Below are 144179 nucleotides of genomic sequence, written 5' to 3'. Positions count from 1 at the left end.
AAAGAAGGAAGGAAGGAAGGAAGGAAGGAAGGAAGGAAGGAAGGAAGGAAGGAAGGAAGGAAGGAAGGGACAATGGGAAAGGGAAGGAAGGAGGAAGAGACAAAGGGAGGTGAAGGAAAGGTAGGAAAGAATGAAGGAAGGGACAATGGGAAAGAGGGAAGGAAGGAGGAAGGGACAAAGGGAGGTGAAGGAAAGGAAGGAAAGAAGGAAGGAAGGGACAATGGGAGGGAAGAAAGGCAGGCACCGGCCCAGTCGCATCCCCCTCCACCAGAGACCCACGGATTCCTCCCCACAGGCATCCTGCAACCTGAGTGATCAGCTGGCCATGTCCCCCCCACTATTGATCACATGACCCTGGGACACTGTGAACGTGATAAGTATGAATCAGTTGCCAAGCAATCCGAATGTAAATCACAAGACCCTGGGGATGCTGCAAGAGTCATAAGTGTGAAAAATGGTCATAATTCGCTTGTAACTTCAAACAGTCACAAAGTGAATTGTTGTAAGTCGAGGATTACCTGTACTTTCTCATTTTTTCCTCTTTTTTTGGTCAAGTTTTTGATACCTTGCTGGGCAAGTGTTGGTACTTGGATATTGCCTTATCCGAAAAGTGGTACAATGGATGAAAAGGTTGAAAAGCCCTGAAATAGAGCCGTCGGCTTAGCCAAGGCTCTGGTGCCAAGCGCTGCCCACCTCCTCCTGGTTGAGGCGGGGAAGGGGAAAGGAGGAGGAAGAGGAGACGCTGCAGCTTTTGACCATAGGTTAGGCAGGTTAAGAGAAGCCAACCTGATAACGGAGGGTGGGTGGACTCCCACATGCTATTAACTTTGTTAGCAAATGGGAGGGTCAGGGGGTTGATCAAAGTTGCTTCATTTATTCATTCATTTATTGCACAATAAAATTATTTGAAACCAACATTTTGTGCTATTCTAATGCACAACTGCACAAATATGCATGTAATCTCTGAGGAGGCTATCACATCTGGGCTACAAAAAATTGATTAAAGCATTCGTGTTTGCTGATATTTATTTCCTTTAAACTGGTTTGATTCTTCCATTTATTGTTTAAAATGGTTTAATACTTCCATTTATTTCCTTTTATTCTCTTAAAACTAGTTTGAATCTTCCATTTGTTGCCATTTATTCTCTTAAAACTGATTTAATTGTTTTGTTTATTTCTGATCCACGAAACCTATAACCTCCATGCCATTTCTCACTCTTCTTATTCCTTTCTGCTTTGCTTTTTATTCCCTCTCTTTCATATACTTTCTTTTATCCTCACTGAAAGAAAATCCCTCCAGGTCCCCACTATAATCTATAGTTCAAATAAAAGCAGCCTGTTCTTATTTATTATTTACTAACTTTCTGTAAATTTTGGTCCCACATTTAAAGGCAGGGTAAACATGCATTAAAATATATGCAGCAGCGGCACAGCATTAATGATGGCTGAGACTGTCTTTCTTGCCACGCCCATTTGGTGGCCACGTCCACTTGGCCATGCCCACTTGATGGCCACACCCACTTGGCCATACCCCCAGCACCCGGCGATGTAGAAACGAAAATAATTTTATGGTTGGGGGTCACCACAACATGAGGAACTGTATTATGGGGTCGTGGCATTAGAAAGGTTGAGAACCACTGACCTAGTTGTTCAGAGAGACAAAAAATACAAAGGGGAAACAGCAGAAACCTCTGCTGAAATGTTTTTGATCTTGACCATTGGACAAGTTATATTAAGCCAGAATTTTTTAAACCAGGTACAGCAGCTTAGTTTGTACATCATACTAAATGCATCTAACTAAGTCAAAATGAATGAGTTTGCATATCACAGAAATTAAAAGCAAGCAATATGTGTTAGATGTGGGATGTGCCAATGACAATCATTGATGCTGAAGACTCAAACAGTAACTAGTTTTATTTTAAAATTCTTGCAATCCTAAGTAAAGTTCAGTGGATATAAATAGCATTGAAATGATTTATATTTCAGATTGGAGTAAAAGGAACAATGACAAAAATTAAACCAGGGATGGGCAAATGTCAGTAAACAGACCAAATATAGTACCAGGTAGGAAATATATCAAAAGATGTAAGCGATTTCTGACAATCTAACCCCTTTAAATTTATGGGCTATAGTTTCCTTGCAATGCTCATTGCTTAGTGTGCACGTTGTAAGATACTAATTCTTGAATTAAGTAATTGATCTTGCCTAATTATACTATGATTTTGATGTGCCTTTATAACTTTATAGTAATACTAATCTAATCAATTTATATCACATATTAAAATAAAATAAAATAGATACCAATATTTATGTTATTTGGTTTAACCTTGACAAATATATTTGGTACTCTGAAGTTCTTTTCTCTCCATACTATACTATTGTGGAAAGAAAAGTCTTCATCCTGGTTCATCCAAGCCAGGGATAAATAAACAACATGGCGACTGCTTTGGGAAGATGTTTGCAGTTTACTGAAGAGCCAGACTGAAAGATGGTTCTGGCAGGAAGGAGGAGAGAAATCAAGGGCTGAGCACATGTGGAGTAGGTTTTTATACCCTCTGAAAGCCTTTTGTTTGGAATAGTTTCCTATTCCTGTGGCATGAACTTTAAACTGAGTCTGAGTGTGCTTTTCTGGGCCTTGGTATCTGTGGTTTAATCCTATTATGTCCCAAAAGTCATATCCTGCTTCCCTGGGGCTGGGCTAATGACTCTTAGAGTTTGGGTGAGGTATGCAGATTTTAGGTCTTTGTTTTCTTGAGTTTCTGGCTCCAACTTTCCTGATGGTTTTACATCTGCATTTGTATAGGGCTAGCTCCTGCTTGAGGTAGAGAGACCTGGGGGCAGGGTTGACTTCCTTTTAATATTTCCTTCTGTAAGGGGCTGACTTCCCACAATCACGGCTTTGTGCCTTAAGTGTGAGAATGACACACTTACTGGCACAAGATTAAAATTGATCTGGTCAGGGAGACTTGATAAACAAGCTTTAAACTGTTAAGCCAAAAAATAAGGCACTAATGGAGGCAAGCAGGAAAAAAAATCCCTTCAGTGGCTCCTAAAAGGGGAGCCTCTAACCCATAAAGTTCTAAAAGTCAGGGCAAACAAATTTGTTAGGTAGAAAAGAAATTTATAGTGTCCAATATTCTGTACCAATCATTTTCAAATATTGGATGTTACTTTTAGCCTCCAGTCAGGTTTGCACATCCCTCCCAAAATTCTTCACAGCCATAGTTTTACTCAGTACATAATCACTGGCTGCCCATTTTCAAGGGTTGTTTCCTGCCTTAGCTCTTAGTTCAGTGCATCCAGGTAGTAATGTCCAATTAAGGTTAGCCAGTATGCCAGGCTATTAATCTTTTTCTTAAATTGCACATAATGAGCTCTAGGAATCCCAATCTGAGTCCACCACTGCAAGATATTCAGGGCTGAGGTTTGGAGATCTGTTTCCTGCTACTTCCTTAGTCAGGGCATATGAATTGCAAATCACCTGAGGGGGCCTGGTTCCCTCCCCCTTGGAATTTGTTGGAAGTTGTTCCTACAAAGTTTTAATGACACAGGGCAAGAATCAGGCTTTAACTTAACTGAAGATAGGTGAAAGAGACTCAGTGTGATTATGAATGGTGTGTGTGTGTGTGTGTGTGTGTGTGTGTGTGTGTGTGCAGCTACTAATACAAAACAGATAATACAAACATTCTGGATAAATTTTCCCTCCCACCAGATAGAAGTCCAAAGTGTTCAGTACTTGCTGTGCCGACTATTCCCAAATGTCATTTCTCCATGAATACATTCAACTGGCTTGTTACAATACAAATGGGGCAAGAAAGAAAACTTTATAATGACTTTCCACCCTCCCCCCATAGTCTTCCTAACACACTCCAGGACACCTTCCTTCTGCAGCTCTCACAGGCATCTGGGGGAATGGTAGGATTTGGGAAGATATTCCACTCCAGTTGCATGGTGGCTTTTTAATGAATGGCTGGATTCAAAACCCAATTCCATGGCTCAAATGGATGGAGGCAGCATCTGGATCAGTGTGCTCTGCTTCCAAAGGTTGGGGGGTCATCTATGCAGGGCTGAAAAATATAAGAACAAGATTCTGCCCCCCCTCCTGGATGGACTCTCCCAGGAAAGGCAAACAAAAGGTAGGGAGAACAAAGGACAAGAAAAGGAGATGTACATGAGGGTAGTAGTTTGCAGGCAGAGTTTGAAAAGGCATTAATATTGCAGTGGTTAAAGAAACAGATAGGCAGACAAATGAGGACAATAACAGATGAGGACAAGAAAAACCTGGATTCTGGTAAGAGAACATACATGAAATGTTTCACTTCTGAACTTGAGCATTTGTAACATGTTAAAGATAAGCACTTGCAACTTGAAAAAAAATGCTAAGCGGCTGGAGAATGCTGAAAGGTCCAGATAATTTTAAAAGCCTAATATTTTAAGGTGTGCAACTTTCCAGGGGCAGGAGAATCTACCTTTAACATTTATTCTAAAATAGACCACATTATTTTAGAGATTGAAAAATGCTTATATGTTTCAGAAAAAGCTTCATAGTAGTTTCACCAATTAGTGATAGGATAAGAAAAGTAACAAGAAAATTATTTCCCCACACAAGCAGACTTGAACTTCAAAAGGCTTTTGTAGATAGACACACATTTTTTTTCAGGAAAAGGATAGACAGATAAAGCTCATTTAGAACACAAACCCATTTACAACACATTGCAGAATGATTTCCAGAGCTTGGGGCAGGAACCCAGCAGGCAGGACACCTCCTCACCCCAAAGAGAAAACACCTTGGCAAATACAGGAAGAACCCAATACAAACTAGTCTGACTCAGCGGCAGCCTGAGGCTAAATAAACAAACACTTAACACACACTGGCTATAAGGCAGGGCTTTTCAACCTTTTCACCGATTGTACCACTTTTAGGATATGGCAATATTTGAGTACCACCTAGCAAGGTATCAAAAACTTGATGACCAAAAAAAACAAAACCTGTTCAAAGTTGCAATTGCACTGAAATGACTTACGACTATTTTTCACACTTATGACCCTTGCAGCATGCCCAGGGTCATGTGATTTATGTTTGCATGCTTGGCAGCTGATTCATATTTATGATGGTTACAGTGTCCCAGGGTCATGTGATCCCCTTTTGCAACCTTTTGACAAGCAAAGTCAATGGCAGGGCTGCTGGTGGCCAAATGCTAAGGCGGGACTTCCCTCCCTCCCTCCTTCCCTGCTGTTGAGTCCGTTGCGAAATGGTAAGACACGAGAAGCAGTTGTAGTTCTCAGGAAACCTTTATTCTTCAGTTCAGCTTACATTGGAATATGGCGGCAAAAGCCCACAACTCGCAGCCTCCTTTTATAGGACTTTCCCGGGTCAATGTGTTACTTTTCGCGCGCCAGCACTTGCGCATGGGCACAAGCACTGGCGACAGCCTGTCTGGTCCCGGGCATCTTGCACCTGCTCGGGACTGCCTGCAACTCCCCGAGCCTGCTTGCAAGGCTCAGGACATAACACCCCTTTCCCCCGGGCTAAAACTATGACCAATGCCAAATAATACACAACCCACTCTTAGTACAATGCTCTGCTCCCCTCCATGTCGGAGTTCCCCCGTTTCCATTGCCTCAGTGTTTCTACCCCTCTACTGGCTCTGTTTAGCCAATAGTGTTATGTAATCCTCTAAGTACTTAGGAGATTTCCTTGCTCTCTGTGACCTCCTAAGCTCTGGGTGTCTGACAGGTACCCCCTGACTGAGGGGTGATGTGTATATGTTCCCCTTGTTATGCCTTGGTGACTCCCAAGGACTGTGCTCCAATGCCTGGCCTGCTTGCTTGCCCACCGGGCTCGTCAGGCCAGGGCTTCTTCCAGTGTATGACCTGGTTGTCCCGCCTAGCTGTAGGCTCTCTGGCCCTTCTAAGTGACTGTCACTGTTGGGCGTTTCTGTAGAACCTCCTAGGTCCATCCAAGACCTGTCAGGAGGCTGTCTATTCCCTGAATCCCGTTCTGTGTCCGGGCTTGTGTGGGTTTCAGTACTGTCCCAAAACTCAGTTGTCCCCTGAGTGTAGTCAGAGGTGTTGTGGTCGGGATTTGGTTCCTCGACCACCTCCCTGTGTGTTTGCCCCCTTCTAGGGACAGGGTTGAAGTCAGGCCAACTAGGAGGAGTGTGTGCCAGCTCTCTTGCAGAGAATGGATTGTTGGGATGCTCCCGGGTATTCTCTCTGACTGGAGTACTGGGTGATGCGGGTGAGAAGTGATCATGCCCCCGGGGTGACTCCCTGGCTGGAGTAGGCATTGATGCCTGGGTTCTAGTTGGGCTCCCTGACTTCCTGTTGGGAGCAATTGCGGAATCTCGGGATGGGCTGATTGTGGCTTCCCCATTGATAATGGGCATCATTCCATGCCCCTCCCTTTGCCCAAAGGGCTCCCCCTCCCCCCTGGAAAAGACCCAGGAGTCTCAGCGGGAAGGTCCCGTCTAGGGCGAAGTTGGTCAATGTGCCGACGCAGGACACGACCGTTGTCCAGGGATACCTTGTAGGATAGAGAACCTGTGACCCTGGATATAGATGCGGGGACCCATGTATGACCAGGCCCGTAATTACGAGTCCAAACTGGGGCACCCACAAGTAGTTGCCTAGGTGCCCTGGGGTGTGAGACAGGAGGAGACAGTCTGTCCGGGTGCAACCGGTCAAGCTTGGTAGTCAGTTTGCGCCCCCAACGAAGTTCAGCTGGGCTTCTCCCTGTAGAAGTGGATGGTGTGGTGCGATAAGAAAGGAGGAAGTCAGCCAACCTGTGATGCCAGTCTCCGTAGGTGAGTTTCTTCAAGGCGTCCTTGGTGATGTGCACCATGCGTTCAGCCATACCATTGGTGGACGGGTGGAAGGGTGCAGAGGTGGCATGACGAATCATGTTAGCCTGCAAGAAAGCTTGGAATTCGGAAGAAGTGAATTGAGGGCCGTTGTCAGACACAATGACATCTGGAAGCCCGTGTGCAGCAAAAATCCCCCTCAGTACCTGAATAGTCTTTGCAGTGGTGGTGGAAGAGACAGGTACAACCTCAAGCCATTTTGAACTGTCAACGAGGACCAAGAAGAATTGACCCTGAAAGGGCCCAGCGTAGTCAATGTGCACCCTAGACCATGGAGACTGTGTTTCCTCCCATCTATGCACAGGAGCTTGGGGCATTTCAGGGCATGAGCGTTGACAAAGGTGGCAAGCATGCACCTTAGCTTCTATGTCTTTGTCTACACCTGGCCACCACAAGTGGCTGCGTGCAAGAGCCTTCATGCGTACAATGCCAGGATGACCCTCGTGGAGGGAATCTAGGACCCTAGTCCTCATTGAGGTGGGAATGACAACTCTGCTTCCCCAAAGCAGACAACCCTGAGAGGTGGACAACTCGTTCCTTTTAGACCAGAAACTCTGAAACTCAGGACTAGGAGAGTGCTCAGGCCATCCAGACAAAACCCAAGAAAGGACACGTGAAAGTGTGTGATCTGTGCCTGATTCAGCGGCTACATCCCTGGTGCTCAGGGGGGACTCAGGCAAGGCTTGAATGGAGAGAGTATTGATGGCTGGCGCGGGGTCAGCCTCTATTACCGGCAGGGGTAATCTGCTGAGGCCATCAGCATGGCCCATTTCCTTCCCAGGCTTGTGAAGTAGGGAAAAATCATATGCAGACAAGAAGATAGACCACCTGAGCATCCTGGGGGAGATGATTTGGGGAGTTTGTTTACGTGTGGTAAACAGTCCCAACAAAGGCTTATGGTCAATGAAGACCGTGAAATGCCTACCATATAAAAAATCATGGAATTTTTTAAATTCCAGCAACAACAGCTAAGGCCTCCCTGTCTATTTGAGCATAATTGCGCTCAGCTGAAGACAATGTTCTGGAGTAATATGCAACAGGAACCTGAGTTCCATCAGCCCTGAGGTGGCTCAGTACAGCACCCACCCCATAAGGGGAAGCATCACAAGCGATGCACACAGGAAGGGACTCATTGAAGTGAGCAAGTACACTGTTAGAAGTGAGCAAGGCCTTGACCTCATTGAAACTAGCCTCATGAGTTTGTGACCACTGCCATACTGCCTGTTTATCTAATAGCCTGTGAAGAGGCTCAACTACACTAGCCTTGTGTGGAAGAAAGGAATTGTAGAAATTCAGAAGGCCCAGAAAAGCTTGTAGTTCGGCCTTAGACTTTGGCCTAGGGGCTTGCATAATGGCTTTTAGTTTGGATTCAGCAGGATGAATCCCAGCAGCATCAATTTTGAACCCCAGAAACTAAGTAGAAGGCAGCCCAATTTTACATTTGTCCTTCTTGAGTTTGAGTCCCGTTTTCCTGAACCTTAAGAGGACAGCCCTTAGTCTTTCAGCTAGAATGTGTGTGGAGTCTCCTGCAATTAAGACATCATCAAAATAGGGGCAAACCCCTGGTATACCCCGTAGTGTGTTTTCCATTACGCTTTGGAAAATCCCAGGAGCGACATTTACTCCAAATTGAAGTCTCTTTACCTTGAAAGCCCCTCTATGGGTCACAATAGTCTGAGCTATAGCAGCGTCATCATCAACAGGCAACTGTTGATATGCTTGAGCTAGGTCAAGCTTTGCAAAAACGCGCCCCCCCTTGAGGGAGGCCAGGATGTGACTGACCACAGGAACAGGATAGGCATGTTGTTGCAATGCCTTATTTAGAGTGCATTTGCAATCAGTACAGATGCGAATGTCCCCATTTGCCTTAAGAGGCGTGACAATGGGGGTCTCCCATGGACTGGAGTCAACTGGTTCTAGAATTCCCTGTTGGATCAGTTTATCCAATTCAGTGTCAATTTTACTCTTTAAAGCAAAAGGGACCCTTCTTGCTTTAATTAATGGGAGTGACGGTGGGGTCTAGCTTTAAGGACACAGGAGGTCCTTTGAACGTGCCCAGCTGGGGGCTGAAAACATCTGCAAATTCTTTGCAGACTTCCTGTAGGTCGAGTGTTTGTAGGCTGTTGAGCCCTGTGACGTGTATTCCCAAGGCCTCAAACCAATCGAGTCCTATGAGACTCGTTCGTTCATCCCCTTAACACACACTCTGGAGTTTTGAAAGTCTGTTAACACAATATCAGAAGGCCTCAACTTGGCCTGAGTTCCACTACCGGAACAGATCTTCCTAAAAGTGTGCATAGAAATGATCGAAAATGCAGACCCCATGTCCAGTTCCATAGTTAATGGAAACCCTTGTAGCTTCACTTTAAGTGACAGCTTTTTCTTAATGGGCTTGTGTGTGCCTGTCCTGTAGATGCTTCTTCGCGAAGCGCAAAACCCCACCCTATTCTGGCTGGGGACCCTGGTACCTTTCAGGCGCAATTCTTCCTGAGGTTGTACCTTCTGACGGCCCAGGCACACAGCTGCAATGTGTCCTTGTTTTCCGCACGCCCGGCAGATAGCGGAGCGGAACTTGCAGTCGGCTCTCTTGTGGCGACCTCCACAACCGATGCACTTGGGGAGCGCTGAAGAGCTTCCTCTTGGTTTTCCTTCCTTTGTGGGGTGGAGACGGTCCACTTCCTCGTCCAGATCCTCCTCGGAGTTTCTTTGGACTTCTTTCTGGTGCACAGATGCAGCATCTGGACTGTTTCTGATCGGCCGCATGTTCTTGATGGCGCCGCCCGCTGCTTCTTCTGCAGTGACCTCTCTCAAGGCATCTTGGAAAGACAAGTCCTCCTTGGCGAAAAGTCTCTGTTGCAACTTTTGATGCCTTAGCCCGCATACAAACCGGTCCCTCAATCGTTCTTCGAGGTCCTTGAACTCGCAATGTTTGGTGGCTTTCCTCAATGCGGCGATGTACTCCTTGGCCAATTCTCCGGGTCATTGATCCCTCTGCTCGAAGGTGTGGCGCCACGCGATGACGGACATCTTGGGTTGGAAGTGCTCCTTCAGTAACTTCTTTAGATCTGCGTAGCTGACAAACTCTAAAGGAACAGGTGCTGCGAGGTTCTCGGCAATTTCGAATGCGTCTTGACCGCAAACGCACAGCAGGGTGGCAGCCTTCAAGCTCTCTTCCCTCACCTGGTTCACTTTGAGGTAGTTTTTCACCCTGGCTGCGTAGGACTCCCACCTCTCTGGATGTGAGACGTCGAATTCCGAAAGCCTTCCAATCTTCGCCATTTCGTATCAGGAAGGGTCTATCAGCCAGTCTACCCCCGAATGCACCCTGGATTGGCGGGTAGCTGCCGAGTCAACGCCGTTCCTGCCGCTCCGGACTCACTCGGGTAAGCTTACACCTTCTCTTCTTCGATGTAAGGCAATCCCATCCTCGTCGCCAATGTTGAGTCCGTCGCAAAATGGTAAGACACGAGAAGCAGTTGTAGTTCTCAGGAAACCTTTATTCCTCAGTTCAGCTTACATTGGAATATGGCGGCAAAAGTCCACAACTCGCAGCCTCCTTTTATAGGACTTTCCCGGGTCAATGTGTTACTTTTCGTGCGCCAGCACTTGCGCATGCGCACAAGCACTGGCGACAGCCTGTCTGGTCCCGGGCATCTTGCACCTGCCCGGGACCGCCTGCAACGCCCCGAGCCTGCTTGCAAGGCTCAGGACATAACACCTGCCTTCCTCTTTCTCATGCCCACCTCCTTCTGAAGAAAGAATTTGAAACCCCCCCCATATTTTATCTCTTCCATATATTCATCAAACAAGGAAAAGCCTCCAGAGACAGAAAAGACAAACTGCTGAGTGAACTAGCTTAAAAAGGCACATTCCCCTTTAAGAATTAGCTACTGGCTAGAAAGGAAAGTTGAGCGCAGCCGGCACTTATGGAAGAAGAAAAAATGTAAGTTTTGGCTGCCAGCTAAGACAACCTCCCCAAATGGCTCCATTAATAAGTAAAGGAATGCTACAGGCAAAATCCATTCAGGAGAAAAATACTTCGAAATCCCTTGCAGCAAAACTTACAGCTAACAATAGCAGAGCAATAGAAGCTAACATGAGACATCAGCCAAATAGAAACTGCCAAACACTCCTTAAGAACACAAAGCCCACATTGTACAAATCCTAGAAGTTCAAGTCACAAAAGCACATAAGAATCCTTCCACTCTCCATCTCCCTCCCTCGTGCCTCACCTCCAGCCATTGCTGCCTTTTTTCATTTCTCTTGGAGGGCAACCCCTCCCTCACTGCATTTCGTGCCTCTGCTGCCAGCACAGGTGGCTGTCACAGTAGTTGTAGATCAGCTCATGGCCAGCCTGCTTGAACATCATCATCATCATCATCATCTCCTCTGCACCTAGAGCTGACTCCACCTCCTCCCAAGGCTGCTTCTTTTTCTCTCTCTCCCTCTCCTGCCCAAACTGCCTCCTTTTATAGCCTCTACTGTCTCCGCCCCCTCCTCCTCCTTTTTCATGGGGGAGGGTGAGCCAGAAGTGAGCCTGGGGCCTTTGCCTGGCCTCAGCCACTCTGCAGCTCCAGAGGACTCTCTCACAGTAAGTCCTTCCCTGTGCTGGCTCTTTCCCTCCACCACTACACTTGGATAGGAAGGGCTGCATACCACCTGCCAATCATTAATATACCACAAGTGGTACACGTACCACCACCCTGCTATAAGGAATGCAGAACTGGCTAACAGTGATTAGAATTGACAGAATTAGAATAGAAACACCAAAAGGTACACAACAATAAAATAATTTAACACTGGATCCCCCCTGGAACAAAAATTAACACCTTTTAGACAGAATTGAGAAGGAAATTAACCCAACAACAGACATTGACCATAAAATCAGAAATGACAATTTTGGAAACCATGAAAGGGTATAAGAACTCATGTTTGAGGACCATTCTGTCTAGCTAGCTGGGGATTCATGCTGAATGGTCATAATGTCTGTAGCTGGTCCAATGAAACAATGTACAAAAGAAATGGTTTGCATCCATCAAAGAAAGGGACTGAGTTACTTGGCAATAAACTCACAGATTTTCGGGAGGAATATTTAAACTAAACAAGGGACAGTGAGTTAATTGATACAGAACATCCCTGTCCCCGGCAATCAAAAAATTACAGGGTTAGCAGTGCGTGTAACATAGATGTGTGTGTGGACAAGAATATCAACCTTGCTATCAAGCAAAATCAAGCTTGTAATAGCGAGTATCACACAAAGTGCACTAACTAAACAGATGGTAAGAAAATAGGGGAACTCAGGCACCACATAGATGTCAGTTATAAAGGACTCAAATGTCTATACACCAATGCACAGAGTATGAACAGTAAACAAGGTGAACTAGAAATTCAGGTAAATGAGGGCAGATATGATATAGTTGCCATTATGGAAACATGGTGGGATAAAACCCACAAATGGAACACTCAGCTAGAGGGATTTCAATTGTTTAAAAGAAACAGACCAAATAAAAGAGGAGGCGGAGTTTCTCTCTATATAAGAAATAACTACATATCTACAGAAATAGGGCACAACAATGATGAAAACTGTCTTGAATGCATTTGGGTCAATATAAAAGGGGGGAAAATGACATTGCCACAAGTGTATACTATAGGCCACCCAACCAAACAGGGGAAATAGATGAACTTTTTGTTAGTCAGCTAACTAAGATATGTAGGAAGCACTTGACATAGTAATGAGGGACTGACATCAACTGGGAGACAAACTCTGCACCAAGTGGAAGATCAAACAGATTCTTGACAAACCTAGCAGACAACTTTGTCTCCCAAAAAGTAGAGAACGGAACTAGGGGATTAGCCATATTGGATCTAATTCTCACTAACAAAGGCAAAATGATAGAAGGTGTTGAAGCCACAGGAACCTTGGAGGGGGAGTAATCATGCAATATTGGAATTCAACATTATGGAAGCACAAGCAATAGAACACAGTCAAATTAGAGTGTTGGACTTTAAGAGAGCTAATTTCAATAAACTTAGGAGGGCTTGGAAGGGATTCCATGGATGAGAATCCTCAAGGGGAAAACAAGAAGCTTGGGAATTTTTTTTAAAAAAATAACCCAGTCTAGCACAAGACCAAAACAGAAGAAAAATAATAGCTCTCAAAGGAAACCAGCATGGCTGCATAAAGAACTCTCTGATAAATTGAAAGATAAAAAGGACAAGTACTCCGAGCTTGCAAAGATGAGATGAGGAAAGCTAAGGCTCAAAATGAACTAAGGCTTGTGACCAAAGTCAAAAATAATAAAAAAGCTCTTTCAACATGTAAGAAAAAACAAAAAAGTGAAGGAAACGATTGGTCCATTAGTGAGTGAAAGTGATAGGAAGGTGACTAGCAATAGGGAGAAAGCAGAACTATTTAACTCATTTTTTGCATCTGTCTTTACACAAAGGGAAAAAATAGACCAACCTATCAAAAATAGTGCCATAAAAAATAGATTAGAAACACAAGTTAAGATAGGCAAAAAAATGGTAAGTGAGCACAGCTATCCAGGCTAGACGAGTTCAAATCATCAGGACCAGATGGATTACACTCCAAGGTTCTCAAGAAACTGGCAGATGTGATCTCAGAACCACTGAACTATATTTTTCAAAGATCCTGGAGCACTGGGGAACTACCAGAGGACTGGAAAAGAGTTGATGTAGTTCCCCTCTTCAAAAGAAAAAAGAAAAAAAATATGGGTTTGTCAAAAACAGACACATCTTACTGCATTCTTTGACCAAATGACAAAATTAGTGGACCAGAGGAATGCTGTGGATATAATTTTCTTGGACTTCAGTAAGGCATTTGATAAAGTTCGTATAGGGTTTCCTGTCTGAGCAGGGGGTTGGATTAGATCAGTGGTTCATAACCTGGCCGATATTATCCCCCAGGGGGCGATTTTGTTTTTCAGGGGGGCGAAGGAACAAAAAGGGGGAGATATGGGGGTGATGGAGCAAGAAGTTTTGGAGGACACTTTTGAGACTTTTTTGTACAGTGAATCACTGTATATCTGTCATACAAAAATATCAGATCGCTCAATATTAGTGGATTGAATTGTGTTTTTCTTTTCGGGCATTTCACTTTCTTGCAATTGAATTTTGTTTTCAGTGGTGATTACATTTAAATGTCTTGAATAAATAATAATGTAATACATGTATCACGAAGTTTGGGAATAAAGTGCCGGGTGGCACCAAATTTTTCACACAGTTGAGATATGGGGAAAAGACTGGAAATAAACTATTTGCATCAATATGTCCTGATGACAATTTTAAAGAAAACAAAAAAAAGTGTTTGCATAAATTGAAGAATTATTTCCTATGTTGTGATTGAGAGGTTATGTTGGGGGAGGGGGTGATGACAACTTCCTCATTTACTCAAGGGGGCGATTTGTTCAAAAAGGTTAAGAATCACTGGATTAGATGACCTCCAAGATCCCTTCCAACTTTATTATATATTATTAAATGCAAGAGTGAAACCTTTCTAGCAGATGAACTTAAAACATTCCCTCCTGGTAACTTTAGGCTGTTCTTAAAGGTACACAGAGAGAAAGAGGAAAAAACAAACAAACAAACAAACAAATTTTTCTTCACTCTGTTTGTTGGCCAGACAGAGTGAGGTCTTTCCTTTTTGTGGCTTATTTTAAGCAGAATTTCTAGCAGAATTTTAAAATTCTTTTCTCTTTGGATTTGAAACAGTTAACAGTCACATTTACCTCACACACAAAGACTTTGACAAACATATATACACAAAGACAAGGAAAACAGAAAAGGAAACAGAAGTCTTAGTTTTACACATCCTAGTCATTCCCACCGTAAATTTCAACTCAAGTTAGGGAAGGTTCAAATGTTAAACATACCACATGGTTGCAGAGAGAGAGAGAGAGAGAGAGAGAGAGAGAGAGAGAGAGAGAGAGAGAGAGAGAGAGAGAGAGAGAGAGAGAGAGAATGAATCAATATTTCTTATTTTCCCTTTTAAGTACCTTTATTTAGCCAAATTGGTTTCCCAGCAAAGCCCTAGCAAAGCCCATTCTTCACAAAGTTGTCTTGCTTGCTTCTTTTTCATACCATCCAGAACAGGCACTCACTTCTCATCCCACACCTCGAGCAAATCTCCAATAAGTGTCCTAATTCCAACCCTCGAACTGCAACTACCCATGTTCCCTTTCCAATGTGGGGTCCAATCTAGCTCAGTCGGATTTCTCCTAGCAGCACTTCCCACCCACTCTTAGTGACAACAACCCTGCCGCCCCATCTGTCAGTTTTGGGGCACTAAAAAATTGCCCAGAAAGACTCTGGTTTCCTACACAGAGTAATGGCCCTTCCAGTTTAGGGAACTCCCTGCCATCATTTTGCGGACCTCAAAAATAAATTGTCCAAGGAGGACCTGCCTCACAGGTACCCGGCCTCCGTTTACACACCGCCTGCAGTTTTCAGACTTAGGAGACTTTCAGACTTAGTACAGGCCCCTCCTACAGATGAGCTTTGCTTACAGGGCCTTACCAGCTAGTTGCCAAATCCAATTCTCTCATTCATTCATTCCATTCCATTTTCACACAGCCTCTCTGTTATGTCCCGAGCCTTTGCAAACGGCTCGGGCGTTTGCAGGCAGTCCCGGGCAGGTGCAAAGCTGCCCGGGACCAGACAGGCTGTCGCCAGCGCCGTGCGCATGCGCGGGTGCTGGCGCGGGAAAAGTAACCCATTTACCCGGGAGTTGCCTATATAAGAGGCTGCGAGGCGTTTGGGCGAGGCTGAAGCCATCTTCCTGTAAGCTGAACGCTGAATAAAGAAACTGAGAACTCCAGCTGCTTCTCGTGTCTGCTTTCCCGCCACGGACTCAACACTGGCGACGAAGGTGGGATGCCTTGCACTACCTGGAAAGGAAAAAGTGTAAGCTTACCCAAGGAGTCCTGAGCGGCGGAAGAGGAACGGCGTCGACTCGGCAGCTGCCCGCCAATCCGGTGCGCATTCGGGGGTAGGCTGGCTGATAGACCCGTCTCCTGAAGATCCGAAGATGGCGAAAATCGGAAGGCTTTCGGAATTCGACGTCTCACATCCAGAGCGGTGGGAGTCCTACGTATCCAGAATGGAGAACTACTTCAAGGCAAACCAAGTGAGGGAAGATAGCTTGAAGGCCGCCACCCTGCTTTGCGTTTGCGGCCAAGACGCCTTCGAAATCGCAGAAAACCTTGCAGCACCTGTTCCAGTAGAGTCTGTAAGCTACGCAGACCTGAAGAAGCTGATGAAAGAGCACTTCCACCCCAAGGTGTCCGTTATCTCATGGCGCCACACCTTCGAGCAGAGGGATCAACGGTCCGGTGAAACAGCCAAGGAATACATCGCCGCGCTACGGAAGGCCGCCAAGCCCTGCGAGTTCAAGGACCTCGAGGAACGACTGAGGGACCGATTCGTGTGCGGGTTAAGGCATCGCGAGCTACAACAGAGACTTTTCGCAAAGGAAGAATTATCCTTCCAAGACGCCTTAAGGGAAGTCACCGCAGAAGAAGCAGCAGGCGGCGCCGTCAAGACATGCGGCCGATCAGAAGCAGTGCAGAGGGTGCGTCCGTGCACCAGGAAGACGTCCGACGAAACTCCGAGGAGGATCCGGACGAAGAAGTCGACCGTCTACACCCCGCGAAGGAAGAGAACCAGAAGGGAAGCTCTTCGGCTCCGCTCAAGTGCATCGGCTGTGGAGGTCGCCACAGAAGAACCGACTGCAAGTTCCGCTCCGCTACCTGCCGGGCATGCGGCAAACAAGGGCATATTGCAGCTGTGTGTCTGAGCCGACGAAAGGCACAACCCCAAGAAGAACGCCTGAAAGGTACCAGATTCCCCAGCCAGAATAGGGTAGGGTTTTGCGCTTCGCGAAGAAGCATCTGTAGAACAGGCACACACAAGCCCATGAAGAAAAAGCTGTCACTCAACGTGAAGCTACAAGGGGTTCCATTATCTATGGAACTAGACACAGGGTCTGCCCTGTCCATCATTTCATTGCATACATTTAGGAAGATTTGTTCCAGTAGTGGGTCTAAGGCCAAGTTAAGGCCTTCTGATATTGTATTAACAGATTTTCAGAACTCAAGAGTGTGTGTTAAGGGGGAGGCCACCCTTAACGTGCAATACAAGAGTTTTGAAGGTCCACTAGACTTATTAGTAGTAGGGGGTGAACGAACGAGTCTCATAGGACTCGATTGGTTTGAGGCCCTGGGGATACACGTCACAGGACTCAACAGCTTACAAACACTCGACCTACAGGAAGTCTGCAAAGAATTTGCAGATGTTTTCAGCCCCCAGCTGGGCACATTCAAAGGACCACCTGTGTCCTTAAAGCTAGACCCCACTGTCACTCCCGTTAGGATTAAAGCAAGAAGGGTCCCTTTTGCTTTAAAAAGTAAGATAGACACTGAACTAGACAAACTAATCCAACAGGGAATCCTAGAACCTGTTGATTCCAGCCCGTGGGAGACCCCCATTGTCACGCCTCTAAAGGCAAATGGGGACATTCGCATTTGTGCTGATTACAAATGCACTCAATAAGGCATTGCAGCAACATGCCTATCCTGTTCCTGTGGTCAGTCACATCCTGGCCTCTCTCAAGGGGGGGCGTGTTTTTGCAAAGCTTGACCTAGCTCAAGCATATCAACAGCTGCCTGTTGATGATGATGCTGCCATAGCTCAGACCATTGTGACCCACAGGGGAGCCTTTAAAGTAAAAAGGCTACAGTTTGGAGTAAATGTCGCTCCTGGGATTTTCCAAAGCGTAATGGAAAACACACTACGAGGTATACCAGGGGTCTGCCCCTACTTTGACGATGTCTTGATTGCAGGAGACTCCACACACATTCTAGCTGAAAGACTTAGGGCTGTCCTGTTAAGATTCAGGGAATCAGGCCTCAAGCTCAGAAAAGACAAATGCAAGATTGGGGTGCCTTCTACTGAATTTCTGGGATTCAAAATTGATGCTGCTGGGATTCATCCTGCTGAATCCAAACTAACTGCTATTTTAGAAGCACCCAGGCCAAAGTCTAAGGCCGAACTTCAGGCCTTCCTAGGCCTCCTGAATTTCTACAATTCTTTTCTTCCACATAAAGCTAGTGTAGCTGAGCCTCTTCACAGGCTACTAGACAAACAAGCTGTGTGGCTGTGGTCACAAGCACATGAGGCTTGCTTTAAAGAAGTCAAGGCCTTGCTCACTTCTAACAGTGTTCTTGCACATTTCAACGAGTCTCTTCCTGTGTGCATCGCTTGTGATGCATCCCCCTACGGGGTTGGAGCTGTCCTGAGTCACCTCAGGTCTGATGGAACTCAGGTTCCTATTGCATACTACTCCAGAACACTGTCTTCTGCCGAGCGCAACTACGCTCAGATAGACAGGGAGGCTCTGGCTGTTGTTGCTGGAATTAAAAAATTCCACGATTTTCTATATGGCAGGCATTTCACGGTCTTCACTGACCATAAGCCTCTGCTGGGACTGTTTACCACACGTAAGCAGACTCCCCACATCATTTCCCCTAGAATGCTTAGGTGGTCTATTTTCTTGTCTGCATATGATTTTTCATTACTCCACAAGCCTGGGAAAGAAATGGGCCATGCTGATGGCCTCAGTAGATTGCCTCTGCCAGTAGTAGAAGCTGACCCCGCGCCAGCTGTCAACATTCTATCAATCCAAGCCTTGCCCGAGCTCCCTCTTAGTGCCAGGGATGTTACCGCTGAAACGGGTACAGATCACACACTTTCACGTGTTCGCTCCTGGGTCCTGTCCGGGTGGCCTGAGCACTGCCCTAGTCCTGAGTTTCAGAGTTTCTGGTCCAAAAGAAACGAACTGTCCCTTTCTCAGGGTTGTCTGCTTTGGGGAAACAGAGTTGTCATTCCCACCTCAATGAGGACTAGGGTCTTAGAATCCCTCCACGAGGGTCATCCTGGCATTGTCCGTATGAAGGCTCTTGCACGAAGCCACTTGTGGTGGCCTGCTTTAGATAAAGATATTGAGGCTAAGGTGCACGCATGCCACCTGTGCCAACGATCTCGCCCAGAGATGCCCCAAGCTCCTGTGCATAGATGGGAGGAAACACAGTCCCCATGGTCTAGGGTGCACATTGACTACGCTGGGCCCTTTCAGGGCCAGTTCTTCTTGGTCCTTGTTGACAGCCATTCAAAATGGCTTGAGGTTGTGCCTGTCTCATCCACCACCACTGCAAAGACTATTCAGGTACTGAGGGGGATTTTTGCTGCACACGGGCTGCCAGATGTCATTGTGTCCGACAACGGCCCTCAATTCACCTCCTCCGAATTCCAAGCTTTCTTACAGGCAAACCTGATTCGTCATGCCACATCTGCGCCTTTTCACCCATCCACCAACGGTATGGCTGAACGCATGGTGCGCATCGCAAAGGACGCCTTGAAGAGACTCACCTACGGGGACTGGCATCACAGGTTGGCTGACTTTCTCCTTTCTTATCGCACCACACCGTCCACTTCTACAGGGAGAAGTCCAGCTGAACTTCGTTGGGGGCGCCAACTTACTACTAGACTTGACCGGTTGCATCCGGACAGACTGCCTTCATCTACCTCACATCCTAGGGCACCTAGACAACTACTTGTGGGTGCCCCGGTTTGGGCTCGCAATTACGGGCCTGGTCATACATGGGTCCCCGCTTCTGTGTCCAGGATCACAGGTCCTCTCTCCTACGAGGTTGCCCTGGACAACGGTCGTGTCCTACGTCGGCACATCGACCAACTTCGCTCTAGGCGAGACTTTTCTGCTGAGACTCCTGGGTCTTTTCCAGGGGGGGAGGGGGACCCTTTGGAGCAAAGGGAAGGGCAAGAGCTACTGCCCATCTCCACTGAGGGAGCCACAAACGGCTCGTCCCAAGATTCCGCAATTGCTCCGAAAAGGAAGTCATGGAGCTTACCCACACAACAGGCACTCACGCCTACTCCAGCCAGGGAGTCACCCCGGGGGCATACTCACTTTCCACATACGTCACACAGCACTCCAGTCACGGAGGATACCCGGGGGCATCCCAACAAATCATTCCCCGCAAGAGAGCTGGCACACAATTCCCAAGGTTGGCCTGACCTTACCCCAAATCCTACAGGGGGTCAAACATACACAGAGCTAGTCGAGGAACCAAGTCCCGACTACAACACCCTAGCACAAATCAGGGAACACCTGAGTTTTGGGAAAGTACAGAAACCCACACGAGCCCGAACACAGAATGGGGTTCAGGGAATGGACAGCCTCCTGACAGGTCTTGGACTGACCTAGGAGGTCCTACAGAGACGCCCAGCAGCGGCTATCACTTCAAGGGGCCCGAGGGTCTACAGCTAGGCAGGTCAACCAGGTCACAAAGCAACAGAAGCCCTGGCCTGACGAGCCCGGTGGGCAAGCGAGCAGGCCAGGCATTGGGGCACAGTCCTTGGAAGACACCAGGGCACAATAGAGAGAAAAGGCTCACGCCTCCCTCCAGTCAGGGGACTTATGCCAGTAATCCAGAGCTAAGAAGGTCACAGAGAGCAAAGAAATCTCCCAAGTACCTAGAAGACTACATAACATTGCTGGCAAAGCAAAAGCCAGTAAACAGTGGGAACATTGGGGAGCAAAATGTCATATAAAATAAATGTTGTATGTTGGTAGTAGTTTTAGCCCGGGGGAAAGGGGTGTTATGTCCCGAGCCTTTGCAAACGGCTCGGGCGTTTGCAGGCAGTCCCGGGCAGGTGCAAAGCTGCCCGGGACCAGACAGGCTGTCGCCAGCGCCGTGCGCATGCGCGGGTGCTGGCGCGGGACAAGTAACCCATTTACCCGGGAGTTGCCTATATAAGAGGCTGCGAGGCATTTGGGCGAGGCTGAAGCCATCTTCCTGTAAGCTGAACGCTGAATAAAAGAAACTGAGAACTCCAGCTGCTTCTCGTGTCTGCTTTCCCGCCAAGGACGCAACACTCTCCTTTTTCCCTAACAAAAGGTCCTACACTCTGGCCAAACCCCCATGCTTTCCAGGGTCTGTTGGTTGAACAGATCCTTTCTGCGGTTAGGAAAGACCAGAAGGAGCAAAATCCAACTGTGGTTGGGAAAAAAGGGACTCCTCACTCACACACAGACATACACACATTTCCTTTTTTCCCTTGGCTTTAAACTTAAAATTTAGAAGTATACACCTTCAACTTCTTTCCAAAGCAGCCCTTGAGCTCAAATCCAAAACTCCCTTTACTACCCTGGCTCCACATGGGCAGGGCCTGGGAAACCCATCCACAGATACAAGGGGTCTGCTGCCAGCAAGATGGGGCTTACCAGTCTGTCCATTGGAGAGGTTAGCTTGGAGTCCCATCTCTGGGATGCCGAATTGTGGAAAGAAAAGTCTTCATCCTGGTTCATCCAAGTCGGGGATAAATAAACAACATGGCGACTGCTTTGGGAAGATGGTTGCTGTTTATTGAAGAGCCAGACTGAAAGATGATTCTAGCAGGAAGGAGGGGAGAAATCAAGGGCTGAGTACATGTGGAGTAGGTTTTTATACCCTCTGAAAGTCTTTTGTTTGGAATAGTTTCCTGTTCCTGTGGCATGAACTTTGAACTGAGTCTGAGTGTGCTTTTCTGGGCCTTGGTATCTGTGGTTTAATTCTATTATGTCCCAAAAGTCACATCCTGCTTCCCTGGGGCTGGGCTAATGACTCTTAGAGTTTGGGTGAGGTATGCAGATTTTAGGTCTTTGTTTCTTGAGTTTCTGGCTCCAACTTTCCTGATGGTTTTACATCTGCATTTGTATAGGGCTGGCTCCTGCTTGGGGCAGAGAGATTTGGGGGCAAGGTTGCTCTTAAAAATCCTTTTAATATTTCTTTTAATCCTTTTAATATTTCCTTCTCTGAGGGGCTGACTTCCCACAATATTATATTTGAATTCTGGGAAACAATTATATCCACATTTGGAAAATGACATATTTTGCAGTCATTGCTTTTATTACCTCTTTCTGAAGATGAAAATCATAATAATAGATTTGTTCTCATAATGAATTGTTTAGAGGATGGATGGCAGAATAAAAGTACTTAAGCTTTTTTGTTTAACAATTACTGAATGGAGCAGTAGTTCCCAACCTTTCTGGCACCAGGGATCAGCTTTTTGGAAGACAACTTTTTCACAGACCTGGGGGCGGGGGACTTTACTCAGTTGCCCAGTGCTTGCATGCCCATGATCCAGTACCAGTCTACAGCCCAGTGGTAGACAACCCCTGAAACAGAGCATATAGGTGCATATTATCTCAAGGACACAAATAAAAAATTGGAAAGAGATTGAAAATAGAGAGCGGTTACATATCAAGCCATATCAAAACCAAATAAAACAACTTATGACCTAGCATCTTGTGTAAATCCGTACTTGGGGTCTATAAACTGTATTATATGACTCAAGAGAATGTGAAAATCCAACTAATATGGCCTATTCAGCAAACCATGGCTGAAACAAACAATTCTTAGTATAATACTAAGAAACATAATTTGTAATCATATTAAGCCATAATAAATTTGTTGAAAATTTGGAGTATTCACAAGCTGGGGTGATAAGAGAAGAAACCAAAATGAAATCCAGACATACTGTGCAAAGGAAATTTTATTCTCAAGAACAAAAGGCTCTATTCTCAAGAGTAGATTACAAAGGAAATGGGGTGCAGGGATTTAGTTTTATAGAGGGATTGGTTTTTGGTGTAAACAGGGGTGTGGGGTTTGTATATGTGCTGGTTTTACTGTGTCCTTCCTGTGCAGTTTGGGATGCTTCTGCTTTAGGCTTTGATCCTGTGCAAAACCCGGAAAAGATATATAATCCTTGCCTTCAAATATGTAGATTCCATCTCTGGCATCTCCCTTTGTCCTCAGGGAATTCCTATCTCCCCATGGAGCCAGTAAACTGCCGAAAGGAGAAAGGAGTAAATCAGAGACCTTTTAATTTCTAACAATCCCCCCTGCATATATCCAATTTATTGGATCTTGTGCATCAATAAAAAGATCTCTAATAATTGTGGTAACCATTCCTTTAATTTGTGGTGGTCTGTTCTTTTGGGGTACGGGAGACATTCCTAGATCTGCCCAGGGCAGATGCATGTACATTGGACAGGGGAGCAGAAAAATACTGTTATTGCAAACCAAATTTCTTTTATTCTGTGTGAAATGAAACAAGTTCATCCTTCACAATATACATGCCCAGTCATCCGTGCATATTCCCTGGAGTTCTATTTAATGGGTTTTTGCTAAGGTCTAGCATGTATTGTAGCTACATGACATATCAACCATAAATGTACTTAACAGGTGAAAACATAGCAATAATTACAAGCATAGAGATCAGTCATTTTATCACCATTCTTATGAGGGAAGTCAGAGCCCCAGAGAAGGAAATATTAAAAAGGCAGAAAAATATATTTCCTCAAAAAGGATTTTTAAAAGCAGAAGCCAACCCTGCCCCCAAATCTCTCTATCCCAAACAGGAGGCAGCCCTATACAAATGCAAATGTAACCATCAGAAAGTTGGAGCCAGAAAACTCAAGAAGAAAAAGAGACCTAAAATCTGCATATCCCACCCAAACTCTAGGAGTCATTAGCCCCATCACCAGGGAAGCAGGATATGATAATAGGATTAAACCACAGATACCAAGGCCTAGAAAAACACACTCAGATTCAGTTCAAAGTTCATGCCACAGGAACAGGAAACTATTCCAAACAAAAGGCTAGAGAGGGTATAAAAACCTACTGCCCACATGCTCATGCCCTTCTTTCCTCTGGTCTTTCCTGCAAGAACCATCTTTCTGCCTCTTCAATAAACTGTAACCATCTTCCCAAAGCAGTCGCCATGTTGCTTATTTATTCTCGGCTTGGGTGAACCAGGATGAAGACTTTACTTCCAACACTTAGGAACACTTAAAAAGATTCTCCTTCATGTAGAACAAGCAATCTTTGAATTAATACATATAGAGTGGAAGTTCTGTATTATATTAACATATGAAAATAAATACAAACATTGGTATGTTTGATCAAATCACTTCAAAAGTGTGTTTGGGGCTTTAAGATGAAATTCTATGATCAATTTCATAGCATTTGTAATCTTGAAAACTTGGTCACAGTTCATATATATTTTAAAATAGATTTGTCCAAAGATATATTTAATTATATAGTTAGAGGCTGAATTCAGATAAGCTCATTTAGAAAATAATAGCTAAGTTCATATAATAGGGTTTTTGTTGTTGTTTTTAAAGAATGTATTAGAAGTTAAAAGGCCTGTGATCTTCCCTCCTTTCCTTTTGGCACCTCACTGACTCCATGGGGAGATAGGAATTCCCTTTGGATAAAGGGAGACACCAGAGGTCAAATTTAAATATCTGAGGGCAATCTATCTTTTCTGGATTTCACACAGGCTCAAAGCCCAAAGCAAGAACATCCCAAACTGCACAGGAAGAACACAGTGAAACCAACATGTGTACAAACCATATACCCCTGCTCACATCAAAAACCAGTCCCCCTATAAAACCAAGTCCTTGCACCCCATTTCCTCTGAAGTCTATCCTCTAGAATGTCTGGGTTTCATTTTTGATTTGTCCTCACATCAGCCCAGTTTGTGAAAAATTTAAATTATTCTTTTAACAGTTGGCACCCTGAGATAGAACACAAGGCTAATCAAAACCAGTTTAATAAGTTTGCCTTGCCGTTATCAGGCTTTTTGTCTGAAGGCTGCTGCCAGACTCTGCTCCCCTGGCAATAACAGTAAAGGGGTCCTTTGAACCAGACAGCTGTTTGAAGGAAAAGGCTTGGGGAGTACTTCCAAATTTTTATGTCTTATACTCAGGAGTGTGTGTGTGTGTGTGTGTGTGTGTGTGTGTATGAGTGAATGTATGAAGGGGAAGCTTCTTTTCCTCCCACTGTAGTTGAGGCTTGGTAAAAGTACAAGGATTTCTGAAAGGAAAAAAAAAACTTGCATGTGAGGAAGAGAGAGAGGGAGAGAGAAAGAATTCACATCTGGATAGCCACGTCCTGATCACTCAGCAAAATCCTGCTTTCATTAGAACATGGGTGTCAAACTTGCGACATCATGTGACGGCAATGGGGTAGGCATGGTTTTGACATGATGCATCCGGCCCACAGACCAGCAGTTTGACACCCCTGTATTAGAAGGAGGGGCCTTTACTCTAGTACATGGGTGTCAAACTCACCACATCATGTGATGTCGCGATATATCGTGGCTCTTTTTGCATTGCCGGCAATGGGGTGGGTGCGGTTTCGGTATGATGAAACCAGCCCGCAGTCCGGCAGTTTGACACCTTGCTAGTAACTCCCAGACATAAATTAGTTTGAAAACTGTTAGCAAGCTAAAGTGAGAAAGTGAGGCTCGGGAGGCTTAGAGAAGGTCTTGCCACAAGGTGCTGGAGGCCAAGTACCAAGGAGTCTTGCTGTGAGGTGCATGAGACTCTATAGGAGAGTCTTGCAGTGACATGAAATGGGTAAACTGTGCACACAACTATTATGTAGGGACTGGACAAATTCAGGGAAGAAGCAGTTAATCAGATATGGCTTAAATCAGACATGTCAAACACAAGACCAGAGGGCCGGTTTCATGTGGCCCACGAAGCCATCCTGGAAACAGTGAGGGAACGGCCCCTGCTGCCTTGGCCCAGGCCCAGGCCAGTCAGAATCCAATGTACAATTTTGTGGTGGCCATCTATGCTAAAATGCATTCAGTCTTAGCTCCACAAGGCCGTCCAGAAACAGCGAGGAACCAGTCCCTGCTGCGTTGGCCCCACCCCCTAGGTACATGCTGGGGAGGTGTCACCCTTTGTGAGGAATGAAGAAATGCACCATGCCTTGGCGCTTGCCCTGGTCCCATCCCCTTTTGCCAGAGACGCTCAGATCTGTCCCACTCCTACCCAGGCCCCCGCAAGCACCCTTGACGTGAACAATGTAGACTGGCCATGCCCACCCAGTAGGCTACACCCACTCCATCCAGGCCCACCCAGTAGGTTGCACCCACCCTGGCCACACCCACCCGGCCCCCCAAGGGCAATCGCAATGCTGATGCGGCCCTCAATGAAATTGAGTTTGATACCCCTGGCTTAAATGAAGATACTTTAAAAAAAGAAAAAATATCTAGTAATATGGAACTTTTTCCTCTTCTATGTATTTTGCAATCATTGAGCAATTGATATGTAAGGAAGTACGGAAGTTAAAAATGGGATGAAAATATTCTAACTTAACTAAGATCTAAGATTAAAATGACTATATATAGAGGTACTTACAACAGTTCATTTAGTGGCCGTTCAAAGTTACAACAGCACTGAAAATGGTGACTTATGACCAGTGCTTTTTTTCTTAAAAAAAAAAAAAGGTGCCAGAACTCACACGTCATACAACCCGCCTTGCCTACTCTACAAGGTTCCATCCAAAAAAGGTGGTGGAACTCCGTTCTGGGCATTCTATGAGCAAAAAAAACTCCTGCTTATGATCATTTTTCACAGTTACAATCTTTGTAGCATCACAATGATAATGTGATCAAAATTCAGATGCTTGGCAACTGGTTCATACTTATGACTATTGCTGTGTCCCAAGGTCACCTTTTGCTACCTTCTGATAAGCAAGTCAGTGGGGAACCCAGATTCACTTAGCAACCAGGTTACTAACTTATCAACTGTGGTGATTCACTTAATAAGTGTGGCAAGGAAGGTCGTAAAATGGGCAAAACTGACTTAACAAATGTCTCACTTAACAACAGAAATTTTGAATTCAATTGTGGCTGTAAGTTGAGGATTACTTGTACATACACACAGACACACAGACACACACAGACACACAGACAGACAGACACACACACACACATATGCAGGTCTTGGTGTATTCGGGTCTTTTCCCGTGTAAAATTGAGAGTATCTTGGCGACGTTTTGACGAGGTCCCACTCATCATCTTCAGGCTGGGGTCTTCAGCTTCATGCTTGTGCGAGCAAAGTATGATCGGAGCTGCCGTCTCTCTATATATATTGGTGGGGGTGTGTGGAGTGCTGGCTTAGTTGCTGTAGGTAGATTGGTTGGCTGTGTTGGAGTTATTGTTTGTGGATTGTTTGGCTGTTTCATAACATCCTGAGTAGTTGAGGTGCTGGCTGTGTGCCCATTAGTCTTTTGTGTTGTAACGACGTGGGTAATGGATTGTGTGATGACATCCTGAGATATAGTGTAGTGATATCCTGAATTCTGTGTTGCATCATCCTGGGTGGTTGGCTGTGTTGTAACAACCTGAGCTTTAGTGTTGTAGCCTCCTGAATTCTGTGATGTGATGTCCAGGGCTGAAGGCTGTGAAGTAACATACTGGGCATTGGTTTGGCTCCAAGTTTGCTGTCTAGCTCTGTGTTCATGGCGTGTGTCCGTTTGCTTTGTGTGGGGGTCGGAAGGAGGTGCAGCAACTAGTGATGTCGTCGTGCTTTGGCTTCTGGATGGTGGTTGCATTTCGTCTGAGGGAAATGGGTTTGGGCTTGGGTTTGGGTCTGGTGAAGGTGAATGGTGGTGGTGTACTGTGTTGTTCTGGATCCGGTGTCAGTTTTTGTGGCTAGGATTCATTTGTTGATTAGGGCTAGTTTCCAGATGTCTGGTAGGTGGGAGGTATCATCATGTTTATTCATGCTGTGGGGGTGTTTTTCTATTTTGATGGCTTCCATAATTATTCTCTTTTTGTGGTGTTCAGTTTTGGAGATTAGTTTGGTTCCTTCAAAATCAATTTCATGTCCTGTAGCTTTACGGTGCTGGAAGAGGGAGGAAGTTTTTTCTTCTTTTCTGACTGCGTTCTTGTGTTCTGTGATGCGTGCATTTATTCTCCTATTAGTTTGTCCAATGTATGTGGCTGGGCAGATTTTGCACGGTATTTCATAGACTCCTTGGTTTTCTAGCTGGATCGTATCTTTGGATTTTTTTAAGATGTTGCCTATTTTTTGGTCGGTGCCAAAGGCTGTCTCAATATTGTGTTTGTGGAGAATTTTGCTGATTTTATCTGTGGTGCCTTTGATTTAGGGTAGGAGGACGATGTCGTTGTACTGTTCTATGTCTCGGTTCTTGAGGGGTGTTTCCCTTTGGATTAGGTTAGTAATAGTATTTCTTTGGAATCCGTTGGAGATTAATACGTTTGTGAGAGTGTGTAATTCAGTTTTCAGGTGGTCTTTGTCGGCTAGGCATTTGGTTCTGGATATGAGGGTCTTGGTTACGGAGTTGATCTGTGCAGGGTGGTATTTTAATTTTTATTTCTTGTCCATCTTTTACAGTTATGTTTTTGGTAGTTTGGACTATAGCTTCCTTTTGCATGAAGACTGATGCAAAGAATGAGTTAAGCAGCTCTGCTTTCTCTCTACTGCCTGGTTACTTCTTTGCCATCTTCTCTCTTTAGTGGACTGACTGTTTTTTTGATTTTTTTTCTTATTTATGTGTTGAAAGATTTTTTTTATTACATTTGACTTTTTTTGTAACAATTTTTATTTTCAATTTTACAATACAAAACAATCTTACAAATACTTCAGATAAAAAATAAAACAAATTGATACACACCACATTCGGTCTTGCCCACCCATTTCCCCCCAAACCGCATCCCATCTCAAACCAACTTACTTCTTTCCCTCTTTTTCTTTACTCACCCCCTCTCCTCCTTCACCTCAACCTTCCTACTTACTTCTCACCTTCTTCTTCTCTATTACATTTGACTTTTGTTGCAAGTCTTTGTTTCTTCTGAGTCTTTGATTTTCTGACTTTGTCTTTGTAGATTTGGGCCGTATACTTATACTCTTCCTTTTTCCATTTGTTTTGTATTTGTCCTTTTTGTCTTTCAGTTTATCAGAGGAGTCTTTGTGCAACCATGCTGGGTTTTTTTCAATTTCTTGTTTCTCTTTTTCAGTGGTATTATGTTCGGTGGGCTTTTGTAATAATATTTTTCAGAGTTTCTCACACTTCTTGAGTTGTTTTCCCCTTCAGGATTTTTATCCATGGAATTTTGTTTAGGCTCTCTCTGAGTTTGTTAAAATAAACTCTTATAAAGTTTAAGGCACTGGTTAGGTTATATTCTATTGCTTGTGTTTGCATTATATTGAATTCTAATCTGATGTGGTGACTCTCGCTCAAGGCTATGGCAATTTCAAATCCCTCTCTCACATCTTCTCAATTAGTAAGGATTAGGTCCAGCTTAGCTTTTTCTCTAGTTCCCTCCTTTACCTTTTGAATGACAAAGTTCTCAGCTAAGTTTGTTAGGAATCTGTTTGATCCCCACTTGCTGCAGAATTTGTTTCCCAGTTGATATCAGGATAGTTAAAGTGTCCCATTACTACTATGATATGTTTCTTACATACATACATCTTCTGCTTGATTGGGTGTCATATAGGAATGTCACTTTTTCCCTTTTATATTGACCCATATGGATTCTAGGAGATTTTCATCCTTTGTTTTGTGTATTTCTGTAGAGATGTAGTGATTTTTTTATATATATAATGCAACTTCACTTTCTCTTTTGTTAGATCTGTTTCTTTTGAATAGTTTGTATCCTTCCATCAGTACAATCCAGCCATGAGTTTCATCCCACCAAATTTCAATAATGGCAACTTTATCATATCTGCCTTCATGTACTAGTATTTCAAGTTCATCCTATTTGTTCCCTAAACTTTGAGTGTTAATATCTAGGCATCTGAGTCCTTTATGGGATTTGGGTATATTTCTTACATCTTCTACTTTGTAACTGGGGTTTATATTCTTTCCATCACTCTCTACTTCATTATGTTTATTTTATTTCTTCTTTCTCTTTATTCTGTATCTCCTTTTGTGATTAGTTATTTAATGATTTTTGCTTGGAAAGAGGTTCTAAAGGTCATGAAGATTGCCCCCCCCCCATTTTAGTTTAAAGCCCTTTTGATAAGATGAGCCAGTCATTTTCTGAATATATTCTGTTCAGTTCTTGTGAGGTACAGTCCATTCCTTGCCCTTAGCACTTCATGTAGGTAATGTAGGCCATGGTCTAGGAAGCCAAAGTTCTGTTGACGACATCTGTTTTTAAGCCAGTGATTCATTTCTAAAATCCTTTGCTCCCTCATTGGATGTTGGCCTTTTGTTGGAAGTATAGATGAAAACACCACTTGTGCTCCTAGGTCTTTAACTTTCTTCCCTGCTGTTCATAATCTGTTATTATTGTTTTCAGATTCACTGTTGTATCATTGGTTCCCACGTGTAGGAGAAGAAAGGGGTAATAATCTATGGTGTTCTCAGTTACACTTGATTTTTGCTCCAGGAGATAACATACCTCCCTAGACTGATTGTTTGATCTGTAGACTATACAGGTAATCCCTGAGTTATGAGCATTCACTTAATGTTTGTTTAAAGTTACATGATAAGAGCCCCTAGTGCTTACGAGCAAGTCCTGAAATTACAAATATTGCAGCACTATGGCAATCATTCACCCTTACGAGCGACTGCACAGGCTTTTCAACATTCACCCTGGTTATTCCCTCCCTCTCCAACCCCACCCCGAGTCTCCCTAGGTACCAGGCCTTCAATACTCAGCATGCGAAAATCGAGATCCTTCACTTTCTTGGCTGTTCCAGGCCTTGGTGTGTTTGCAGAGAATGGAGGCCTGAAGTAACATAAGATCACATGAGATCAGTGAGGCAAGATCTCCCACTACTGATCTTACGTGTTCTCATGGTACTTTAGGCCTCTGTTTTCTGCAACACAGAATGGAACCGAAGCCAGGGAATACTTCTGCGTCCTTCCCAAGGCTGGTTAGGGACATCAGAGGCCTTTTCCAGGCTGCTGCTGCCTAGTTCTGAAGCCAAGGGGCACTTCTGTGGCCCTCTGGTGGCCCAATCTGGGTGCTAAAAGCCTTCTCCAGGCCACTGCTGCCTGGATCTGAAGCGGGGGACATTTCCACGTGCCTCTGGCAGTCCAGTCCGGGTGCTGGAGGCCTTCTCTAGGCCACTGCCTTCACCAGGCCACTGTCACTTAGAAACAGGCCACTGGAAGGCCACGGACGCATCCCCTGGCCTCAAATCCGGATGGCAACAGTCTGGAAAAGGCCTCCGACACCCTGATCCAGCCTCTGGAAGCACGCAGAAACATACCCCAGCCTCAGATCCAGGCGGCAGCAGGAATTGCAGCAGGAGATGGATCTTTTCAAGGTGAGTCTGGCACGGAGATGGAAGGGAGGGGTAAGCATGAGGTATCTTAGTGGATTGGGGAGGCCTTGGGGGCCTATTCTATCACTAGGTCCTCCATGCCCTTCCCCACCCTGAGATATCTCATGTTCACAACAGGCTATGTGCATCTTAATGAGCAAGGAAGTAATCTCATTCGAGGTATGAGATTCATTCCCATGAGTTTTCAAGTTACAAGTGGAATGGACAGGCTCCATTACACTCATAATTCGAGGACTACTTGTAGTTTCTGTTCTGTAAAAAATTGAGTCGCCTATTACCAATATTCATCTTTTTTTCCTAGGGAAGTCTGGGATACTATTCTTCCTGTCACTGGAATGCTAGGTTGTGTCTCCTTTTTAGAAACTATGGATGACTGCACTTTTATAGGTGTCTGCATATTTTCTTCCAGGGGGAGGCTATGAAAGCAATTGCTCAGTTGCAGAGAGGCTTCATTGGAGTGGGCTAAAGTAAATATTAGGGGCTTTACTCTTGGTTGTTGTTTTCTTCTAAAAGTGACATTTTTCTATCGGTCTTGCTCTTTAAGTACATATGTAGGGTCATTTTTTATAGAAGCCGTTTGTTCCCTATTGTGTTCAATTTGGGTGTATTGGTTTTCTTCATGTTCATATATGGCATCATTTTTTATTTATTTTTTTAAATTTTTATTGAGTAACAAAAAAAGAAAACATGGTAAATCAGATTTGACAAACATCTCAGTTCATATTCACAATTAATTACTAATAAAAACTCTATACAATAACATCACTCTAATCTCAATCCTAACTTATCTCATTCCAATGACTTCCATATTTTTCCCCCACCATCTATAGAATTTGTTCCAAATTTGATAAAAATCTGTTTCATCCTGATTTTTAAGTCTTTTAGTTAACCTATCTAATTCTGCGCAGTGCATAATTTTATGAATTAAGATTTCCTCACTAGGTATAGCCGTAGCTTTCCAGTTTTGAGCAAATACAATTCTTGCTGCTGTAACCACATGAGTGAATAAATACATATATTCTTTACTAACATTTTCTTCAATAATTCCTAACAACAATGTCTCAGGCTTATACTGAATGTTTTGCATACTCATTTCTGTTACCCATTCCCAAACCATACGCCAATATCCCTGTGCTTCCTTACATGACCACCAAACATGAAAAAAGTGCCCCTTTCTTTTTTACATTTCCAACATAAAGATGAGTATCCTGTGTACATTTTGGCTAATCTTGCTGGAGGGAGATGCCATCTGTAAATCATCTTATATGAATTTTCTTTATATCATGACGCCAGTGTAATTTCAATATTTCGCATCCATACCTGCTGCCATTGATCCAAATTAATGTTGTGTCCTATATCTATCGCCCATGTCACCATTGTTTCTTTAACCTGTTCTTCAAATAGCCTGTACTCCAATAGGTATTTATAAATATTCTTTATTTGTTTTTGGTGTTTTTGGACCAAGCAGAATTTTATCTAGCCCCGTATCTTGTCTATAAATACCCCATTCATGTTTATCTTTCAAATAAATCTGGAGGTAAGACCACCATTCTATCTCTATTCCTTGTTGTCTTAACTCTTGTTTAGATTTTAAAAGACCCTCTTCTCCAGCATGATTGGATGGAGAACCCACGGATGGGTTGTCTTAATCTATCTGCTCCAATTAGACTAAGTCTGAAATTTAGTACCGCCCCCTCTGTGCCAACTGCACCCCAGTTTTAGACTTAGTCTCTTTGCTCTAAGACGCGTTTTTTCTTCGCTCCTGGAGCAGAAAACGTATTCCTATTTTATTTTATTCCCTTTAGCTTAGTGCTAACCATTTTTATTAATAGATTTGATAATTTAAAAAAAAAATAGAAATTTTTTTTTCCAGTGATCATCCCAACCTGTAGCCTAGCAGGCTGACAGACTGACAAACCTCCCTTTGGGGGGGGGGGAAACTTTCCCTTTCTCCCTTTGAGAGCCTTTCAGCTTCACAATCAGCTTGAAAATTGGATTCCCAGAAGCAAGAGAAATCTCCTACCAGGAGCCGTTCCTCTGCATCAGAGGCTCCATTCTTCTAACCAGAGCCTGGAGGCCTTAGAGGCAGGGGTAAGCTTGCCAATTGACTGGGGGGCTCCGCAAGCAACGACGAGGCTCGTCAGGCCTGGAGGGAGCCTTTTCTAGGTCCCTCGGCCTCAGCAGACCGTCCCAGCAGCAGGAGAAAGTTTTTGGCACCGATCCAATTTTCAGAGCCTGGAGGCCTTACTAGGCCTCGGCCTGCCACAGCCTCTCTCAGCTCACCTAATTCCAAGGTCTGGAGGCATTATCGGCCTTGGCCAGCCTCAGCACCTCCCAGCTGACCATCCTAACACCCTCCGCTGCGCTAAGAGCTCAGGCGATTCTTCGGAACGAGGGCTCACCGCAGTTCAGGCCTCCGCTGCGCTAGGAGCCCAGGCAATTCTCAGGAACGAGGGCTCATCGCAGTTTAGGCCTCAGCCTCAAGGCCTCCTTTCTAACGGCCGTTTTTGGCGCGCAGAGCTTGCGGCCGCCATTTTGAATTACCTCCCGGCCGCCATTTTGGAACTTACAGAGGCCCAGACTGCCTGCAGGATCATTCCAGAAGGCAGTTTTCTGACAAGTTGAGACAGAGGCCTCTAGATTGATCAACCTTATCACCAGACAAGAGTGATTTGATTGGGGAGGGCCAGCTCGTTCCAGAAGGACGCAGTGCCTACCAACCCCCCATGGCCCACCCCCCTCACCGGGCCGGATCATCTCTGCTGGGCTCCCTTAGTAAGCTATAATGCCGAGGGGGGGTCGTTTTGCTAAGGTTGAGCCCAAAGCAGATTCATCATGGCAGAAAAATCTACCATTGCCGGCCAAGAGGAATCATCCTACTGAGGCAAGTGGAAAGAATAACTCCAAACGAGCCAAGTCACGCAGGGAAACCACTAATCCACAGAGGTTCCCCAGGTCAGACAGGCACAACGGGAAGGCCCATTTTTGAACCCCTTTCCTCACATTGTGCCTCAGCCCCAAGGGCCTGGTCTCCCCCCCAGGGGAATTTCCCAACTAGAATCAGCCACAAGGGCGGCCCGAGGGACAGGCTTGACTAGCCAGGATACCCTTAATTTGGGCCCTCAGGCCACATTCACCCCCACTGCAGCAGGGCTTCACCCTCCTGAGAACCAGACTCTAAACCCGGACTTCCTTCAGTCCATGATAGCCCAGGCTGTGGCTCAATTCATGACTTCCAACGCCCAACAGTCACCCCCACAATCCATGTATCATTCCCAATCTCCAGATATCATGGATGAACCTTCATCAGATCTAGAATCAACAGGGGCTGAATCATCGGGCCTGATTATGTCAGAGGACGAAGGTATCACTTCATCTGACCCCACCCCTCCTGTCGGTCTCTTTGACCATTCACTTTAATTCCCTGCTAATCAGGGCCTGCACAACTGCAAACCTCTCTCAAGAGCAGGAGGCCCCACCTGCAACATCCAAGGGTCCCCATGCCATATATACCGAGCCCTCAGTCTCTCAGAATCATATCCCCTTTTTTTCTCAATATGGTTCAAAAACATGGGAGAATTTAGGACCCCTCTCAAGTCTTGGTACTGTAGAGAAGACATTATTCAATGTTGCCCCTTCCCTGACCTCCCTATTGGAGATTCCTGAGACTGATGAACCATTGAACTCATTGTTTTCCAATGCTAACATCCTGGGGATATAGATGAGGCACTTAGGGCGGAGAATAAAATGATTGACTCCGCATTGCGTAGGTCCCATCTGGCATCAGCCTGGGCAACAAAGGCGGCAACATCCATGGCCTTCTTCGCCAGGGCTTCAGTCCTTGGGTTATGTGAGCTCCAGGACATGATCCCTCCGGACCAGCTCAGAGCTCACCAAAATCTGGGTAAGTTAGTGGCTACATCCCAGTTCCTAGCCGACGCTTCTCGGCACATGGCTAGATACACTGTCCGGACCATCGCTGCAGACATCTCAGCGCGAAGGCTCCCTTGGCCCAGGAATTGGCGAGCAGACACCAAGGCCAAGTGATGTCTGGCCTCTAAACCTTACACAAGTGGACATCTCTTTGGTAAGGCACTAGAACCATACTTAACTGAAGGTAAGGACAAACGTAAAACTCTGGTTAACTCATGTCACAGAACAATTACAGGAGACAGTCCTTTCAACCACCTCCATCCTGGGACTGGGCCCGGGCATCTCTCTATTCCTTTCAAGGATCATTCAGCATACAGAAGCAGACCACAGATCCAGGCCAAGCAGCCCCTTCGAGGCGCGGGGGGCCGTTCCTCTAAACGAGGCAAGTGATCTCACAGTCTCACCTCCCTTAGGAGGCCGGCTGGCCCTTTATTCCAGCACTTGGGCAGCCACCACTGCAGATGCCTGGTGTTAGACACCGTCACCCAAGGTCTGAGACTAGAATTTGTTCTCAACCACCTGACAAATTCTGCTCTTGCCCTATTCCAACAAGCTGGTCCAGGGCTGATCTTATGTCAGAGGCCATAGCTCATTATTACAAATACAAGCAATTGAACCAGTACCACAAGACCATGAAGGACAAAGGTTTTACTCAAACCTCTTCGTCATCCCTAAGACTTCGGGGAGCTGGATGGCAATCTTAGACTTGAAAGGTCTAAACCTTACTTGAGGTATAAGAAGTTTAAGATGCAATCACTTTAATCAGTTTTCTGTTAATTTCTACAAAAGTCATACTGTACCAACAACCCGGCTCCTCCATTTGAGTGCTGTTATAGACATGGACAATTGTACGGTCTACCTATCTCAGGACTGACGGAACTCTATTCAGACCCTTGTATGTCGGATCCAAAGGGACAGAGTAGGCACATTGGCCTCCCTATCACAGCTACTGGGGAAGACGGTCCTGCGTGCAAATTGTGCCATGGGCACACCTCCAGGCCAGAGAATTACAGTGGCCTTTCCTTCCATTTCAGAGACTTCACACCAGCACATCCCACCAGAAGGTCCGAGTTCCATGACCGGTGTTGAACTCCCTTCGATGGTGGGACTCCCCGGCGCTGTCACGGGGAGCAGAATTCAAAGAACCAGACAGGATTACCATTACCACAGACGCAAGCCTGCTTGGGTGGGGGGCACACCTCCACACGCACTGGGCTCAAGGTCGGTGGTCCAACAGGACCTAAAGAACAAGACAAACTGGCTGGAACTCAGAGCCATACATATGGCCCTAAAGAGATTCAGCGATATAGTACAGGGCCAACATGTCCTGATTTTAACCGACAGCATTACAGCCAAGGCCCATGTCAACAGACAAGGGGGGACAAGGTCCAGGCCTCTCATGCAGGAGGCCAAATTGCTGGGGTCCTGGGCGGAACTGAATCTTGCCTCCATCAGGGCGGAGCACATATCCGGAGTGACCAACCAGCAGGCGGACTCACTGAGCAGAGCAACCATGGACCATTCCGAATGGCAGCTGGATCCGAAGGTGTTCAGAGAGATCGTGGACAGGTTTGGTTCCCCAACCTTAGACCTTTTGCCTCCCCCACCAACTCACAACTTCCCAGATTCCTTTCCGGGTTCCCATCTCCATCAGCGGAGGGAACAGATGCGCTCCGCAGTCCCTGGCCCAGGGAACTGCTCTATGCCTTCCCTCCTCTGCCGCTTCTTCCTGCCACGATCAGGAAGATCCTTCGCAAACGAGCAGAGGTCATCCTGGTTGCGTCGCATTGGCCGAGACGCTCTTGGTTCGCCGACCTAATGGAGCTCTCCGCATCCCCTCCAGGGAAGGTCCCAGCAAATCGCATTTCCCTCATTCAGGGGGAACTACGCCAACCAGTCCCTCAAAGGCTCCAGTTAACCGTCTGGCACTTGAGAGGCAGGACTTAGGCCGAGACTCATATTCATTGAAAGTCATAGCTATGATTCAGCAATACAGGCGACCCTCGACGAATACAATATACGATGCCACATGGAGAGGCTCCCGTAATTGGTGTCCGGTTCAAAATTGACCTTTCGGCAGTTTCAACACCAGTTATCTTGGAGTTCCTGAGGGATGGTCTAGACAAGGGGCTTTCTACAAGCACCATCCGCAGGCAGGTAGGAACACTTGCCACAGTTATTTCCTGCGGTAATGAATTCTTAACACATCACCCTATGATACGCTCCTTCCTAAAAGGAGCTAACAATGCCAGCCCATCAACTGTACATGGATACCCCTCATGAGATCTTCATCCGGTTTTATAGGCTCTTGTTTCACACCCTTTGAACCTATTGACACTTGTTTATTCAAACAGTTATCGATGAAGGTGGCACTTCCTGTTGCTGTAACTTCAACCAGAAGGATCTCTGGACTGGCTGCTCTTCAGTGAGGAAGGACCTGTGTACTTTCCATAAGGACAGGGTAACCCTTAGGCTAGACCCCTCCTCTGTGACTAAGGTTAAGTCCTTGTATCATAGATCTCAGGAAATAGTTTTGCCAGACTTCTGTCCTAACCCATCTAATGACATAGAGGTTCAGTGGAAAAAATCGGATGTGCCCAGAGCTTTATGTTGTTATATACAGAGAACCTCATCCTTCCACAGAACAGAGGCTCTGTTTGTGTCCTATCACCCTTCATCACTAGGTCAGAGGGTGTCTTCACCCACAATACACAGGTGGATTAGAGCTTGTATTTCTCTGGCATACCAGACTCAGTCACTGCAAGATCCCAGGCATATCACGGCCCATTCCACCGGGGCACAGCTACTACAGCTGCCTGGTCTACTCAGGCCTCCGTAGAGGAAATTTGTAGAGCAGCAACATGGGCATCGCCCTCTTCCTTTGTCTGTCACTACAAGATGGATATATATGCATCTTCTATGGCTTCATTTGGCCGCAAGGTTCTAGAACATGCATTAACATCGGATGGGACCCAGGCCCAATCTAATTCCCCACCCTAGGGACACAGGGCTTTGGTATGTCCCATCCGTGGGTTCTCCATCCAATCATGCTGGAGAAAGGGGCGTTGTCTTACCTGAACGCCTTTTCTCAGCGTGATGATGGAGAATCCACTCCCTCCCATTAGGTCAGTTGGCCTGGTTCCCATATTGTTCAGACACGTCGGAGTAAAGTCTGAGTATCGCCTTAGCCTAAAACTGGGGTGCAGTTGGCACAGAGGGGGCGGTACTAAATTTCAGACTTATTCTAATTGGAGCAGATAGATTAAGACAACCCATCCGTGGATTCTCCATCATCATGCTGAGAAAAGGCGTTCAGGTAAGACAATGCCCCTTTCTGTCAAAATGTCTTTATACCTGATAACCTTATCTTTCCTGAGCAAATTGGGGTATATAGCTGCCTCCAATGGCGATAACCAAGTCGGGATCTTTGTATAATATTGAGATTTAACAGTATTCCAACTTTTAATTAACCCTTGCCGGACCTTGTGTTTTAAAAAATATTGGTAATTTCTACTTTGCCCCTTCCACATATGAGCATGCCATCCCTGCTGAAGATCATAACCGTCTAACTGAATACATCTTTGATTCTCTAAGGTTATCCAATCACTAATCCAAGACAGGGCCGCGGCCAAGTAATATAATTCCCAATCAGGGAAGCCTAAACCACCCCTTTCCTTGGCATCTTGTAAAGCCTTTAATTTAATTCTAGCCTTCTTACCAGACCATACAAATTCTAAAGTTATTTTATTCAACTCCTTAAAGAATTTCTTATCCAGGTAAATTGGAATATTCTGAAACATAAATATCAATTTGGGTAGGATATTCATTTTTACAGCAGCGATTCTCCCAAGTAATGAGAGGTGTAAATTTTTCCAACGTTCTAGATCAACTTTAATTTTTTGCATTAATTTAACATAATTATCTTCTTTGATTGATGAACAACGTGCGGAAATGACTATCCCTAAATATTTAAATTTAGAAACTACTTGTATACCTAATTTAACCTCGAGGGATCCTTTTTGTATATCATTCATATTTTTAGTGATAATCTTTGTTTTATTTTTGTTTATTTTTAAACCTGCATAATCTCCGTAAACTTCTAAAATTTCAAATAATTTCTGCCCAGAGTGTTCTGGGTCTTCCAAAATAAATGCTAGGTCATCTGCATAAGCCTGAAGTTTATATATTTCTTTCTTAATCTTAAGTCCTCTAATCTGTCCTTCTTGCCTTACTGCTCTAGTAAGAATTTCTAGAGTATAGATAAACAATAATGGCAAGAGAGGGCATCCCTGTCTAGTACCTTTCTGTATGTTAAATCTATCAGTGGCCACCCCGTTTATTATGATCTGCGCATATTGTTTAGAATATATTGCTGTTATAACATTTAAAAAAATTCCTCCAACTTCCATTAATTTTAATTGTTGTATCATAAATTACCAATTAACATTATCGAAAGCCTTCTGAGCATCCAAAACAGAAGTGCCACTTGCCGATCATTATGTGATTCATAAAATTCTAAGATATCTAAGATTGTTCTCATATTCTGTTTAATCTGTCTGTTTGGTAAGAAGCCGTTTTGATCCGGGTGTATAAAATCTATTAAATATTTTTAAATCTCTCCGCCATTATTGAAGCAAAAATTTTGTAATCCGAATTCAATAAAGATATGGGTCTATAATTTTGTATCCATGTTTTTTCCGCATCTGCTTTTGGAATTAGTGTTATATTTGCCTCTAACCAGGACTTAGGTATTTTAGCTTCGGTAAGTACAGCATTAAAGACCTCTAATAGATATTGGTTAAAAACACTCTGTAAGTCTTTGTATAGTTCAGCAGGTATTCCATCTGGGCCTGTCGCCTTATTTATTTTTTGTCTATTTATAGCCCTAATTAATTCAGACATGCTTATTTCCTCATTTAACATAGATTTTATTTCCTCCAGTATCTTTGGCAACTCTGCCTTTACTAAATATTCTATTATCTGTTCCGCGCTTCTTCCCTCATTACTCTTATATAAATTTTCATAAAATCTTTGAGCAATGCCCCTTTTTATGGTCTTCTCCCCCTGGATTTCTCCATTTTCATCAACCAAATTAATAATCCATGATTTCGCTTTCTGTTTTCTTAATTTATATGCTAGCCAGCATCCCAATTTATTTGCGTGCTCAAAATTTTTTGGGTTAGCTGCCTGTAATTTTTGTGCACATTTTTTGGATTACTCTAATTTAAGTTTGTGTTTAATTAAATCCATTTTTATTTTCAATCCTTTATTTCCAGGATCTCTCTGGAGTGATATTTCAGCCTGTTTATAGTTTGCTTCAAGCCTCATCTTATATTGCTGTTTCTCTTTATTTCTCTTAGCCGTATACGAAATAATAACCCCCCTCAAATATGCTTTAGCTGTATCCCAAAGATTCTGCAAAGATGTATCCTCATTATCATTAACTTGAAAGAAAAGATGCATCTCTTTCTCCATACTTTCTCTAAATTCTTTTTCCTTAAGAATCCCTCTTTGGAAGGTCCATCTTGGCCTATATCTTTGGCCTTTCAAGCATAAACTTATCGGGTTATGATCAGCCCAGAGACTGGGTTCTATATCTATTTCATGTATTTCTGAGGCTAATTCTTTGGTACACCATAACATATCTATTCTAGCCCAAGATCTGTGCCTGTTGGAATAGTACATATATTCCCTCTTTTCAAGATTTCTCTCTCTCCAAACATCCTATAGGCTAAAATCCATATACATCTCGAAGAAAATTTTTGGAAGCATTTTTTTTATGTCCTTTCATTGCCTCTGTGCATTTATGGTCTTTAGTTTTATCTACAATCGCATAGAAATCTCCGATTATACAGAGACCATCTCCTTCCATATCTGTTAGCCTATTGTATAGATTTTTAAAAAAGGATACCCGAGCACCATTTGGGGCATATATTACAGCAAAAATTATATTCTTTTTATTAAGCTTAACTTCGACGATCAAAACCCTGCCCTCTTTATCATTATATATTTGTTTTGAGATTATCTTCTGCTTAACATACAAAGCAACACCCCTTTTTTTTCTGATCAAGTGAAACATATAATTGACCTAATTTAGGTTGTTCTAATAGAAATTCCTGGCCAGATTTTATATGAACTTCCTGTAAAGTTATAATATCCGCATTCAATTTAAGAAGTTTATTAAAAACCTTCCTACACTTTGCTGGCACATTCAACCTTCTAATATTTGTTGACCAAATCTTATACTCCTCTCCCATTATTCAACTTTTGTCATGACTTTGCACTTCTGGTAATTCTTATTTCCTTCGCCTCAGCTAAACTTCTCCCCTGTTCCAGCCTGTCTTGACCATTTCCCACGCTTATTTCCTCCATACTCTGTTCTATCCCTCTTTTCTCCGACAATTGTTCAATGTCCCTTCTTTTTACTACCAGATCTCTTCCTTCTCCAGGATCCCTCAAATCTTCCTCTGAGGTACAGTATTGCCGATAAAAATCTTTGGCTTTCTCAACTGTGTCTAACCTGAACCTCTTCTCCTGCCAGGTCACAGTAATCCCTTCAGGTGTTAGCCACCTAAAATTTATATTACTTTGATGTAGCCTAGATGTCAGGAAGAGGTAATTTTTCTGGAGGTCTCTCATCCTCTTAGGTACCTGTTTTAATACAATAATTTGTTTCCCTCCATATTCTAACTGGTCATCACATGTTCTGTATAATAATTCATCCCTAATCTTCTTTCTTATAAATTTAACATGGACCTCTCTGGGAAGATTATGATGTCTTCCATAATTTGTCTGCACTTTATAAGTCTCATTCAATTCAGCAATCATCTCTTCTTTTTCCCTCTCTAAAGCTCCTGCTAACAACCCAGCCATCTTATCTGGGAGATCTTCTCCTCTTTCCTCAGTGATATTTTGAAACCTAAGATATTGGGACGCCTTCTCCGCTTCCAATAGTATCACCGCTGTCAATAACTCTTTATCAGCCTCCATTAAGTTTTTTCCCATCTCTTCCACTTTCTTTTCTTCATCATCCAGTCTTTGCTCCACAGCCACCAATTTCTGTTCATTTTTAACAATTTGCTGTTGAAAAACTTTGAGCCTGCCATCCATCGCCTGGATCTTCTCTCTCATTTCGCCTGTAACATTCCTAACTGCTTCCAGTTCCGTTTTGGTTTCTTCATGATTCTTCATCATGACTTCCTTAATAGCCTGCATCATTGCTTGCAATTCTTTTAGTGGGTTGGGACTTTCTTTTTGAAGCATAACATCTAATGGTCTTTGAATCATTGGACTGGAACCTTGAACTACGTTTTTCTTCCCTCCACAATCTTAACTGAGTTTGGATTACTTGCCATTTTAAATAGACTCTCCCACCACCTATTTTTCTTCCAAAATGTCTGCTTTTCACTTCCCTCTTTCCGTTCTTCCACTTTCACCCCTTTACGTTATTCCCTTTCCAGATGTTTAACCATCAACAATACCGTTGGTATATACCATCTATAAGACACTATCCATATAGTATTAAACAAATACAAGCTTTGACCAATACATCCAAATATTTACCATCAATCTTATCAGCAACGTTTCCAAGAGTTAAAAGTCTCTATAACATTCAAGTTGCATTCTATCATGGAGTTTCTATTTCTTTCCAGAGAGAAGAAAAGAAAAAAACCAAAGGGTTCCAAAGAAGAGATTGTCCCCTTTAAACCGACCAATCCACTCAGCAGACGAATCGAAGCCCGAAGACAAACAAAGTTCTTTATATAAATAAAAGTTAATTCCTATCCTTTTATGTGGTTTAAGCGCCAAGTCTTTTAATCCAAATCAGCCTGGCTCCTCCACGTCAAGCCCTTCCGGGCGTTCTTCCTGCCACTTTCACTCGCCGCTGTCTTTTCACTCCTTCAACTTCTCTCTTTCCAGGCTTCCCCTTTCCGCAATTCTCCTTTGATGCGTCTACCATAAACAAATCGTAAAGTTCTGGGGAAAACAATTTGATCAAATCCGATTTACCATTGTTCAGCTAGTCCCTCTCTTACTTTGTCCAACTGGCAGCTTTGATGGCCATTAAAGCCGTCTTCTTCCCGATCCACTCGGTACTGGGTTTATCCGCCACCCCTTGCCAGTCGTCACTGACGACAGAGCAGCAGATCGCCCACACCTTCCGATGCCCCTACAAGGCTTTTTCAGCTCAGATGAGCCCCGCGGACCTAGGACAAGCGTTTGACGGTGCCGGAGAAACCATCCACACTGCCGCCCGCTCTGACAGCTGGCTCTGCCTCCATGGCATCATTTTTTTAGAAACTATTTGCTACCTATTGTGATTTATTTTGGGGTATTTTAAGTTTGGATTTCTCACTTTGTTCATTGAGTTTCAGAGTGGCTAGAGTTGCTTCTAGACCCTTTACTTTTTCATATGATTTACATTTGATACATATATAATTTAGGTCTTCTGTGGGCATAAGCTAAAACATATGGCACACTTTGTAAGTCACTATAGTGTTAGTCTCTATCTCCATGACTTTTTTCTTTGTTTCTTTGCTTAAAAAATTAAAAATTTCTAAAAATTAAATATTCTCCCTGTTACAAAGTGTCAGTTTACAATAATTTACAAGAGTTCTTGGCCTTTTCTTCTCTGTTTTGAAAAATTCATTATCTCCCCTGTTTTGAAGTGTTTGTTCTTTTGCTTTTGTATTCCTATTCTTACTTTTAGAAAATGTGCACATCTGAATTCCTGACTTTGGACTCCTCAGAATCCTAAGAAATTTTCAATATAAATAGTCCTCAACTTACAATCATTTATTTAGTAACAATAATTACTAAATTATAGTTACTTTGTAACTAAGTTACAATAGCATTGAAAAAAGTGGCTTATGATCATTTTTCACACTTTCAATTGTTGTTCATTCACATGAGCCCATGATCAAATTTCAGATATTGGAAACTGGCATGTATTTATAATAGTTGCAGTGTCCCAGGGTCATGTGATCTCCTTTTGTGGCCTTCTGACAATCAAAATCAATGATTTACTTAACAACTCTGTTGTGATGAGAAAGGTTGTAATAGTATTTAGACTTGTATAATGCTTCACAGTGTTTTTCAGCCCTCTCTAAGCAGTTTACAGAGTCAGCATATTGCCCCCCAACAATCTGGGTCCTCATTTTATCAACCTCAGAAGGATGGAAAGCTGAGTCAGCCTTGAGCTAGTCAGGATGCTCAGCTGCTCAGAATGAACAGAAATTTTGCAACAGAAATCAAGGATGATAAAAAAAAGTTTCTTCCAATGTATTAACAACAAGAAAAAGGTCAAGGAAACTGTAGGTCCACTAAAGAGAGAAGATGGCAAGGAAATAACAGGCAACAGGGAGAAAGCAGAGCTGCTTAACTCATTCTTTGCATCAGTCTTCACACAAAAAAAATTATAGCACAACATACCAAAAAAATACTGCAAAAGACAAACTAGAAACAAAAATTAAAATAAGCAAGAAAATAGTAAGAGAATACCTATCTGACCTTGACGAATATAAATCACTGGGACCCGACAGATTACATCTCAGAGTTCTGAAGGAGCTGGCAGATGTTATCTCAGAATCATTGCACCATATCTTTCATAAATCCTGGAGCACCAGGGAAGTACCTGAGGATTGGAAAAGGGCTGATGTGGTTCCCATCTTCAAGAAAGGGAAAAAAAACAGACCCAGGAAACTACAAACCAATCAGTTTAACATCAATATCTGGGAAGATCCTAGAAAAGATAATCAAAAAACAGATCTGCGAACAACTAGAAGCAAACAAAGTTATAACTAGTAGCCAGCATGGCTTTGTTAAAAACAGATCATGCCAAACCAATCTTATTTCATTCTTTGATAAACCGACTAAACTAGTAGAACAGTGAAATTCTATGGATGTAGTATACTTAGATTTCAGTAAGGCATTTGATAAAGTAGACCACAACCTACTCCTTGGTAAGCTAGAAAAAAGTGGAATAGACAACATCACCACCAGATGGATTTGTAACTGGCTGGCAAACCATATTCAACAAGTAGTCCTCAATGGCACTATATCCACACGGAGAGAAGTATGCAGTGGGGTACCACAAGGTTCTGTCTTAGTCCCAGTATTCTTCAATATCTTCATAAATGACTTAGATGAGGGAATTGAAGGGGGACTCATCAAATTTGCAGGTAACACCAAACTGACAGGAGTAGCCAACACCCAGAAGACAAACTCAGGATTCAAAAAGATCTTGACAAACTGGAACAATGGGCCCTATATCACCATATCACAAAAAAGATGTTGAGAGTTTGGGAAAAAATTCAGAGAAGAGCAACTAAGATGATCAAAGGCCTGGAGACTAAAATATATGAAGAATGGCTGCAGGACTTGGGTTTGGTTACTCTAAAGAAAAGAAGAAATAGGGGAGACAAGATAGTAGTATTCCAGTATCTGAGGGGCTGCCACAAGGAAGAGGAGTCACATTGTTCACCAAAGCACCAGAGGGCAGGACAAGAAACAATGAAACATTGGAAACTGATTGAAGAGAGAAGCAACCAGGAATTAAGGAATAACTTCCTGACAGTGAGAACAATTAACCAGTGGAGCAGCTTGCCTCCAGAAATTGTGGGCGCTCCATCACTGGAGATTTTTAAGAAGAGGCTAGACAGTCACTTGTCTGAGATGGTACTATAGATTCTCCTGCTTGAGTAGGGGACTGGACTAGAAGACCTCCAAGGTACCTTCCAGCTCTATTCTATTCTATTCTATTCTATTCTATTGTATTCTATTCTATTCTATTCTATTCTATTCTATTCTAAAGGGTTGAACTGCTGTCAGTTGGCAGAATTAGTCTGCAATACTGCACTCTGGCCACTGCATAAGCACTGCTCTTTTGGTGCAAAACTCACTTAACTGCTGCTTAGCAATGGAAATTTTTGGCTCAATTGAGGTTATAAGTCAAGGACTACCTATAAGTCCTACTAAATTGTTTTATGTTAGGTAATTAAATTAAGGATTGCAATCTAACAAGAAATGCCTAATTTTTCTTCAGCATGAACATTGTCAGTTAGGTGCTTAATTGCTAGTTGAATATTTGGGAGGTTGTTCAAGAAGGAATAAGCTGTTTTGAGAGGGAAATATATCAGTGATGTTATGGTTCCTGTGATCTTAAAATCCTGGGCCACAGCCAATAATTCAATTAGGATAAATCCAGGAATACAGACAATTGGTGAGAACAGCAATTGGTATTCAGCAAGTAATGACCAAAAATATACATATCACATCAAAAAGGAGAACCAAAGCTCCCATCATCATCACCAAAGTGAATTGTTCTATATTTTGCCTGAATGTGACTTTCTGTTGGAAAGGACAGCAGGCACTTAGAGAATTCTGGGCTTTCCAATTCCCAATCTTTACTTTTTAAAGTTATCACAAAGATGGTTTCTGGTAAGTGGTTTACTGATAATAATGTTTTTTTATTGAGAATAGAAAGATTAGATAATAAAGTTTTGAGTTTTTAAATGGGAAGCACCTCCTATAGGAAGTTCCTTATTTGTAGAGCATAACACATAATTAGGAGATTAGATGCATCCAATGACATGGAAGTAAGGGATGTCTCTAGAACAGTGAGCAGCTGGAAGTATGTAGACAGTCATATCACTATTTTATGAATTATTCCATCTGGCTGCTGCGGGCTGACTTTAAACAAAGAACAGCAACAAGTGATCATGAAAGAAAATATTATTAGAAGGTGCTAGCCATTAGAACTAAGTGTGCTGGCATATTTAGAAAAACTAGAAATCTTTCTAGAAAAGGACAATACAAATTTCTGGCTATGTGGGAATTTCTATTGTGCTTATCAAAATCCTAAAGACTCATAATTTTCTCCATGCTGACATGTTTCTTTTACTTTAATTTTCTCTGTTTCACCCACATTTTGCATTTCCACACATTGCTGAGTATTGTATCACTGTTGCAATGAAGGTTTTTCCATTAGCAGTCTACCCTGTCTGTCAAACCAGACAGAGTAAGAACTGTGTATTTCAGCAGCATTCTCCTTGTGGTCCTGATTTTATCCAGACTGGTTTAGGAACTCCTATAGGCTATCTCAGCTACCATCATGGGCCTTGGGGCCTTCAGAGGTAAGTAATATGAGCTTGATTTGAATTGGGGGAAGGTCTTCTGAAGAATACTGGTAACAATAAGACTGCAAAGTTGGATAACACTGAGAGATATACTCACTCATCCTTTTTTTTCCTTTGTATGTTTCTTGCATTAACAATTTCTGTCTTTATCAGTATGTAAGGAGAAAAAGTGCATGTCAAACTTTTTCTGTATTGCAAGAATATAATTGTGCATTTTAAGTGTTCCCCTATTGAATTGTTTTTTAAAGCACAGGTGTTTTGTTGGAAATTGTGGTGGGAGGATTTACTTATATTTTTATTATGGTGCAAATATCTGTAGTTGGATTTATTCTGATGATCATTATTGACATTACATTTACTGAGTATATTATATTTTGATCAGTAATACAACAGAAGATTATTTGCAATATTCTAGGTTTTTTAAATATAATATCTCCATTTGTACAAAAGGTTTTACAACTTAAAAAAATAATATAGAGCTTGCTACAGTTTCAGTAGTGCTTAGTGACTATCAGAAAGAGAAAAAGAAGGGAAGAGAATATAAGAGGGATACTTGGATGCACACACACACACAAACACACACAGAGATATGCATATAATAATAATAATAATAACAATAATAAGTGATGATCAATAGTAATAATAATAATAGTAGTAGTAATAATAAAGTTGGAAGGGACCTTGGAGGTCATCGAGTCCAACCCCCTGCTCAGGCAGGAAACCCTACACCATTTTGGACAAATGGCTGTCCAGTCTCTTCTTAAAAACTTCCAGCATTGGAGCATGCACCACTTCTGGAGGCAGTATACACATACATACACACACAGATATACATACATATACATTTCCCATAATATTCTTAAGATTAGACTTTTTACAAACAAAATAATGTTAAGTTCAAATAATATCTAGGAAACAAGTGTTCAATACTATACAATCAAATACAGAAACAATGAGGCAAGAAATTAAAGAATGGGATAACTCACCATGGTCACCTGGCTGATGCCACCTGGCCATAACCAATTATCACTATCATCTTGCCATGAGACATCTTATTTTGACCAACTCATTGAAGGGACAACTTGCTAGGAGCCTGGGCGTTCCACTCCAGTTTCCAAAGCTGACTTGGCTTAAGGGAAATGAAAGCTCCTGCCAGCCTGCAGTTTTTCTGTGAAGACTTCCTCCCCTCTCTTTCCAGGCGCCCCCTGCAAGGTGGGCTAAGCGGGAGTCATTGTTCTGCCCACTTGCACATATACACTCACTCACACACACCATTCCAAGCTTGGGGACTTTTATCTGTATCAGAGTTGGGAAGCTGCCAGTTGTGCCTGGGCTTGGGAAGAAGGACCTCTTCTTCGACATGCTGCGCTGGACCCTGACAGGTCTCAGGCAGAGAGAGGGGCAAATACGGACAATGACTGGGTGGCTCAATTTGGAACAATGACTTCCATTTAGTCTGCCTTTCACAGTGAAGGGGGGGGGACACTGAAAAGTGAGATGAGGACACCTCTGGAGAAGAAGTGCAGGAGGGCTATGTGGGAGTCATTGTTGCAGGCTGGACCTTTCAGTGGGAAGAACCCTCACAGTGATGGCCATTAGAAGCAAGTTGCCCTGTCATCATCCCTGCTTGCCCCTTTCCTTACCCAGGAGCCAAGCATGAGCATGGAACAATGACTACCACTTATCCCACCTTTCACAGGGGACCACTGGAAAGCAAGGTGAGGAAACATTTTGAGAAAGAGTGCAGGCCAGCAAGAACCTTCACCTCCTTTAAGCTGGGCTGCCTTTGGAAACCTGAGTGGAGAGCCCAGGTTCTCGGCAAATTGTCCCCTCAGCATGTTGACTGGAGCTAGGTGTCCCGCTGCCAGGTGGTAGTGAGTTGTCATAGACCCAGGAAATTTATATTCTTGTTATCCAAACTCTTTAACAATTAGTAAGTGTGTTGATGCTGGAAGAAAAGTTGTGAATGTTCTAGTCTAGTGGATATAGTATTTAGTACCTGCTAAAGTAAGAACAGGATTGAGTTGGAGGCAGGAGCTAATATTTTAATTAGCAGCATGATACTCCTCAATAAGAATCCTCCTACTCCAAGTGGCAAATGATTTGCATGAACTAGATCTAATAGGCTAGATAAGATATAAGAGAAAAGGTTAAAGATCTGCATAGACGAAGCTCCTGCTTCTGAGAAAAAAAATAACAGAAAAGAAAACTCAGCCTTAGTTTTTCTGAGATCATTGATGTTTAGCAGTTTTTGATTAGCAAACGCAAGTAGTTCTCAACATGACATTGAATAATCAAGCTGTATGACTGTTATGTAATTACAGCATGAAGGAATAAGACTGCTGTCACAGTTGATCAGGATAATAACCTAGACCAATGATGGTGAATTTATGACATGTGTGTCAAAGCTGATAACTCACAACATTTTGGGTGACACACCAACATTCACCAATACTATTTTCAAAAGCACATCCCATTCTCAATGATTTTAAGAGGCTGCAGGAGAATGGGGTGTGCTCTCCAGACTCTTCAAAAATCACACAAAATGGGGCATGCTTTTGTGTGGCTTTCAGAAGCAACAGAGGCCATAGAAGAGCATTCTTTGAAGGTATTTTAAGAATGAATGCCTCGTATGTCCTAAACTCATTCTGTCTAAAAGTATGGTGCCTGAAGGATACTGCCTGAAAGATATGGTGGCAAATTCTGTGGAGCACTGGGCCATGGAAGCAATTGTGCTTTAAGCAATAGCACAAAGTGGCCTTTTTGAGTGGCAGAATAGTGCTAGGGCTGAATTTGAAGTCAGATTTCAAATTCAGGCCCAGCTTCAACACTGCTGCTGAGTGCCACTGTTCAGGGTGGCCTAGATATATGTATATGTGGGATAGAGGTAGATAATTGTTTTTGTTTTGTTGTGGGGGATGTGTGACAAACCAGCACAATCAAGTTAGGTGTTTTCCAATTTTTTGACTTGCTAAGCCACAAAGGTTCACCATTCAATAAATAAACTAACAAGTAATCTACAGCACAGTGTTCAGTCTGACTTCCTCCTTAAATTAAAAACCTATCTCCAATCAATATCTCCAAAGATAAGGAGTCTTTGGGTTACAGCATGCCATAGGCTTATGTCTGTGCAGATCAATATAAGAGAGATGTTTACCATCTCTGAGAAGAATCATTGCCTGTGCTAGACATCATTAAAGAGAATGTAGTTGTAAGGTTAAATAATAACATCACAAAGGACGAACTATTATATCCTTGGAACAGACATGCAGAATCCATCAGGAATGTTCCTATAGAAGCAACAGTAAAAGAGGTTTTGTAGCTACATACTGCAAAGAGAAATGCTGGGCAAAAACCTATTGTCCTTTTGATTTTACACCCAAACATCTTTGCTTAATAATTGTAACTCACTTGTGTGACCATTTCTGTGGGAGAAAGTCATACAAGCTTCTTGAGATCTGCCACTTTTTTTAGACAGAAATGTGGGCTTTTGACAATTTCATAAAGGGGGAAATCTACATGCAGATCTTGGGACACAAAGATGATGCGGAGGAAAAACTGTAAACTGGAAGGTGTTGGTCCTAATTTTTCAAAAGCACAGAAGTTTTGAGGAAGGGAAGAAGCGGTTTAGTTTTTTTTTTTTTCCTGTTAAACAGTCGTTACTAAAGTTTTGTTCTTGAAGATTGGCTAGGTGACTGATTTTTTCTAAATAATTATTGCGTCTAACTAGTGAAGATAACAAGAAGCACAAGAACACACCCTGCAGAGATTTTTGTTTGGCCTGTTATCCTCCTTGCTTGCCATTCAGGTACCAGAAAAACAAGGAGCAAATCTGCTTTTCTCCACATTTTTAAAAAGCTTCCTGACATTTTAAAAACTACTTTGCTGTAAGTAAATGTGCTTTTATTCTCCTTTCAAATAAATCTTGAAACTACAAATATTCCAGCACAGGGACAGGAAATCTAGGCCGAAGAAAGGACTTTAAAGAATAGACTGTATTTGGGAGAGAAAACTCATAGCTTCCCAATTATAAAATAAAGCAGTATTTTTACCCTGCATATGGGTGTAGCTGATAAAGCTGTGTAACTTGAACCAATTTGGCCCTTAGTGGGTGGGTAAAAAAAATGACTAAATTACAGCAACAGCTAAGTGTTGCATAACAGGAAAAGTAGCTAACAGAAACTAGTCAAATACAGCAGGCCCCCACACCCTTCCCTTGCTCATCTCATGAAGTTGCTTAAAACCAGATGATGTGATGCAATATGAAGATGTGAATTGTTTTTTTCTTAAACAAACTTCTAGACTACTGTTTCCCAATGTTAGCAATTTTAAGATGTGCAGAGTACAATTCACAACATTTCCAAACAATGTGAGGCTGAAGAATTCTGAGAGTTGAGGTCCTTACACCTTAAAAATTGCTAAGGTTTAGAAATACTGCTCTAATGTGTTTTCAGTTGAGGGCATTTAGTATATGAACTCAGACATCCACAGGTGTTCCCACAGGATACTTTGGGAAGCACTGTAACTTTTTTGAGATAGTACTAGCCCCAGGAATGTAGGAAGGTGAGAGCATTCTCTTTCATTTGTTAAATTAAAACACTCTAACATATATTTCTCAGGTGCAATAAGAATGCAACATTTTCAAACAACAATTTGTTAGTTTGAACATCCTTTTAAATAAATTTGAACCTCTATTGGAGAGAATTAGATTTGATTTGGAAGATGATACCTTGTTTTCTATACCAGAAACTTCTAATGATAAGAGAAAGATTAGAATTTAGATTTACAGAGGAATTAGGTTATATCTTTAACAATTAATGTAAGTATTCCCCAAAACAAAGGAATTTTTGACATTTTAAAGACATAAAGTAGACAGGAAAATTTCATACTCAACTTAATTGTTTCTTTCACTGCACATGTCAATGTTCAAATTTCCAATCCATAAAATAAGGGCAATAGCAATTACCCCATTTATTAATATATTCAGAATTATGTAAAAAAAATCCCTGATTTCTATTCTAAATAATAATTTAAGCAGCATGTTAAGAATTAAGAATCCTATTGAAATTCCTGCCAGAAAGCTGACTTTCTAAACATACCTATAAAATGAGATAGTCCCTTGTCTAATTACTTTTAATTGGCAAATAAATTCATTCATTATGATAAATGTGTTCCTAATGTTATTAATGGCTTCATGACTGATTTGCTCACATAATCTAGTTAGCTGATTTATTTATTTTATTTATATCCTGTCCTTCTATTCAGTTTTAGCAGTCAGGGGAGCTATCACTGAACCAAAAATATAAATTTAGCTTTTACAAACAATACAATTATTTAACTGAGGGAAAAAAAAACATATAAAACCTGTTCTTTTTAACGAACAGCAGATAAGTTGATAGGTATTTCAGCATTGTAAGAGAAGTTGGTCTTGCGATTGCCACAGCAGCCCTTTGAGGTAGACCAGGTCAGGAATCAGATACCACAAAGGTAATTGGAACTTTATTATTACAGAGCATAATAACAAAATATTTGACAAAGTTTCTCTTTTCTCTCTTATACCATGAGGAATCAAGGTAGAGTTTTTTCCAGGGCAGAAATTTGTTTATTGTTTCTTTTATCTCCCAAGGCTTTGGCATTTTATTTATTTATTTTTATTTGTTTTTACTCTCACTGCTTCCTTCAAAAAGGTATTAGAGATCTGGCTGTACCCTCAAATCTTGAGTTAAGAACTTAAGACTCATTTTTTGTATGATTTCTACATTGGGAGTTTTTTGAATTAGACTTTAATGTCTTTGTGCTTTGTTGATGTGGTTATAATTCTTTTACTTTCGTTACTGTTGGTATTTTGAATTGTTGTAAGTCTTGCAGTCGTATGCTGAGATATTCTTTTAAGCAAATTAATTAAAATAGCAATATAGCTTATATTTTGGTCTTGAATCACAAATAAACTTTTAACTAAAAAGATTAATTAGAAATCTAACAGTGCAAATCTAATGCAGGGCAAAGCAATTAGAGTACTAGGAGAAAAATGTCTGAAAATAAGAAATATTTTTCCCTTAAAAAGAGGACAAAATTGCTTAACATTTACATCACAACCAGGAAAGATCAGATTAATAGAACTAAAGAATGGAGTTAAATTATAAGAATGGCATTGGGACAATGGAGTAGATTTCTAGAGGGTTTTTTGTTGTTGTTGTTTTTGTTTTTTTGTTTTTACATCTAGTGCAGACAAACCTCAAGAGAATTTAATAGAAACATGATGGCAAACCTTTTAGAGTTTGAGTGCCCAAACTGCAACCCAAAACCCCATTATGCATCATCGAGTGCCGGGTGGGTGTGGCCCATTGGGTGGGCATGGCCCATTGGGTGGGGGTGGTAACGGGTGGGATTAAAACGTTCAATCAATCAATTTCAACTATGCAAGATCTCTTTTTTTCCCGTGAGAAATTAAAATGGACTGATAGAACCTGATATAGCATCTGATCAAGCAATTAACTACAAAATAATGATTACAAAATAACAAAACAATGATTACATGATAACAGTATAAGTATTAATATAAAATGGTTACTATATATAAAATAAATGCTAATGTCAAACTTAAACATACTAAAATCATAAGCACAATAAAATCCCTTCACTTACATATAAATACATATAAATATTAATCACTGTCCATCTTGAAAACATAACAGAAAGAGGAAGCATACATAGTAGAAGAGACAAGAGAGGGAAAGGGGCAAGGAGTAGTAGAAATGAAGGGAGAAAAGGAAAAAAAGGTATTGTCATCTGACTCTCTCTAGTGCAGTAGAATAAAACAAAAACCTCAAACCTCAACTTTTTACTTTTATATAATAGTATTAACTAGCCAGCATACTAAATAGTATTAACTAGACAGCATACTAAAAAGCAGAGACATCACCCTGCCAACAAAAGTGCGTATAGTCAAGGCCATGGTTTTCCCAGTTGCAATGTATGGCTGTGAAAGTTGGACCATAAGAAAGGCTGAGCGCCAAAGAATTGAGGCCTTTGAACTATGGTGCTGGAGAAGACTCCTGCGAGTCCCTTGGACTGCAGGGCGTTCAAGCCGGTCAGTCCTAGAAGAGATCAACCCCGACTGCTCTTTAGAAGGCCAGATCCTGAAGTTGAAACTCAAATACTTTGGCCGCCTAATGAGAAGGAAGGACTCATTGGAGAAGGGCCTAATGCTGGGAAAGATTGAGGGCAATAGAAGAAGGGGACGACAGAGAATGAGATGGCTGGATGGAGTCACTGAAGCAGTAGGTGTTATGTCCTGAGCCTGTGCAAGCAGGCTCGGGGCATTGCAAATGGTCCCGGGCAGGTGCAAGTTGCCCGGGACCAGACAGGCTGTCGCCAGTACTTGTGCGCATGCGCAAGTTCTGGCGCGCCAAAAATTGCAGATTGACCCGGGAATGGCCTATATAAGAGGCCAGGAGTTTTGGGCATTGCCAGTGTCTTCCAACTGTAAGCTGAACTAAGAATAAAGAAGTCTTGAGAACTACAACTGCTTCTCATGTCTTGCCATTTCGCGAAGGACGCAACACTGGCGACGAAGGTGGGATGCCTTACATCAAGCAAAAAGATGTAAGCTTACCCGAGTGAGTCCTGAGCGGCAGGAACAGCGTTGACTCAGCAGCTACCCGCCAATCCAGCGTGCATTTGGGGGTAGGCTGGCAGATAGACCCTTCCTTCTACAAAATGGCAAAAATTGGAAGGCTTTCGGAATTCGACATCTCACATCCAGAGAGGTGGGAATCCTACGTAGCCAGGGTGGAAAACTACCTCAAGGTAAATCAAGTACGGGAAGATAGTTTAAAGGCTGCCACCCTGCTGTGCGTTTGCGGTCAAGACGCATTCGAAATCGCTGAGAATCTTGCAGCACCTGTCCCTCTAGAGTCTGTCAACTATGCAGATCTAAAAAAGCTACTGAAGGAGCACTTCCAGCCCAAGATGTCCGTCATCGCGTGGCGCCACACCTTTGAGCAGAGGGATCAACGACCCGGAGAATCGGCCAAGGAGTACATCGCCATGTTGAGGAAAGCAAACGTTTAGGAAGATTTGTTCCGGTAGTGGAACTCAAGCCAAGGCTTTCTGACATTGTGTTAACAGACTTTCAAAACTCCAGAGTGTGTGTTAAGGGGGAGGCCACCCTTAACATACAGTATAAGGATTTTGAAGGTCCACTAGATCTAATAGTAGTGGGGGGTGAACGAACGAGTCTCATAGGACTCGATTGGTTTGAGGCCTTGGGAATACACGTCACAGGGCTCAATAGTCTGCAAACACTTGACCTACAAGAAGTCTGCAAAGAATTTGCAGATGTCTTCAGCCCCCAGCTGGGCACATACAAAGGACCCCCTGTGTCATTAAAATTAGACCCCACTGTCACTCCCATTAGAATTAAAGCAAGAAGGGTCCCTTTTGCTTTAAAAAGTAAAATTGACACTGAGTTGGACAAACTGATTCAGCACGGAGTTCTAGAACCTGTTGACTCCAGTCCCTGGGAAACCCCCATTGTCACGCCTCTCAAGGCAAATGGGGACATTCACATCTGTGCTGATTACAAATGCACCCTGAATAAGGCATGGCTGCAACATGCCTATCCTGTTCCTGTGGTCAGTCATATTCTGGCCTCCCTCAAGGGGGGGCGCGTTTTTGCAAAGCTTGACCTAGCTCAGGCATATCAACAGCTGCCTGTTGATGATGATGCTGCTGTAGGGCAGACCATTGTGACCCACAGAGGGGCCTTCAAGGTGAAGAGGCTACAATTTGGAGTAAATGTCGCTCCTGGAATTTTCCAAAGCGTAATGGAAAACACACTACGGGGTATACCAGGGGTTTGCCCCTATTTTGATGATGTCTTAATTGCAGGAGATTCTACACACAGTTTAGCTGAGAGATTAAGGGCTGTCCTGTTAAGGTTCAGGAAAACAGGACTCAAGCTTAAAAAGGACAAATGTAAAATTGGGGTGCCTACTACTGATTTTCTGGGATTCAAAATTGATGCTTCTGGGATTCACCCCGCTGAATCCAAACTGAAAGCTATTATGCATGCTCCCAGGCCAAAGTCTAAGGCCGAACTACAGGCTTTCTTGGGCCTTCTGAATTTCTACAATTCCTTTCTTCCACATAAGGCTAGTGTAGCTGAGCCTCTTCACAGGCTATTAGACAAACAGGCAGTGTGGCAGTGGTCACAAAAACATGAGGCAAGTTTCAATGAGGTCAAGGCCTTACTCACTTCTAACAGTGTACTCGCACATTTCAATGAATCCCTTCCTGTGTGCATCGCTTGTGATGCTTCTCCTTATGGGGTAGGAGCTGTACTAAGCCACCTCAGGGCAGATGGAACTCAGGTTTCTGTTGCATACTACTCCAGAACCTTGTCTTCTGCTGAGCGTAATTACGCTCAAATAGACAGAGAGGCCTTAGCTGTGGTTGCTGGAATTAAAAAATTCCATGATTTTTTATATGGCAGGCATTTCACGGTCTTCACTGACCATAAGCCTTTGTTGGGACTGTTTACCACACATAAGCAAACTCCCCAAATCATCTCCCCCAGAATGCTAAGATGGTCTATCTTTCTTTCTACCTATGATTTCTCCCTACTTCATAAACCTGGGAAGGAAATGGGCCATGCTGATGGCCTCAGTAGGTTACCCCTGCCGGTAATAGAAGCTGACCCTGCACCAGCTATCAATCTTCTCTCCATCAGGCCTTGCCCGAGTCCCCTTTGAATGCCAGAGATGTAGCCGCTGAATCAGGCACAGATCACACACTTTCACGTGTCCTTTCTTGGGTTTTATATGGATGGCCAGAGAGCTGTCCTGGCACTGAGTTTCAGAGTTTCTGGTCTAAAAGGAATGAGTTGTCCACCTTCCAGGGTTGTCTGCTTTGGGGAAGCAGAGTTGTCATTCCTACCTCAATGAGGACTAGGGTCTTAGGTTCCCTCCACGAGGGTCATCCTGGCATTGTACGCATGAAGGCGCTCGCGCGCAGCCACTTGTGGTGGCCTGGGTTAGATAGTGACATTGAAGCTAAGGTGCACGCATGCCACCTTTGCCAACACTCGCGCCCCGAAATACCCCAAGCCCCTGTACATAAATGGGAGGAAACACAGTCTCCATGGTCGAGGGTGCACATTGACTACGCTGGGCCCTTTCAGGGTCAATTCTTCTTGGTCCTAGTTGACAGCCATTCAAAATGGCTTGAGGTTGTACCTGTATCTTCCACCACCACTGCAAAGACTATTCAAGTACTGAGGGGGATTTTTGCTGCACACAGGCTTCCTGATGTCCTCGTGTCTGACAATGGCCCTCAATTCACTTCTTCCGAATTCCAAGCTTTCTTACAGGCTAACATGATTCGTCATGCCACCTCTGCACCTTTCCACCCGTCCACCAACGGTATGGCTGAACGCCTGGTTCGCATCACCAAGGACGCCTTGAAGAAAATTACCTACGGAGACTGGCATCACAGGTTGGCTGACTTCCTCCTTTCTTATCGCACTACACCGTCCACTTCTACGGGGAGGAGACCAGCTGAACTTCGTTGGGGGTGCAAACTGACTACCAAGCTTGACCGGTTGCATCCGGATAGACTGCCTTCTTCTTACTTATGCCCCAGGGCACCGAGACAACTCCTTGTGGGTGCCCCGGTTTGGACTTGTAATTACGGGCCTGGTCATTCATGGGTCCCCGCTTCTATATCCAGGGTCACAGGTCCTCTGTCTTACGAGGTGTCCCTGGACAACGGTCGTGTCCTGCGTTGACACATCGACCAACTTCGCCCTAGACGGACCTTCCCGCTGAGACTCCTGGGTCTTTTCCAGGGGGGAGGGGGACCCCTTTGGGCAAGGGGAAGGGCATGGGCTGCTGCCCATTATCAATGAGGAAGCCACAAATGGCTCATCTCAAGATTCTGCGAGTGCTCCAAACAGGAATTCAAGGAGCCCAACTAGATACCAGGTATCAACGCCTACTCCAGCCAGGGAGTCACCCCGGGGGCATAATCACTACTCACCCGCATCACACAGTACTCCAGTCAGGGAGGATACCTGGGAGCATCTAGTTGGCCCGACACTACCCCTGTCCCTAGAAGGAGGCAAACATACAGGGAGGTGGTCGAGGAACCAAATCCCGATTACAACACCTCTGACTTCACTCAGGGGACAACTGAGTTTTGGGACAGTACTGAAAACCCCATAAGCCTGGGGACAGAATGGGAACCAGGGGACAGACAACCTCCTGACAGGTCTTGGACGGACCTTGGAGGTTCTACAGAATCGCCCAACAGTGACAGTCACTTAGAGGGGCCAGAGAGCCTGCAGCAAGGCAGGACAACCAGGTTAAACAAAGAAAGAAGCCCTGGCCTGACGAGCCCGGTGGGCAAGCAAGCAGGCCAGGCATTGGAGCACAGTCCTTGGGAACCACCGAGGCAAAACAAGGGAGACAGGCACGCATCACCCCTCAGTCAAGGGGTACTTGGCAGGTACCCAGAAGTTAGGAGGTCACAGAGAGCCAGGAAATCTCCTAAGTATTTAGGATTTTGTAACTCTATTGGCAAAACAGAGTTAACAGAGGGAACAGAACACTTAGACTAATGGAAGCAAAAGTAATACCTGGCATTGGGTAGTATGGCACTACACTCGCAATGGGTTATTTGTTACTATGGCATGGTTAATAGTTTAAACCCAGGGGGAAGGGGTGTTATGTCCTGAGCCTGTGCAAGCAGGCTCGGGGCATTGCAAACGGTCCCGGGCAGGTGCAAGTTGCCCGGGACCAGACAGGCTGTCGCCAGTACTTGTGCGCATGCGCAAGTGCTGGCGCGCCAAAAGTTGCAGATTGACCCGGGAATGGCCTATATAAGAGGCCAGGAGTTTTGGGCATTGCCGGTGTCTTCCAACTGTAAGCTGAACTAAGAATAAAGAAGTCTTGAGAACTACAACCGCTTCTCATGTCTTGCCATTTTGCGAAGGACGCAACAGTAGGTATGAACTTAAATGGACTCCAGAAGATGGTAGAGGACAGGAAGACCTGGAGGAACATTGTCCATGGGATCGCGATGGGTCCGTCATGACTTTGCAATTAACAACAACATTAACTAGCCATTTCTATAATAACATAAATAAGATTATTAACATGTTTCTCCTTCAGAGAGTTTAGGACAGTGATGGCAAATCTTTTAGAGTTTGAGTGCCCAAACTGCAACCCAAAACCCCATTATGCATCGTCGAGTGCCGGGTGGGTGTGGCCCATTGGGTGGGCATGGCCCATTGGGTGGGGGTGGTAACGGGTGGGATTAAAAAGTTCAATCAATCAATTTCAACTATGCAAGATCTCTTTTTTTCCTGTGAGAAATTGAAATGGACTGATAGAACCTTTTTTTTTTTTGCACACAGTGGCAGAGGCCTAAAGCGAAAAGGTTTTCTAAAACCCATCTGAAGGCCTGGGACTGGGGTGACAGTGCGTGTGCCCATAGAGAGGGCTCTGAGTGCCACCACTGGTTTAGGATCTTACATAATAGCAATGCTAGATTGCCGATTCATGCTTAGACATCTTTTCATCAATGTTTTATCTTCACAAGAGGAAAAATCTTTTAACTGGGGGACAATAATGGGATACAGGTCATCTTATTTATTGATTTGTTTGGTTATTTCAAATAATCATATGCTGTTTCCCAAAAAATCATTATAAAACTAGGATAACATAAGATTAAAAAAAAGAAAATGAGAACAGTCCACAGGAATTTATTTTTATTACTTTCAGATTGTTTGATATACAATATATTGATCCAGTAAGATGTATACTGAAATGAGAAGAAAAACTTGGGGAACTTTTAAAAGTGTACTATCTCAACTTTTCCAGAGTGCAGCCAACAAGTACAAAACTCAGATATTTTGAACCATGGAAAATTCTTGTCATCCTTCTGGCCAGCACAATTGCAGCAGCAATCATCGTCGGATTCCTGACTTATTTTTCACGATATGGTAAGAAGCATCTTACTGTCAATTTATAGAGATGCTTTTTGAACAGATCTGTAATTGGTTTTATTTTATAAATAGGTAAACTCTGTTTTCTCTGATTTTATAACATAGGAATAATTTGGCATATTTTCTAAACCAATCAGATGTTCCTGCTCCCCAAATAGAACAAAATACTTTTTCCTCACACATTGAATGAAAATAGATCTTGGCTTAATCATGGAAGAAAGTGAACACTTGACTCAACAGAGACATCCTTGTTCACTTTTTTTCCTTGCTGCAGTCCTGCTTGTAAAATGTAAGATGATGGATCACATTCTGCAAATGTATTGTCCTACATCCTAGAATGTAGAGAAATCAACCTCACAGTTGTTTGAATCCACCATTTATCTTTTACATGAACTTCTGAACACATCTTGAAAGATTAAATCATGAGTTCTGGCCTAGCGTTATTTAACCTAAACTATTTTCCAGTCTTAGTGGATTTTTGACTGAACATTTTTTCAAAAATCTGATCATGCCTATCTAAATTACCGATTAAAACAATTTTATTACCTTTACTAATCACTTGAAAGAAAGTAAGTTGGAATTTCCTAAGTTTAGATGTTTTTAAATTTCTACTAAGGGGAAATATAACTTATTTATTAAATTTGTATGCCTCCCATTTTTTTACAGCTTACAATATCATAAATAACATGATGAAACGATTACAGAATTAAAACATTAAAACATCAGACATTAAAAGCATTTAGATTTTTGAAGTAGTGTTTGTAAAATGTCAAAAGCCTGGTAGTTCAGCATGCTCCTTTTAATATGAGATTCCTTTTAATATTTCCTCTGCCTTATAGGCAAAAGGACTGCTCTTCTCTGTCCTGCGTAATGTGGACTTCTGACTCCAAGGATAGGAATAGTGAAGAAAAATAAGTAACGTGGATTATTTGAGAGAACTGGTAGTATATTGGAATTGCTAATTTAACACAAATCTTACTTTTTAGGTATTAGAGATCAAAGGCTATCATATTACAAGGGCAACTTTAAAATCACGGGTTTGCAATACAGTGGTGCTTTTTCTCGTCAGACTTCAGACCAGTTTAGAGATTTAGGAAATTGGATTGAAAAACTGGTAAGTCTCTGAATTTTTACTTGTCCACATACTAGATTCATGTATGTTGGTTTCAGGTACTTCGTAGATGTAGGCTTGTAGATGTGAATTTATTGCTTTGTTTGTGATATGGAAACATGAGTAGTTGTGGATTCTTCAACATAGCAAGCCTTAACATAACAGCACTTAAAAACAATTTGGGAATCCAGCAATTTTTGGATTTCTCTGAGAATATTAATTGGAAACTGTGGATAAATTAAACCATGATGGATTAAAACTTCTGACCATACATAGGAATGTGCATTTCTGAATTCATCTAATCTGTTTAGCATATGTTTTGAAATGTCAAAGATCCTGCTAATTTCTATATAACAATATGACTGTTGTGGCAATTTCCCAAATATTTTATTGGTTAATTTAATTAATGGTTAACTTCCATTCCCCACCTCTTTGTTCCTAGTCCAATCCTATAAAATCAGTTTAATGCAAACTGATAATTATCTTTACTTCTTTATTTCTCAGAATGCTGGGAAGAGGCAGAGAATAATATCAGACAATAAGGCAAATATAGCATTCAATCAGTGGCCCACAGTTCCTGGGGTATCCTACCACCTTCATGTTAGACAAAATGAAACAAAAATAAATTGGTACTGGCTCCTATTCTACATTTTTGGTTCACAACGTGTTTATTTTTGTGATCATTTCATCATACTCATTTGAGCTGTTACTACATGGGAAGTCTACCTATTTCTTCTGTTGTTACAGGTAGTGCTTGACATGTAATTGTAATTGAGCCTGGAATTAATGTCATAAGCTGTGTTGGTCATGCCAAATTTTATGAACTTTTTTGCAGTGGTTGTTAAGTGAACTGGGGTTGTAAAGAGAATCCTTTGTCCAGGATGGGTGTTTTTTGCTGGAATTGGAAGTAAAAAAAGTAATAAATTGTGGGATTATGAGACTGTGGGATACCGCAAATTACTATAAATGCAGGCTAGCTGCCAAGTGCCCAAAATGCAATGACAGGATTATGGGGGGGGGTCCATTGAAACTTAAGAATCTAGGTCCTACGTAGCCCTGGGGAGATCCATTGTAACTTTGATGGTTACTAAGCAATCAGTTGTAAGTCAAGGACTACCTGTAATAAAAAGCCAGTAAAAAGCCTAAAGGACAACATATTGGCATTTTTCCAAAAGGGATTTCTCATAATAACTATTGTTAAAATGTCAATAAAATGACTGTTTATTACTTTATTAATAGAGGTGAGGGTAGTACTGATAGAATTGCTCTGAACTTAATTATAAATCCTTGCAACTCTTCAAGACTATATAGTAGCTCAGATAAAGAGAATAAGAGTGATGTTGAGAAGAGTTCTGTCATTTCCTCCTCCTTTTTGGTACTCATCAATTAGCTACATTTTTATTTAAAAAATCAACTGCCTTGAGACAGCGGCTCCCTGGAGAAATATTCTCAACCAAGATCCAATGAGAAAGAGGATGAAACAAGAATTCTTGACAGTAGGAAAGCTGGATACCTCAAAAGTGCAACTTTTCCAAGCATTTAAAGAAACAGCTGAGCCAGCAGCAAAGTAACTCAACTCTCAAATTCTGGCCAGGTTGTAAGATCTCAGCAGTCTGAAGCTACTTTCAAACTGATGACAATTCTCATGTGGGGGTGTTTTAAGCTGATCTTGAAGGGGCCACCTCCCATGCTTTCTGCACTGCAAATCCGTCTCTAGCTGTCTGGGAACAAATGGGCATTTCATTAATGAATTCTGTTTTAGGCATAATCTTTGTCCAGTATTGCAAGCACAGATAAACTGCTGCTGTGTGGGGTTATAATAATTGCTTGTCAAATATGGAATGCCATCCAGGATATCAATCTTGCTCTATTCTTTGTGAAGAAATATGTTGGCCACAACTTTGGCTGAACCAAGATGGAAATATGGGCTTTGACCCAGAGATTGCTGCTTGGAATACCACTGGAAAGGAGAAGCACAACTGAAACTTCCATCAGTAAACATTGGAACAGAGCAAAAATAATTATTTGGCTCCTTATCATGCCAAAGAGGTGCAGGAATGTTGGGTTTCTTGCTAGGAGGATGATTAGCCAGGCATGCCAAACAGCTCCCAGTATTAGTGGAAAATCTGGAAAATATGCTTTCAAGGTGAAGCTGAAAAATATTCTTATTGTCAAAATTAATAAAATTAGCACTTTCTGATTCTGATTAGATACTACTTATGTAAGAACCAAAGCAGGTAATATCAACTGAACAAGCAGAAATTTTTTAAAAATGCAATCAGTTAGGACTGGACAAAGCAAATAACTTTTAAAAGAGAAAAAATATGCTGCTTTGCTTTGTAATGCTATGTAGAGCAAAAAGCCTCTGAATGGTGAGTTGCTTATCCAGGCTCTTTACACAAAAAGCTCTTTTGAAAGATGTTTGGTTGGACTTATTATTTGAGAGAGCAAGAACTATTCCTGCCATTGTGATATGCTTTTCTAAAGCTGCCAGTCTGATTGATCTCTGTGTTTGTGTGTGTGTGTGTGTGTGTGTGTGTTTGTGTAGGAAATTGGAGGGCATCACAAACACATATGGAACTAAGCAAGACTAAGGAAACTGGGTGGGGGAGAGAAGAAGAATGCAACATGCTTATGTATTTAATTCTGAGTATTCAAAAAGAAAGAAATGAAGTCATATGACCTTTGTATGGAGGATTCAGTTAGTAAAGAATGTGATGGTCACATTAAATCATATATACCATAATATACAAAATAAATAAATATAAAAATATTTGCAGAAAAAAGTACCTTCAAAGTATGCAACAGAAAATCAAATTAGGTCCAAATGAACATACACTGACCACACAGAGACATACACAAACACAAACTCACTCTCTCATACACTGAATAAACAGTATTCAAAATATTGTGTTCTGCATTAGTTGTTATTATTCCCTCTCAACTCTTGAGTTGATGTTATTCCACTGAATTCCACTGAAATTCTTGCATTATCTTTGGCTTCTGAAAAGTAATATATTGTGCTCTGAGCTGCATTTTATTAGGAAATTGATATATTCTATTAAAATTACTGGCACAATGATGTGTCAACTATTATTAGCATACTAAAAGACTGGCATTTTTACATGTAAATTATTTCTGCCACTCCTTTGAATAAAGTTGTAGTTCTTGTCGTATAGTTTATGAGAGGATGTGTTGGAATTTGAAAAGGAATAAACAAAGATAATTAAAGCTATCAGGGCATGAAATGCTTTCATCAGCTTGACTATGCAGAAGTACATGTTTAAGAAACAGTATACTTGCTAGAATAATTATGTATCCATAAGTGAGGCCCCAGGCAATTCCACACCACAGCTTAAGCTGCTTGTCTCCTATGTTGCTACTACTTGTTTCTTACGTCAACTTCAGAAATTCCAGTCCATTTGGCAGTGGGCTGGCAAAGGTGCTGGGCTGCGTAAATCTGGTCTGACTTAAGATCCAATTATTCCCCTCCTACTTGTCCATTCCATTCCTGAAGGGATGATAAATTCACCGCCTCTCAGGTGGATTGACCTATCAGAGCAATGGGGGTCAAATGACCCTTTCACAGGGTCGCCTAAGACCATCAGAAAACACATATTTCCAATGGTCTTAGGAACCGAGGCACCGCTCCTCTATCTGTCTCCAGGTGGATAAAAACAACACAGAAAATGGTAAGACTTAAAGCATCAAAGGAGCAACTCCCCACCTTTCAGAGCTAGCAAGAGCCAACGACTCAGCCCGCCTTCTCCCAGCCTTTTCACCAATCAGAAGCTGCGGCCCGGACATTGGCGTCCATGACATATCTTCACAGGGAATCTGTGAAGCCGGCGGAGCTGCTCCAGATCGTGCTTGTGTACAGTTGCTCATGCCTCGGTGGAAGAGGGGAAACAGGCTGGTGGGGAGTTGAGGGGGGGTGAGGCAGGAGGAGGAAGGAGGGAGGGAGGGAGGGAAGGAAGGGTTGTTAGCTGTGGAATTAGCACGCCGGAGGGCTTTGCCATGGGGGTGGGTTCCTTTTGAAATTTGATTCCCTCCCTTTTGGAGGGAGGAATGGACATTTTATGATCTGAGGGGGGGGGTGAATCTGGTATCTGTGAATAAAAGCGCTGGCGATCATCTTTTCTTTCCGCCAGCTCGCCTTGATGCATTCAGTGCAATTGCTTTTTTAAATAGTGCTTTTGGATTGTATTTTTTTTTTAATCTTAGCTTTAAAAAAACTGGAAAGCGCATTGTTAGAGCAAGGTGCAGACTTGGTACCTCTCTCCCCCCCAGTAGCCCCCCAAATCCCCGGATATTTTTATTTTTGGTTGGCAAAATCGGATCCGCAGCTGCTAAAAATGAATAGTGGCTTGCGAGGGAGGGGGGCTGCTGTGGGCAGCAGAAGACAGGCTGGTGCATCCGTGGTGTTGTTCACTTGCTCACCTCCTTTCTGTTGACCCCCCCCCATCTAGATTGGAGTTGCTGCTTTGTGAGGGCATGAGCCAGGATGGCCATTTGTGGGGTTGGTGAAAATGTTGGAAGGAGAGAATGAAATAGCTGGAATCTGGGACAGGTGTAAAGTCGTATCCTTCTGTTTTGGGAAACTTCCATGAAAAAACATTAAGCATCCCACCCACCCAACCCCTTCTTGCTCTTCTTTCACAGCCTCCTCGCAGGCAGAGGAGGTCGTTTTCTGGGGGGGCGTGGAGGGAAAGAGGGGATGCTTCAAAAGTTTGCCCCCCCCCTCCCTTCCTCAAATAATTTGGCCTCTCTTAGCTCGTGGGGAAGGGGAGCCGCGCACTCGCGCGCTGCAAAACGAGCTCCCTCGCCAAATGCGTAATCCACTTTGGGGAAGGAGGATGGAGGGTGGAGAAGGAAGCCATCAGGTTTACTTGCAAGTAAGCATCCCAGAGGCTCCTTCTCCTTGCCGCCACCACCCTTAAACGGCTCCCTCCTGAAAAAGTTCGCTTTCTAGATATCTAACTTTCCCCGTCCTAAAAAGGGTCTTTGGTAGCGCAAGAGAAAGCGATGGAGAAGGGTTGGGGGAAAAAAACCAAACAAACCCGGGGATCCTGTTAATCAATGCGCAGCCTTAGTGGGGTAAAGGGCTGATCCTGGACTGACTCTCACCCTTACTCATGAGTAAACCCTGCGGGGTATCTGCCGGCAGGAGGGGAGCAACCCTCCGGGATCCCGACCGCCAGCTGAATCAGGCGCTTGGAGAAGCAGATCCCGGAGAGGGAATAAAAGTCGGAGCGGGTGAGGCTTTGACCCCCTCCAGTCTTCGAGGTCACCTCTCTGTCTGATTGTCCCTCTCCCCAGCTGGAGACCCTCCGGAGCAAGATGGGGTTTTGGAGGGGCATCTTGACTTTGTGGAGCTGGGCAACATTCTTTTGCCTGCAGACCCCAGAGTCAGCCCGCAGGTTTGAGTCTTCCCCTCACAAAAGTGCTTCGTTTCACAGCTTCAAACAGCCCCCAAAGTTGGCCCTGAAAGTTGGGGGCGAGGATTTTTCATCAGGGCCAAAGAGACGAACATCCCCCCTCTAAAAAAAATTGCAAGACCATCTTTCCACTCTCGGATGCAGGACTAAATATTCAGAGTGGAGTGACATTCATTCTCTCACACCCATTTGCCAAACATTTAATTCCCCCTTAACCCCCATCGTAGCTACCGCCAATCTCCAGCACACAACTGAATCAAACTGTTATTAAGGGATATTTACATTACGATTATCAGATATTTACATTACAATTCATAACAGTGGCAAAATTACTGTTATGAAGTAGTAACAAAAATAATTTTATGGTTGGGGGTCACCACAACATGAGGAACTGTATTAAAGGCTCGTAGCATTAGGAAGGTTGAGAACCACTGAACCAGAGTCTACCTTTCATTTATGGAGTTGTCCCCTCACCAATTTTGCAATCAGGAAGTGATGAGTAGCCCATATTAGCAATGACTCAATGGGAAAATACAATCTTATCCACCAAAATGTTTTTTTTTCATGGTGCAGAATAGAGGAAAATCACGAGTCCAATTTTCCATTTCTATTCCATAGATAAAAAGATTAAATCTGAAATTATCAATAATGAAATAATCTTTGGGATTGTCCATAGTAATTACTTACCATATTGTTTCCAGGGGCTCAAAGTGTCTTTTGATATGTAGATAAAGTGAGCTATTACCTTTTGTTCATGCCTTTTTCCATTTTTAAATGACTTTAATGCTTGCTGATATTTAATGAATAAACATCAAGTTATTTTATTGTTGTTGTTGGTTGACTTGTGTATATTTGCTGTGATCTGGTTATAGCAGCGGTTCTCAACCTGTGGGTTGCGGCCCCTTTGGGGGTCGAATGACCCTTTCACAGGGGTCGCCTAAGATCATCGGAAAACACATATTTCCAATGGTCTTAGGAACTGAGACACCGCTCTCTCTGTTGCAGCCTCATTCTTTTCTATCTTTTCCTTCCCACCTCACTGCAAGCTTGCAATACCCCTGAGGGCCTCACATTGCCTCCCGGAGGACTCAACTGTTCAGCGGCCAGAACTTGGAGCCACTCAGCTGTTGGTCAGGATGCCCACAGAGCTGACACCCACGCTGCCAGGTAGAACAGCACCGATCACTGGTCTTCTTTGCCGCCCCGCACATTGTCCTCGACCCCTCCCCTGCCCGTTCATGTCGAACCTGCGGGGGCTTGATAGGGAGAGAGGGAGGGAAGGAGGAAGGGACTCCTCCTCCTCTCCTAAAGTTCAAAGCATGGTCAGCTTTCCAAGGGCGCCACAATCCCAATTCATGTGTTTCTGCCGTACCTCCTTGGCACTCCCAGAAATGGGGTGGGCAGAAGAAAGCTTGGCTGGGCTAAGCAAAGAAAAGCCACAGAGCCGCGATCTAAGTCGCAGGCAAGCTGGGGAAAGGAGTGAAGAAGAGGAAGGGGATTGGGAGAGAGGAAACGCCAAGCTTGTCCTCGCCTTTCCCAAGGACCTCCTGCGCAACCTCACAGGAACACCTGGTTTCAGATTTACACTGCAAAAGTTTTTCTCGCACAGAGAGAGGAAAAACAATTGCAGAACACTTGGGAATCCCTTGCAAGGCACCATGTACCTTGGTGCTTATTTCCTAATGCCTTCCCCCCGTATTTTCTGCTCCACCCCAAATTCGCCTCCCTTCCACTCTCCTTACGCAGCCATCTATGGTCTTAATACAGCCCTCAGTCTGTCTCCCTTTCAACACCCCCTAAAATTCTTCATTCAGGCAGGCTTCCAGAATTCGGCTGGCAGGATGCAGGTAACCCCTCCCCCCTGTCCTGCTGCCTCCCATGGCACCGCGCCGCTCTGCGTCTCGTGCCTCAAGCCTCCATGGCACAGGACCGCTAGCGTAGTCCCCAATGCCCGCTGACTTGCTCCCCACCGGCGGCGACCATGCAAGCCCTGGCAACTGCTCCAGCCTAAGAAGCAGGCAGCTGGGAGGTCTGGCAAGGGAGCCTTGGATGGTTTGGCTCCCCCATCCCTTTATTTACTGATCTGCCACAAGCTCGTGCAAACAAGCTCCGAGGAGAAGCGCAGGGCCAAGGTAAAAAAAAAAATCCTGGTGAAATACTCCCGAGGGGTGGCATCTATCTGTAGTGGGAGGTGAAGGGGGCGGGCGGGTGGGTGGGTGGGGGTTGACCAGAAGGGAACCGGGTCTGATAAGGGCGAAAGTTGAGTGAGGTTTTCTCCCTCGCCACTCTCTCCGCCTCTCTTTGTGCAGCGGCGTCTCTGGCTGCTGCCTTCCCAGTCGCCGAGAAAGGGAAAAAAAAGAGCCATGAGCGAGTTCCCCTTTCTGCCTCATTGCTTAAAGTTTTTGTTTTTAAATGACTGCTCGTTCAGAACTCCTCGGGGCTTGTTTGCATGAGCTTGTGGCAGATCAGTAAATAAAGGGGTGGGAGAGCCAAACCATCCAAGGCGTTTGCACCCTGAACGTGTGGGCACTGCTTTCATGACTTGCCACCACCGCCCCCTCTCTTCCTGCCCTGCTCTAGCAACGCGCTGCTGCTGTTGGCTGAGCTGAGCTGAGCTGCGGCACCGAGCTGATCCCCACGCCTCCTGGTTGCCTGGCCGCGCTCCACTCCCAGCCGCCCTCTGCACTATGCCGGAGCCTCCCCCGCACCGCCCGGCCTGCCTCCCTCACCGTCGGAGGGCATCTGTGTGTTCTCCATACCTTACTGGACTACCATCCCCAGCAGCCCTAAAAAGCACTGTGGAAGAGTGGGGAATGCTGGGAGTTGCAGTTCATCACCATCTGGAAAAACATGACTCTCCAAAGATCAATCCTTCCTTCCTTCCTTCCTTCCTTCCTTCCTTCCTTCCTTCCTTCCTTCCTTCCTTCCTTCCTTCCTTCCTTCCTTCCCCCTTCAATCTCCTTCCTTCTCCCTCTCCTTCCTTTTCCCTTCAATCTTCCTTCCTTCCTTCCATCTCCATCCCTTCCCCTGCAATCTCTCTCTCCTTCCTTCCTTCTTTCCTTCCCCCTTCAATCTCCTTCCTTCTTCATCTCCTTCCTTCCCCCTTCAATCTCCTTCCTTCTCCATCTCCTTCCTTTCCCCTTCAATCTTCCTTCCTTCCTTCCTTCCTTCCCCTTCCCTCCCTCCCAACATTTTTGAGCAAGGAAGAGTAAGCTTCTCCAGTGAGCATTGCTATATTGTTTTTGTGATTAATCACTATGCTTTAATTATGTTCAATTCGTAACAATGAAAATACACCCTGCATATCAGATATTTACATTACGATTCATAACAGTAGCAAAATTACAGTTATGAAATAGCAATGAAAATAATTTTATGGTTGGGGGTCACCACAACATAAGGAACTGTATTAAGGGGGCATGGCATTAGAAAGGTTGAGAACCACTGGATTATAGGGTTATATGTTGAGTGGAAACTAAACTAGGAATTATCCACAGTAATTCTCCAACAGTATCTAGTAATTAAAAATAGTAGCTTTTGATAGCTTAATCCCCTGTCTTTCATTGATACTCAGGACCAGCTTTCCATATTCCAGTTTCAGTTAACTTTTTCAGACAAATATAATTATACTTTTAAAGAATGTTGAGGGGACATTGAATCTAAAGAAAGATTCCCCCTATATGGCTAATTAGCAACTTGTGAGGCAGACAATATTAGCAATTTCCACCAGATAGAAATCTAAAGAATGTAATTGTGTTAGGTTTATCAGTCTGCTAGTTCAAAATCTGCCTATGTCAAAGCAATAGATTTTAGATTTGATGTGCCACAATCAAGTGTGACAACCCTGCTAGCTGTACAGTGCAATATTATCTAAGCTTTTTAAAAAAAAAATAGTTAATAAATTAAAATTTCACAATTCAGTTATGATAGCAGCAATATTTCATGTAGTAGTTATGAAATGTCTAAATAGCTAGAGCCAGATTTATTCTAAAGGCTTCCCAAAAGTAACATCTATGATGACCTTGTGTTTTCAGTAATGGAAAGGAAATGAGGCTTTGTTAAACTCTGGACCTGGAATGTTTTGCTTAACTTGCTGGTCTACAGAGTAAGAGTACTCCAGAACTGGGAGTAATCCTAGCCACCATACACAAATGCTTGCTTGGAGCTTTACATATATGACAGGTGTTAGGTTGGTAAAGGCAGGAAAACAAATCCATCCTCTTTTTACACAATCCATCCTCTTTTTAATTCAGTACATGCATTCTGCCATTTTTATGCTGGTGAGTCATTTTCTTCTAAAGATATCTTGACTGATAGGAAAACAGCCATAGTACTTAAAGTGAGACACTTAAAAGTACAAATTTATAACATTTAAAATATGAAACCTTGTTCTTGAGATTATTGATGCTAAAATATGTCAAAAATCTAAAATGTTACTCAACAAGAATAAATCATTTTTCTATAATCTTTCTTAAAGGAGCTTCTGCAACATGTGGGCCCATTTGTACCCATGATATCTTCTTTGGCCCCCAACAAACACTGTTCTCCAACTGCTCATTTTAAATGGTTTTAAACAAATCTACTATGATTTTGAAAACAATAACAAAAGAAATCTGCCTCAATGGCATTCCTAGAGTGTTTGCAGACTTTACACAAACTCTCACATTATCCTTAGCTGTAGAACAGAGCTGTAGCTGAGATTTCTTTACAAAAATGGCAGATACCTGAATAACAACAGTTATAAACTATTTGTGTGGGGAAATCTGCTAGGAGGCTAAGTAGTGGTGGAAAGCTTTTTAAAAAATAAATAAATAAATATTGTGTAGTATTATTTTTTAAGCAAATAAAATTTATTCAATGTTCCTGTGTGTGTTTTGCATAGTTTTCACCTGCATGTGTGTGGTATTTCCTTTGGGTTTTGTTGCATTTGTGAGTGGGTAGATGGCCTATCTGCATGCATGTGCCCAAATACCAGTGTATTTGGGCAAATAAGAAATTTGATACTTGGCTATAAGACAAATGTACTAAATTTCCAGACAAAGATTGTGTGGTCCTGAACTTTGACATCCTTATGGAAATTGTCAGGGAAAATTGATATTCACAATGTCTTATCAAAATATTTCACTCTGAAAACTTTTAAAAATAATTTGAAACCTTAAGAAAGTAAAATATATGAATATGTAATTTTAACTAGATTAGACATCACTGTTGTTGTTGGAAATGTGATTAAAACACCAACAAAGTTGGATTGGTAAGATAAGAGTTTATTCTGCAGAAAAATAGAAAAGTGGTTTGCAAAGCATGGTGGATCCTGGTGAGAGACTTCAACAGGAAGTTCTAAACCCAGAGACCACACAAAAATATTCAAAATCATAACATTATATAAACTCCTATCGCGATGCCCCATCCCCTCCCCTTAGGTCCCATTTGAGAGGACTTCCAAGGGCACAATCTGTCCAATCCACCTAGCCAGAATACATCATCCCTCCCCCTCAGTTACATCATTCTGAACTTCCCTCTGCCATCCTTTTGTCTTGTTAAGTGTGTCTTCTAGCCAAGCCTCCTGGAATCTAGTGCCTACGTGCAGGGCTTGGTTAATCCTTCTATTTTTAATCAATTGTAACCATTTTATTTTTAAACTTCTCCGTTTCTCACAAATCCACCCTTTCTATTTTTTTATACTAATTTAAAAAAAAATTTTTCCTCAAATGGTTTTAAACTTTCCCGGATCTCCTCTGCATTCTCAAAGTCAAGTATTGCAGCATGTCCAGTCATCTTGTTTAACATCAGCATTTGTTCATCACTCTTATTGGTTACATTTACCATTCCCTCCACTGTGTTTTGTACGATACTTCTTATTATAGGGATCAAGCAGGGTAAGCATATTAACCCGAAAAATACAACTGCTAACATGAATAAAGCTTGTTTCCAGTTTCTAAAAATTCCTCCCAAGAACCCCTCATCATCAAGTATTCCAGTCCAGGTTTGGACGGTACATGGGCTATTTTCCTCATCCTGTTTGTTATTTCCTCAATGGCTTTCCCTTCATCTTCTATTTGCAGACAACAGTTGGTTAAATTAAATTTTCCACAGACCCCTCCTTCTTCTGCCAATAAATAATCCAAGGCTAACCTATTTTGATAAATTGCAGTCCTCATTTGGGTATTTTGTTTAGCCAACTTATTTAATGCTAGCGCTGTCTCGTTAGTGATAATCTCCAGAACTGCTTGTAACCTAATAATGCGATTCAGCATATAAATTGGAGTCCTATGTCCCCATGATCCATCCTCAGCCCAAGTGGCAGGTCCATACACCTGTATTATGTGCTCAGGTGGCCATTCATTATCCTCCCAATTTCCAATTTTTAATGATTCTTTTCTCCTAGCTCCCTTCTCCTCATATACTGCTATTCCAAGTTTTTCCCCTTGAGGAATAGGAATTAGGGGAAAAAACTAGGCTTTATATTTTCCAATATACATGAACCACACCAATTGCTAGGTAGGCTGGTATATGTAAATTTTCCACATATCCAATAAAATCCTTGCAGGGCAAACCATTCTTGGGATGCATTGTCCCAAAGCCCCTGTAAAACCATGTTATTAAAAGGATTTTGTTTGATACTGTGCATGGTTCCCCAATTCTGAGTACTTGAGTCCCCGTAAGATCTCTGGCCATTGCATACCATGGTTCCCACTTCCTCCTGGTTCTCAGAGCAATTTCTCTGAAAGCAGAAATGACCTATAATGGATGTAGTTAAAGCCCATTTTTGACTTTTCTTTGTTAATTTAGTAGTCCAAGTAGACATAATGTTAGTGTCTTGGATATTAATTTCTTTAGCTTCCCAAGGTGGTGGCTATCCTTTCAGCCAGATCTATAGATAGATTTTTGGTGAGAAAAGTGAGTCCCCAGTTATCAGGGTAATCGGCCTTTTCAAGCTCCTCATAAAAGGAGTGGAACAATTTTCTTTCTATTGGGGTCATTACCTTAACGGTGATGCGGGTACTCGGGTCCTTTCCTGGACTCTAAATTCCCAATCCATATTCCTGTGATCCTTCATCGGAATCCATAAAATGCAAACATGTAGGGGTACAATTGTCTTCTAAACAGTCAGATTGTCCAACCCCCTTGGTTAAATTAAACCAAGTGCTCTTCTCTGTCCACGCCCTAGGTGGGCCCCTACCATCAGAGTACCAATATATCTGGGAAGCTTCCTCTCTGTTGTTGGTCGTAAACGTATATCCTTTGTGTAAGGTAACTCCTCTGCCAACTCAGGCCCCCACAGGTGGTCCAGGGACTAAACTTCATGGCATAGCAGGTGTAAAGCAGATTCTACTCTCGTGATTAGCAGAGATACTGGTGTTCTGTCCTAATAATAATGATGTTAGATTCTTTCCACTTTGAGAGGTTAATATTTGAATGGTTGTTTGATATTTCACACTAGAGGGATCAATGTATGTAACCCTTCCTGTTTCATTACACAGGGAAAATCGGGTGGTATTATGAACACACGTTCCCACCACTTTCTTGCAGTTCATCTGAATATGATATGTCAGAGTTTTACTTATCTTATTACCCATTTTGGTGGTTCTAAAGCAATCATTACAATTATCAGAGTTATTTATACTTTGACCTTTGCATATGCTCCCGGACCCTACTACTCCCACTGTAATCCATATTTTAATTACTCCTGTAACCAAGGTCATATTGAGGTCTAACATTATCCCAATTCTGTCCACCCCTGGAAAAGTACTTCTTCCCTTTTACTTTTAAGACCACCATCTGTAATGGGCTGAAATTGGTACTTGGGACACCAATCTTCGATGATCACTATATTACATTCTTCTCCGCAGTCTCTGTGTATCGGTGCACAGTCTGGGCAATGGGTATAACAACAATTACACCAACATTTACAGTCACAAGACCAACACATTTAAACCCCCCCCCCTTTTTTTTCTAATGTCTCTATATTTTGCTTTTTCTTATTATCAACTTCAAAAGATCAGATTGAGGCACACTCTTCCACTCAGTTGGAACGTCCACCGGTCCTTTCACACTTGGGTGTAGTGGGTCCAGCTTTTCTCTGCCATTCGTACTGCTGTTTTGGATTTCAGCAGCACCTGGAAAGGGCCTTCCCACTTCGGAACCAGCTTTTCCTCCCTTCAACTCCAGATCAGCACCCAATCTCCAGTCTGGAATTTGTGGACTGGAAACTGCAAGGGAGGTGTTTGTTTCCTGAGAAAATCAAAATATCTGGGCAGTTTATGCACATATTACTTCCAATAGTATTCTAGAAACCACATTAGTTGTTGCATTACTACATGGTAGTAAAATCTACCTGAATGCACTGAAATGGCCTAAGGGCTGGAGGCTTCCCTCCCCCTTTTTGTTTCCTGATTGCTTGCTTATTTACCTTTTTACATATCAAGCATTTATCCACCATTTGTCTTGCTGCTGTATAAATTCCAATACATCCATAATGCTTCAGGAGCTCATCCACCAATGCCTGAACTCCCCCAGTGGCTTCCTTCATGTAACTTCTCCAATAATCCTCACACTATGGGTTTATTGATTACTTGCCTCCCATCCGGGAGAAACCATTTACCCTTCTCTCCTGGTTGCCCACCTATTTGCATTATTTCTTTTCTTCTGTTTCTGAAAACACAGGGATCTCTTTTAGTGTTTCTACAATGGGTATTAAGACATTTATGCTTTCATTTGCTGCCCTCTTGGCTTCCTCATCCACAATCCTATTTCCTACACTTTCGAAAGAATTGCCCCTCTGATGTGCATTCACATGGGTTATGGCAATTATTTTGGTCAATTTTTTTCCTTTGCTGTTAATCATTCCTCTTTCCACCCAAATTTTTTCAAAGATATGGACCACCCCAAAGGCATACTTTGAATCCATATAAACAGTTCCAGCCTTGTTTTCTAACAATTTTAGGGTCTGATTTAATGCATACAGTTCATAAGTTTGGGCTGACCAGTTCTTTGGCAGGCTACCGGATTCTACCAACTCTTTGGTGTGTCCATTTATGATTGCATACCCATTTTTCTTTAACCCATTCTCTACCCAGGAGGAGCCATCTATAAATAGTGCCTCCCTGCCTTCTACTTCCCATTTTATTCATTCATCTCTCTTTTCCCCCACTTATGGGTAAACCCCCCTTCTCCTAGCCATTTCTTTATCTGTATTTACAGACAAATTGATTAGTAAAGAGCAAACAAAGGAGCGCTTTACCAAAAACTCTGCTTGAGTTTGTTTACACACTAATCTTTATTCAAAACAACATAGCTCATTTATAATCCCCAAAATTTTCTCAACTCCTTTGTTTTAAACAAGAGTTGCATTCCAATTCCTTCTTAGGTATTTTTTTTATCAGTATGTTCTGCACACAGACATAAAAACATAAAAAAATAAAACAACAACCAGAAAAAGCAACTCCACACACACACACACAAATCTGACTTACTGAAATAGTTTTGTATCAAACTCTAGTATCAACTCTTTGCTTTTAATATAAATTTAGTCAAATTCTAATTTAATCAGATTCCATTCAGATGGAACAAATTTCTATTAAGTAGGTTAAAACATTCCTATCCACCCCTCCTTCCTCAAACCAGAATTCTAAGCAGAACAAAAAAATAAGTAAAAAGATCAAACTCCCCCTTTTCTTTCTGTCTCTCTCTCTCTCTCTCTCTCTTAAAGCAACACAGCCAGAAAAAGCAGGGTGTAGGGGATTTTGTGCCTGCAGTCAGAGTTTGAAAAGGCATTAATACACTTCTGAACACATTTGCAAAAGGGAGAGAGCAGAACTATAAAATAGGCAAGAAAATGATATAGGGTTTCCTGCCTGAGCAGGGGGCTGGACTACGTGACCTCCAAGGTCCCTTCCAACTTTATTATTCCTGCTAACTTTGGGCTGTGCTTAAGAGGAGAGGGGGGGAGTGGGGAAAGAAAAACAAACAAACAAACAAATACTTCTTTCTTCACTCTTTTTGTTGGCCAGACAAACAGAGTGAAAATATTTCCTTTGGTAGCTTCTTTTCTCTCAGGATTAGAAACAATTAACAGTCACATTTACCTCACACACAAAAACTTTAACACACATATACATACCAAGACAAGGAAAAGAGAACAAAAGAGAAAACAGAACTTTTAGTTCTACACATCCTGGTCATTCCCATCACAAATCTCAGCTGACTCGAATTAGAGAAGGCAAGAATCTTAAACATACCACGTTATTGTGTTGTGGAAAAAACCACGATACTTACATCAGAAGACAAGACCACGAAGGGTTGGAGAAAACAGGCTTTATTTGTGCACAATGGTTCAGAGCATTCGCATGACAGATTCTGAACCCTGAGTTACTCCCAGGGTGTCATTTTGATACAGCTTGCCACCCACGCTTAACCTAATAGATGATTTCTTATCTACCTTTAACACACTAAAACAGAGAAGTTTATATCTTGAGGCTACACAAGGAAAAAGGAGACGTTCACACAAACGGTTGTCTTACCACACCTCTCTACACGGGTAATATCTTACACCATCTGTGACTTTCAGTTGACACTTCTTGTAAAAATGTTTCTTCATAGAACTGCACACAGGTCATCACACTCAGCCAGTTTATAGTATTAGTTAATGCTTTCAAAACATCACCTCTGTTAATTAAAATATAATTCAAAAGTACTTTTATCATTTCTCTTAATGGCAATTTTCCATCTACCTCAATTGCACAGAAAGATAGAGAGAAAAAGAGAATCACTACCGTAAATGTCGGCGTACAAGGTGACCCGGCGTATAAGACGACCCCCGTCTTTATAGCCGGGCCGCATTCCTAGAACGTCATCTTATACGCTGGAAACTACCAGTATTTCCGGCATATAAGACGACTCGGCGTATAAGACGACCACCGTCTTTGGCGCCGATTTCAGCGCTCGCGGAAGTCGCCTTATACGCCGGCATTTACGATACTTATTTTTCTTTTAAGTACCTTTATTTAGCCAATTCCATTTTCCTAACTTTGCTTTGCTTTGCTTTGCTTACAGGACCTAACCAGCTGGTTACTCAAATCCAATTCTTTCATTCACCCATTCCATTCCATTTGCACACAGGCCTTTCCCTTTTCCCTAAAAGGTCCTGCGCTCTGGCCAAACCCCCATGCTTTCCAGGGTCTGACACTCACAGATCCTTTCTGTGGCTAGGAAAGACCAGAAAAAACAAAATCCAACTGTGATTGGGAAAAGGGTCTTCTCACTCACACAGAGACATACACACATTCCTCCCATTCCCCTTCTTTCCAAAGCAGTCCTTGAGCTCAAACTCAAAACTCCCTTTTCTACCCTGGCTACAGACACAAGCGGGTCTGCTGCCAGTAAGGTGGGTTTATGTTTCCTTTTCCTGTTTGGGGTTACTCAATTTTCTCATCCTTCCACCATAGGAAGCAGCACAAATTTACCATATCTTCTTTTGTTAAATTTAACTTATTAATCAGTTTGTTATATGGTGGTTTCCCCCAGTTTTCTAACAGTTTTCCTAATGGACTGTGGGGATCTATTTTTAGTTTTGGATTTTTCCTAACCTTTTTCACACACTTCCACCCTGGGACCCTCCTGAATTACCCATGGTTGGTTTATCACACAATTCTTTTGTCCTGACCAATCTAATGAGACCACAGTTCGCTTCACCAAGCCTCTTTCTCCTTTTACTCAGGAGTCTGCTCTCATTCCACCTTGCCAGTCTTCCAGGTCCCTCGGGATATCCACAGCTTGTGTATATCTGTTATCTCATATTAGGCTAGTACAATTCATATTGTTATCAACTAAATAAAAACATCTTTGTTACAATTATCAATAATTTTTAGCTTATACATATCTTAATTGCATTTGCACTAAATCCTTGCATGCAATCAATGTCCTGTTTTTACTTTTTTTTCAGGCTTTAATTTCCCATCAATATTCAAAATAACACTATTATTTATGATTTCCAAGTATTTTATGTTTAGATGACCAAACGTTTCCCTTATCTCAACTTCTCCCTTTTTCCCTTTTCATACCAAAGTCTTTTAGGCAATAACAAATTGTAATACCATAATTTGCACAAGATGTCACCAATGCCATTTTATAGCTTTTTAAGTCCAAAACTTATATGGTGATTTTTCAAGTCTTATTTTTTTAAGAAAAAAAAACAAAAGTCTCCAATAAGAAAAAGAACACTTTTAGTCCCCAAATTTCAAAAGATTATATATCCAATTAGATTAAAATTAATCTTATGGTTGCTCTGTTTCCCCTGGGTAGTTAGTTGCCACTTTCCTTAGAGGGTGGGGAAAAAATTCACTTCTCTCTCTCCTCACAGGGGGAAAAATACTTTGAGCAGATTTTTCAGGAAACAAAACTTAGAATCTTAAAGAAAGGGTGGACTTCCTGTTGGCGTTGCCGCACCGATGGCGGCTTTCTTTTAGCCATCCGCCCTGGGATTGCATAAAAGCCGGCAGGGACAGCAAAAATCAGCTGTTCCGCGGCTTAAAACCTCTTTCCTTGGGAGAAGAGGAAGAGGAGAGCTTCTTGGGTAAAGGTAGAGCTCCCCTGGACCCCTATAATTTTAGGGAGGTCGGAGGGTAGAGTTCCCTTGGAGCCCGAGTTTAACTCCGCATTCCAGGTCGTCTTTGTTCCGAAATTTAGGAGCAAAGCTAGATGCCGCTTCCACATTTGCTTCCTAAAGTGAGATCGTGAGTATTTAAAAGCAGACGGAGCTGACCAGGAGAAATTAGATTTGTGGTCATCTGAGACTTTAACTCCTGAAACGTATCTTCTTCAAAAATCTTTTTTCTTTGTTTGAAGAAAAGAAAGAGAAAGTGACAGAAGTTAAAGATGGTGCTCGGCTTTTTTGTTTGATTTTTAGTAACAAACTTAATAGACTATTCAATATCTAAGGCAAGAACTTTCTTCTCTGTTTTGGGGATTGTATTTTCTTTTTTCTTTTTCTTTCTGGACTTTATATTATAAGACTGTGAACTTTATATTATAAGACTGTGAATTTTATATTATGGGACTGAATTTTATAGAAATGGCTTCAAAACGATTTGTGTCTTCAGTTCCTAAAGCCTCTATCTCCTCTCTGATGACACAGCCTGCATCTCAAACTAAGCCAAAATCACCCCCTCCTTCTCCTCCACCTGCGTTTTCACTTAAAGATTTACAAGATGCTTTAAAAAAAACTGCTTTAGATATTAAAGAAGAGGTGGCTGATCTTTTGGACGTTAAAATGGCTTCAGAGAGGGCTGCAAGAATAAGGAAAAGAATAAGGAAATGAGGGATGATATTGTGTTTGCTTTTCAAGGTCTTGTGGTGCACATTGAGAGGATTGATGACAGACTGGATGAAGTCTCGGAAAAAGCAGAGAAATTGGAAAGTAGAGTTGATGATGTTGAGAATAAGATAGAGATGACACAGGATGAATTACTTATTTCATATTATAGGGACATGGAAGTAGTGCTGCGTATTAGAGGTTTGAAAGAAAATCCGCAAGAAGATTTAAGAGAGTTAGTGGTTAAAGATATTGCTTTTAATTTGGGATCTCAATATGGGAAAGTTTCTGGTTTTAAAGTAAATAACAATAAGACTAAGATATTATCTAAGAATATGACTGAGAAGGAAAATGAAACTTTAGTTAGACTTACAGGTTTTCAGATAGTGAAGAAGGTTAAATATTTGGGAGTATTTATAACTACTTCTAATGGAAAATTATATAAGAATAATTATGAAGTATTATGGACAAAAGTACAAAAGGATTTAAACGATTGGAAAAAATTGCAATTGTCATTGTTGGGAGAATTTCAGCTGTTAAAATGAATGTTCTACCAAAGTTTCTTTTTTTGTTTCAAATGATACCCATTTTAAAAAAGATGCTAACTTGGATGAGTGGCAGAAGGGTATCAATAAATTTATATGGGCTGGAAAGAAACCAAGGGTGAAGTTTAAGATTTTGCAAGATGCTCGAGAAAGAGGGGGGCTTAAAGCATCTAATTTGAAATTATATTATGATGCAGTGCATTAACTTTGTTAAGTGATTGGCTTAATTTAACAAACAAAAATATTCTCTTTCTTGAAGGGTGGGATTTACTATATGGTTGGCATGGATATTTAATTTTTAATAAGAAAGTTGATCAGGCTTTTAAATCACACATTTTAAGAAGTGCCCTACTTCGAGTCTGGAAGAAGTATTATTATAGGTTAAATTATAAAATACCTATTTGGGGGATTCCTGGACATGCAATTGAGGGAATCTCTAAGGGGATGAATTTTGAAAAAAAATTGTATAAAGAATTACTTATTTGGTTAGGTAATGATTGGCAATTAAAATCTTTAGATGTATTAAGGCAAGAAAATATTTTACAGTCATGGTTTCAATATTTACAAATAGTGGATAGGTGGATTTTAGATAAGAAAGTTGGAATAACATCAGGAGATGAAAATTTGATAATTCAGATTAAAGATCAGAATAAGGCTCATATAAAAATAATTTATAATGCGTTAATAGAATTGGATTCAGAAACGGAATTGGTTAAAGATTGTATGGTTAAATGGGCTCAGAATATTCAGGAACAGATCCCATTGGATTTATGGGAGATAATTTGGACCAGAAATGTTAAATTTACACAGGCTCAAAATATGAGGGAAAATATTTTTAAAATGTTTTATAGGTGGCATTTGGATCCTAAAAAGTTGTCTTGTATGTATCCTAATTTACAGCCTAAATGTTGGAGATGTGGTAGTTCTGATGCAACCTATTTTCATATTTGGTGGACTTGTAAAAATATTAAGGCTTTTTGGATTATGATTTCGTGGAACATTCAAAATATTTTTAAAAGGAAGGTAAAGTTTACTCCTCACCTATTTTTATTAGGGATTTTTGAGGATTTTGATGTTAAAGAAACTATTTTAATGTTGAATTTAATTACAGCAGCAAGGTTATTGATAGGTCAATATTGGAAGAAAGATTCGTTGCCTACATTAGAAGAATGGACACTTAAGGTTTCTAATTTAGTAGAAATGGTTAAAATTTCTGCTTATTTAAAGGATCATACACAAGAAAGATATATTATGGTATGGAGAAGATGGATAGATTATATTCAGATTAAATATGGAACTAAAAAGTTCCATTTATTTTATGATTAAATCTTTAAAAAAGAAAAAAATAATAAGTATTATTTTTTATAATAATTGTTTATATAATAATTGCTTACAAATGGATTTGTTTATAATATGTTATTAAGGTTTAAAGGGAGTTAAGGATTAAGTATGATTTTAATTGTTGTATAAATTGTTAAATTTAATTAGATTATAGTAATAGTAATAGTAGTAAAGTTGGAAGGGACCTTGGAGGTCATCTAGTCCAACCCCCTGCTCGGGCAGGAAACCCTACGCTATTTCGGACAAATGGCTGTCCAGTCTCTTCTTAAAAACTTCCAGTGTTGGAGCATTTACTGCTTCTGGAGGCAAGCTGTTCCACTGATTAATTGTTCTCACTGTCAGGAAGTTTCTCCTTAGTTCTAGGTTGCTTCTCTCCTTGATTAGTTTCCACCCGTTGCTTCTTGTCCTGCCTTCAGGTGCTTTGGAAAATAGCTTAATTCCCTCTTCTTTATGGCAGCCCCTGAGATATTGGAATACTGCTATCATGTCCCCCCTTGTCCTTCTCTTCGTTAAACTAGACATACCCAATTCTCGCAACCGTTCCTTATATGTTTTAGCCTCCAGTCCCCTAATCATCTTTGTTGCTCTTCTCTGTACTCTTTCTAGAGTCTCAACATCTTTTTTACATCGTGGTGACCAAAACTGGATGCAGTATTCCAAGTGTGGCCTTACCAAGGCATTGAAGAGTGGTATTAATACTTCACGTGATCTTGATTCTATCCCTCTGTTAATGCAGCCTAGCACTGTGTTGGCCTTTTTGGCAGCTGCAGCACACTGCTGGCTCATATTTAAGTGATTGTCTACTAGGACTCCGAGGTCCCTCTCACAGTTACTACTATTGAGCATGGTGCCACCTATGCTGTACTTGTGCATTTGGTTTTTCTTGCCTAAATGTAGAACCTTGCTTTTTTCACCATTGAATTTCATTTTGTTAGTTAGTGCCCAGTGTTCAAGTCTGTCCAGATCCTTCTGTATCTGAAGCCTGTCTTCTGGAGTGTTGGCTATTCCTGCCAGCTTGGTGTCGTCTGCAAATTTGATGAGTTCCCCATCTATCCCTTCATCCAAATCGTTGATGAAGATGTTGAAGAGTACTGGGCCCAGAACAGAGCCCTGGGGCACCCCACTACACACTTCCCTCCATATAGATGCAGTTCCATTGAGGACCACTCGCTGAGTACGGCCGGTCAGCCAGCTACGGATCCATCTGGTGGTGGTTCTGTCTACCCCACATTTTTCTATCTTGTCAAGTAGTAGGTTGTGATCTACTTTATCAAATGCCTTACTGAAGTCCAAGTAAATTATGTCCACAGCATTCCTCTGATCCACTAATTTTGTCACTTGGTCAAAGAATGCAATAAGATTTGTCTGGCATGATCTATTTTTGACAAACCCATGTTGGCTTTTAGTAATGACTTTGTTTGCCTCTAGGTGTTCGTTGATTCGTTGTTTGATTATCTTTTCCAGGATCTTCCCAGGTATTGAGGTCAGGCTGATAGGTCTGTAATTTCCTGGATCCATTTTTTTTCCTTTTTTGAGGATGGGAACTACATCAGCTCTTTTCCAGTCCTCTGGTAGTTCCCCTGTGTTCCAGGATCTTTGAAAAATATAGTTCAGTGGCTCCGATATCACATCTGCCAGTTCCTTGAGAACTCTGGGGTGTAATCCGTCTGGTCCTGGCGATTTGAACTCATCTAGGCTGGACAGGTGCTCACTAACGATTTTCTTGCCTATCTTAACTTGTGTTTCTGTTTTGTTTTTTGTGGCACTATTTTTGATAGGTTGGTCTGTTTTTTCCCTTTGTGTAAAGACAGATGCAAAAAATGAGTTAAATAGTTCTGCTTTCTCCCTGTTGCTTGTCACCTTCTTGCCACTTCCACCCACTAATGGACCAATCATTTCCTTCACTTTTTTCTTGTTTTTTACATGTTGAAAGAAGCTTTTTTTGTTATTTTTGACTTTGGTCGCAAGCCTCAGTTCATTTTGAGCCTTGGCTTTCTTCACTTCATCTTTGCAGGCTCGGGCTATTTGCTGATATTCTGACTTAGTTATGTTCCCCTCTTTCCACTTTCTATACTTGTCCTTTTTATCTTTCAATTTGTCAGAGAGTTCTTTATGCAGCCATGCTGGTTTCTTTTGAGAGCTGTTATTTTTCTCTTTGTTGGTATTGTGCTAGACTGTGCTTTTATTATCTCATTTTTCAAAATTTCCCAAGCTTCTTGAGTTGTTTTCCCCTTGAGGATTCTCATCCATGGAATCCTTCCCAAGCCCTCTCTAAGTTTATTGAAATTAGCTCTCTTGAAGTCCAAGACTCTAGTTTGACTGTGTTCTATTGGTTGTGCTTCTATAATGTTGAATTCTAATATTGCATGATCACTTCCTCCCAGGGTTCCTATGGCTTCAACACCGTCTATCATTTCATCTCTGTTAGTGAGAATTAGATCCAAAATGGCTAATCCCCTAGTTCCATTCTCTACTTTTTGGGAGACAAAGTTGTCTGCTAGGTTTGCCAGGAACCTGTTTGATCTTCCACTTGGTGCGGAGTTTGTCTCCCAGTTGATGTCAGGGTAGTTAAAGTCCCCCATTACTATTGTGATGTGCTTCCTACATACCTTAGTTAGCTGACTAGCAAAAAGTTCATCTATTTCCTCTGTTTGGTTGGGTGGTCTGTAGTATACACCTATGGCAATGTCATTCCCCCCCCCTTTTATATTGACCCAAATGCATTCAAGACAGTTTTTATCATTGTTGTACTCTATTTCTGTGAAGATGTAGTTATTTCTTATATAGAGAGCAACTCCACCTCCTCTTTTATTTGGTCTGTTTCTTTTAAATAATTTAAATCCCTCTAGCTGTGTGTTCCATGTGTGAGTTTCATCCCACCATGTTTCCGTAATGGCAACAATATCGTATCTGCCCTCATTAACCTGAATTTCTAGTTCACCCTGTTTGCTGTTCATACTTTGTGCATTGGTGTATAAACATTTGAGTCCTTTGTGGGTGGCCCTGTGTTTCCTTTCTACATAACCTGTGTGGTGCCTGAGTTCCCCTATTGTCTTACCACCTATTTGGTTAGTGCACTTTATATGGCACTCGCTATTAGAGGCTTCATTTTGATTGGTAGCAAGGTTGGTATTCTTGTCCACACACACATCTGTGCTACATGCACTGATAGCCCTATAGTTTTTAAATTGCCGGGGACAGGGTTGTTCCGTATCAATTAACTCCCTGTCCCCGCTGTTTAGTTTAAATTTCCCTCCAGAAAATCTGTGAATTTATAGCCGAGTAACTCAGTCCCTTTTTTTGATGGATGCAAACCATCTCTTTTGTACATCTTTTGATTGGACCAGCTACTGACATCGTGACTAATATATCCAAAGCCTTCCCCTTTACACCATTCCTTTAGCCACATATTGAATTGTGCTATGCGCTGGCCTTTTCCGTTTTGCTCCTTATACACTGGTAAAACCTCTGAGAAAGTAAGCCTACAGCCTATTCTGCTAAGTTCCTTCCCCAAGCTCTGGAAATCATTCTGCACAGAGAGTACATCTTTTTGGGACAGATCATTAGTGCCAAGGTGTACAATAGCCTCCACATCACAGTCCTTGCTGCCATTCTTGATTATTTTAGAAATACGCTTCTTGTCCCTACTGGCAGTAGCACCTGGAAGACACCTGACCTCTTTCAAAGCCTCTGTGTCCTTTCCTAAATTTACATCCCTTATAATTGAATCACCTACCAGAAGGTAGCTTCTCTTTTTGGGAGCCTTTCTATTCTTGCATGACTGATGTGCAATACCTGATTCACACTTCTCCCTATCAAAATCTAGTTCTTCATCTCGGACCACAATCCCCTGCTTATTTGAGTTATCTTCACAAATACCTTTACCAGTCTCCTTAATGTCCCTATTAAGGTCAGCAAGAGCACTGTAGCTGTTGTGCAGGGACACAGCGAAAGCTTTGTGTTTATGGTTCACAGCTCTCACCCTGCCAGATCCCACGGTTGTCCACACTGCCCTTTTCCTGCAGGATCTTTGTGGTAAAGGGGGCTGATAGCAGGGAGGCTTACTAGAGTAGAGGGGCTGAACTGGACACCTAATTTCTGCCCGAAGAGCACGGATTACAGACCCTAGGTAAATGATCTGTCCTTGTAGGCTAGTGATTTGTTTACAGATAGGACAGTTTCCAAGTTTGAAAAGGGTACTGCGAAGGACGGCTGCAAAGCAGGTGTTGCACTGAACTAAGCCGGACATCTTAGATACAGGGGATGTCAGACACACTTGCCCTGAATGTACTGCTACTGTTTGTGATTTTTAGTTATATAGTTATATAATTCGCGCGCCGTTAGGCGCGCGGGCCGCTACTTTCCTGGTGGATTCTCCCAAAACTTACAGTTTAAGCAGCAGCTGGTGGAATGTAGCACGTTCCAGCAACCCGATCAGAGTTGGAATGGGGTTTAAATAGAGTATAATACCCTATAAATATAATGGAGATCCAATCAGGGCCTTGCTACTTTCCTGGTGGATTCTCCCAAAACTTACAGTTTAAGCAGCAGCTGGTGGAATGTAGCACGTTCCAGCAACCCGATCAGAGTTGGAATGGGGTTTAAATAGAGTATAATACCCTATAAATATAATGGAGATCCAATCAGGGCCTTGCTACTTTCCTGGTGGATTCTCCCAAAACTTACAGTTTAAGCAGCAGCTGGTGGAATGTAGCACGTTCCAGCAACCCGATCAGAGTTGGAATGGGGTTTAAATAGAGTATAATACCCTATAAGATTATGTTTAATATATTCTTTACATTTAATTAGATTATGTTTAATATGCTTGTAATACCCTGTATTTGGCTCTGGGAAGTGGGGAGGTGGGGGGGGGAATGGGTGGGTTATTTTGTTAATTATTAATAAAACTTTTTAAATAAAAAAAAGAATCTTAAAGAAAGGGTCAGGTCTCACCCAGTTTCATCTGCATTGCTTGAAAGTTGCTTGGTGGTGCTTTTGACTCTGGCTGTCAGCAGTTTTGTGACCGGCCATATTAATATGGTCAGTCCTTCCCCACCAGTTTGGAGGGCTTCCCCAGATCAAACAGAAGGACTGCCACGATCAAACAGGGGTCCCCTCCTTGCTCGTTGCCTCTACAGGGTGAGTTTTGACCCTTTGCAGGAATCCCCCAGTGGAGCGAATTCAGGTGCGAAAGACGGAGCCAGATCTTCCTGTGTTGTGTCTGAGGCATGGTGATGTCAAGCCAGAAGTCCCATAACTGTTATTATTGTTTTTGGAATGGAGCTTCTAGCATACAGAAAGTGCTTTACCATAGGGCACATTCCCAAGCTATACATGATGCAAACATCCACTATTATGGGAGATATTCTTAGCATAAGACTACTCCTCTCAATGTTGGGAGAAGGGACAGAATGAGGCTAGAAATGTATATATGTATTTACAAATGTGATGGCAATTACTGTAGATCTCTCCCCTCTGCAGTTACGTGCTATTGCTAAATTAGGCTTCTATTTTTGACTATGATTAGTCTGGTTTTGGTACTAGCATGTTTAATGGCCTGCAAACCCTTGCCTTAGTTCACATGAGAAAGTCCACAAATTGTATTTGAGTGTTACTATTCATCACAAGTAATACACTGTTTCTTTTATGTATGTAACACATTGATTTATTTGTGTCAGTTTTTAGTAAATTGGGTATTGCTATTTAGCTGTATAGATCTAAGACAGGGGTAGGCAACCTTGGCTCTTTTATGACTCGTAGACTTCAATTCCCAGAATTCCTGAGCCAGCTTGGCTCAGCATGGAAACCTCTCCCTTTCCCCTCAGCATGGCTGGCTCAGGAATTCTGGGCACTAAAGTCCACAAGTCATAAAAGAGCCAATGTTGCCTACCCCTGATCTAAGAGGATTATGAGTTCTGTAACTTTCTGTAGACACTTTTTTTTATAATATATTTTATTAATTTTTTAACATGGTCAGCTTAATATTCGGTAAACAGTGTGTTGTCTGGGTTTACATTTAAAAAACATTCGCTAACAATTGGTTTCTATGATCTATAATCCACATAATAACTTTACTTGATTTCCTCTTCTTCCCATAATGTTCTCTTTTACCAACCTTACGTTAATACAATTCTTATTGTTTTGATAGATAACAATTGAGTATAAATTTTTTTCTAATATTTCTGCAAATAATAATCACATCAATATAATATTTCTTTTCTATTTAGTCATTCTGGTTCCCTCATCATAGATCTCATTTACAGTTCTTGCTTACATTTGTTTTTCCCACAATGTTCAAGTCATTCTTACTGGTTAAGATTTTCTCAGTGTTAATTATATTTAAATATTTGATTCTATTTTTTCTCATGTAAACCATCCCATAACTTTTACCTTACTTAAGGAATAAATAAGACTAAAAAAAGAGAAAAAAGAACAAAGTAAAGAGAGATAAAAAGATAGTAGAAGAAAGTCCATGTTTCCCTTAAGCTAATACATATTTATTTCCCCAAAATTTTTTTCAATCATTGTAATTTTCTTAAAATCAATCACATTTAAATATCTAAAAATGTCCTTATAGATAAGCCGTTCTAACTCTTTTATATTACTCATATCAAGAAATAAGATAAGAAAAGAGAAGAAAGAGTATTATATTATGTTGGAATATTCATGAGCAGGAAGAGTCATGTGGTAACTCAGTCAGCCAATGTGAAGAAAGTGCTACTGTGTCTGTGCAAAAAGGGTATTGAGTTAGGAGCTGGATTTCCAGTCTCAGGTTTGTCTCTGTATCTCTCTGTAAGAAGTCTTCAATTGAGCTATGTTGCTGTAAAGAAGAATGTATGGTATTATACATATTTTTATATGAATATAAAGAAATTTTGAATCAGCTAAATGCAGTCAACTGTGAGAGCTTCTGATTTATTTTTTCATCAATAGAGAAATTAAAATTCTCTAACGTATTATTTGAGGGACTCCTCCCTCTTAAAGTAAAATTCATATCCAAAATCTTTCTATTACTTTAACCATATTCAAACAGGTGTTTCTTTTTTAAATATTCTCTTTGATAACTCCCATCATCTATTTTCTTAATTTTTACTTTGGCCTTCTCCTTTTGCCCAATATCTTTAATCAATATATTCTATTGAATCAAAGAGTATTTCCATATTCTTGTAGGTGTCACTGTAGATATAAAAAATAAATCAAATACAATATCTTTGTAGGAGGCATTTGCTCTTTCATGTTTGTTGAAAATCTTTTTCTTTCTTTTTCTCTCTGTATCTCTTATCATTTTTTGTCTCTCCGGTTCTAGTGGTGTTCTTGACATCTCTGCAATCCATTTTGACCAGTCTTTTTTCTTATCCTCAAATTTGTCTTGTGGTCTCAAAGTATAGATTGCCTTTTCCAAAACCAATATTTCTTGTAAAAAAATTTTCCACTTGGGTTAAATCATACTTCTTTGTTGTGTTAAGTTCCATCTTTGAGTCTCTATCCTTGAATTTGTGTTCAGTTATCTGTTTTATCTGCTCATTCTCTATTGTTATTTCCTGGGATTTTTGTTGTTGTAAAGTTAAATTGGAGATGAATTGATTTATGTTTTCAAAGTTATTTTGGATTTCTTTGTGGTTTGAAGTCATTGTTGTTTGAATTAGTTGCAGCATCTCATATGTCTCCTCTTGAAAGGTATTTATTTTTTCTTGATAAGTTCTTTCTGCAAGTCTCTGATTTTCCATAGTGGTCAAGAATCAAAGTTTTCTTTTCTCTGCAAATAGCTTTAGAGTCACAGTTTATAGATATTTATAATCCAAAAAGGTTCAAAAAGGTTTCCTGAAGTTTATAATCCTTTCTTTGTTTCTGCAGACACCTTTTGCATTGCAATGCCATGGCCAGACCATGCAGTACTGTTTTTTTCTTGATAGCTGTTTGTCATTTATTTTTTTCAAGGCGCAAAGATAGGCCATGAGAATGACATTGGATGACTTCTATTTTTTTCTTTGAGAATTATGAATGATGGGGGCACTTCTGCAGGGATCATTTTCCTTTTCTCCTTTTGCACTTTTTGCCTTTCTTCCTCTTTAGATACTGTTAATCTACTTATTATATTCTTTCTAGTTTTGGTTGAAGATGATGATAGTGGTGATGAGTAGTTCAACTGAAAAAAAGAAGTGAATTTTAATTTCATAATGAGCTTAATCCTGGTAGTGGATCCTCTTGTATTAGTTCCATCCTGCCATAGATAAATTTTCTCCCTTAAAATCCATCCCATATTAGTATTTCGAGTTTCCTTCTAACTGTGCATCTATTGCCACTTTGCTGCTGGTTTTCTTCTTCCTTTGTTTACTTCCACTTTTCCCAGCATTACAGTCTTTTCCAGACAATTAATATAAAATGTCCAATTTCTGATTTTCTTAGCGATTTTTAGGAGTCTTCTCCAATATCAATGTTCAAAAGAGTCAGTATTCTTCCTTTCCTGTTTCTTCAATGTTCAACTAGTGTCACAGGGAATGTCATGGCTTCTACAATTCTGATTTTTGTTAATATGGAAACATCAATGCATTTGAATATCTTTTCTAAGGCCTTCATGGCTGCTGTATCAAGTGTTAGTCAGCAACATATTTCTTGACTCCTTATTCCTTAACTGTTGATCCTGAAAGACAGAAGTGATTCACCACTTCAGCATTTTCATTTCTGATTCTAAAGTTGTTTGTTCTATCTCTTCTCATTAGCTCAGTCTTCTTTATATTTAATTTTAGTCCATTTTTTTCACCTTGCTTCTTAATTTTTTTTAACCACAGTGGAGCTTGTGAATCCTTTGTCAGTTCTCAGGGCATAAGTCGTTGCTGTTTCTTTCCCCAATTTAAAACCATGTTTATCTTGTTCCAATCCACCTTCCTTTAATATATATTCAGCATATAGATTGAATAAATAAATATACAACATTGTCATACCCCTTTACCAACTTGAAATCAATCTGTTTTACATATTTTATTTGTACTGTACATTGCTGTTTTGTCATGTGTTTTTTCATGAGGTAAACAGATGTTCTGGATTTCCCATTTTTCTGGACACATTACACAACTTGATGTGATTAATATAATCTAGGGTCTTTTAATTATTGATTAGGCACATAGTGATTTGTTTTTAGAATTCTCTGTTTTTTTCTAATTAGGCATGATGCATCAGCAATAATAAAAAACAAAACAGAAACACAAGTTAAGATAGGCAAGAAAATAGTTAGGGAGCACCTGTCCAGCCTAGATGAGTTCAAATCGCCAGGACCAGATGGATTACACCCCAGAGTTCTCAAGGAACTGGCAGATGTGATATCGGAGCCACTGAACTATATTTTTCAAAGATCCTGGAACACAGGGGAACTACCAGAGGACTGGAAAAGAGCTGAGGTAGTTCCCATCCTCAAAAAAGGAAAAAAAATGGATCCAGGAAATTACAGACCTATCAGCCTGACCTCAATACCTGGGAAGATCCTGGAAAAGATAATCAAACAACGAATCAACGAACACCTAGAGGCAAACAAAGTCATTACTAAAAGCCAACATGGGTTTGTCAAAAATAGATCATGCCAGACAAATCTTATTGCATTCTTTTACCAAGTGACAAAATTAGTGGATCAGAGGAATGCTGTGGACATAATTTACTTGGACTTCAGTAAGGCATTTGATAACGTAGATCACAACCTACTACTTGACAAGATAGAAAAATGTGGGGTAGACAGAACCACCACCAGATGGATCCGTAGCTGGCTGACCGGCCGTACTCAGCGAGTGGTCCTCAATGGAACTGCATCTATATGGAGGTAAGTGTGTAGTGGGGTGCCCCAGGGCTCTGTTCTGGGCCCAGTGCTCTTCAACATCTTCATCAACGATTTGGACGAAGGGATAGATGGGGAACTCATCAAATTTGCAGACTACACCAAGCTGGCAGGAATAGCCAACACTCCAGAAGACAGGCTTAAGATACAGAAGGATCTGGACATACTTGAACACTGGGCACTAACTAACAAAATGAAATTCAATGGTGAAAAAAGCAAGGTTCTACATTTAGGCAAGAAAAACCAAATGCACAAGTACAGCATAGGTGGCACCATGCTCAATAGTAGTAACTGTGAGAGGGACCTCGTAGTCCTAGTAGACAATCACTTAAATATGAGCCAGCAGTGTGCGGCAGCTGCCAAAAAGGCCAACACAGTACTAGGCTGCATTAACAGAGGGATAGAATCAAGATCACGCAAAGTATTAATACCACTCTTCAATGCCTTGGTAAGGCCACACTTGGAATACTGCATCCAGTTTTGGTCACCACGATGTAAAAAAGATGTTGAGACTCTAGAAAGACTACAGAGAAGAGCAACAAAGATGATTAGGGGACTGGAGGCTAAAACATATAAGGAACGGTTGCGAGAATTGTGTATGTCTAGTTTAACGAAGAGAAGGACAAGGGGGGACATGATAGCAGTATTCCAATATCTCAGGGGCTGCCATAAAGAAGAGGGAATTAAGCTATTTTCCAAAGCACCTGAAGGCAGGACAAGAAGCAACGGGTGGAAACTCATCAAGGAGAGAAGCAACCTAGACCTAAGGAGAAACTTCCTGACAGTGAGAACAATTAATCAGTGGAACAGCTTGCCTCCAGAAGCAGTAAATGCTCCAAGACTGGAGGTTTTTAAGAAGAGACTGGACAGCCATTTGTCCGAAATGGTGTAGGGTTTCCTGCCCGAGCAGGGGGTTGGACTAGATGACCTCCAAGGTCCCTTCCAACTTTACTATTATTATTATTATTTCATGTTCTTCAGTTTTTCCTAAAGCCAGGTTGAACACTCATTTTTCATATGGGGTTCTAATCTGCCTTGGAGGATCCTATCCATTATTTCTCTAGCATGTAAAATTAAAAACAGATGTAATATGATGCAGTAGTTCTTAATATGTTTCAATAGAGTAACTCTGTTAATGGCATTATTCTGGGAGCCACCCATTATCACTATCAACTTCTGTTCTAATGCAAACTTTAAGATTTTATGGTGGAAGACAGGAAAGAATGAAATCGTAATTTTCATCTGCTTGAAGTAGGCTGCAATTTATATATAAAATTTGAGCATATACTTGTATTTTTCTAACGTCCTTGAGGGAACTTTTTTTGCCTCCTTGATTGAGATTATGTTTATAATACTATATATTATTTCTAAATAACTTACTACTATTAAAGAACAAAATTACATGTAGCTATCAGTTTTTTTAAATAATGCTAAGCAACAGAGGCATAACTTGGGAGAACAGAGATAGCATCCAAATAAGGGAATTGCTACACATGTGATTACATCTTGAATGAAAACTTAATACATCGTCAAATACAGATATGAATGTTCTGTATCTCATCTGCTGATAAGAAGAATTATACATAATGTATTCTCAAGATTGGAAATGGTTAAGACCACACTTTATCCCATTGAAACAAATGGAATGTAATTAGTCCTTAATTAATTTCCGTCAAGGATCCTAAACATAGTCTTATGTATGCTTCTTTAGTTTTTTTTTTTTTTAGCTTTTCATTCTTAGAGTTTTATCCCCTTGTGCTTGGTTTATCCAGTCTTTCAAAATATAGTATCTGTTTACTCATTTATAAAAAATATTGAAAGAAAAATAGCTCAAGACATATTTCAGCTGTGAAATTGGTATATAACTTTTTCCATCTTTAATTGAGGCAGTGTGATGGCTCAGCGGTTAAGATGCTGGACTTGTCAGCTTGAAAGCCGACAATCCAGGTTTGAGACCCAAGTTTCATGCAGTTCTAAAGCATGCAAATGCAAGTAGATAAATAGGTACCACTTTGGTAGGGAGGAAACAATGCTCCATAACATCATACTAGCCACATGACCATGGAAACATTTTGGACACTGCTGACTTAATGGCTCTTGAAACAAAGATGAGCACCAGTCCCTGCTATGACTAGCAGAGTAAAATCCTCAGGGATTCCTCCTTTATTTAACTTTGTCCATATGGAGAGTTTAATGTTTAATTTAATTTAATTTTTAATCTAGAATAAATAGAATTAGAGTTACACAATCTGATTAGGGACCTTTTTCACAATCCACTATTGGCATATTTTTCAAGAAACAAGAAATACCTTTCTCAGCTTTCAGTTGTGATACAAATTATTTTAGAACCAGTGACATGAAATCATTTTGCAAAATCATCAAGTTCCCAAATATCTTACTGTGTAAAGTTCTAAGACTGATAACAGCGATATGTGGAGTCTAATTCATCCTGATTATCATTATTTTTTAAAAATAAAGACAATAACTTTAATATTATTATAGTTGCACTATAATATAACCGTAATGAGCAGTGGGAATGAGGCTTCTTTAAATTTTAAGCTGGTGTGAGGGTTAGAACTAATTCAGACATAATAGTAGAAGACTAGACAGGGTTGCTACAATAACAATGGACACATATCAATATCTATGGGGATTCTCAGTTATCCAGGTCCTGGTTGTTCCAAAGGTGCTTTCTCAAAAGGCAACTGGACTTTTTTTTCCCTTGAAGACATTTTGCTTCTTGGATGAAAAGTGAAATGCGTCATGCTTCTTGGATGAAAAGTGAAATGTCTTCAAGGGAAAACAAAATTCAGTTCCCTTTTGAGAAAGCACCTTTGGGACACATGTCGACTACCACTCTTTCCATTCAGAAGCAATCTGCTTTCATTCCTTAGGGTCCCCTGCAAGGCAAAAAAAAAAAAAAGAGAGAGAGACAATAAGGCTTAAAAGTAGAGACTGCTAAACAAAGACTTGAGGCTCATGGCTGGCAGTTGCTAGTTTCCTAAGCTATTGTAGCTTTTCTCACATCTGTAGGTTAGATACTGAATAGCTATCTCATTTAACTTTGGCTAGCTAGCTTTCAACTAGGGTTGCATTCCAAACCTGACAGCTATAGAGCAATACTGTATTATATACTGCTTGATCTTTGTTATAATCTTACAGTTACAGTAGATAGGGAGTAAAAGGCATGAATTTTGAAGAAGGTAAGGAATCTGCTGCCCTTGGGAATTTAAACTGGTTCAACTATCAAATAACTCCTTTTAACTTGTTCATACTGTTCTGGATTATTGAGCAATTAATTTGCTGGAAAAGACAGAAAGTTCTATCTTTTGATGGAAGATGGTTTTGCTATTTCTTTTTCTTTCTTTGTTGGAGTTAAAATATTATTGATTTGTTGGAGTAATAAAAGGAAATGGAATGGCATACACAAATAATATAAAGGAATTATCTATCTAACAAATAAAATTATTTGATTTCTTTCTTAAGTGGATGTCTTGGAAGCTGGCAATGATATAAGTGTTTAAAGCCACATATATTTCTGAACTATCTGCTTCAAAACATAGATATTATCCTTTGCTAGGGGAGTGAAAAATCAGAATTGTACCATTAATGATAATAAGATAAATCAATGATAACAAAATAGAGCATTTCAATTATTTAGGAATAATGTTCCATTCATCCAGATGAGAAATGTCCATTTAGACCATGAAGCACATGTAGCGAAAAGAAACACCAAAGCTATATTTACTTATTTTTATTCCAGGGAGGGGCAATATATTCCCATGGCGCTGAAATTATTTGAAGGAAAAGTAATGATAGGGTATTGCATGGCATGCATGCAGATCTTTAATCTAACTTTATATCAGCAGAGAGGGTGAAATCCAAATTCCTGAGACTAGTTTTGCAGGTGTCTAAATGTGTTTCTAATGTAATTCTAATGTAGCCTTCCACCTTAGAGGGTTTACACCAGGTTCTAGTACACATAGCAGGGTATCCATGAAATGTTTAAAATCATTTGATTTAAAAACTACACCACTGCCAAAAGCCTAAGTTAACACCATAAAAGTCTGGATTCAAAGCCCAGAACCAAGAAATTAAAGTTTTGATTGAAATGATGGTTCCTTCATTGTAAAGAAAGGCCAATGCTACTTCTCTTTTGCTGCCCATCTGTTCTATTATTGTTATTTTACTTATAATTATTTGTTGTTGTTTTGCTGTATTTAGCAATTCTATATGTACTGTAGCTGGTAAGTTTTTACATTCCTTGGCTAAATTCAAGCTTTCTTTGTTCAAACCACTTTTTTTCCCCCAACAGATGTATGAGACATTTCACAATTCTGTTTTAAGACATAAATATAGAGGTTCACGACTTGTCAAAGTGAGGTACGTAAAACCATTATTCGGAGACATGCCAGAAACTTTAAGTTCATTCTTCTAAAACAATTTGTGTACTTATGTGTATGTATGCAGCTTGTTCAAGGTACATATTTTCTACATGCCTTACCACAATTTTCTTGTTGATGTGCAAAATAATTTTTCATTTTCCTTTGTAAGATGGTCCCTTTGGTAACTTAATATGACCTGTCTGAATCATCCACTTTTATGTATTTATTTTGTTTGTCATCCATCCTTGAAGGCTTTGGGAAACAATAATAAAATTGTGATCAAAATTACCATAAAATAAAGTGTAACCTTCACAAAATTATTGAATACCTTCCCCCGAAATAGATATAATTAACAATATGAAAATATACACCACAGTATTTTGTTAACCTTTAGGTACATAGTGAAATGTATTCAAGTATGTGGTGAACTGTTTGCAGTATCCATGCTGCTGTTTTTGTGACCATTACCTTTTGTAGATTCTAATGCTTAGGAGAGTCAGTGTGTTCTCATATGGTGCAGTTAAAATTAAGGGATATTGGAGAGTCTTTAAAAAAATAAAACATCATTTGAATTACTTCACAAATTGAAAGGATGTTCACAATAACTTAAAAAGATAAATTCACAGTATTTTCCACTATGAAATAGGACACTGGTTCTTAATTCACACTTAATAACACAAATCATTATGATCTTTATTCTTTATAAAGTAGTGCTAAAAGATATATATTTTCTTTTTTTATATAGAAATTTAAAGATGTTATTTTCCTGACAGTATCTATCTATTTTTTTTTAAAGTGGCCAAGTGTGCAATACAGTGACAACTCTGTATTCAAGCATTGATAAATACAAAATATGTTAACAAATGCATGCCTATATATGTTTATAGCAAGGGTGGGATTCAGCCGGTTTGGACCGGTTCAGTAGAACCAGTAGCTAATTTCTTTTGAGTTCAGAGAACTGGTTGATGTGTAGCAGAAACACCACTCCTCCCGCCCCCAATCAGACTCGTGCAACACCTTCTTTCCAGCTCTGAAGTGGTCCTCCATCACTTCCTCAACTGCCGTGAGCAGTCCCACAAACAAAAGAAGTTTATGGGACTAAAAAAAAAAGTTCAATCAATTCCAACTTTGCAAGATTTTTTTTTTCACAAGTTGGATTTGATTGATTGAACTGTTTTTTTTTTTTTAGTCCCACAAACTTTTGTTTCTGGGAACTGCACATGACAGCAGAGGAAATGACGGAGGAGCTGGGAAGAAGGTTACAAAAAAAATGGTTTGGGAAGCGGGGGCATCTGGACGGTGGTGGGTAAGGCAAGATCGCCAACTCCGCAGTGGCAGAGAAATGCCTTCCAGCTCTGTCGCTCTAAATGCCAGCAGAGGGGGAATCAGAGCTGCCACCATCTCCCTTCCTTAGTGCAGCCCCATCGGCGTGGGCGGAGATGGCTCTGGGACAGCCAGAAGGGAGCCCTCACCCAGCCCAGGCCCTGTATGCTCGGCAGCTCTGATGGGGGAGGCTGCTGTGCTGTTACTGCTGCTGCTCTGAGCCTCTTGCCCCGCTGGCCACACAAAGAAGCAGGAGGCGGCCACGGCGATCCCTGCATCACCTAGCCTGGTTGGTAGCAGCTCTGGAAGTGAAGCAGTCCTGCCCATCCTTGCGTTAGTGGTGGTGGTGGATGGTGGGGTCTCAGCAGATGCTGTGCTGAGGAAGAGAGATGGCATGTTGCTGGCCGGGCCTGGCAATGCAAGGATCGCCACCACCTACTCCTCCTGCTTCTCTGCGTGGCCGGCAGATGGTGCACTGCAATGCCTGGACAACGCATGAGGCTGGGTAGGAGGAGGCGGCAGCGGCGATCCCTCATCACCAGGCCTGGCCAGCATGCTGTCTCCCTTCCATAGCACAGCATCCCATAGCACGGGATGGTGGTGGTAATGGGCCATGGGATGATGTGGAGCTGAAGCAGCGAGGGATGGGTGCACACCAGAGCCTGCCTACCCCCACCCTCACCAACACAAGGATGGATGGCACAGCTTCACTTTTGGAGTTGCTGCTGGCCAGGCTTGGCGATGCAAGGATCACTGGCACCACCACCTACTTCCCTGTGTGGCCGACTGGTTGAGGGGCTCAGAGCAGCAGCTGCTGCCCCCATCAGAGCTGCCGAGAGGATGGGGCCCTGGCCAGGCAAGGGCTCACTTCCAGCTGTCCGAGGGCCATCTCTGCCCATGCCGATGTGCCTGCGTTGAGGAAGGGAGACAGTGGCAGCTCTGATTCCCCTTTTGCTGGCAGCTTCCCCTCCAGCTCCTACCCAGCGCCCCTTCTATGCAATCCTACCTGACCACGGTGTGGATGACAGGCTCGGCCAGTGGGGGCACGGCTTTTCCTGGTGGAGTCGTCCCAGCCCTCCCACCCCCCTCACCTTCCCCCAGCCAGGACTTGCTGATCCCCCCAACCTCCTGCATCCACGCCACTCTGAGATTCCTGCAGCTCTCCCACCTTACCCTCCTGCTCTCCCCAGCTGGGACCTCCAACTATTCCATAACCGGGAGCTCCTACCCCACCACTGGGACCTCCTGCCCCCATCCCAGCTGACCCCAGAGCAGCCCACCCCGATCAAGGTGGAGAGAAGGTGAGGCAGAGAACCGGTTGTTGAATTATTTGAAACCCACCACTGGTTTATAGTGTTATTCTTGCTCTTTAAGTAGTTAAAATTCTCAAAAAACTTTCAAAGAGACTCTTGCATTAATCATAATCTTCAATAAAAGAGAATATTTGTAGCTCAGGGTTGAAGTCCTCATGCTGAGTTTGGTTGTTTGCTTGCAGACATTTTATTATCAAACTAGGTAACATCATTAATGTTGATATAGCCTAATACATTAGCTGGGTAAACATGATCAGCACTGATGATGTAACATAATTGGGTAATGAAACTTCTGCAAGCAAACAAATAAGCTCAGAGAGCACAAAGGTATCCACAATCACAATTTCACCAATATTATAGCCAAACCAATCATTATTATTTGATGATGTGTCCTTAAGTAATCAAAGATTTAACTGAATGATGAACCTATGTTATATTAAAATATACAGCTCTACATTTAATACTAAGCTGTTTATGAGCTGCGGTGTTCTTTGCATGCCATCTTCATAATCAGAGATAGGAAAATACATTGATTCCTGATGTTCTTTTCATATAGCAATATCTGAAAAATCTTGCAAAGAAAACTGCAGGGTTAGGTTTAGATTTGCAAATGTTTTTTGATAAGGAAAAGGCAGGGAATTCTTGTGGATCTTGCTTATACAAGAATGTATACAAGTTACCTCTCAGCAGAGGATCTCACCAGCAGCTTTCGGAAGTAGCTTTTATTTTCATTTCTTTTGCACTTGACAACGGTAGCAAAATCTAAAAGACAAATGTAGGAGAGATTGATAAAGATTATTATTTTTCCTTTAGCAATTTGTCAATACTTTATGTGGTGATAATTTTGGTGAAGATGATGACAGTAAAAATAATAGGTAAATTTCAAGTTTTCATTAGATAAAGAAGAAAGGAAAAACTAGTCATTACAACTCAGGGAATGCAGGTTTGATATTTTTTCTATTTTACGCTTGATCTTAAGTATCTATGCAATTCGTTAGTTTTTAATTCTTCAACTGTTAAATTAATATACCAAACTGTCCACTTAATTTTTAAGTACTTTAAGATTTTGAGATTGATAATTTATAGATTTGTATTACTACTTTCTATTAATGGGTACTAATTATTCCTTTATTGTCATATGCAGTTATCTGTTTTTCAAAAAGTCGGTGCATATGCTAATCATGTTTTAAAGCATGCCTTAAGTTGGAAGGGACCTTGGTGGTCTTCTACTCCAATCCCTGCTCAAGCAGGAGACCCTATACCATTCTGGACAAATGGCTATCCAGTCTCTTCTTAAAAACCTCCAGTGATGGAGCACCACAACTTCAGAAATCAAGCCCTTCCACTGATTAATTGTTCTCAGTGTTAAGAAATTTATCCTTGGTTTTGTTTGCTTCTCTCCTTGATTAGTTTCAATCCATTGTTTCTTTATATATATAACAAGTTTTATTAATTTTTCATTTTTACAAACCTTCAGGTATTTAAGGAAGCAACATGGTGGTTGGGTAATACATAATCCAATAATACGCTTATACATACATATATCAGTTTACATCATCAAAAATTTCCTCTGTTTCCCTTAATCATTATAACAAATTCAAATTGGTAGGTTGCTAGTTATAACTCAATCATTTAAAACATTTATAAACAGCTTTTAGATTATATATCTTCAAATCCTGTTTTTAACTTTTGTCTGGTTTCAATTAGAGTATTTGAGTTGGCTTACTGTCCAATAATATTTAGATTTCAAATAGCCCACGGTTCCCTTAATTCATACAAAATAGTATCATCTCTAAGATATACTTATTGTTTATTCCAATAAATTCTTAATTTATTTCACCATCATATTCTAATTCTCATTTTAATATCATCGCTTACTCATAAAATAACCTTTATCCTCTGAATCCATCTTCTATTTATAGTTCAAAACAATTATTTAAATAACTAATTTATTTCCCTTATAGATATAAATCTAACTATTAAATCCAATAATATCTTTTAAAATCTCCTTAGCTCATTAGATAAAGTTTAAAACTCTTCCATTAGATATCAAACAAAGAAAACCATTTTTTAAAAAATCTAACTCTGGCCTTCCTTTTATGCCAAACCGGCTTCCATAAAAAAGCTTTTTGGGCCTCAAATGGTTCTCCTTTCTTTCCTGGATATATCATTTGAAACAAGTGAGACCATCCAGCCATCAGCCTATCAAGAAAGCCAGTCCCTTCACAGTTGTTAAATTGTTGACCAAATGGTTTAAATCTTCATATCTGAGTTGATGTCTTTATCATGCATTCTGATTGGTCTTCTTCTAGTTTCAACTGAAGTAAATGACGGTTCATGTTCAATGTTGTAGTTGTTTTTGGATCATCTAGATTATCTGAAATCTCAGTGTACTGTCGTAAATCCTCTGGAGGTTCCATCTTAGCATTGCTTTGATCAGTTTCCGTTACTGTTGTAGTTGTCAAGTCTTTAAGTAAAGTCGAGTTTTGAATATTAAAGATCTGGTAGATTGTTCCTGACAATCTTCCATTTTATTATTAGTTCCTTCTTCTATTGCTTTTTGAAGTATGGGTTCCTCTAATGGGGTTTGTGGCTTTAAAGTGGCATGTAAGTCTTTCATTGTGGACTTCATAGTTCAGTAGCCTCTAGAACAGTGGTTCTCAACCTGTGGGTCGGGACCCCATTTGGGGTCAAACGACCATTTCACGGGGGTCGCCAAACAACACAGTCTGCCATTTTTCCCCCTTTTCCTTAGCTGTACTACTCCCTTTTATTCTATTGGCTTTTGAAAGCCAATAGAATAGACTCTCTTGAATAGAGTCTAATTCTATTGGCTTTCAAAAGCCAATAGGAATTGTCCAGGCTCTCTCTGCCCTGCTGAGCCCGCCAAAAGTCCCATTCTGCAAACGATGCTGCACCAGTTGAGTAGTCCTCGACTTACGACCAGTTGAGCAGTCCTCGACTTACGACCGGTTGGGGGCTGCGGCATTAAAAAGGTTGAGAACCACTGCTCTAGAATTTTTTCAAGTTTGACATTAAGCTGTGGGTGGTATTCCACTTGTTGTAGCATGTTTTCACCACTAGATGTCCCTAGTAACATACAGAATAAAGCTTTTTTCCTGTTCAAGAGAAGAAACAAAGAACATTCCAGGTTTTTTTTCCGGTTAACAAAAAAAAAACAAAAAGTAAACAGTAAGTTTTTGTCGAGATACAGAGCTTTTAGGGAGCCCAGGTATCCAGATATTACAAGTCCAGGTAAATAGTCGTTTAATCTTGTTGTTCCTTTTTCTTTTTTTCTTTCTTTCTTGGCTTTATATTCCCGAAGTGAGCAAAAGCTGCGAAATTCAGCTGGGGGAAAGAGGTATTTAAAATTTTTTTACAGGAAAGTAGTTGGGAGGGGAAAAAAAGGAAAAATAGGGTCTCACCCAACTCCTCCAGTTGCTTCTTTATGCTTAGTTGGTGCTTTAGGCTTTCAGCTGGTTCAACTAAGTGAGGGGCCATGTTAGTGGCCACTCTTTTCCTCTTCAGTCTTGGGGAGTTACTGCAGATCAAATGGAGAGGCTGCCACTCCCCCCCCCCGCGATCCAGCAAGAGTCCCCCCCCAACAGTGGTCACCCCTCCAGGGCAACTTTTGACCCTTTCCACGGTCTTCCGAAGGAGAAAAACTGGACAGCGGGAAGAGAAATTTCTCTGTGTGTCTGCCAGCGTCGAAAACCGGAACTGGGAGCCTCAATCCATTGTTTCTTGTCTTGCCTTCTGGTGCTTTGGAAAATAGGTTGACCCTCACTTCTTTGTGGCAGCCCCTCAAATATTGGAACACTGCTATCATGTCATCCCAGTTCTTCTTTTCACTAGACTAGCTGTACCCAATTCTTGTAACTGTTCTTCATATATTTTAGCCTCCAGGCCCCTAATCATATTTATTGCTGTTCTCTGCATTCTGTCTAGAGTCTCAACATCTTTGTTATACTGTAGTAACCAAAACTTTATAAAGCGGTACTAATATTTCATGGGATCTTGATTCTATCTATCTGTTGATGTAACCTAGGATTACATTGATTTTTTTGGATGCTGTCGCATACTGCTGGCTCATATTTAGGTGAATGTCCACTAGGACTCCAAGATTTGTCTCATAGTTATTGGCATTATGCCAAGTTTCACCTAATCTGTCCCTGTGCATTTGGTTTTTCTTGCCTAAGTGTAAAATCTTATTTTTCTTCACATTGAATTTCATTTTGTTTGATAGGGCCCAGTGTTCAAGTCTGTCAAGATCCATCTGGATCTTGAGCCTATCAGGGTGTTGATGAGTTCCCTTTCTATTTCCTCATCTATATCGATTATGAAGCTATTGAAGAGTACTGGGCCTAAAACAGAGGCTTGGGGTACTCCACTGTTTACTTCCCTCCATTGTCGATGTAGTTTCATTAAAGATTATATGTTGAATGTGGTTTGTCAGCCAGTTACAAATTCATCTGGTGGTGATGCTGTCTATCTCCACATTTTTCCAGCTTAGAAGAAGTAGGTTGTGGTCTACGTTTTAAAATACCTTACTGAAATCCAAGTATAATATGTTCATGGCATTTCCTGGTCCACTAATTTAGTAACTTTGTCAAAGACTGCAATAAAATTTATTTGGCATGATCTGTTTTTGACAAAACTATGTTGCTTCTGGTTATAATTTTCCTTGTTTCTATGTGTTCACAAATCTGTTGCTTGATTATCTTTTCTGGACTCTTCTTAATTATTGATGTGGGGCCAAATTGGTCTGTAGTTTCCTGGATTTTGTTTTCTTTTTTTGAAGATAAGAACCACATCAGTTCTTTTTCAGTCCTCTGGTAGTTTCCCAATGCCGTAAGAACTTTGAAGGATGTTTTTCAATGTTTTCAAGATCACATCTGCTAGCACCTTCAGAACTCTGGGATGTAATCTGTCAGGTCCTGGTGATCTGAACTCATCTAGAGCAGACAGGTATTCTCTTACCATTTTCTGGCTTATATTAATTTGTATTCTTAGTCTGTGTTTCAGCATTCTTTTTGGATAGCCTGGGCTGTATACTATTCTTTTTTTTAATAGCCTGGGCCGAAGACATGCAAAGAATGAATTAAGCAGCTCTGCCTTGTCATTACTGTCCATTATTTCCTTGCCATCTTCTCCCATTAGTGGACTGATTGTTTCCTTGACATCTTCCTTGTTCTTTATATGTTGAAAGAAATGCTTTTATTATTATTATTATTATTGACATTTATAGCAAGACTTACTTCATTTTGAGCCTTAGCTTTCCAGACTTCCATCTTTGCAGGTTTGGGCTATTTGCATGTATTCTGCCTTAGTTATGAATCCCTCCTTCCATGTTTTATGTTATCCTTTTTGTCTTTCAATCTATCAGAAAGTTCTTTGAGCAGCTGAGAATTTATAAGGCCCTTAAAAATTTAGATTAAGTTATTTTTCAGGAAGCAACCAATATGTAGTCATTACAGAACTCACTGTTATAAGCTAATAGACTCATGACTTTGACTAAATAGGTTTTCAGTAAGTGTTTATTACCTTCATCATTTGCATAATATCCAATATGTCCAGGTTGAGATAGGCCAGTGGATATAGCTTTTAAATTATTTGTTCCAAAATATTCAAAGCTTGAAAAAAGATGCCATGGTATTTCAATATTATGGATTGATCAGTGCAAATGCACATTTTCGAAGAATGACATTTTTTGGGAAAGTACATTTTTTTGTATTACTGTGACTGATGACAAGGTTTTATCTATAGTACAGGCAAAATGCCTATACTGCAAATGGTGTTAAAACTTGAAATAGATAGTTCTTCATACATATGCCCTTTCATGGAACATACTAAAAAAATTTTTTTTTAGTCCAGAACAGCAAATGCTCATTTACTTTATAACTTTTTAAAAATTCTTTTATATTCTCATATAATGTGAGTTAAGAACGGTAGGTTCCTATAAATCACTGGGACCCGACAAATTACATCCCATAGTTCTGAAAGAGTTAGCAGATGTTATCTCAGAACCATTGCACCATATCTTTCAAAAATCCTGGAGCACCAGGGAAGTACCTGAGGATTGGAAAAGGGCTGATGTGGCTCTCATCTTCAAGAAAGAGAAAAAAATGGACCCAGGAAACTACAGACCAATCAGCCTAACATCAATACCTGGGAAGATCCTGGAAAAGATAATCAAAAATCAGATCTGCGAACAACCAGAAGCAAACAGGGTTATAACCAGTAGCCAGCACAGGTTTATCAAAAACATGCCAAACTAATCTTATTTCATTATTTGATAAAGTGACTAAATTAGTAGACCAGCAAAATGCGATGGACATAGTATACTTAGACTTCAGTAAGGTATTTGACAAAGTAGACCACAACCTGCTGCTTAGTAAGCTAGAAAAAGGTGGGATAGACAACAACACCATCAGATAGATCTATAGCTAGCTGACAAACCGTACTCAGTGAGTAGTCGTCAATAGCACTACATCCACATGGAGAGAAGTAAGCAGTGGGGTACCACAAGGCTCCATCTTAGGCCCAGTACTCTTCAATATCTTCGTTAATGACTCAGATGAGGGAATAGAAGGGAAACTCATCAAATTTGCAGATGACACTAAACTGGCAGAAATAGCCAACACCCCAGAAGACAAGCTCAGGATCCAGAAAGATCTTGACAAACTTGAACAATTGGCCCTATCCAACAAAATGAGTTTTAATGTGGAGAAAAGCAAAGTTTTACATTTAGGCAAGAAAAAACAAAGGTTTAAGTACAGATTAGGCGAGACCTGGCTTAAAAACAGTAACTGTGAGAGGGACATTGGAGTCTTAGTGGACAGTCACTTAACTATGAGCCAGCAGTGTGCAGCAGCAGCCAAAAAAGCTAATACAATCCTGGGTTGTATAAACAGGGGTGTTAAGTCCTTCGTTTGATGGCGAATGAAGATCACACATGGTAGAATCAACAGTTCTTTATTTTTCCTTCTGCTCACTCCAACAACAACAGTGAGGCTCGCAGGCCTCTTATTTAGTGTCCGGATCCCCGGGCAAAACAGCTACAGTTAATGGCGCGCTTTCGTGCCTTGCGCATGCACGCAAGGCTGGCGCCGTTCAATCTGGTCCCAGGCAGCTAGCAATGTCCTGAGCCTGCTTTTGTAGGCTCAGGACACAACACCCCTTCCCCCCAATGAAACTTTCTCCGCACATATGTGCAACCTCTCTGAAGGGACATGGTATAAGATTCCATCAAATCAAATGCATGGATTGTGGACATTGACATTACTCATGAATCACACCCTTGTGTGATACCATGCTATCATTTTGGGAATAATTCCAAAAACAAACCAATAACTCCACCATTCATTTATGGCATTACTGCCTTGTTTCCCCTGTGACTTGACAGCCACTTTACAAACTCCCTAAGGTGTTTGGGTGGTTATTTAACCTGTTGCGACCTCCTCGGACCCAGGGAACACCCTTGGCTTCCCTGCTCAATTACTGGGTTTGGGGTGCCCACTTTTTGCTGCCTCAGTTGCCCAGGTGACCTTGGTTCTGTTGCCTGGCCTGCTTGCTTGCCCACCAGGCTTGGCAGACCAGGACTTTGCTCCTCTCTGTACCCGGTTGACCTGCCCAATTGTAGGCTGGCTGGACCCTCTGAGTCCCACCTAGCATTCCTTGGACTTGTGGTATTCTCCAGGTCCACAATGGACCTTCCTTGGGAAAACAGCCCCTCATTCCCCAACCCAGCAGATGGATTGTCCAGGGTAGTTGCTGTGCCCCAATGCCTCATGGCCCCCCATTCAGTGCCAGAGGTACCAGAATCAGGATTCACCTCTTTGTCTACCCCCTTTCCCAGTGACTTCCTTCTGGGAGCAGTTGCAGAATTGGGCCAGTTCCCTTGGGTTGATGCCAGTTCTCTTGTATTCTTTGATTTGTTTGGATACCCCAGGTTAGTCTCCCTGTCTGGAGTGCTGTATGGTGTGTGTGAGTAGTGTGGGTACCCCCTGTGTGACTCCCTGGTTGGAGTAAGTGACGGTGTGGGGAATGTTCCCTGTCCCAATGAATTCCTGTTGGGAACACTTGCGGAAACTTGAGATGGATCTTCCCCAGCCTCCTCAATGGCCAGTGACTGCTGATAGCGATCCCCAACATGCACACTATAACCCTCCTCCCCCCCCCAGAGAAAAGCCAGGAGCGGAAGAGGAAGAGTCCAATCTCGTACGCAGCTGATCTATGTGCTGCCGGAGAACACGGCCGTCATCCATGGACACCTTGTAGGACAAAGGTCCAGAGACCTTGCAGACCACAGCTGGAATCCAAAGATGATCGGGCCCATAGTTCCAGGTCCAGACCAGAGCACTCACTTGCAAACTCCATGGTGCCTGTGACTGTGAAACCTGAGACGCCACCCGATCAGGGTGCAATCTGTCAAGCTTAGTTATTAATCTGCGACCCCAGCGGAGTTCAGCTGGGCTCTTTCCAGTGGATGTACAAGGTGTGGTGCGGTGTGCAAGAAGAAAGTCTGCTAACCTGTGATGCCAGTCACCGTAAGTCATTTCTTGAGGGCATCCTTGGTGATGCGCACCATACGCTCAGCCATACCATTGGTGGAGGGGTGGAAGGGAGCCGAAGTCGCATGATGGATCATGTTGGCCTGAAGAAAACCCTGAAGAAGTGAATTGAGGACCGTTATCTGAAACCAGAACATCTGGAAGGCCATGTGCAGCAAAAATGCCTCTCAACACCTGGATTGTCCTGGCAGTAGTAGTGGAGGAAACAGGAACAACCTCTAGCCACTTTGAATGGCTATCAACAACAACCAAGAAGAATTGCCCCTGAAAGGGCCCAGCGTAATCTATATGCACTCTGGACCATGGTGACTGAGTTTCCTCCCACCTATGAACTGGGGCCTGAGGCATTTCTGGCCGTGACTGCTGGCACAACTGACACCCGTGCACCTGAGCCTCTATAGCCTTATCTAGCCCAGGCCACTAGAGATGGCTGTGCGCAAGCACTTTCATTCTGACAATGCCAGGATGTCCCTCATGCAGAGAGACCAAGATTCTAGGCCTCAATGAGGTTGGGATAACTACCCCGCTACCCCACAATAGGCATCCCTTAAAAGTGGACAACTCGTGCTTCTTGAGCCAGAAACTTTGGAACTCCGTACCTGGACTTCTGTCAGGCCAACCTGACAATACCCATGAAAGCACACGTGTAAGAGTGTGATCTGTGGCAGTTTCTGCAGCCACATCCCTGAGGGGAGATTCTGGCAACTCCTGAATGGAGAAAATATTGATGGCAGGAGCAGGGTCTGCTCCTACCAGCTTCAGAGGAAGTCTGCTTAGGCCATCAGCATGGCCCATTTCCTTACCTGGTTTGTGAATTAAAGTATAATCATATGCTGACAGGAAAATGGACCACCTCAGCATTCTAGGGGAAATAATGTGAAGGTTTTGTTTGTTATTTGTAAACAACCCCAGCAAGAGGCTTATGGTCTGTGTAGACCGTGAAATGGCGACCATATAAGAAATCATAAAATTTCTTAATGCCAGCCACTATGGCCAATGCTTCCCTGTCTATTTGAGCGTAATTATGCTCAGCAGAAGACAGAGTCCTAGAGTAATATACCACAGGAACCTGAGTTCCATCAGCCCTCAAGTGGCTAAGTACAGGTCCCACGCCATACAGAGATGCATCACAGGCAATGCAGACAGGCAATTGCTCATTGAAGTGTGCAAGCACAGCATTAGACGTGAGCAAAGCCTTGACCTCATTGAAGCTCTTTTTGTGGACTTTTGTCCACTGCCAAGATGCTTGCTTGTCTAAAAGCCTATGTAATTTTTCTGCTATTGCAGCTTTGTGAGGGAGAAATGCATTGTAAAAGCCTTTTAGACTTGGGGCTTGGAGCCTGCTGTATAGCCTGTAACTTCGATTCAACAGGGTGAATACCTTGAGCATCTATCCTGAATTCTAAGAAATCAGTAGAAGTGACTCCTATCTTACACTTATCCTTCTTCAACTTAAGGCCTGCTCTTCGAAAATGGAGCAAGACAGCCCTTAACCTCTCTGCTAAGTTTTGAGAAGATTCTCCAGCAATAAGGACATCATAAAATAGGGGCAGACTTCAGGGATACCCCTAAGTGTACTCTCCATGACACCTTGGAATATGCCAGGGGCTACATTTACCCCAAATTGCAGTCTCTTGACCTTGAATGCACCCCTATGCATTACAATGGTCTGTGCCTCAGCAGCTGCTTCATCAACAGGTAATTGTGATATGCCTGTGCCAGATCTAGCTTTGCAAAAACCCCCTCCCCTTTGAGGGAGGCCAAGATATGGCTGACTACTGGTACTGGGTACGTGTGCTGTTGCAGCGCCTTGTTTAGTGTGCACTTGTAGTCTGCACATATGCATATGTCCCCATTAGCCTTGAGAGGCGTTACTATGAGGGTTTCCCATGGACGTGAATCTACAGGTTCTAAAATGCCTTGCTGGATCAATTTATCCAACTCAGCATCAGTCTTGCCCTTAAGTGTGAAGGGTATTCTTCTAGCCTTAACCCTGATGGGTGTGATGGTTGGATCTAACCTCAATGAAACTGGAGGCCCCTTGTAGGACCCAAGCTGTGGACTAAACACATCTGCAAACTCTTCACAGACTTCTGCTAGGCTCAGTGTTTGCAAATGTTGTAGCCCAGTAACCTGGATTCCCAAGGCCTCAAACCAATCGAGTCCTATAAGGCTTGTTCGTTCACCCCCAACAACCAACACATCCAATGGACCTTCAAAATCCTTGTGCTGCACTGTAAGGGTGGCCTCCCCCTTTACACACACCTTGGAATTTTGAAAATCTGTTAAGATTATGTTGGATGGCCTAAGTTTGGCCTGGAACCCACTGCTGTTGCAAATCTTCCTAAATGTATGAATGAAAATGATTGAAAGAGCGGACCCAGTGTCCAGCTCCATGGCCAAAGGAACCCCTTGCAACCTCACCTTGAGTGACAGCTTCTTTTTAAGTGGTTTGTGTGTGCCTGTTCTGCAAATGCTTCTGTGCGATGCACAGAAACCCACCCTATTTTGGCTGGGGACCCTGGTACCTTTCAGATGCAATTCTTCGCGAGGTTGTGCCTTCTGACGACCCAGACAGATGGATGCTATGTGGCCTTGCCTTCCACACGCTCTGCAGATGGTGGAACGGAACCTGCAGTCAGCTCTCTTATGGCGACCTCCACACCCAAAGCATTTGGGCTCTGCTGGAGCTTTTTCTTTGCCTTTCTTCTGCTTCCTTTCTGCAGACTGGTAAAGCCGATCCACCTCTTCTTCAGGATCTTCCTCCGATCCTTCTTGGGCACCCTCATGGTGCACAGTGACTGCCTCCGGATTGTTCCTGATGGGCCACATGTTCTTGACCACCCCGCCTGCTGCTTCCTCAGCTGTCACCTCTCTCAAAGCATCTTAGAACGAAATATCTTCCTTTGCAAAGATCCTCTGTTGTAAGTCTCTGTTCCTTAAACTGCATACAAAATGGTCTCTCAACCTTTCTTCCAGATCTTTGAACTCACATGGTTTGGCTGCTCTTCTCAAAGCTGCAATAAACTCTTTGGCTGATTCACCTGCCCTCTGATCCCTCTGTTCAAACGTGTGTCTCCACACAATAACAGACATCTTGGGCTGGAAATGTTCTTTCAATAACTTCTTTAAGTCTTTGTACATTACAGACTCCAGAGGAGCAGGGGCCACCAGATTTTCTGCAATTTCAAATGCATCCTGATCACAGACACACACAGGGTTGCAGCCTTCAAGCCATCTTCTCTGACCTGCTTTACCCTGAAGTAGTTTTCTACTCTTGCAACATAAGACTCCCATCTCTCTGGGTGTGAAACATCAAACTCAGATAATCGACCTATCTTCGCCATCCTTGCTTCTTTGCTTGGGAAGGAGACTATCAGCTGAGCTTACCTCCAGTGATGCTGTACTGGCAGGCTAGAACGCTGAGCTTAACGCCATCTTTCCTTCTTCAAGGACTCTTTGGGTAAGTCTTACAGCTTTTCTTCTTTAAGCTTGCAAGCAATCCCACCCTCGTCGCCAGTGTTAAGCCCTTCATTCAATGGTGAATGAAGATCACACATGGTAGAATCAACAGTTCTTTATTTCTCCTTCTGCTCACTCCAACAACAACAGTGAGGCTCACAGGCCTCTTATTTAGTGTCCAGATCCCCGGGCAAAACAGTTATAGTTAATGGCGCACTTTCGCGCTTCGCGCATGCGTGCAAGGCTGGCGCCGCTCAGTCTGGTCCCGGGCAGCTTGCAGAAACCCTGGGAGCATAGCAATGTCCTGAGCCTGCTTTTGCAGGCTCAGGACACAACAAGGGGCATAGAATCAAGATTATGCGAAGTATTAATACAGCTTTATAAAACTCTAGTAAGACCATACCTGGAATACTGTGTTCTGTTTTCTGCTTGGTTCAGCATTGAAGAGGAAGCAATAGAACAATTACTTCTTTATTGAAGTCAAAACAGAAACTAACAACCATTGCTCTACCCCTATTTATACATTCAACTCTGGGCAGCGTCAGCCCATGAGAGCACAGTATTCTCCCACTCAAATGCATACTAATCAGTCTTGTAGACAGCAAGTCTGGCTAGCAGGCCTCATGGTCTGCTAACTGTTCCTGCACAGATCCCAGCCATCTGCTTCGTAATTTTAACTCAATACATTACATCCCTCCCCCTGGCTCTTTGACACTTACAAAGCATTGTTTTTTATTCAAAGATTACACACATTCAAAAGGCACAATAGCACTCAGTGGTACATAATCCTTACATTACACTGTTCAATATTTAAGAATACTTAAACATTTCACTTTGCAAGGAAAATACATAAGAATTCAAAATTTCAAAGAAACATACATAAGCATTTAAGTCTACAAGAAAAATACATAAGCATTTTAAGTTTGCAATGACAAAAACCTTATGTAGTCCTTTAAAAATTTTGGTGGGCCTTTTGTCCACTCCGAATGTCTCGGAGCTGCTGCTAGCTCCCAATATGCAAGCTCGCCTGCCAGGCTCAGCAGACCGGGGCTGTGTGACCCGTTCCACATGGGTAAAGCCAGTTCATGAAGGCTGGCCTGTTCCAGTAGACCCAAGCCTTTGTCCATTTCCCTATGGCTCACCTGTTCCGGTAGGCCTGAGCCAGAGTTCCTTGATGGTGGAGTAGAATCCACCAGATTGGCGTGAAAAGCCGATTGAGAGCAATATCCCGGGGCCAAGTGCCTGAAGCAGGAGCAGCATGAAAAGTCGATTGAGAGCAATGTCCCACGGGCGCAGTGCCTGAGTTAAGAGCAGCCTCGTTGGCAAAAACCCTGTTCGGCGATCGCAAGGTCCCGCTTTTGCTGAGAGACTCAGATGTACGATCGCAATCGTGTTCCTGTTTCCCTCCAAGAACAGAGTCAGGAGCGGAAGATGGCATGGTAAACTTCAATGCAGCTAGTCAATGTACCTGTGGAGCACACGACCATCTTCCAGTGCCACTTTGTGTGAGAGCGGCCATGACTCCTTGCAAACCACAGCTACCACCCACAGTGCCCCTTGTCCATAGTTGCACGCCCAAACTGGATCACCCACTTGCAAGTGGCTTGGTGCCTTAGGCTGCAGCATTTGTGAAGCAACCCTGTCTGGATGTAGGCGATCCAGCTTTGTGATCAGACGGTGCCCTCATCTTAATTCAGCTGGGCTCTTGCCTATCAAAGTGCAGGGCATTGTGCATTGGCAAAGTAGGAAATCTGCCAACCTGTGGTGCCAATTGCCATGGGTGATCCTCTTCAAGTATTCCTTGGTCGTTCTGACCATGCGTTCCGCTTGGCCATTAGAGGCCGGGTGGAAGGGAGCCGAAGTGGCATGCCTAATCATATTCGCCCTTAAGAAAGATTGAAACTCTGCAGAAGTAAATTGAGCCCCATTGTCTGAGACTATGACATACGGGAGCCCATGCGTTGCAAAGATGCTACGCAGAACCTGGATGGTCCTGGCAGTAGTCATAGTGGACACTGGAATGATCTCTAGCCAATTGGAGTCACTGTCCACAACAATGAGGAAGAGTTGCCCCTGAAAGGGGCCAGCAAAATCAATATGAATCCTCAACCAAGGGGCTTGTGTGGTCTCCCATCTATGCACAGGAGCATGTGGCATTTCTGGCCTTGACCGCTGGCAAATGAGGCACCTGTGGACCTGGGCCTCGATGTCTTTATTGAGCCCAGGCCATCAAAGGTAGCTACGCGCGAGCGCCTTCATCCGGACTATGCCCGGATGTCCCTCATGCAGAGAATCAAGAACTCTAGTCCTCAGTGAGGTCAGGATTACTACTCTACTGCCCCACAAAATACAACCCTTAAAGGTGGATAACTCATGCTTCCTTTTCCAGAAACTCTGGAAGTTAGGGCCAGGACACATTTCCGGCCATCCTGTGAGCACACAGTTCAACACGCGGCTCAGCCTACTGTCAGAAACTGTTTCTGCAGCAACATTCCCTGCATTAAGGGGAGACTCCGGCAAATCCTGGATAGCCAGGATGTGGTTAGCTGGAGCAGGATCTGATTCTAATAGCTGTAGAGGCAACCTACTAAGGCTGTCTGCGTGGCCCATTTCTTTACCCGGTTTGTGAACCAGACAATAATCATAAGCAGATAAGAATATTGACCACCTCGACATTCTAGGAGAAATAATCTGGGGCGTCTGCTTGTTCGTAGTGAACAATCCCAGAACTGACTTGTGGTCAGTGAAGACCATGAAGTGGCGGCCATAGAAAAACTCATGAAACTTTTTTATGCCAGCCACAATGGCCAATGCCTTCGTATCTATTTGAGCATAATTCCCTTCCGCTGCTGAAAGAGTCCTGGAGTAATAAGCTATAGGGATTTGTGTCCCATCAGCCCTAAGATGGCTTAACACAGCTCCGATTCCATAAGGGGATGCATCACACGTGATGCAGACTGGCAACTGCTCATTGAAATAAGCTAACACCACATTTGAGGACAACAATGCTTTAACTGCAGCAAAACTCCTCTCGTGGACACTTGTCCATTTCCATGGGGCCTGTTTGTCCAAGAGCCGGTGTAACGGCTCTGCCATTGTGGCCTTGTGGGGGAGGAAAGCATGATAGAAGTTGAGGAGTCCCAGGAAGACCTGAAGCTCTCCCTTCGACTTGGTACTGGGTGCCTGCTGAATTGCTTTGAGCTTGGATTCAGCAGGATGAATGCCTTTGGCATCTATACAAAATCCCAGGAATTCTGTGGAAGTTAATCCAATTTTGCATTTCTCCTGCTTGAGCTTCAACCCCGCTTCGCGGAAATGCTGCAAGACAGCCCAGAGCCTGTCAGTGAGGTTTTCGACTGATTCCCCAACTATGAGGACATCATCAAAATATGGGCATATACTCGGAATATTGCAAAGCATGCACTCCATCATGCTCTGAAAAATGCCAGGGGTTACATTAACCCCAAACTGTAACCTTCACACCTTGAAGGCTCCCCGGTGGGTTACAATGGTTTGGTCTCAGCCATAGCATCGTCCACTGGCAGCTGCTGATAGACCTGGGCCAAATCTAATTTGGTGAAAATGCGACCTCCCTGTAGAGATGCCAAAATATGGCTGATTACAGGCACCGGATAGGAGTGCTGCTGGAGAGCTTTGTTTAATGTGCATTTAGAGTCAGCACAAATGCGGACTTCTCCATTGCCTTAAATGGTGTGATAATGAGAGTTTCTCATGGACTGCTATCAACTGGCTCTAAAATGCATTGTTGCAACAGTTTGTCCAGCTCTGCATTGATTCTCTGCTTTAGGGCAAAAGGCACCCGATGAGGCTTAGTCCTTATTGGTACTATTGAAGGATCTAACCATAGTGCAATTGGAGGCCCCTTGTATTCCCCTAACTCTGAGCTGAAGAAATCAGCAAACTCTTTACACACCACCATGAGACTCGATGTTTGCAAGCTATTTAACCCAGTCACCTGAATTCCCAAAGCATCAAACCAATCGAGTCCAATTAGGCTCGTGCAGTTACCCTCAACAACTATGATTTCCAAGGGATCCTCGAAATTCCTGAACTGCACCCTGAGTGTGGCATCCCCCTTTACACAAGGGGTAAATTTTGGAAGTCAGTTAAGATGAGGTTTGACGGCTTGAGCTTAACTCGTTTGCCGCTTCGACTGCAAATCTGCTGAAGTGTCCATTGGAAAATTATTGATAGAGCTGAACCCATGTCCAACTGCATGTCAGAAGGAACACCTTGCAACTTGACTTTGAGGTGTAATTTCTCCTTGAGTGGGCGATGGGCGCCTGTCCTAAACACGCTCCTTCTACTCGCGCAAAAACCCACCCGGTTTTGATTGGGGACCCCGGTACCTTTCTGAGGCAACTCTTCTGATGAATGTTCTTTCCTGCAACCCAAACAAACAGCGGCGATGTGACCTTGCTTGCTACATGCCTGGCAAGTGGCTGTGCAGAACTGACAGTCAGCCTGTTTGTGTCGGTCTCCACACCCGATGCACCGAGAGAAGGAAATTGCCTTGTCAGGTTGCCGTTGAGGCCTTTTTTCAGGGGATTGCTGCAACCGATCGACTTCATGGTCCGAGTCGGAATCTTTAACTCTCTTGATGTCCTCATGGTGGACAGCCTCCATGCAAGGAAGGTTCTTGGAGAGCCGCAAGGCCTTAACTGCTCCGCCGGCTGCTTCTTCAGTCATTATCTCCCTCAATGCATCTTGAAATAAGATAGTCTCTTTAGCAAAGATCTTCTGTTGCAGTTCTCGGCTCCTTAGACCACAAAGTAAGCGATCCCGCAGCCTTTCTTCAAGATCTTTGAATTCGCATGGCTGTGCAGCTTGGCAAGCGGCTATGAAATCGGCGGCAGATTCGCTGGGACACTGATCTTGCTGTTCAAAAGCATACCGCCAAGCGATGACCGAAAGTTTGGGCTCAAAATGTTCTTTGAGCATCTTCTTGAGTTCTACATATGCAATGGACTCGAGCGGCGCTGGTGCAACCAAGTTCTCTGCGATATCGAAAGTGACTTGACTGCAAACACACAAGAGCATCGCGGCCTTCAATCTGTCATCTTGAACTTGGTTTACCCTCAGTAATTTTCAACTCTCGTGACTTAGGAGCTCCACCTCTCTGGATGAGCAACATCGAATTTGGAGAGTTTTCCAATCTTCTCCATGGTAAGTCTTTTGTGGCCTTTTCAATGCCTCGTGCTGTGCAGGCTTCCTAGGGACTTCCAGGGTGAAACCTTGGAAGCACTCTCCTCCAGCTTTTTCATATTGGCAGGATAGAGTGAGGGGGGGGGGTGGAACACCATTCCAACCAAGTGCTTGCTAGGCTTGACACCCCTAGTGACTCAGCTCTTCGAATTGCAGCAGCATGATCCCACCTTCATTGCCAATGTTCTGTTTTCTGATTGATTCAGCATTGAACAGGCAGCAATAGAACAAGTACTTCTTTATTGAAGTCAAAACAGAAATTAACAAGCATTGCTCCACCCCTATTTATACATTCAACTCTGGGCAGCGTCAGCCGATGAGAGCACATATTCTCCCGCTCAAATGCATACTAATCAGTCTTGTAGACAGCAAGTCTGGCTAGTAGGCTACATGGTCTGCTAACCATTCCTGCACAGATCCCAGCCACCTGCTTCATAATTTTAACTCAATACATTACATACTGCACCCAATTTTGGTCACCATGCTACAAAAAGATGTTGACACCTTTGGAAAAGTGCAGAGAAGAGCAACTAAAATGATCAAAGGCCTAGAAAGTAAAACATATGAAGAATACCTACAGGACTTGGGTTTGGCTAGTGTAAAGAAGAGAAGAAACATTGGTGACATGATAGCAGTATTCCAGTATTTGAGGAGCTACCACAAAGGATCAAACTATTCTCCAAAGCACCAGAGGACAGGACAAGAAACAATAGTTGGAAACTGACCAAAGAGAGAAGCAACCTGGAGTTAAGGAGAAACTTCCTAACAGTGAGGACAATTAACCAGTGGAACAGCTTGCCTTCAGAAATTGTGGATGCTCCATCACTGGAGATTTTTAAGAAGAGACTAGGAGACTCTTGCCTGAAATGGTATAGGTTCTCCTGCTCAAGCAAGGGCTGGACTAGAAGACCTCCAAGGTCCCTTCCACTTCTATTCTATTCTATTCTATTCTATTCTATTCTATTCTATTCTATTCTTCTAGTTTAAACTAGGAATTCAGAAAACTTCTCAGAAAGTATCGACAGAAACCATTTGCATACTGTTATTAAGAGACTGCATGGTTATGTCCATATAATAAGCTGGAATTAACAGTTTGAGGGCATTTTTATGTTTTTTATATATTCAGAAATTAAATGTTTAAATGTGGACCTTATGAATATATCAACATGTTGACTAAAGTAAGAGGTTAACAAATATTGCTATTAATAATCATTAATTATATTCAATTTTACCTTTTTTCTTTTTCTAGTTCCTTATTATAGAATCTAGTGGTAATCACGTAAGCACACTGATCACTTGTGATTAATAATTTGGTTGTCTTTCAGTCCTGACTCAGGTGGAGTGTTGGCTCAAGTTGTGCTGATCTTTTTCTCTCATACTGAAAGTGAAGTATCACTCTACATGGCAGCCAATAGAATTTTGCGGCATAGGCTGCAGCTATATCCTGGGTCTGCACGCATTGATCTCTCCTCTTCCTCTGTTACAGGCAAGTGTTTTGAAATTTTTAGTATTAACTGAGGTACAATTTATTGAGATTTTATGCTGTATGTTTTGCACTATGCATTATATATATATGCAGGGCTTTTTTTTGGTCATAGAACGCCCAGAATGGAGTTCTGGCACCTTTTTTGGATGGAACCTTATAGGGTAGGCAAGGCGGGTTATAAAACGTGTGAGTTCCGGCACCTTTTTTTTTTTTTTTAGAAAAAAAGCACTGTATATATATATATATATATATATATATATTATATATATATATATTATTATATATATATATATATATTCTGAGGTTTTCGCGGGTATTTGTATGTAGGTCTTTGGTTGTTCGGGTTTTCTCCCGCGTAAAATTGGAAGTGTCTTGGCGACGTTTCGACGAAGTCCCATTCGTCATCTTCAGGCTGGTGTTTTCAGCTTCGTGCTTGAGCAGCAATGTGTGGTCTTAGCTGTTTCTTCCTTTTAACTGCCAGTGGGGGTATGAACTGATTGGGTGGGAGCTTGGCTGTGTTCTGATTGGGTGGAGGTGTGTTCTGAATGGTTAGGGGCTTGGCTGTGCTCTGATTGGCTGGGGGAGTGTTCTGTTTGGTTGTGCTCAGGTTAGTCTGAGTTGCAGAGGGGTTTAAGATTTTGGGCTGCCTTTATTTTTTGGCTTCTTGTTCGTGGTCGTGCCTCCTCTTCATGGAGGGTGTCAGTTTGCTTCATGTATGGATTGGAGGGGTTTAAAGTGGCTAATGATGCAGCTGTGGTCTGGCTTCTGGTTTGTGGTCGTGCCTCGTCATCGGTGTGGCTTTGGGTTTGTTTTTTGCGTGGATGTGTGGTGGTGACATCCTGTGTGGTTTTTGTGAGTGTGGGTCTGGTATCATTTTTTGTGTTAGGGAGTCGTTTGTCAATAAGGGCGGGTTTCCAAATGGCTGGTAGGCGGGAGGTATCATCTCGCTTGTTCATGCTGTGTGGGCGTTTTTCTATCTCGATGGCTTCTCTGATTATTCTGTTATTAAAATGTTCACTTTTGGCAATGGTTCTGGTATTTTTAAAGTCAATTTCATGTCCTGTGGCTTTAAGGTGTTGGACCAGGGAAGATGTTGGTTCCTCTTTTTTGACTGAGTTCTTATGTTCTTCAATGCGTGCACTTATTCTTCTGTTGGTTTGTCCGATGTATGTGGTGGGACAAGTGGTGCATGGGATTTCGTATACTCCTTGATTTTCTAATTCAATTTTATCTTTGGGGTTTCTAAGGATGGTGGATATTTTTCTGTTTGTGCAGAATGCTGTTTTGATGTTGTGTTTATGGAGGATCTTACTGATTCTGTCTGTGGTGCCTTTTATGTATGGGAGGAGGGCTTTGCCGTTTTCTTGTTCTTTGTCTTGGATTTTAGTGGGGGTTTCTTTTTGGATTAGGTTTGTAATCTTATTTCTATGGAATCCATTGGATGTTAGTACATTGGTGAGAGTGTGTAGTTCGGGTTTTAGGTGTTGTTCGTCAGCTAAGCGTTTTGTTCTGGAGATGAGTGTCTTGGCTACAGAGTTGATCTGTGCTGGGTGGTGGTGTGAGAGAGCGTGCAGATAGCGGTTTGTGTGTGTTTTCTTCTGGTAGATGGTGTGTCCTAGGGAGCCATTGGATTTCTTGTAGACTAAGACATCCAGGAAGGGAAGTTGGTTGTTAGCTTCTGTTTCCATGGTGAACTGTATTTTGGGGTGTAGGCTGTTGAGGTGTGTGAGGAAGTTGTCCAGTTTTTCTTTCCCATGTGGCCAGATTATGAAGGTGTCGTCTACGTATCTGAGCCAGAGTTTGGGTTTTGATCCGATTTTTCTAGAGCTTGGGTTTCAAAGTGTTCCATGTAGAGGTTGGCAATGACAGGTGAGAGGGGTGATCCCATGGGTGCTCCTTCTGTTTGTTTGTATTTTTGTCCATTATAGATGAAGTATGTGTTGGATAGGCAGTGGTTGGTCAGATCTAAGATGTGTTTGGGGGGGTTATATTTGTTTTGAATAGCTGTCAAGGCTTCTTTGATAGGCACTTGGGTGAAGAGGGATATGACATCGAAGCTCACTAGTAGGTCGCTGGGCTGTAAGTTTTGTTTCTTTATGATCTCTATAAACTGGAATGAGTTTTTTACGTGTGAGGTGATGGATTCTGCATAGGGCTGTAGTTGTTTGGCGAGAAATTTGGCTAGGTTTTGTAGAGGTGAGCCTATGGAGCTGACTATAGGTCTGAGTGGGGTTCCTTCTTTGTGTATCTTGGGGAGACCATAGAGTTTGGGGCATCTGGATGATTTCTCTCTGGGAATGATTCTTTGCTGGATCTCTTCGCTAATGGGGGAGGCTTTTATTTTGGATCTGGTGGTTTTTTCCAGATAGGTGGTGGGATCTGTATTTAGGGGTTTGTATGTGGAGTCTTGGAGTAGGTTGGTTAATTTTGTTTGGTAGTCAGATGTGTTCATAACCACCGTGGCGTTGCCCTTGTCTGCTGGTAGGATTATTATGCTGGTGTCTTCTTTCAGGTTACGTAGTGCTGTCTGTTCCTCTTTGGGTAAGTTGCTTTTGGGTGGCTTGCTGGTGCAGAGGATGTTGGTGATTTCGAGTCTGATTCTGTTAGCGTCGTCGGGGTTGATTTTGGTCAGGCTGGTTTCAACTCCACATATAATGGTTTCAGTGGGGATGTGTTTGGGAGTGACTGCAAAGTTGAATCCTTTGGAAAGGACATTGGTTTCGGCTTTGGTGAGGATCCTATCTGAGATGTTATGCACTGTTTGTTTCATGTGTGGCTGTGAGGGAGGAGGGGTTTGTTTCTGGCGTTCTTGTAGTCTTTGGAGTTTGTTGGTGTGTGTATCTGTCTTGAGGGTGGTCTGTGTTTCGGCTCTCCAGACGGCGAGTTGTTTGGATTTGTCCCAAAGTGCGGGGTGGATCTTGTTGCTGAGTTTGAGGTGGAGTGAGGTGAGGAGATCTTTGTTAATTCGGTCTAGGAGGAATCTTTTTGTGTGAAGTTCATTTCTGATTAGGGCCAATTCTGTTCTTTTCAGGATCCGTTTGGTGGCTGCAGAGTTGGAGTGGAATTTCAGTTGGAAAGATGTGGGGATTAGATTTTGATCTCGGCAGTTCCGTAGGAATGTGAGGTCGCATAAAATGGAAGCTCTTTGGACTTCAGGTTTTTCATAGGTCCTGGTCAGATGGTGGATTTCCTCCCCATAGAGGTTCGATATTTGTTTTCTGAGGTTTTCGCGGGTATTTGTATGTAGGTCTTTGGTTGTTCGGGTTTTCTCCCACGTAAAATTGGAAGTGTCTTGGCAACGTTTCGATGAAGTCCCATTCGTCATCTTCAGGCTGGTGTTTTCAGCTTCGTGCTTTGAGCAGCAATGTGTGGTCTTAGCTGTTTCTTCCTTTTAACTGCCAGTGGGGGTATGAACTGATTGGGTGGGAGCGTGGCTGTGTTCTGATTGGGTGGAGGTGTGTTCTGAATGGTTAGGGGCTTGGCTGTGCTCTGATTGGCTGGGGGAGTGTTCTGTTTGGTTGTGCTCAGGTTAGTCTGAGTTGCAGAGGGGTTTAAGATTTTGGGCTGCCTTGCTATTTTTTGGCTTCTTGTTCGTGGTCGTGCCTCCTCTTCATGGAGGGTGTCAGTTTGCTTCATGTATGGATTGGAGGGGTTTAAAGTGGCTAATGATGCAGCTGTGGTCTGGCTTCTGGTTTGTGGTCGTGCCTCATCATCGGTGTGGCTTTGGGTTTGTTTTTTGCGTGGATGTGTGGTGGTGACATCCTGTGTGGTTTTTGTGAGTGTGGGTCTGGTATCATTTTTTGTGTTAGGGAGTCGTTTGTCAATAAGGGCGGGTTTCCAAATGGCTGGTAGGCGGGAGGTATCATCTCGCTTGTTCATGCTGTGTGGGCGTTTTTCTATCTCGATGGCTTCTCTGATTATTCTGTTATTAAAATGTTCACTTTTGGCAATGGTTCTGGTATTTTTAAAGTCAATTTCATGTCCTGTGGCTTTAAGGTGTTGGACCAGGGAAGATGTTGGTTCCTCTTTTTTGACTGAGTTCTTATGTTCTTCAATGCGTGCACTTATTCTTCTGTTGGTTTGTCCGATGTATGTGGTGGGACAAGTGGTGCATGGGATTTCGTAGATGGTGTGTCCTAGGGAGCCATTGGATTTCTTGTAGACTAAGACATCCAGGAAGGGAAGTTGGTTGTTAGCTTCTGTTTCCATGGTGAACTGTATTTTGGGGTGTAGGCTGTTGAGGTGTGTGAGGAAGTTGTCCAGTTTTTCTTTCCCATGTGGCCAGATTATGAAGGTGTCGTCTACGTATCTGAGCCAGAGTTTGGGTTTGTGATCCGATTTTTCTAGAGCTTGGGTTTCAAAGTGTTCCATGTAGAGGTTGGCAATGACAGGTGAGAGGGGTGATCCCATGGGTGCTCCTTCTGTTTGTTTGTATTTTTGTCCATTATAGATGAAGTATGTGTTGGATAGGCAGTGGTTGGTCAGATCTAAGATGTGTTTGGGGGGGTTATATTTGTTTTGAATAGCTGTCAAGGCTTCTTTGATAGGCACTTGGGTGAAGAGGGATATGACATCGAAGCTCACTAGTAGGTCGCTGGGCTGTAAGTTTTGTTTCTTTATGATCTCTATAAACTGGAATGAGTTTTTTACGTGTGAGGTGATGGATTCTGCATAGGGCTGTAGTTGTTTGGCGAGAAATTTGGCTAGGTTTTGTAGAGGTGAGCCTATGGAGCTGACTATAGGTCTGAGTGGGGTTCCTTCTTTGTGTATCTTGGGGAGACCATAGAGTTTGGGGCATCTGGATGATTTCTCTCTGGGAATGATTCTTTGCTGGATCTCTTCGCTAATGGGGGAGGCTTTTATTTTGGATCTGGTGGTTTTTTCCAGGTAGGTGGTGGGATCTGTATTTAGCTAAGCGTTTTGTTCTGGAGATGAGTGTCTTGGCTACAGAGTTGATCTGTGCTGGGTGGTGGTGTGAGAGAGTGTTCTTGCCCAGCACGAACAAGAAGCCAAAAAATAGCAAGGCAGCCCAAAATCTTAAACCCCTCTGCAACTCAGACTAACCTGAGCACAACCAAACAGAACACTCCCCCAGCCAATCAGAGCACAGCCAAGCCCCTAATCATTCAGAACACACCTCCACCCAATCAGAATACAGCCAAGCTCCCACCCAATCAGTTCATACCCCCACTGGCAGTTAAAAGGAAGAAAAAGCTAAGACCACACATTGCTGCTCAAAGCACGAAGCTGAAAACACCAGCCTGAAGATGACGAATGGGACTTCATCGAAACGTTGCCAAGACACTTCCAATTTTACGCGGGAGAAAACCCGAACAACCAAAGACCTACATACAAATACCCGTGAAAACCTCAGAAAACAAATATCGAACCTCTACGGGGAGGAAATCCACCATCTGACCAGGACCTATGAAAAACTTGAAGTCCAAAGAGCTTCCATTTTATGCGACCTCACATTCCTATGGAACTGCCGAGATCAAAATCTAATCCCCACATGTTTCCAACTGAAATTCCACTCCAACTCTGCAGCCACCAAACGGATCCTGAAAAGAACAGAATTGGCCCTAATCAAAAATGAACTTCACACAAAAAGATTCCTCCTAGACCGAATTAACAAAGATCTCCTCACACTCCACCTCAAACTCAGCAACAAGATCCACCCCACACTTTGGGACAAATCCAAACAACTCGCCGTCTGGAGAGCCGAAACACAGAACATAAACTTAAACACTTGAAACCCCTCCAATCCATACATGAAACAAACTGACACCCTCCATGAAGATGAAGCATGACCACGAACGCGAAGCCAAAAAATAGCAAGGCAGCCCAAAATCTTAAACCCCCGTGCAACTCAGACTAACCTGAGCACAACCAAACAGAACACTCCCCCAGCCAATCAGAGCACAGCCAAGCCCCTAACCATTCAGAACACACCTCCACCCAATCAGAACACAGCCAAGCTCCCACCCAATCAGTTCATACCCCCACTGGCAGTTAAAAGGAAGAAACAGCTAAGACCACACATTGCTGCTCAAAGCACGAAGCTGAAAACACCAGCCTGAAGATGACGAATGGGACTTCGTCGAAACATCGCCAAGACACTTCCAATTTTACGCGGGAGAAAACCCGAACAACCAAAGACCTACATACATACATATATATATATATATATTATTCAAACCAGCCAGCATTAAAAGTTGGTAGCTGAATAAAATAGAAACGCTGATGTTGTAGTTAGGAAAGTTTTGTCCCTATATAGGATCAGTTTTGCATATATACAAATAAATATAATTTTACTCCCTTATTATAAACATAGCAGGAATGGGGATGGGAAAATTGTGTTTTCTCTGATATAGCAAATATGTCATAGTCAAATGGAAGATTCCAATTTTCCTTTAGCCATAGAATTCACTGAGTCACCTGGCTACTCTCAGAGCAACCTACCACCCCAATTTCTAGTGATGATCAAATGAAAAATAGGATATATATCTAACAATATATCTAACATACGATTCTGAAGGTGATGCAGAAAAGGCTGAGGTAGAAAACTGGAAGGAAATTTGGAAATACTAGCCCTTATAGCAGCTGAAATTTGAGGAAAGATCTCATGACAGGGGAAAGAGAGCTATATTGTCTATCTCACAGTTGTCCAAGACCTTTCTTGATGTCATTATTTGGTAAAAGCAAATAAAATCCTTGTTCTCTTGTGAATAAGAAACTGGTTTAATGTTACATTATTTTCACTACTATTCATAATTGATCTTCATAAACTGAATTTTTTAAATCCAATTTCCCATTATATCACATTCTTTCTCTATTTTATCTTTTATAACGTCTTTCAGTGTTTTGTTTAAATACAAAAACTACACTATTCTAGTTAATTTTCCTTCTTTAGCCATTTATCCTTCCTGCATTTCACTTACTATATACTGTTAGAGTACCATGGTGGGATTCAGCCAGTTCGCACCAATTCAGCAGAACCGGTAGCTAATTTTTTGCTGCCCAGGCCCTGAATGGACTTCCGGAAGCAGCATCCTCACAGAGAACCGGTTGTTCACATATTTGAATCCCACCACTGTAGAGTACACTTTGAAATTGTATAATAGTAACACAATTGTAAATAATTCTAAAAAATATTATGCATGGTTATATATTTTTTTATTTTTGAAAGCAGTAGTTACATTTTCCTCAGTCCCATTTTGTCTCTGTTGATGAACCTGTGTGTATCTCTCTGTGTTTAAGTTTATTAGATAGTGTCCTCAAAGGAACCAACATACAGTCATCCAAACAATTAGTTGTTATGGTTAGAAGATCATTCAGTGGAAAACCCATGCACTTATTTCACTGAGAGTTTTGCTTTTATAATAGTCTTATGTTCTAGCTCTCCTATAAACTATAACCATTTTGTTGAAAAGCAAAAAAAGAAAAAGAAAAGAAATTTCAGATACTTGAATAACTTAGTATATAAAAGATCATAATTAAAAAATCCTTGCATAGATTTCTAGAAAGATTGTGAGGCTTCATCTCTAAATGTGTGTCTCAGTAACATAAAACAAACAGATTATCTGCACTACTGTTTGTTTGTTTGTTTTGACCTGCTTGGTAATACAGATAAGGATTGGAAGGATGGAAACCTGGTTTTCTTGAATACTTTAACAAGCCACAACAAGTTACTTCCTGAATCAACAGAATGTTGGAGGTCTACCTTTTGAATGGAACAGTTACTTTTGAAGCAAGTGTGAAGCCTTGAGAAATAGCAGATAGCACAGGATGGAACATAGGCAGAAGAAAGTTAATGTTGCATTTTGCTAGAATATTTAAGAACATGGCTTAGTTATAAGCACAAGAATAGATGGGATGCTCTAGAGAATACATTGTTATAAACCAAAGAACCTTAAAATAGATTTACAATTCTTGGTGCTGAATATTCACAAAGGTGGTGATAAGAACTGTACAGTTTAATTGTCAGGAAACAGAATTACAGTTACTCCTCAACCCCCATCACAACTGGGATCAGACTTTTGATTGTAAGTTAGAGCAATAGCACAGTTACATGACAGAATCCAATTTTATAATCATTTTTACCATGATCATTAAATGAAACGTGGTTGTTAATTGAATTGCATGGTCCTTAAGGGAAAACAGCTTCCCCAATTACTTATTGGAAGCCAGCTGGGAAGGTTGCCAATCATGACCCCATAACCACAAGACTCTGCAACATTGTAAATGTAAGCCAGTTGTCAAATGCCTGAATTGCTATCATGTGACTGCAAAGGTGATGGGATAATCATAAACAATGCTTTACAGTCCTTTCATCCTCCTTGCAAAAGCCACTGGAGGTTGCACAAGCAGTGACTGTGAGGCAAAGGAAAGTAACTGCTTCTCATTGATCTCTAAGGTATATATTGCTGCTATGTCAAAGGGAATTTATTTGGAATACAGTGTTCATGTATTCTGTACAACTACAGTAGTATTCAGCCAGCAGTTTTTATAAGTTTGTAATTGTATCTATGGTACATCACTAAGCCTTTTCTTAAAATAAAGTTTCCTGCTTCCTTGTTGCAGTTAAGCAGAAAAGCATATGTGGATTATACATTGTTTGTTCTGTAGGGCTACATACAGAATTTCTAACAGGTTATGGGCCCATTCATAGCCGGTTACAGCAACAGAAAGAAGACTTAACAGAATAAAAGAAAATGGCCAGTAACACAGCTGTAACAAAGCTTTCATTTGCAAATGTGATAAACCAGAATTTCCAGTCTTAGAAATTCAAGATGAAGATTCTGCTAATAAGAGAAGATACGTGGAAATGTATAAATGCAATAAGGCCAAAACACCCTTCAGATGAATGGATAGAGAAAGCTCAGAAAGCTCAGAGCACAATCTTTCTTAGCATAGAAGATGGTCAAATCATACCTATATGTAAGTGTGAAACTGCTAAAGAAACGTGGGAAGGATTACAAAAGGTGCATGAAAGAGGTAATCTCAGCAATAAACTTTATATCATTAGAAAGCTATATTAAACCAAGCTGATGAAAGGCCAGGATATACAGGATTACATAAGGAAGATGCCTTATAGGAGAAAAAAATAAAAGATTTTCCTATTGCAGCACTATTACTTAGCGGTTTACTAGAAAGTTATGAAACGCTTGTGACAGCACTTGATGCACATCTGGATGATGAACTGACATTGGAATTTGTTAAGGGAAAGCTTATTGATGAATATAAGTGTAAAACAGAAAATATTAATAGTGATGGTGCTTCTATCATAGTCTGCTTTAAAGATAAAAAACAGAAATAAAAACAGTTACATGAAGCAAGAAATGGCATGACTGCTTTGTGTGCAAGAAACAAAGCCATTTAAAAGCAGATAGAAATCTGGAAAGTTAGAATGAAAAAACAAACTAAACTACAAAAGGCCAAAAGTTTGAAGGAAGAAACTGATTTTGCTTCAGATAGTGAATATGTTTTTTGGTCCAAAAATCACAAATCTTTACAAGCATGATGCGTTGATTCAGGACCTACAAGTCACATGACAAATGACAGAAATTTCTTTATTTACCTTGACGAGAGTAAAACAGAAAAAAATCACCACAGCTAATGGCCAAATAATGGAATCAAAAGGACTATCTTCTTTACTGTCCTATTTCCCAAAGTGTCACCAGAAAGATACCTGTGAAAAATGTCCTGATGTCCTGTTCTTACAACTAATCTTTTGTCAGTGAAGTAGTTCACAAAACAAGGCAATGTAGTGATCTTCCACGGGGACAGTTGTGCCATCACAAAAAGGGAATCTCTTACTTACAAAGGGTAAAATTACAGATGAACTGTATCAGCTGAACTGCAATGAGGTGGTTAATATTGCCAAGGAAGAAAAACATTTGAACTGCATTCACACATGGCACAGATGACTTGGGCACAGAAGTCATGACATAATAAAGAAATTAACTGAGAATGACTATGCAAGTGCAATAAAAATTAGTCCATGTGATTAAATAATGACATGCACCAGCTGTATAAAAGGAAAAATGACAAGAAAAACATTTCCAAAGCAGAGTAACACCAAAGCTAAAAAACTTTTGGACTTCAGAGGTCTAGAAGATCATTCAGATCTTTGCGATCCAATAAAAACATTGACTCCAGGAAAGGTAATTTCTCATTTTTATAGATGATTACTCCAGATATACTACACTGTATTTATTATACAACAAAACTTGAATAGTATTTAGCGCAAGTAAGCAATAAATTTGACAAAATGCTGAGTATCTTACACATAGACAATGAAACTGTATATATAAGTGAACACACACAGCGATTCTCAGAAAGCATGGCATAATATTTCAAAATACTGTACCATACAACAAAGAACAAGATGAGATTAAAGAAAGAATGAGAATGGAAGAACCATGTTGTTTGATGCAGATATCCCAACCACATACTGGGGGAAGGCAATTATGACCACATGCTATCTCCAAAATCAACTACAAGGAAAATCAGCTGAGAAAATTCCATATGAACTGTTGAATGGAATTTGAGCCATCTAAAAATATTAGGAAGGAAAACCTATGTGCAAAAGCATATCACAAAAGAAAAATGTGCAAAATTGGATGCTTACGCAAACGAAGGGGTACAGTGAATCTCAGAAGGAATACAGAATTCTACACCAAGATACAAACAAGGTAACCATCAGTAGAAGTATAATTGTCAATGAAACTTCAATGTGTTCAAAATTTCATAAACTAACAAAAATGCTTCAAATTAAGGAAAATTCCACATCAGTGTCACATAAAAATAAGCAATAAAGTGACACACAAATAGACATTAACACAGACTATCCAAATACTGTAAAAGAAGAAATCAGGTCACAAGAGGCTTCAGGTGAAAAACTAGAACATCAGAACTTTAATTTTTGGATAAAGCCAGCTTTCTGTGTTATGTTAAAATTCGTATGAGCTAAGAACATGGTCTAGTTATAAGAATATATCCTGGATCTTGTTTAGCTTCAAAACTCAGACGAGTCTAGCTAGATCTGCCTTTTTTTGTACTATTATTTGACTTCAGAGACACATATTTTTTTCTCTTATCTAGCAAGTCATATGAATGTCTCATAAAGTATGTTATTAGACTATATATAAAAAATATCAGATGTTGTTAATGCTAAATCAAACTAGATTTATTGATTTTGGTTTACTTTTTTATTTATAACCATAGTTTATGGTTTAAAGTGTGTTGTTCTAGAAAAAATATGATTTACTAAAAAATATTTAAAGAATAGATTATCATTATGTGTGAACTCAACCCTTAAATTTGGAATGAATTGCTGAATTACTTATAAATAAAACAAAATCTCAATCTCCTTTAGCAAAAGTATAAAAGTTGTTTTAATTGTTACTTTATCTACTAAAATATCATCATTCCTTCACTGTTTAGTTTGGTGATATCTACCACAGTGTAATGACTTTCTCTTAAGGAAGCTTGGATTTTATAAATCAAAACTCGTATTTACATTTTGTGACAAAACATTTAAGCTTTTGTTTGATCTTTGGTTGTTGTTAGTTGCAAAGTCATGTCTGACCTATCACGACCCCATGGACAACATTCCTCCAGGCCTTCCTGTCCTCTACCATCTTCTGGAGTTCATTTAAGCTCACACCTACTACTTCAGTGACTCCATCCAGCCACCTCATTCTCTGTCGTCCCCTTCTTCTATTGCCCTCAATCTTTCCCAGCATTAGGCTCTTCTCCAGTGAATCCTTCCTTCTCATTAGGTGGCCAAAGTACTTGAGTTTCAACTTCAGGATCTGGCCTTCTAAAGAAAAGTGAGGGTTAATCTCCTCTAGGACTGTTCGGTTTGATCGTCTTGCAATCCAGGGGACTCGCAGGACTCTAATCCAGCACCATAGTTCAAAGGCCTCAATTCTTTGGCGCTCAGCCTTTCTTATGGTCACAGCCATACATTGCAACTGGGAAAACCAAGGCCTTGACTATACGTACTTTTGTTGGCAGGGGGATGTCTCTGCTTTTTTGTATGCTGTCTAGGTTTGCCATAGCTTTCCTCCCCAGGAGCAAGCGACTTTTAATTTCTTGGCTGCAGTCCCCATCTGTGGTGATCTTGGAGCCCAGGAAGATAAAATCTGTCACTACTTCCATTTCTTCCCCATCTATTTGCCAGGAATTCAGAGGGCCGGATGCCATGATCTTGGTTTTCTTAATGTTAAGTTTCAATGATCATTGATGCTTATGCTTATTTGATTATTGATGCTTCTTCTGAGCAATGCAGTAATCCAGCATTGCATGTTTTGTTTTGTTTTTTGTGGTCCAAGTTATTTTGAACAATTTTATCCAGCAGGTATATATTTTCTTTGTTCATTCTTTCTCTTTGTTCAGCATTCATGGTAATTTTTTACAACTGGGAAAAGCATAGGCTTGACCACTTTATTTTCAGTGAGATGCATCTACTTTTTAGTATTTTGTCTAGGGCTATCTTAGTTTTTCTCCCAAGTGGCAAGCATTTATTTTTATATCATGTGCATGATCACGTTCTTGTGAATTTCAGAGCCTAGGAAGGTAGTCTTCTTGACTTCCTGCTAATTGTTATACATTCTTTATCTTCTCTAGAATTACAGCTTTCATCTAGGAAATCTTTAATAGATAAACCAATGAAAACATGGCATTAAACAGCATTTCAGCCATTGCTGAACTTGTGGTATCATAATTCTATAGAAATTCGTATGGCTTAGACAGATCTCTTCATATTTTTGAATTAATTATAAATGTGAAAGTAATTTGTATTACTTTATTATTAAAATACTTGATTGTTCTTTTTAAATATCTTTAGACTAAACTGCTTTCTTAAGACACTCTATGTTAATTTGGGGAATCTAGCTAGTTCTTTTATATACCGTAAATGCCGGCGTACAAGGCGACCCGGCGTATAAGACGACCCCCGTCTTTATAGCCGGGCCGCATTCCTAGAACGTCGTCTTATACGCCGGAAACTACCAGTATTTCCAGCGTATAAGACGACTCGGCGTATAAGATGACCCCCATCTTTGGCGCCGATTTCAGCGCTCGCGGAAGTCGCCTTATATGCCGGCATTTACGGTATATACGTTGAGATAGAATTTACCTTGTGGCAGCCAAGAAATTAAAAGACACTTGCTCCTGGGGAGGAAAGTTATGGCAAATCTAGACAGCATTCTAAAAAGCAGAGACATCCCCCTGCCAACAAAAGTACATATAGTCAAGGCCATGGTTTTTCCAGTTGAAATGTATGGCTGTGAAAGTTGGACCATAAGAAAGGCTGAGCGCAAAAGAATTGAGGCCTTTGAACTATGGTGCTGGATTAGAGTCCTGCGAGTCCCCTGGACTGCAAGGCAATCAAACTGGTCAGTCCTAGAGGAGATCAACCCTGACTGCTCTTTAGAAGGCCAGATCTTGAAGTTGAAACTCAAGTACTTTGGCCACTTAATGAGAAGGAAGGATTCACTGGAAAAGAGCATAATGCTGGGAAAGATTGAGGGCAATAGAAGAAGGGGACGACAGAGAATGAGGTGGCTGGATGGAGTCATTGAAGAAGTAGGTGTGAGCTTAAATGGACTCCAGAAGATGATACAGGAAGGCCTGGAGGAATGTTGTCCATGGGGTTGTGATGGGTCGGACACAACTTTGCAACTAACAACAACAATAAATAGATGAAATCAATGAAATAAAGTTTTTGCTACTATAATATTTGAAATATATCCAAAATAATCTGAATTCTCTGTTATACACTAGTCTTTTAAACTGCTTATTTCACTACTGGCAATTTTTAGAAATATCATATAGAGGACTGAGTCTTTAAGTGAACACTGTCATATGAATCAAAGCACGACCCTGTGGACATTGGATGCCAGCAGATAAAACACAAGATTCCTGCAGTTTTAATATATTTGTCTAGAAATACTTAACCAGATTGCTGAACTGAAGTTTTTTCTAACTCCATCAATGGAAATCCAATTTCACAGAAAATGCCTTGCAAATTGATTGATTGAACTTCCGACAGTTTGCATACAGATTTTATGCCATACAACTGAGATGCAGCCTCTTCACGTGAATTTTATTTTCATTTTTCAAATGTTGAAAAATCACTTCCAATGATCACCTCATAGGCATATGCTGCTCTTTTGCAAGCAGAAATTCACATACTTTAGACAAGTAATAGAAAGATAGAGTTGAGTGAGAGCTGTGGACCATAAACATGAAGATTTGGGTGTGTCCTGGCACAATAGATATAGTGCCCTTGATGTACTTAATAGGGATACTAAGGTATCCCTATTAAGGGATACTACTTTGATGATGATGATGATGACTTAACTGAGCAAGAGATAGTGGTCCATGAGAAACAAGTTGTTTCCCCAGGTAAGGGAAAATGTGAATCTGGTGTTGCAAATCAGCCATGGGTCATTCCATGTCAAGTGGTCTGGGGATCCCTGCTTGACTATCATGGATTTTGATGAAATTTTGTGTGAACAAAATACACTATGTCCCCAATGAACATTGATAAAGTGTTACATTTGCCAATGCAACACTTGTGGAGATATAGTCATTTGTTTGACCCCATACCGCAGCCTTCTACAGTATGACTCTGAGATTCCAGCAACTTTGAGACATAATACCTCCGGCAATATTTTGTTGAGAGAAACAAAACTTGGCCATCTTGTACAACTTTTTGTGCTCTATTAAACAAAATAATAAACACATTTTCATGAGCGATTTCCATCTAGATAATTTGGAGCAAAGTTGGCCGAAAATATTGCAGCTCAAAAAAAAGTTTAAACTTTGGCTTTTTATATCTCTGGAAGGAAAGGTATGATAAATGTGAAACTTTGCACGTAATAACTTAGCAACACAGGGTTTTCAAATATAAAATTTTATTCTCCTACTGCTTTCCAATAGTTTACAAATTGAGTGTAGACTTTTTTTGTAAAAACACCAAAGTAGGGTATTTTCAGCCTGCTTTTACAAAAAAAAAAAGACCTTCTGGAAACTCTGTTAAATCATTCTCATTAGAAAGAGCATGTTTCAAACCCCCTAAAAAAGTATGGTTGGTTTTTCACCACTGACGTATAAAGCCCTAAAAATAGGGACAAAGTTGAGGACATTGCTATGGCAATGTCACATGTATTCTATTATTTTTTCGTCTGGTTTGTTTTATATAGATATCATTACTACTGTTATATTGTGTTGCTCCATGGTGACATTGTCACTACCAGTTCAGGCATTTGAACCAGCAACCCCATCGCCATAGTGGGCATGCCCAATAGCCGTGCAACACCAGCCACGGGTGGGTTTTTTGGTTCAGGTTTGGTTTCTTCCTTGAGGTTCCAAAGCCTTGTGTGGCTGCAACCCATTTCATGTAGCTAAACATGGGCTGTTGAAAGTCGATCTAGCCATGTCCAATGATTTAACAAAAGTGGCGAAAACAAATGTGAAGCCGGGTCAAAAGATTTGTTCCAAGTGTAAAGCCAAATATGTTTCCATGGTCCAAAGCATGGCAGACTCTTCGTCATCAGATAATTACGATATGGACATTTCAGCCACTGTTAATCGAAGTTTGACTGATTTAGGGATTTCTCCATTAAAAATTCAGAAGTTGAGAAGTAGATATAAAACTTGCTCGTGAAATGAAAAATTGAACATGTGCAGAAAGTGGTAGCAGACAAAATGTTAGCTGCTGGAGTAGCAGCTGAAGATATTGGGCAAACTAGTGAGTCTGCTACTAAGGAATGCCAGTCATGCCAGGATTACTCTGACCTAATCGAAGACATGAAAACAAAAATTAAAATATCTGCTAGATCGACGAAAATTCAATTATTGACTTTGGCCCCAAAGAGTTGGTCAATACTGGTGACAGCAAAAATGTTTGGCGTTTCAGAATGTATGGTTAAAATAGCAAGAAAAATAAAAAGAGAAGCATTTATGCACTACCAGATGCAAAAGTTGACAAACCGCTGCCAAAGGAAATCGCCTACAGAGTTTGAGATTTCTACGATGACGAATATAGCAGGATGTGCCCCAGCAAAAAGGATTGTGTTTTCATTCAGCTTGATGGCATCAAGGTTCACAAACAAAAGGGGTTGCTACTGTGCAATCTGAAAGAATTATATGTGGCATATCGAAACAAATATGGTACTGAAATTGGTTTCTCCAAATTCTGTGAACTCAGACTAAAGTGGTGTGTCACGGTCTGTGCCTCAAGCACACATTCTGTCTGTGTCTGCACCATTCATCAAAATGTTAAGCTTATGCTACAAGGTGCCAACATTAAAGAGGACTACAAGCTGCTCATGGGAAAGGCAGTTTGTGATCAGAACACCAAAGATTGTATATTGCTGCGATGCCAAAACTGCCCTGGTGAAGAGGCACTGATATTACATTTGGATGAAATATTCGAGGACTGGGATTCAGAAGAATCAATAGAATTCAAACAATGGGTTCATACTGACCGCGAAATGCTGGAATCAAATATTCTCACTGTTGACGGCTTCATCAAAAAACTTGCTAGCACAATATGGAAACTGACTGGCCACCATTTCATTTCAAAACATCAAAGCGAATATTTGAAGTTGTTGAAAGCCGGCCTAAAAGAAACCGAACTGATTGTACTGATGGATTTTGCGGTTGTTGTCCAAGATGCTGCTCAAGGCTTTCACTGAGAGAATTCACAAGCCACAGTGCATCCATTCATCGCTTATTATGTCGTTAAAGATGGTGCACTGCAAATTGTCAACTGTTGCATAATTTCTGATCATATACAACATGATACCATTTCCGTGCATGTGTTCATTCAGAAGTTGATTGAGTTATTGAAGACTAAAATGAAGATTACAAGAATATACTACTTTACTGACGGTTCAGCAGCGCAATACAAAAATTACATTAATCTGTGCAATCACAAACAAGATTTCAAAACTGAGGCCGAATGGAATTTTTTCGGCATGAGTCACGGCAAATCACCATGCGACTGAGTTGGGGGCACGGCTAAACATTTGGCTGCTCAAGCCAGCCTCCAATGACCATCAACTGACCAAATACTGATGCCGACAGATCTGTTCAACTTTTGCGACAGAAACATTCATGGAATTAAATATATATATATATATGTTCCGAAGGAAAAAATCAAAGAAAGCAGGATGCTGCAAGAAGAAAGGTGGAAAGTTAGCAGCACAATAGCTGGCACAAGAGATCCTCACCAGTTTGTGCCAGTTGATTCAAATTCAATTTCTGTCAGCAAAGTTTCAAATGACACGATTAACTTTGTGGCCAAAATGTCCAATACTGTTGATCTGAATTTAAAATTGGCCAGTTGTTATGTTGCCTGCATTTATGACAAAAAATGGTGGATAGGCAACGTTGTGGAAATTTCAATTGAACAAAATGATGGGTTGGTAACATTTATGCATCCACGAAGCCCTGCTCATTCATTTTATTGGCCTGAAGACAAGATGTTTGTTGGGTTCCAGAACCATATCTTATTTGCGTGCTTCCAGCACCTTCAGTTATGTCATCAGGTCGACAGTATCAATTCCCAAAGGAGACACTAAAGAACGTGGCATGTAAATTCAATAATAAATAAGCAATTGTTGGATTTTGGCAGTTCATACGAACAATACGGATTTTGGCTTCGGAATCATATAAGATACCCACTTTAGGCTTGGGAACCTAGGATAAGCTGCCCAATCATTGGCTTGGGAACTGGATAGATACCCACACAAGGTTTTGGAACTTCGAGGAAGAAACCAAACTACAGGCTTCGAATCCTGAACCAAGAAACCCATCCGTGGCTGGTGTTGCACAGCTATTGGGCATGCCCCCTATGGCGATAGGGTTGCTGGTTCAAGTGCCTGAACTGGTAGTGACAATGTCACCATGGAGCAACACAATATAATGGTAGTAATGATGTCTATATAAAACAAACAAGACGAAAAAATAATAGCATACATATGACGTTGCCATAGCAATGTCCTCAACTTTGTCCCTATTTTTAGGGATTTATATGTCAGCGATGAAAAACCAACCATACTTTTTTAGGGGGGTTGAAACATGCTCTTTCTAATGAGAATGATTTAACAGAGTTTCCAGAAGGTCTTTTTTTGTAAAAGCGGGCTGAAAATACCCTACTTTGGTGTTTTTACAAAAAACATCAACTTTACACTCAATTTGTAAACTATTGGAAAGCAGTAGGAGAATGAAATTTTATATTTGAAAACCCTGTGTTGCTAAGTTATTACATGCAAAGTTTCACATTTATCATACCTTTCCTTCCAGAGATATAAAAAGCCAAAGTTTAAACTTTCTTTTGGAGCTGCAATATTTTCGGCCAATTTTGCTCCAAATTATCTGGATGGAAATCGCTCATGAGAATGCGTTTATTATTTTGTTTAATAGAACACAAAAAGTTGTACAAGATGGCCAAGTTTTGTTTCTCTCAACAAAATATTGCCAGAGATATTATCAAATTTGCTGGAATCTCAGAGTCATACTGTAAAAGGCTGCGGTATGGGGTCAAACAAATGACTATATCTCTGCAAGTATTGCATCGGCAAACATAACACTTTATCAATGTTCATTGGGTACATATGTGCATGTTCACACAAAATTTCATCAAAATCCATGATGGTCAAGTGAGCACTTTTCTGAAATCACACCACTTGACATGGAATTACCCCCATGTGAGGTGAGCAAAGTATCTAAAAGAGAAGGCATCTTCTGGCTGGTGACTCAATTGTAAGATATATCAATTTAGGAAAGGATGTAGAAGTTTTGGAAGAGGTGAGGGGTGTTTCTCATGATAATGCCAGCAGAAAAGAAGTGATGCATTGTTAAGATAGTCAAAAATGCTAGTAAGTAGTGTAATGTTGATGTTGTGCATCTTGGCACCAATGAGATGTTTAAAAAAGATGTAGTTTCTGTGCAGAAGGATTTTCAGAACTTGGGGCAGGAACCTGGCAGTTACTTTTTCAAAAGTTTTACCTGTATATAAGGAGTAAAAAGAAAAAAGCCAGTGTATAGCAGAGTTCAATGTGTGAATAAAGGAGTGATGCAAATCAGACAAGTGGTAAGGAAGAAGGGCAACTCAGACACAAAACAGGTTATATAGAAAACAAACATATGGCCAGTCAAAAAGGACTCAGATACACTAACAAAGTATGGAGAACAACATGGTGAACTAGAATCTAAGTACATGAGGGCAGATGTTATTGTTGCCATTACTGAAATTTGGTGGGATAAAATCCATGCATGGAATATACAACTAGAGAGATTTAAATTGTTTTTTAACAGACCTAATAAAAGAGGTGGAGTTGTGCTCTATATAAGAAATAATTACATCTCTATAGAAATACAGCAGAACAATGATGAAAACAGCCTTGGATCAATGTGCATTTGGATCAATATAAAAGAAAAAAAAAAGAATGAGTTGCTATAGGTGTATACCACAGGACACCCAACAGAGGAAATAGATGAACATTTTGCTAATCAATTAACTAAGGCAGGGGTCCCCAACTTATGGGCCAGGGCCCACTAATGGGTGGTGGCCTACTGGCCACCAGGCCACAGGACAGGCTGGTCAGTGCACACATGTGCATGTGTGTGTTCTCAGCCCCATTTGTGCTAGCATCCATGGACCAGTTTAAACATGTGTGTGAGGCTAGCAGCGGCGGATAGCACCTGCACACCAAACAAACGGGGCCGCTAGTGCCATGAGGGTTACACGGCCCATTTGTGTATGTACGGGGGGCTAGTGGTGGCAGCCAGTGCCTGCACACCTACACAAATGGGGCCAATTTGTGCATGTGCACGGGCCTAGCAGCAGCAGTTAGCACCTGCACACCTACGTAAACAAGGCCGCTAGTGCCGTTCAGGTGCACACAGCTATTTCTGTGTGCGCGCACATGCACGCGCACACAAATTTCCCAGCTGCTCCCTTTACCTCTGGGCCTCCAGCATGAAAAGGTTGGTGACCTCTAAACTAAGCTGTGTAGGAAGCACACCACAATAGTAATGGGGAACTTTACCTAACTAACATCAATTGGGAGACAAACTCCACCCCTACTGGTAGATCAGATTCCTGAAAAACCTACCTGACAACTTTGTCTTCCAAAAGATAGAGGAAGGAAACTAGAGAGTCAGCCATACTAAGCCCTTCCCTTCTAGCAATTTTATTTCAATTTCAAAATTCAATTTCAAGAATTTCAAGAATTCTTGACAGAATTCTCTTTATTATTCTCTTCTCAGTCAATAATTATTTCTAATCTTGTTAATCTATTCTTGCTTACTTCCCCACCAGATATGAAGGGAGAAATGGCTCAAAGAATCTTCAGTGACAGTAAGTACACAGTAAATATTTCATTTTACTTAAAACAGATAGAAGTCTCCTTTTAAAATAGGTTTCAAACTAGTCATAATAATCTAGTTTTACTGGCCATTCTAGATAAACATAAATTTGGTGTCAGACCTGCTCCAACCTAGGTCTCCAGAAAAAAAAGATCCTTGACTCCATTTGATTGAAGCAATAGGTTCTTTTATTAAAGATAAGGGGTTGCAACAAAAGCTAGATCTGAATATTCTCATGCAAAGGTTACGCTTTCCCCCTTTCCCTGGCCCTCCCCCCTTGACCAATCCATCAGTTTCCAACAGGATGCTTTTTGAATGTTTTGAGAATGGCTCAGATATTTGGTGCCTCTCATTGCAATTTTGCATTCAGTTCCCAGGCCAGGTGTCTTTAGGAGGCTGGTTCATTCTGGTTTTGCACCTCTGGTTCTTGTCAACATGTCACCCCTCCCACCATTTGTCTTCTCATTCCCAGGCCCACATGTTACTACCCCAAATTCCTCCCCCCTCTTTTGCAATTTATGGCAGGATGCCAGCAAAGTGAAGAAGCTGAAGATAGTAGACCTGACACTTGGCTTATTTTGATCTTACAAATTATCTGATAGAATAAAAAAGGCAATGCTTTTTTTCTTAAAAAAAAAAAAAAGGTGCTAGAACTCACACACATCATATAACCCGCCTTGCCTACCCTACAAGGTTCCATCCAAAAAAAGTGCCGGAACTCCGTTCTGGGCGTTCTATGAGAAAAAAAAGCCCTGAAAAAGGTATTATATTATTTAGATAAGGGGTCCCCAATTCCCTGTTAGGATTCATGCCACACAAGATGAGAGAGTACAAATGAAGCTTTATCTACGCACATGCACGGGTTCTAGGTTTTGTATGAAATCATCCCCTCCCTGGTCCATGGAAGACAATTTTTCTTCCAAAACCGGTCCCTGATGCCAGAAAGATTGGGGACTGCTGATTTAGATAGTCTCCAATCTATAAGAAATGGGTTGGTGATTGATTTTTCCGCCAGTTAAAGGTCTTGTGGATTTTTGGATTGGTTTTGGTGTCTGGGAACCAAATATCTTAGATATGTCTTATTTCAATTATTTATCCCTATCCTTTTCTTTAGTAAATATTGCTATCAGGTTAGGAGTCTATGCCTTAAAAATTGCCACCACCCAATAACAGTACTGGTTTCTCTCCCCCTTGATTTTTTTTTTTCTGAACTGGATAAGAAGAATGATAACTCACCTTGGCTTCAATCGGTAGAATGGCTCCACAATTATCTTGAAATTGGATTTGCGTATAACATGTAAAAGATGTATTACATTTGTTCCTGCAGACTCCAAGAGAATAGAAAAAGACAAATCTCAATTTAAAATTGATAGTTCTCCAGTACAGGAGATGGAGAATCCACCAATGGGTTTTCTCTATCTACCTGCTCTTGAGACCAAGTAGCCAAACTTGACACGCCCCCTCTTGCTAGGAGATTCAGTCTTAACTTGGTCTCAGCTCTTGAAGACGTATCTGGTTTGGCTCTCAGCAGATAGCAGGTCAGAGATAAATCCATTGGTGAATTCTCCTTATTTTATTTGGCAAACTTTAAATTATAACTACCCCAACCAAATTCCCCACAAGTACTGGGCTCAGTACTAATCTATTAATTGGCAGTGTGTGGGGTGGGTAGGGGGTGGAATTCCCTGCAGCCTTCCTACTCATTCCCCAGGGACCTGGGGAAAACCTTCACAGGGGCTGTTAGGATCGCGTTTCGCTCCATTTCCCCCAATTTCACTCCTTTTTCTGACCTTCTTTGCTTGACTGCTCATCTGAGCTCAGCAGTGAAATCAGACCCTCGGAGGCTTCCGAGGCAGCTAAAGGCAGTCGCGGGCACCATTTTGTTTGCCGTTTTCAGGCAAACGAAGCAAATTCAAGCCTCGTGGGTTGCCTGCTATTTGGGAGGCAGACCATGAAGGAGTTTACAGCAGAAGCTGGCGCTGCCTTGCGATTAGTCAGATCATTAGGAAGTGTTTGTTTGGGGCCACGGAGACTGTTCTTGGCTGAGAACGAGTCATGGCCACCATTTTGAAACCCCGTCGTTAAACAGGAGGCGAGCAAGGCCTCATTTAGTAACACCATCCTCTTTGGTGGTCCTATTCTTGTGCATTTAGCGAATTATACCCTATAATAAACTACCTTCTAGGAAAAACAAAAACAAAAAACTGGTGTTTTAAATTGAAGGCCTCTAATCCACGAAGGCTTCTCTAGGCCCAACAGGCCCATTCGCAGTAGCAGCAGCCATCTTGGATGCCACGTGGTGGCACCCATGCCTAGTGAGGCCTGACTAGCAAAAAGACAGGCCCCAGAACCTAGTAATTGTCATCAATTGTGCTCACATCTTCTTGTAGCCTACTTATTTTCCTGAGGCCTCTGCACCCCCTGTGGGTACTTTGCCTTTTTTTCTATTTTACTGGTGCACCCTGACTGGCCACCTAAGGCCTCTGGGTGGAGCCCAGAGAGTGGTTCCAAATATGCCTTTGGTATCTCATTCAAGAACCGTGACTGAAGCCCAGAGAGAAAAAAAGTTTTTTATTTCTGGTCAGGTGGTCAGGGGAACAAGTCTTCTTGCTAGTTCCAGTCTCGCTCTTGCCAGCTGCTTGCCTGCCAGAGCGTACTCTCAGCTTGCCTGGGACGGCTCCACTGGGATGGAAGGCTCCACATTGCCTCAGTCTATGAGCACTGCCTCCCCATCTTCCAGTCACGGCTGCAATAATCCCTCTGAACAGAGGGCGGCAGGCAAGTCCAAATTCAAGACCAAGCACACGCTAAAGTCTTCCAAGCTGGCAGAGAAGCAAGACAGTCGTAGGCATCAGGCTGTGGAGAAGGAGTTCTTCAGAGCACAGAGGCAGGCCGCACTAGATGCGATGCAATTGGCAGGCCCTGACACTGATCTACCTCTAGGGCCTTTAACTTCAACTCAAGGCATGTGGTCCATCCCAGGGACGCTGCTCACTCTAGGTTCACCACCTTCAGTGACACAGCACACAACCATATCCCCAGCCATGGTGCCAGAGGCCACCTTTACTCCCACGGCTGCTGGACTCAGAGGACCGTACCTTGGAGATTTTTTCTCCGATGGACGCCTTGAGGCTTTACTTTCTAAGGTGGTAGATAGAGCCCTGGCACAGCGTTCCCTTCAGACACCTGATCAAGGGGCTTCCACTTCAGCCATGCCACATTATGGGTCCCCTACGGACCTTCCCATACCTCAGGAGCCTACTTCTCCTGCGCACTCCTCCATGAGTGGATACTCATCTCCACAAGGTGAGGAGTTACCGGATATCATCCTGTCAGAGGATGAGGAACTTCCCCCTGAGCCCTCCTCTTCGGGTGGTCTTTTTAATTCGGCCCTTTTTCTTTTGATCCTGCGCAAGGCCATGGCAACAGCTAATATAGGCTCAGATCAGTTCCCTCAACCACAGGTCCCATTGGATTCCAGTCCCAATCCGATATTTTTTGAGACGGTGGCAACTGAACATCATGTTCCGTGTCCCTCTATCTTCCTGAAAGGGATAAAGAAGCCATGGGCTTCCCCCGCTTCATTCCCTACCATCAGCGGAACTGACAGAAAGATCTATAGCACCTCCACAGATCTCACCGATGTGCTGGAGGTTCCCAAAGTAGATGATGCATGGACACCCCTGGTATCCCAGACGGCGATCGTGGGGGACTTGTTGGAGGCGCTTAAAGCGGACGACAAGAAATGGGAACACACCTTCCAGAAGACCCATTGTCAATGGCATGGGCTATCAAAACAGCTAGCTACTGTCAGGACTACCCTTTTATGGCTATGCCAGCTTCAGGCTAGAGTACCTGCTGAGGACTTGCGGACTCACCAGGACCTAAGCAAGATGGTAGCGGCTACTGAGTACGCCGCTGATGCAACGCTTCAATCTGCCGTTTTTGCCTCTAGGTCCATTGCCTCCAACATCACTGCCAGCTGGATGCTATGGCTGAAACATTGGCAGGCTGACGCCAAACTCAAATGGCGACTGCCCCTTATCTGGGCAACAATTTGTTTGGGGAGGCCTTGGCTCCATACCTTGTGGAGAACAAGGACAAGCGCAAGGTCATGGCTCACTTAACTAAGAAGGCCGAAAAACAGTCGCCCCCTACTTTCGTAGGTAGCCCTTTCAGCAGACAACAGGTACAATGGTCTCCCAACCCTCCCAATCATACACTCCCAGACAGGAAAGACCGTATGATTGCCCGTATGACAGGCCAGTGTTTCGGCCCAGACAACAGGCCCAGACCAAGCGGCCATTTTGAGGGGCAGGACACCCCTATAGAAAATCCAAGTGACTTCTACTCTGTTCTTCCTATCGGGGGAAGACTGACCCACTTCAGTGGGAACTCACCTCCACGGATACCTGGGTCTTGCAAACCATCCGGTTCAGTCTCTCCCTAGAGTTTCTAGCACACACCCCGGATCACCTTATTGTCTGCTCAGCCTCCAGAGATCTCCTCAAACAGGGACTCATGCAGGAGGCCATCCAACATCTTTTAGACATTCAGGCCATCGAACCAGTACCGTCAGAACACAGGGGAAAAGAGTTCTACTCCATCCTCTTTGTGGTTCCCAAGGCATCAGGGGGATGGAGAGCAATCCTGGACCTCAAACATCTCAATCGTTACATCACTTACAAGAAGTTCAAAATGCAATCCCTCCAGTCCATCCTGGAGGCATCAGGCAGGGGGACTTCCTGGCGTCCATAGACCTCACATAAGCGTACCTCCACATTCCCATTCATCCAGCTCACAAAACGTTCCTAAGGTTCTGTTACAAGGGCAGGCATTTCCAGTACAAAGCCCTTCCCTTTGGCCTCTCTTCAGCACCCAGGGTATTCACCAAAATCTTGGCCGTCATAGCTGCCCAGTTGAGGAGGATACCGCGTCCAGTGTTATCTGGACGACATTCTGATTCAAGCGTCATCCTTCCAGGCAGCTCAGGCGGACATAAAACACACCATTCAGGTCCTTCAACAACATGGCTTCTCAGTTAATTTTCAAAAAGGCCAGACAGTTCCCTCATCCAGGCTCTTGCACCTGGGAGCCGTAACAGACACCACCAACTGCATGGTCTATCTCTCCCAGGAGCGAGTTGTCAACATCAGAGAGCTTGCTCGCAAAGTGCACAGGGAACATACAGTTCCATTGGTCTTACTCTCCCAACTATTAGGGAAGATGGTCTCCTGCATAGCCATAGTTCCCTGGGCCAGACTCCATTTACGAGACCTCCAATGGTTTCTGCTACCCTTCCAATGGGTGAATGCCAGCGCATCCAACTGTCAAGTCAGGGTTCCGGCTCACATTCAACGAGCCCTTTGCTGGTGGTTCTCGTGGGCAGTGACCAAAGGGTCACCCTTCAAGGAACCGGACCGCATCACCATCATAACAGACGCCAGTCTGTTCGGATAGGGGGGCCATGTACAGTCTCAGTTTGCGCAGGGCCGTTGGTCCCGCATGGACTTGAGACATAACATCAATTGGCTGGAGCTCAAGGCCATCCACCTAGCTCTTCACCAATTCAGACACACAATCAGGGGTCACCACGTCCTGGTCCTCATGGACAACGTGGCGTCCAAGGCACACATCAACCGTCAGAGGGGCACCACATCCAGGTCCCTCATGCACGAGGCACGGATCCTGGTCTCCTGGGCAGAGTCCAACCTGGCTTCCCTCAAAGCCGAACACATCTCGGGGGTCAACAACCAGCAAGCAGACTTTCTGAGTCACTCCACCGTGGATCCCTCGGAGTGGGGGTTACATCCAGACCTGTTCTCCGAGATCTCTCACAAGTTCGGCCTACCAGTCCTCGACCTGTTTGCATCGTTGACCAATGCCCAACTCTCCAGGTTCTACTCCTGCTACTTACTACCAGAGGCAGAGGGGATGGATGCCCTATGGACTCCGTGGCCACAGGGCCTCCTTTACACATTTCCTCCACTGCCGCTCATACCGGCGACCATTCGCAAATTAATCCAGGAGCAAGCAGATGTGATCTTCGTGGCCCTGTACTGGCCACAGAGGCCGTGGTTTGCTGACTTGATGACTCTTGCCCAATCTCCTCCATGGAAGATTCCCCCTCATTGCATGTCCCTGCACCAGGGGTCCCTCCAACACCTAGACCCATAATGGTTGCAGCTAGCTGTCTGGCACTTGAGCGCAGCATAATGGCACAAGAACTGTTCTCCCCTCGCGCCATTACCATGATTCAGGCTTCCCGCTGTCCGGCAACCAATTGCATTTATAATTCCACTTGGA

General features: G+C 42.0%; 1 protein-coding gene across 1 annotated transcript; it reads left to right on the top strand.

Annotated features, from left to right (window-relative positions):
* The first annotated feature begins 47110 nt into the window (after nt 1-47110).
* Nucleotides 47111-97138, top strand: LOC120317805 (transmembrane protease serine 11B-like protein). The gene is made up of 5 exons (XM_039364687.1): nt 47111-47132; nt 50944-51022; nt 60020-60141; nt 61131-61258; nt 96027-97138. Exons 1-5 carry the CDS (start codon nt 47111-47113, stop codon nt 96147-96149), a joined length of 474 nt encoding a protein of 157 aa, XP_039220621.1. The 3' UTR covers nt 96150-97138.
* The last annotated feature ends 47041 nt before the right edge of the window (nt 97139-144179 follow it).

Source organism: Crotalus tigris, unplaced genomic scaffold (genome assembly GCF_016545835.1).
Source record: "Crotalus tigris isolate CLP2741 ecotype Arizona unplaced genomic scaffold, ASM1654583v1 scf7180000019835.352304, whole genome shotgun sequence".
Lineage (NCBI taxonomy): Eukaryota > Metazoa > Chordata > Lepidosauria > Squamata > Viperidae > Crotalus > Crotalus tigris.
Note: the sequence above shows the minus strand (reverse complement) of the source record. Positions and strands in the feature narration are given on the sequence as shown.

Excerpts from the sequence above, each read along its gene's own strand:
- LOC120317805 (XM_039364687.1), top strand. The coding sequence starts at position 47,111 with ATGGGCCTTGGGGCCTTCAGAG. Across the intron at positions 51,023-60,019 it reads ATTTTAAAAACTACTTTGCT|AGTGCAGCCAACAAGTACAA; the intron begins GTAAGTAAATGT and ends CAACTTTTCCAG. Across the intron at positions 60,142-61,130 it reads GACTTATTTTTCACGATATG|GTATTAGAGATCAAAGGCTA; the intron begins GTAAGAAGCATC and ends CTTACTTTTTAG.